The sequence below is a fragment of the Gouania willdenowi genome, chromosome 7 (genome assembly GCF_900634775.1).
Source record: "Gouania willdenowi chromosome 7, fGouWil2.1, whole genome shotgun sequence".
Lineage (NCBI taxonomy): Eukaryota > Metazoa > Chordata > Actinopteri > Blenniiformes > Gobiesocidae > Gouania > Gouania willdenowi.
In genome coordinates, this window is record NC_041050.1 from 29,181,839 (window position 1) to 29,326,017 (window position 144,179).

Sequence of the window (144,179 nt, forward strand, 5' to 3'; positions counted from 1 at the left end):
AGATTTTCATAAATGTAAGCATCAAACTTGTACAATAAATATTCATAGAGATCTTTGGTTTTTGACACTTGTCGCGATCTTGACCTTGACATTTAAGGTCCAAAAATGATCGACAAATCATCCTTCCCATTGCCCCTATGAGATGACATACGTGTCAAAACTTTCTGTTCAATCTTCACATCTTTGTGTCACTTGTGCACATCAAAAAAGCAGTTTCTCATTTTTTTGAACAAGTTGCAAATGCTTTGGTACATCCATGCAAATGATTATGTACAATTACAATTTCATACACAAGGCAATTCAATGCGCTTTACGTGAAGAAAAAGTGCAACAGATAGCATTCAGCAGCTTAAAAATCAATAAGAACATTAAAATCAGCAGTAAAAACATTAAAACACCAAGTACATGAAAAAGAGTGCCTTTAACTTGGATTTAAAAATGTTGACATTGGATGCTGACTTTAGATCTGTTGACAGTTTGTTTCACTTCTTTGCAGCACAACAACTAAAAGCAGCGTCACCTTGTTTGCTCTGAACTCTGGGCTCCACTATCTGACCTGTGTCCATAGATCTGAGAGACCTGCTGGGTTCATACCTGACTAACATCTCGCGATCTCACTGACGTATTCTGGACCAAACCCATTCACAGATTTATACACCAGCAGCAGAACTTTAAAGTGTATTCTGAGGCTGACTGGGAGCCAGTGTAAAGACTTTAAAACGTGTGAACATAAAATGAACTAAGTCAATAATAAGTCCCATATCAGATATCTTTATTGATATTTAAATAAAATAATAAGGCCACAATGTTTTCAGAAAATAGTTGATAACAATAACTTCTTACTTGAACTTTTAAAATACCCTCATGGTCCACCCGTTTGAGCTTCATTAGAAAAATGAGAAGATTTTCATCCATTGGCCTTACTAGGTCATTTACAGGAAATGTGCAGCAAGATGGGTAACACGTGGGAGTGATTCATAAGAGATTTACACAATAGGTTGGACTAACAGTCATTTTGGGTATTATTTGCAGCCCAAGGCTATTAGGTTCCTTAAGTGGTTGTTTTTTTCTCTCTATAAAACATTTATTAGCTGTTTTTTAAGTCTTGTGCAGCTCTTAAAGATACAGCAATCATATAGTAAAAGAGAATAATGAGCATCCCATGGAGTCCCAGGTTTGTGCAGACTTGCTTAAAAAAGTCATTCAAAGTGTGGCAAGATTAAATAAAAGTCTGGCTTTTTATTGGGTTTATATGGTAAGGTATATACAACCCATTTTTGTTGTTTTTCAAACACGAAAACATCACACACTATATACCCCCAACACACGCGCACACACACGCACACACACACACACACACACACACACACACACACACACACACACACACACACACACACACACACACACACACAAACTAATAATAGTATACACATATATAAACACTTACATATACATAAAATAATAATAGCAAAATAACAAAATCATACCAGACAAACAGGCAAACAAAGAATACACAGAAATAATATGTAAATTTAGATGTACAAAGGAATTGTGGTGCGTTACAAGTTGGTCGATACAACCCTTTAATATCCTGTTATACAAAACTGTCAAATACACATTAGTCTTCCAAAGATGACATATTACAATATTGACTAAGGAGAGAAAAAGGCCTCAAGCCTTATTAAAAACGTCTGAACAACCTCTTATACTGAACTTACAGTAATTTTCTCTCAGTGAATGAAGGGCATTTGATCTTTCAACCAAAACTGAGAAGGTGGAGGTTTCATGACCTTCCAGTTCCACTGAAGTAAGATTCACCTACGGGCCACAAGTGAGCAAAAGTTGGCTTTTAATCATAATGGTTGGATGTGGATGAACTGTTTTGAGATATCATTCAGTCAGGCTATCTGTGTTTTCACTGTAAAAAAGCAAAACATTGAAAAGCAGCCTCCAGTTAAATACATTACAGTAGTTTGTCAGTCCCACTATCACTCTAACAGACAGCATTGCAAGTGCAAAAAATAGCATTTTTTTTAAATGGCTGAATATAATTATTTTTTGTTAATATTTGTTTTATGCTACAATATGTGAAGTATTTTGAATATTATCACAGTCAAGGGAAATTGAACTTGTCTAATCTGCTCAGAACTTGTGTACACTAGTCGAAACCTTTTCCAACACCCATATAAAGTAGGTTATAGTCTAAATTTCACCTGTTTCTACTTAGTTTTATGTGGTTCTCTTCAGGGAATCTGTGCCTCTTACAGACACAGTGATCAAGCTCTAGGTGAGGACACAGGTTGGGAGGTCAGGCTTTAGCCACGTGGCTTTATCTGTGTCCTCTGGCTGACCTTCGAGTTCTTACTGATCCAGTGATCCATTCCCAGGAACCATTAGTCCCATATGCATGCAGAGGTGAAAGTAATGGATTACAAGTACTCACGTTACTGCCAACTGAGTATGTTGCTTTTATGGATACTTGTAATTTTTTGAGTATATTTCTAAATCAGTAATTTTGCTGGTATTCTTAGGTAAGTTTTAAAAGAAGTAAAGTAATTAATTACATTTCTACACTCAACAGATACTGAGTCAATTATTTAATGAGTTGGTTACTTAAACCACAGTACTTTACTGATTTCAGGTCAGCAGTTTATGAAGGCACATTAAACATAATCCATATGTTCTAAGTCATGCCACTTCTGATCAAAGTCCAGCCACTTTCTATGGTTCAGGTTGGGGTTTCTACCTATTATGTTGTTATCCACATGGTACATTTGGCATGACACTGTTCTAGAGTTCATAAATGTAGCTAAACTTAGCGACTGAGACTTTTTATTATTTGTATTGTATTGTACATTCTTTTTTTCAAAGAATTAATTTTATTTTTAATTGAATTCATTGGTGTTTTTTTTTTTTCATCTAAAAAAAGAATTGTACATTTTGACAAAGTTTTTGTTTTATACAGATGCCTTTGCAAAATGTGGTCTCTTACAAACCAGCAAAATAACAAAAAGCTTGAACAGCTTCAACCACTGAGGGATGAGTCAACTACAATGCTAGAGTTTATTACAGAGAACCCAAAAACAATAGAGGACACTGTTCAGCAGCTGAATCCATCAACGTGTTGCCTTGACACAATACCCTCAAACTTGTTTAAAACTGTTGTAAAGTCAATTGTCACTAATTTGTGTCAGATAATTAACTGCTCATTCCAATCAGGCACCATACCAAAATCCCTGAAAGTAGCTGCTGTGAAACCTCTGTTAAAAAAGATAACACTGGATGCCTCTATACTGGCTAACTATAGACCAATCAGCAACCTTCCATTCATGGCCAAGATCATTGAGAAGGTGGTCTTCAACCAACTGAGTCAATTCTTAACATTCAAGAAAATATTTGATAAATGTCAGTCAGGTTTTTGTTCTCATCACAGCACAGAAACTGCTCTTATCAAAGTGATCAATGACATAAGGTTGAACACTGATTCCGGAGAAGTATCTGTTCTCATTCTATTGGATCTAAGTGCTGCATTTGACACTGTAGATCATACAATTTTGTTGCACAGATTGCAAACATGGGATGGACTAAATGGAAAAGTACTGCAATGGTTTAAGTCCTACTTGGAGGAGCGAAGTTATTTTGTCAGCATTGGAAACTTTCAATCTGACAGATGTCCAGTGGGGTTCCTCAGGGCTCTGTTCTTGGACCCCTTAGCCTACATATGCTTCCTTTAGGACAATTTTTACAGAACTGTAAGGTTGATTATCAGAGCTACGCAGATGACACACAACTATATCTATCACTGAACCCAGATGACTATGGTCCCATTGAGGTGTTGTGTGACTGCTTAGAAAAAGTAAACTGCTGGATGAGTGAAGACTTCCTTCAAATAAACCATGACAAGATGGAGGTGACAAGGAAAAGAGGACTGCTGTCAGCAATTATCTTGAGTCTCGATCTTTAAAAGCTAAAGACCAAGTCAAAAACCTTGGTGTTCTGATTGACTCAGATCTTACATTCAGCAGTCAGATCAAATCTATCACAAAAACAGCCTTCTACCACCTAAAGAACATCTCCAGAGTGAAAGGTTTAATGACTCAAAAAGATCAGGAGAAACTGGTCCATGCTTTTATATCCAGAAGACTGGACTATTGTAATGGTCTTCTGACAGGAATCCCCCAAATCCATCAAACAGCTACAGCTGGTTCAGAACGCTGCAGCTCGGGTCTTAACCAGAACAAAGAGGTCAGAGCACATTACTCCAGTTTTAAAGTCTTTACACTGGCTCCCAGTCAGCCTCAGAATAGACTTTAAAGTTCTGCTGCTGGTGTATAAATCTGTGAATGGGTTTGGTCCAGAATACATCAGTGACATGATAGTCAGGTATGAACCCAGCAGGTCTCTCAGATCTATGGACACAGGTCAGATAGTGGAGCCCAGAGCTCACAGTAAACATGGTGATGCTGCATTTAGTTGTTATGCTGCAAAGAAGTGGAACAAACTGCCAGCAGAGCTGAAGTCAGCATCCAATGTGAACATTTTTAAATCAAAGTTAAAGGCACTTTTTTTCTCTACTGCGTATGATTGAGAGAGAGATTTTGGTCATGTTGTTGATGTAATGTGTTTGTTGATGATTTTAATTGATTTTACTGATGATTTTAAATGTTCTTATTGATTTTAAACAATTGGACGTTTTATCATGTAAAGCACATTGAGTTGCCTTGTGTATGAAATGTGCCTTGCCTTGCCATGAGATGTTTACTGTATGCTAGGGAACGGTGACAAGATTTATTACCAAAAATAAATATGGGGGGTGAAAGTAACTAGTAACTTTTACTTTGAGTACTATTTAATTGAGCTACATTTTACTTGTACTTGAGTATTTTATGTATGACTTACTTGTACTTATACTCAGAGGTTAAAGTAATGGATTACAAGTACTCACGTTACTGTAATTAAGTTGGTTTTATGGTTACTTGTACTTTTTTGAGTGTATTTCTAAATCACTCATTTTACTTTTACTTAAGTGTGTTATAAAAGAAGTTAAGTAATTTGTTACATTTCCACACCCAATCGTTACTGAGTTAATAATATGTGTTGGTTTTAAAATGATTAACGGACATTGTGAAATTACAAAAATAGAATAACTAGACAACAATTAAATGCATCACGTCATAGCCAACCAATCAGATTAAGCGCAATGTACCGCACCAAAACAGCATCGAATGGAGGTAATTTTATCACTTTTAGAGTTAGTAAATGTAGCTATACTTAAACCCTGAGAATTTTATTATTTTGAATTTAATTTATTGGTGTTATTTTAAAAAAAGAATTGTACATTTTTACAAACCTTTTGATTTATAAGATTATTTTATACAAATTAAGTTCCAATTGTGCAAGATTTGGTCTCTTCCTTTTTAAGTTTTTACATGAGATGTTTACTGTATGCAAGGGAACCGTGGCAAGATTTATTATCAATAATAAACATGGGGGGTGAAAGAAACTAGTAACTTTGACTTTGACTGTTTAATTGAGCTACTTTTTGCTTGTACTTGAGTATTTTATGTATGACTTATTTGTACTTGTACTTGAGTACAATTGTTTTTTATCAAGTAACAGTACTTTTACATGAGTAGGATTTATACTCTCTATACACCTCTGCCTATGTGGCTTGATATTGGTCCATTATAGACCCTGTCATATTTATCGCCACATTTCTTCGATGCTTGTCGACCGCTGAACAAATCCTTCTGTCTTTGCAGATCCTTTGTGGGAAAATCCCACTGTTAAGAAAATACTGTGCGTGTATGTAGTAGTGAAACAGGCAGGAGTGAGATAGACATGTGCAGTTAGAGTCTGGGAGTTTGGCATCTCAGATTCTTGTAAACCCCCTTTGCAGTGATAAAAATAACTAACCTGTCATCTGACTGACCAGGCAGAGTGGAGAGTGGGAAGCATTATCCCCCTGGAGTTTGTTTAACAAGCAAGCAGATGGACTACAGAATCACTCATGTTAACAGATAAAGCAGGAACAAGCATGGCTGATAAAGAAAGAAAACATTGATGATAGTACATGTCAGGGGAATGAGAGAAAGCCTCACTATAACCATTGACTGATGGATATATACATATTTTCACTTTGAATAGTCTCTCATGAGATAACACAAATAGCAGAAATTATTTTATAAGGTCAAATAAAAAAAGTAAAACATAGGAAAAAGCAAACAAAGAAACAAAAAAAAACTCTTCTGCAGATAAGAAAACTAAATATTTATACAAAGATACTTGACTTCAGTGAAATGCAAACTCCTAGTAAGAAAATTAAATTGAACTACAAAAGAAATACTACCTTGAATTTATATAGCGCTTTTTTCAAGGAGACTCAAAGTGCGTTACAGAAACCATTATTCATTCAAAGCAGTCACTCACACAGTCATAACGGTGGTGGTAAGATACAATGTAGCCACAGCTGCCCTGGGGCAGACCGACAAACGTGCCTGGCATTTCGCGCCTACTGCCCCTCTGACCACCACCAACATTTATGCACAATTCATACCCTTTCATACAAGGCAATGTGGGTAATGTGCCTTGCCCAAGGACACAACGACAATGACTTGGATAGAGAAGGATTCGAACCCCCAACCCTTCAGGTTACTGGATGACCCACTCTACCACTGATCCACAGTACGTAACTATTAACTACGAGTGGAAAGCAATCCATAAACACATAAAAACAAACTACTTTTTTTTGCACCTTTACTTATACTGTCTAGGCTGATTTGTTGTTGTTTGTATTTGTTGTTTGTAAAAAAAGAATTCCATTGTACCTGTTCTTTTTTGGCATGTGCATATGGCAATAAACTTTATTCTATTCTATTCAAACTGGGCATTTTTTGGACATTCTATAGCAAAATATAACAATACTGAATTTGAAGAACAAAAGAAAAGAAAAAAAAAAAAACCACCACACAGAATAACAGAGAGAGTTTCTAAATTTAAAAAGTCATTCAAATTCTGGCCTAAAATAAGTCAGCAGTACATTCCTGCTTGTTTCCTATATTTAGCATCTAGCATGAACATTAGCATCGTAGTAACTACCTTTTATTTCCCATACCTGGTTTGTAGTCTATTAAAATCTCGCCATTAAAGCACATGTAGTTTTTTGGGCCTTTACTGAAGTGCAGTACAAAGTTCACTGTGAAATAATCTTAGAAATAAAGCTGCACTGGCTTCTCTTTAGTTTGTCATCTGACGCCCCCTGTCGGTCAAACATAGAACTGCATATATAGCAGAGAAAACACCAGCAGTTCACGAAAAATAGGCTTTTATTTAAGAAGTACAACAATACATGTGCGTGAATGTGTTTACTTTCTGTGGAGACTGAGATTATACATTAAAACATACAAAACATTACTCGTTTAGTATGTACAAAATGTATTGCCAAAGTGGTTTGATAAAAAAAACAAAAAAACTTATATACTTATTTATATTATTCACATGTGGATACAAGACAAAAGCTTGAGCAGAACTACAAATATATTTATGTATACATCTATAAAACTGGTGATTGTGTGACAATTTTTTTTTTTATTGTAATTAAATGTGCTTACAGCAATGTGTGTATAAGTGTGTATTATCACATTTATCGTCATGATAAATAGGAGCAGGTGCTTTTTTGTGATTTTACAGTGACTTTTATTTTTGGGGAAGAAATAAATTATATGTCTTTTTCTTATATTTATAATTTATGGTGTGATAACATTTAATGTTATTAGTGTGTGGAATAAGATTCTGGAACAGTTTGCCAATGCAAATTAAAGAAATTTAAAAGAGAATATAATGAAAATATCTTTACATTGTATGACAATTTTGAAAGTGTAATGTGTTTGTTTGTGTATTTAATCAATATCATATAAAGATATGATACGATCATTTACAAACAGCAGCAATGGCTGGAAATTGATTATTTGTAACTGTAATGTAGGAAAAGGAGTGGGACTAATAGGTTTATACTTCCACCCAGTCCCTTTCGAAACACAAAAAGTTGTTTTGGGTTTTTTTTTGTTTTTTTTCTGGAGGTAATCATTGCATTTGTTGGAAATAAAACAGTATATCAAAATGAATGAAGACCAACGAGGCAAAAGTTAATCTACTTTGTATGGCATTGGGGTCTGATACAATTATAGTGCACTGGTGTTTCTTAGAATTGCTGTGATGACTAGTTGATTTAATGACCAATTTGATGCAAAATAAACATGGTCTCTATATAAAAATATCAAAATTTGGCTTTAAAACCACTTTATAAAGTCATGGCTTTCTTTTAATGTGGTTGCTCTTTCAGATGATAAATGCTTATGATAAGCATTCCCACTCTGTTGTAGCATGGTGCTTTAGTTTGAGAACTTTAGACTTAGTCTAAACATCGCGCTTGAGTTTCTCGATGCTAAAGTCTGTGTCTTGGTCCAGTTTGGAAAGAGTTTTCCTCACTCGCAGGGCTGTGAGGCGAGCAGGTGGGTTCTGGTACCAACACTCCTTCATGATCTTCACAATGGTAGACAGGATCTGAACACATGTGTAGGGTGATTATTACTGCCTGATTGGGAAAGAATTGATCTGTGCACATGTGCGCGTGTGTGTGCTACGCCCTACCGGGTGGGAGTGGAGTCTGTTATGGAGACATGGCCTTTGCTGATCCACACACACCACCTTCTTCATTTCCTCGAAGCTGGGATCTGTGGGCACCAGGTCAAAGAAGGGGAGTCGGTACTCCTCCACAATCCCTACAATAAAGATGAAACATCTCCAATTACTCCACCTACATACGACACATCATAAACAGGCACAGAAAATAGTATTTAATCAAAACCAGGGTTGGTGTTAATTACATTTTTCAGTTACAATTACATTTTCAATTACGCTTACAGTGACCAGCATTTTTAGAAAGTCATTTACAATTACGCTCTCAATTACTAAGGTTCAATTACAATTAATCACAATGAAAAAATAACCTATTAAAAGTCAACCTTCCTCTTGTGTTAGCTTTCTGTTAGCATCTCCTATGATTAAAACTCCTAAATCAGCTGTAAAATACACTAAAAACAATTATTAATCATCTAATTTCTTTCCTATCTATTGGTTTCCTTGTTAGGCTTCCTAATCAATGAAAATATAAGTTATATTATTTTTTGTGTGGGCATCTGAGCTTTTTTTCTGTCAGTGTACCCCTATTTCATTTTTTTTTAAATGGTAAAATGTGGGAAAGCTTGATATGAAACATATTTTAATAACTGTTAACAACATATGTATAGAAATGTAACATGCTTCCCCAGTTTTGCGTTTAATTATAATTGACAATTTTTAAAGAATTATACATGGCAATTACAATTACAAAGTCAATTACTATTGTTATACTCAATTACAATTTCATTATGGTTACAACAGCAACAGATTTGCAATTACATTTGTATAAATAAATTATACAAATCTTTTTCTTCACACCATGACAAACAAACGAGTCAATAAATTGCTTCACTCAACTCTTCAACATGATCTTCTTAAATAAAGCACTCGTCCACTTATAAATATGAAGGAGGGAATTTTACTGTATACAGTAGAGAACTCAACAAAAACACAGGGAGCGCTATCAAACCCCTGGTGAATAGAGCAGGATGTAAATGCTGCACGATCCTGTCTGCAATTTGGGTTCACGGGCATCTGTAGTTTGTACAAGTGAGTGCTGACACCAGATAACACGGTTTATGATTAGTGCAGCGCTAATCATGAGAGGACGGTGGAGACAGACACGATGTGGAAAAACATTGGGTTTCTGGGAGACATGAAACGGGAGGGAACTTATCTTATCTTCATTTAAATACATAAGCAATTACATATATAAAATAAAATTTAAATAAAATAAAAAAACAAAACCCAAAACAAAACAAAGATTTTCATTAAAGGGGCAGTATTATGAAAAATCACTACAGTGATATACATCCCTTTCACCTCATTCAGAGGGCCAAAGATGAAAAAGTTCTGTTTCCTCCCTCCCTTGTTATTCCACATTTTGTAAAAAGTCAGCTCCAAATGGGCGAGTTGGATTTTTCTCGCTTTATGACATCATAACGCAGAAACTCCTCCTACTGACAATCCTGGCTCCTCCTACCCTATAAGAATGTGAGCTCCTCCCTCTCAAACTACTTCACAGGTAAAACAAACACGACGGTTTAATATAGAAGCTACATATACAAAATTTCTTCTCTGCATTTAACCCCTCCCTGAGGAGCAGTGAGCAGCCACGGTGTAGTTAGTAGTTAGCGTTAATAAGGGACTGATCAACACCCCACAGTGATGGACCAGCGAGATTCCAAGAGGAGGCATTGAGTCAGCATCTACAAACACACCCACTCATGCATATGCATGAAGCCCCCAAAACAGTCTGGTTTTAGAAGCGGCATGGAAGTCACATTTCAGAGGCTAAAACTCTAGAAAACAGCCCAGTTTGGGAAAATAAACCTCAAATACTATGTTGTTGGGGTTCTTAGAACAAATGGAGATGTGTGAAAAATAGCATAATCCTGGACCTTTAACTGTCGCCTTACCGTTGACAATAGTTCTGCGAGTAATTTCCCAGAAGACCAGGCCCAGGGCCCAGATGTCTGTTTGCTTGTAGGATTCGAAGATGTCGACACGAATACTCTCATCCAGGACCTCAGGGGCCATGTAGCGCTTGGTCCCCACACGGGGATTATTACCCACATCCAGATAGTCATGGGACTGAGAGTGTATCACAGCCAAACCTAAAGGAAAAGCAGATTTCTACAACATTTTGTAACTTTATATATTAAAATCTGTATAAAAATAATGGCTTTGTTTGTGGGAGATAATTATTCCTGGTAGCAGAAGTTGAAAAGAGTCATGAATAACTGTTGGGCTGATTCATTGTGACTAAGTGTCTTTGCTTTACTCCTTACCGAGGTCAGCAATGCAACACTGTCCGTTCCGCTTCACAAGGATGTTGCGGCTTTTCAGATCTCGGTGAGCAATAGCTGGCTTTTCCTGAGAGCTGACGATCTCAGTGTGGAGGTGGACAAGGCCACAGGCCACTGACAAGCACATTCTCAAGCAGCTCTCGGGTTCTAAACTGCTATACTGCAGGAAATCGTAGAGTGAGCCCAGCTCATGAAAGTGGGTGACAAGCCATAACTGGGTGCTGGAATTCTTTGACGTCATGTCCGAGGCAATGAAACCTAAAAATCACAATAAATAAGAAGATGAAATCTTACTTATTTATTCAAATCTAGTGTTATGTGCTCTGCTGTCTGTCTGCCACTTTCTTGATCCGCAGGCTACGCCCTTTTCCCCTGCCCAGCAACAGTAGGTGCAGCTGATCAGCCACTGATCAGCTGCACTTTTTTAGTGTTTACGACAGTGACGTAACCAAAAGGAACTTTTAGGAGGAGAGCAAAGCACAAGTTACTTAATGAGTTCTGCTTTAATATTTGATTTGATGGAGTCTTTATTTTGTTATAAATTAACACAACCTTATTTCTGCTTTATATTCGTTTCCTTGTTTTTTTTTATCCTGGTTCTGTTATTGTTCCTTTCCTTTACTCCTCAACACCACCACAAGAAAATTAACATCTAGGCTTTTGGCTGATGTTTTATTAGATTACTTCTTATTAAGACCTGGAAATGAATTAGTGAAACAATAACTTTGACAGTTTTAATATAATATAAGAAGAAATCTATTAGGTGATGTATCGCGTTATTTCGCCGTGTTCTAATCGTATCGAAGCCAAGCCACGGCGACAAATCGTATCAATCTAAAAACTGTCCAAATTGATTTTTAAAAATATTTTTTTAACAAAAAAAACATTCATTTGCACAAACATATGCATAGCACGTAAACATCGGTCACTAGTGTCAGTGAACCACTTCAGACCTTGTTAAACTACCTCACTCCTCAATGCATTTTAGCTTGGAAGTTTATTGCACTTTATTTTCATAAAACAAACTAGGCACTTTTATAGATGTATGTAATTACTGGTACTTGTTTTTTTTATTTTTTAAAAAAGTTAAGTTAACAGAATCAGAATCTGTTGTAAAAGCAAAAGTTTTTTACTTAATTTAATTTGACAATTTGATAAACATACCACTTGTTCTCACAAGTTTAGAAAACATTTAATAAATTGTATTTCATACCATTTTGTTCTTGCAAAGGTGAAATTTGTAAATATTGATATTGCGATGTATATCGTATTGTTTAGTATCGGGATATATCATATTGGGAGTTGCGTATCGTATCGTCAGATTCATGGCAATGCACACCCCTATCTCTCATTGTATCAGAATTAGTCTTATAGACAACGGTCAACCATGACACGCTCTCTCTACATTACTCTACTTTAAATGTAGTGCTACAAACAAATAATGATGCTAACGTTGGATTTCATCCTTTCATAAGGTTTGATCATTGCCCAATAAACCATTATAAATCATTGATAGTCCATATTATATATATATATATATGACAGATGCTAGACAGACACATTACTATATATTCCCTGTTTATCATATATCAAAACCAGGATTGGGGTCAAATATAATTGTATTTGCAAAGTTGCTAATTAATTACAATTATGGTATAATTAGAATTGTAATTATATTTTACAAAATATGTTGCTGTCGTACTTGTGATTAAATTGTAATTGAGTTCAGATAATTGACTTTGTAATTGTAATTGCCATAAAAAATCTATAAAAATTGTCAATTATAATTAAACATAAAACTGGGGAACCATGTTACAGTTCCATGTACAGTTCTACATATATGTAGTTAAGAATTATTAAAATACTGTATGTTTCACATCACATTTTACCATTTAAAAAAAAAAAAAAAAAACATGAAATCAAAGGTTATACTGACACAAAAAGGCACAGATGCCCACACCAAAAATATCAAAACCTATATTTTTATTGATTAGGAAGCCTAACAAAGTAACCAATAGATAGGAAAGAAATTAGATATTGGTTTTTAGTGTATTTTACAGCTGATTTAGGACCTGTTATCATAAGAGATGCTAACACAAGTGGAAGGTTAAGTTTTATTAGGTAATTTATTTCAGGCTCAGTGATTCTGTAATTATACTTTAGTAATTGAGTACGTAATTGTAGTTGACTTTCTGACGATAAAAAAATAAATAATTGTAATTTAATTTTACGTAGAAAAAATGCTGCTCACTGTAATCATAATTGAATTGTAATTGAACATGGATAATTGAAAACGTAGTTGTAACTGAAAAATGTAATTGACCCCAATCCTGATCAAAACCACCCAAGTGCCCCGCTAGCTCCGCCCCTGCTCACATACCCAGTATGTTGTCGTGTCGCAGCTGTACAGTGTTGTAGATCTCTGTCTCTCTAAACCAGGACTGCTCATCTCGAGAGGAGAATATTTTGACAGCAACATTCTCCCCCATCCACATCCCCCTCCACACCTCCCCATACCTTCCTTTACCTGCAAACAGAAAGACAATGACACATTGCAATTTATAGTATCACACAAAATACAAAAAAATCAAAATAAAGCAAAAGTATTGAGGATGACGTAAACATACCAACACATTCAACAAGAGAAATTTGTCTGGCCATTGTCCTTTGAACTAGATATGGAAGCCCAGTTCCACTCCCCGATGTACAAAACTCATCAAATATCTCCTGAAGAAAGAGGCAGACGCTGTTTAGAAAACTTCAACATGAAGATATATTTTGAAAGCAATGAGCTTTTTTCATCTCTCACTCCATATGTAGGGTCGTCTCCAGCTGGGACTTTGAGCATAGTCGTGTCATGATCCTCTGCCTCCTTGAGTTTGCTGTGTGCACGTCTGAAGTGCAGGAAAACAACAAGGCCGCACACACAGGCGGCCATGAATAAAAGCAGCAGAGACAATGCAATCCAAAGCTCTGGGCGTGGGAGTGCTGGAGGTGCTGTTGTTGGCTTTCCATCTGAACACACAACAAGTACAGGGACATGTGCTTAAGTTTTGGACTCAGTGATCAGTAGAACCAGGAAAAAAAAGTCTGAACATGGAGGCACATGTGTTAGAAATCACTAGCAGAAGCAATGTATTGGAACAGACCACAAGGGGGAACCATTGCTGAGCTATTATTTGTGTGTAAATGGCCATATGCGATATAAATCTCAACTTTAATTCAAATTAAGTCTGACCAGAAAGACAAATAAGGGCAAAATTTGCTGATGCAAAATGCCACACAGACACATTTATTAACAAAGAGTTGCACAAAATGTGCCACTTTTGGCTTTTTCTCCTGTAAAGGACAGCATGTGTGAGTGAGTTCTTATAGTATAGCTTGTTTAGGGGAAGGTCTGGGTTAGGACGCACTTAGAAATCCATCTAACTGTGTTCTTTAAGCTGTTCTGAGAAGTAAGGAAAGCAGCGACTCCTAAAACAAAACAAACCAATAAAAATGTATATTTCAATATACGTGAACGTGAACATTTTTAAATCAAAGTTAAAGGCCCTTTTTTTCTCTACTGCATATGATTGAGAAGGAGATTTTTGGTCATGTCGTTGATGTAATGTGTTTGTTGATGATTTTAATTGATTTTACTGATGATTTTAAATGTTCTCATTGATTTTAAGCTGCTGCACTTTTTGATCATGTAAAGCCCATTGCGTTGCCTTGTGTATGAAATGCGCTATACAAATACATTTGCCTTGCCTTGCCTAGGCAATGCTGTAATTTTCTATTTTGCCAAAATAGAAAACTCGATATATCTTGAATCTCAATAGATCGACCAGCCCTAGCGTTGGGTTGGTGTAACTGTATTCCAGATCTGATGAATTCTGACTTTTTTATTTGTTCACTGATTAGAATTTATAGTCATAATGTTCATAAAACTATAATACAAATATAAAAAGAAAGGGACAATTATTCTTATTTTTAAAATATTACATTTTTTTACATGGTGTCTATACAAGCATTTGGCCTTGGTTTCTGCAATTTTAAATTTTTAAATTTTTGGTCTTCTCTAGCAATAGTCCTCACATTATTTTTACAAATAAATTGAAGCATGTTTAATTCAGCATGTGACACACATTCACGAATTTAAAGGTATCAGAAGTTGTTTGGTTTAAAAATGATTGAACAAACGTAAACACTTTTCTTTGCACCAACGCATAGAGGAAGTCAAGTTATTGCTGAATATTCTTTTTTAACAATTAGGCTAATGTGTCCTTTATAATGCATTAAAAATGTGATATTAGTTTCCTTTGGATACAAACCGATGTCTGGAGGTGGCGTGGAGAAAGCGTTGCACATGTGCTCTTTGCAGCATTGGACAAAGAAGAGCTCGAAGGAGCTGAAACACTGCTCTTTGTAGTGATCTCTGGTGAAACAGCCTCGCTCCTCAACACCGTGCACCCAGGAGTAGAAACAGTAATCTCCTCTGCAAGTCCCATTCACACATGTGCCTTTGGCGTTTTCACAAGTACACAGCAGCTTCTGCTCACCTGTGGTGTCTGAAGCACATAAAGACAAGATCACAAAGAAGTCAGTAGATATACATTGATGTCATCAGACCATTGGGTAATAAATAAGTGTTTAAAACAAGAAAGTATTTCCATCAAAAGAGGAAAGCAATCTTAACCCAGAGAGAAAAGCTACATATTTAGAACTTATTATGTAATAAACATGATCTCACACATAAAAATCATGTTCTTGTGTATGATGATGTACACAGTGCTGAAAAAGAATAACCAGTTAATTGTTACTAGTTACTTAATTAAAAAGGTAACAGTTACTTGACAGATTTCTTTAAAAATAGTAATGCTTACAGTGGTCACTTTAGAAAAATCCAGCCCTTGTTTCATGGATGGTGTGAATTACTTTGGATGTGTCCATTGAGTTTCCTTTAGCTTCTAGCTTTGTCAAACTTGTACAGATTAGAAATACTCTTTCTGGAAGTAGATAGGACCTTTGTCCTTGTCCTCCACAAAAGAGAAACACTTAGAGAACCTGCATGTGTCTTACAAAAGGCACTACCATGACTGCCTGTTTTGTCGGTATGTGAATAGAAACAGGAAATAGGACAGGGAACTTTGTCGTATCCATCCAAAAACGTATTATTATTATTATTTATCTACATAAAAATAATGCTGTAGTGTAGTGGTTCCCAAACTTTTCACAGTCATATTCCCCTTCAGACATTTAACCTGAACCCATGTACCCACTACTCTTGCACACTTAAAAACATAATAATGTCATGTCATATACAATGTAGCCCTACAGTAAATTTGAACTATCCTGTTAAGGAATAACATATAAACAGGATCTAGAATATTTGCATTTCCTAAAGAAAATACAACAAGTGAGGATGCAGGTGCTGGCCTGTATCGCACTGCATTAGCTTATCATTGGCATTAGCAGTATCTAGCATTAGCCTAGCAATAGCAATAGCCTAGCATCAACATTAACGCAGCACAGCAATTGCATTAGCCTAGCATTAACATTAGCCTAGCATTAATATTGACAAAGTATTAGCTTTAACATAGCATTATCATTAGCCTAGCAATAGCATTAGCCTAGCATTAACCGAGCAATAGAATTAGCCTAGCATTAGCATTAGCCTACAATTAACATTGATCTAGCATTAGCTTTAACCTAGCATTATCCTAGCAATAAGAATAACTTAGCATTAGCATTAGCCTAGCATTAACATTCACTTAGCATTAATATTAGCCTAGCAATAGCATTAACCTAGCATTAGCATTAACTGCCCTATTTATATTTTTGTTACCAATGTTGTCATTATTTTTAATTTTCATTCAAGTACCTGAACCTTTGACAAATCGCGTACGCCGTACTCCTGGGGGTACCCGTACCCCACTTTGGGAACCTAGGCTATAGTGCTTTGTTCAGTAATCGTAACTGAGTTACAGTATTAGGTAGTGCTTAAAGTAATGGGGTTACTGTATTAGGCTCAACACTACACGATCATGTTACAAAGTATTCATCAGTCATCAAAAATGTCTTAATATGTAACAGAAGAATAAAAGTACGATGATGCCCATTGTGGTATTGCTTCTTGATAACTTATATTTACTTATGTCAGACTTTTTAAACATATCCATCTTTAAATAACATACTTTCCTTTCTTTCTAATTTCAGACATTATTTTTTGTTTGATGTAAATGTTTTAACAGAGCCTCAAATTCATGTGACTTTTGTAAACATATGAAATCACCAAGCAGGAATTTTAAAACAGCTAGCAATCTGGAAAAAACAACAAACACAAATGGAGACAATGACTAAAATACGACACTTCTTATCATGCAGGATCTTACAACGTTGGAAACTTTAGCCAAAGACAGAGAACTTTAACTTAAAGATGCCTATACATTGTACAGGCCTGCTAAGCCCTATGGGGCACATTCCCTTAGTGCTTCACAGAGAGTTTCTCCCAGTGCTTGTCTTTGCTATACACCCAGTATTTTCTACAACTGACCATTAACCATACCTGCAATGGCAGACGAACTCCAGAGCAAAGCTCCAGCCAGCGATGCGACGAGCAGAGCAGAGGCTCCCATCTCTGTGAAACAGGAGCGAAATGCATTAGTGTCTGATCATTTTAGTGCTGCCACTTCATTAGGGATGGTCATAATAGATAACACATTTCATTTGAGGTGTTGCAGATATATGACACCATTTCCTGTCATATTAACTGCTATTTGAATGCACTGTACAAATGGTAATGCAATAGCTGTGTCTGCACGGAGTCAAACAGCAAGTAAAGCTGGAATTGTGAAAAGGCGAAGGAAGCAATGAGGTCAAAAACAACAGTCGGAGGGCCCAGCCTGTCTGCCTGTGTAGTAATTGGATTGGGTGGGAAAAAGGGGCTTAGAGGAAGCAGGCTGTAACAGCACTCCTGAGTGTTTGTGTATGTGCTCTGAGACTGTGCATGGTGCAGTGCTGCCCAGCCTCCCGGCTCCAGGCCTGCTGACTACAGCCCTGCTCGCAGAGTAAATATTGATGGCTGTGCTTCCTGTCATTGAGTGGCCCCACCCGGCGGGCCGGCGAGACTGGGGTCTGCTGCTCATTGTGAGGGACAGCAACTCAGTTACGCAAACAGCCAAGCTTTTAAACAAGAGGCGGTCTTACTCTATTACCCCTTTTCAGAGGTGAAAGTAATGGATTACAAGTACTCACAGTACTATGAGTAGCTTTTATGGCTGCTTGTACTTTTTTAAATATATTTCTAAATCAGAATTTATTTTTAAAAGAAGTAAAGTAACTTGCTACATTTACACACCCAACCGTTACTGAGTAAACTATATATTTTTTGTTTTAAAATGATCAATGAACATTGTGAAACTACAAAACAATAAAATTATCATTTTGACAATCATTTAATGTTTGAATGGTTTTCTGATGTATAAAGGAAAATATTAGACAATTTTCCATAGCACACCTGATGACCTCTGATGGCACAACCTTGGTAAAAATCCCCAGTCTATAAAAAACTATTAGGTAAGATAAAAGAACACAAACTCTTCATACAAACAAATAAAACAATAAAACAAATCATTTCAAACAAAACGTAATAAGCAAAGATGAGCCGACTTATCTCAGAAGATAAGCAGCAGTTTTGAGAGTATATAAACACACACACACACACATATATATATATATATATATATATATATATATATATTTACATTTTACAAACAAACAGGTGATATTCAGAGTGTGATAATGTCAGTTCATTTGGCAAAAATGTAGTCGGCATTTCTTTAAAGTCTGTTACATTAAAGCTGATATCCGGAGGATGAAAAGAGAGAGAGAGAAAAGTCAAAAGCAAACATCTCGATGTCCCTCCCTAAATAGCTCCACTTCCTCCCCCTGCCTCTGCCAATCTACCAGAAGCCACGCCTCTACTTTTGTGGACGCGCATCGCCGAACATAACAAGGTCGCACCGGGTCGCATTGATATAAGTCTATGGGTCGTCGTTGTTCCTTTGGCGATGGACCTTTCTGAGGTAAGCGCCAAAATCAGATCTGAGCAGCTAAGCTATTGTGACGAGCGGCCTTGTTTCCATGCACAATTTACGATAATCGTAATATAAGATAATCGTTGATGACATCAACAATACTTGTGAATAAAATAATTAATTTGTGTTCATGCAGACAACTTGTTCTTTTTACAGCTGCATAGTGCTGTACATCGTTTTCCGACATTTGCATTGCAAGGTTCAGCACAGTTGTTGGCATGAGCATGAAATCATCTCTAAGCTAACCATGTCCATAAGCAGTTTTAAAAGTTGAACATGAAGGACTTAAGATTCAGCTTGGGAACACAGATATTCAGAATCAGCACATTAAAACGATCGAAAACCAACATTGCTTTTACCCCAATTTGCTGCTAACCACTAGTTCCAGCAATCTTTTTTACCATAGGGCCTAGTCTAGGACAGAGATTTTTCTTTTTCCCCAATTCATGCCATTCCTAAAAAACCTCAGAAAATTAAATAATTCCAAAAACTACTGTTAAGAATTTGCAAAGCTTGGATAATTTAAATTATACAGGTTACGACACAGAAGGACTTTGATGCACAATAAAAGATGTGGATAAATAACTAAACAGATAGAAGCCCCTCACACAATCTTATATCTAGCTATGTCTGAACTTTGCAGATGAAACCTACGGTATTTCTAAAACTGGAGAAGTAATCTCACCACACATCTTTCATACAACACAATGCTGTTGTACTGACTGTGAAACTTGCATGTCAGCATAAAACTACGGATATCCCCCCCTGAGTTTTGATGCATTGAGCTAAATATACATTCATCTGCACTCTATGGGAAACACACGCATCTCACCCTTTGTGTAGATTATATTGAATATCATGGAATTTCCATGACATTTAACACAATAACTTGAGAACAGGAGAAGGAGAATGTTTTTCGATGTGTGGGAGTTTATGTAACTTGCATAATTTTCAGTACAAACACATGTAGCTCCCAGTCTTGGAAGCAATGAGTGGAGTTTCCCTTCCTTATCAGGAGGTCGAATCAAATGCTTTGCTGGGTTTGAAGTTTGTTCAAATTCTCCAGAGTAATGTGATAAACAATCCAACAAATGACAATCCTTTATAATTCAGTTTTAGATTCAAGACCAGACTTTTTCTCTAAAAATGTGTGCAGTTCCTGAATGATGCTGGTTCGTCGTGTATGAAACAAACAAACAACAACAAAAAAAAAAATATATATATATATATATACACCCATAATACAAACACTTTCTCATTTCCCTTGGTGTCATTTCACAACTCACAGACATATGGAATGTGTAGGCATTCAGTGTGTCCCGGTTGATTTCCATTATTCAGTTTGTTTCCATTCTGTCCGGTGGAACACCTGCATGTTTCAACAATAGGAGTTCTACTGCCATCTCTTCCTCTCATACTGTGCTGGGACATGACCGGCTGATCTATTCCATCTGGATAACTGTGTCAGAAAGATGGATTTTGGGGGCATTGCACAGCCCAGCAGACTCCCCCACCATACACGAGGCCTCTACCAGTGTCTAAAGGTGGGTATACACTGTGTGATTTTTTTCAATCTCTTGTACTCAGCTCCAGCTTAAATTGTGCGACTTAATTGCAGAGTCCGATTGCTCGCAGCTCACAATTCATATTCTTGCACTATACGGACTGACACTCTGACGCGACCTGACTTCTCACACTGTAGGTCCATAGACGACACGTCGGGGTCTTGTTTCCGTAAATGCAATTTACAAATTAGAATAAGAAGAACTCTGAAGTGTCACCAATAAAACAGAAGAAGAGATTCGACCCAATCCTAAAAATAGATGCATGTGTGAAAAATCGGCTCAAAATGGGCCAAAAATCGCACAGTGTATGCCCGCCTTAAGAGTGTTATCATGAGACCTTCTATTCCGTGGTTTGAAAGCCTGCACCATGTGTTCTAAAACCCCAAGTTGTAAAAACTTTAAAACTGTAATCCTGACAGTGGGGACGCTCAGCCTGTGTCTATATTTCCAAAGTAGAAGTTACAGGGCAGTAACTGTCAGCAAGCTCTCACACGCATATCTGCAACGGAAACTTATGTTGGAGAAGAAAGGACCAACAGTTAGTATATACGGATCCTCAGACGTGCCATACTAAACAAGCTGTTCTTTGTTTGAGAGGCGGGGGGACAAACAAAACAAAGAATTTTACATCTGCGCCTTCCTGACTATGAGTGTGACTGATGCTCCTCAGATGGACCGACTCCCTCTGAAGGTGGTTATTAGATCTCAAACACTGACATTCAGTCACACAGGCATTAATCTGCTTTTGAGGCTTTAAATTTGCTGAATGAGTAAGATCATACATTAACATATACTACATACAGTAGCTGGGGCAAGGAAAGAGCACGTAGAATACATTTATAAGAAGCTTTTAAAAGTATTTGTCTATCTGATGATACTTTGGGCAGAGTTTAAATGTTTAACCAAGCATGTATGGATCTCCTTCTGTACTTTGACAAAAGATCCAAAAACGTATTTGTGTCTCAATTGATGACAAGACCATGGGAAATATGTATCTGTGGCTCCATGGAAGGGCAACCTGTCATGGGTGGCCTGTGTTCTCAATAAGCTGAAGATCAGTCCTTGTTATTAATTTTCAATATTAGATTTTTGCGGATATCAATATTGTCCAACCCTACATTTTCTATTTCCTGTATTTACTGATACCGATATATACACAGAGCCACAGATCTGTGACAAATAAGAATACGCATTCAACTTTAGATAAGGAAAAAGTGCTATATTTGTTTTTATTGTGTTGTCTCAAACCAAATCACATCCTTTTTTCAATATCGATGGAAAAACCGATACCGATGATACATTTTCTGGCGAATGTCAGCTGATAATATCTGTGGGACAATAACATCGCCCATTGCTAGTCCTTGTCAGCATGGGCGAAGAAGTTTTAAACTGTACTTGGTGAATAAAAACCTTTCAGATTCTGATTCTCACTGCTAAAATTTCATTAACCAGTTGAGTTTTGTAAATTAAAATAAAAACTTTCATTTCAAAAGTCTTCTCCTATGGATTACTATATACCACTATGCTATGTGTTATAAAAAATGACCAACATTCAAAATTAGAGTTATTGAAAATTTAATAGGCCTAGTTCCCATTATTTCCATGTAAATATTACACTATACCGTCATGTGCAATATTAGGGTGCTCTGTACAAAAAGAAATATATTTTTAAATAGACAGATAAACTTCAGAAAATGGCATGATTACATCTCAGTACAAATATACTGTGACCTGACACCTGTTCACATCTGGATAAAACATGGACCGATGGAGATTGGTCTCATCAGAGTTGACTGAGCTCAGTTTTGCGTTCAGTAGTGAACTTTTCATCTGAGAATGTGCAGGAAGATATTCAATTCAACTTTATTTATATAGCGCAAATTAGAACAATAGTCCTCTCAAAGTGCTATCAAAATATAAATAAAAAAAAAATATATATATATATAAAAAAAAAAAAACAACAAATCCACATGAACATATGATATCATACGGCAAACATAATAATAATAATAATAATAATAATAATAATAATAATAATAATAATAATAATAATAATAATAATAATAATAATAATAATAATTTAATTGTTACCTGTTTCCTGTGAGTCTTTGAACGTCACATACGCTTCAACTGTCCCATAAGACAGCAGTGTGAGAGTTAGAGATGTGTTTAAAATAGAGATGCTGTCATTTCAGTGAGAGAGAGCTGAATCTTTTCCTTCTGCTGCAGATGTTTGACACATAGACTGAACTCACATCCTTTCCCCCGCTGTCAGCCTCTGCTTCTGGGGCGAGAAAAGGGAAAATCCCGCAGTGTTCTTTGCTTCTATTTGAATTATTAAGTAAGAAAGTTATTACAGGAAAGAAATGACCGAGCCTCAGACCAGCGTCCTATCTGATCTACGTCCAAACCTGCGCTGATGAACTAGGAAGGAGTGACTTCTCTCTCTCTCTTTTCTCTTCTCACACACACACACACACACACACACACACACACACACACACACACACACACACACACACACACACACACACACACACACACACACACACACACACACACACACACACACACACACACACACACACACCTAAACTCTGTTTGCTCTCTCTGCTGATGGTTAGAGGCGAGATTGCAATTTTTTTTTTTTTTTTCTAGTTTTTTTTTTAAAAATAGTATAGAGTTTAGTCCCACCCCTTATTGTCCCGGCGCTGCTCAGCCTGGAATGTGTTCTTCTCATAGCGGTTTTCCTGTTGCTCACTAAACCTCTCATTTTCCTTTTCCCCTGTGCACTCCCCTGTGTTCTGCACGGACAGGAATCTGCTTTAAAAAACATGAACACTGCTAAACCTCCCCAAATACATAATGGCAGAGGTGTAAAGTGTACTGATATACTCAAGTAGAAGTACTGGTACTTGATTGAAATTGTACTCAAGTACAAATACAAGTAAGTCATACACAAAATACTGAAGTACAAGTAAAAAAGAAGCTCGATTAAATATTACTCAAAGTAAAAGTTAAATCAATGTATTTTATTGCAATAACAAAATATGCATTGCTGTCTCATAATGATTGCACTTCCTGTGGTGTTGACCTTTGACAGCATGTGCAGACAAGTAAAAAAAAAAAAGTAAAAGTTACTAATTACTTTTAAAAAGTGTTTTTTCATAGGGTCGCCGTACGAAAAAAGCGCTTTATAAATAAACTACTTACTTACTTACTTACTTACTTACTTACTTACTTACTTACTTACTTACGGACAACCCCCGGTGCTATTGGTACTTTTACGTACTTAACGTCTTATGCCGCGTTCACACCGGATGCGTCACGAAATGTTTGTGCATCCAGGTTACGTACAAAGTCAATGGACAGACTCGACCCAGAGGCCAAATCTTTCCTGTGCGGCGGTGCAAGTCCGATCCGCGTGTCCAGAGCGTTGGCTAGTGCGAGCACGCTCCCGATGTTTTTTTGTCATATTCGCACATTCGCAAGACTTAAAAAAATATTGAACTCCTGCAACTGTTTTGCATGACAAAAGCAAATCAGAGTCTTTGTTGACGATGACGTCAGGCTGTCAACACGTTCATTTTTTGATCCTGCGAAACCTGCGGAAGGTTTCGTGCGGCAGATGCGTCCAGAGCTGCAGAAGACGCATTAGGTGTGAATGCAACTTTAGGCTTAGGGTTAGGATTAGGTTATATCGCAACATTTTTTAGGGTTAGGTTATAGGGGTAGGTTTATGGTTAGGTTTAGTCTTAGTAATGTGACCTAAAATGGCCAATGAGGGGAGCTGCGTACGAATGGAATGTCGGTATATTGATACGGCAACCGTACGGATAGCCACTGTCTTACTTTTACCCTCCACGTTTACTTTTTGGTCATAAATCTTGCCACGGTTCCCTTGCATACAGTTAACATCTCATGTATAAGCTTAAAATGCACAATTATTTTTTAAATAAAATAACCAATTTATTTAATTCAAAATAATAATAATAAAATTATCAGACTGAGTATAGCTAAATTTGCATTTGATTTTTGTCTGGTAATTTAATTTATTTTTTTTGTTTCACAATTTTTGTGATCATTTTAAAACAAAAAATAAAAACTAAAAACTCAGTACCGGCTGGGTGTAGAAATGTAGACAAATTAATTTGCTTCTTTTAAAATGTACGAAAGTACAAGTAAAATTACTGATTTAGAAATATACTCTATAGTTCAAAATATGTCTTTATAAGGACAAAAAGATGAAAGGAGAGTTTGTTATTGTTAGATACATTGCTCATAACATCCCAACAGTGTTTTTCCCCCTATAAAAATGTTCAATTGTAAACTACAAAGGAAACACTGAATATTATCCATTGCTTTCAAATGGAATTTATTTTCATTTTAACCGCTAGGGGGCGACCGAAACATGTGATCGACCCAAACATTATGTTTCATTATCTTTGGAGAGATAGATCTGCTCTTATTCAAATATAAATGACTTATGTGGATACAAATAGGATTTAATCAGCAAAGCAACATGTTTCACTATCTTTGATAAAGTGATTCCAACAACCAGGGCTACCGAGACATCTTGGGGTCCTCAGATATCATATTCTATTATAAACCAAATTAATTATAGTTTTCCCTCTATGATGATGATGGCCATAGGAGGTTTCATGTGTGAAACGTCGTTTTGTTTGGTTTTTTTCAGGGCATCAAAAAAAAAAGTAAATCAGAAATACCTATTGCATTTTTATACAAACAGAAATATTCCAAAGGCTTATGGTGAAAACTGAGGAATACTGATTCAGTGCCACATCAATGCTGGAATGATGCTTAGAAATGGCAAAAACATGCAAAAACAAGACACATATCATTTTTTTACATGCTTCACAGCCTCCGAGTTTGAAAATAACATATTAGCGTTGAAATGTTTAGTTTGCTCGCTGCGTGTTAATGCATGAGCCTTATGAGAGAGTCTAGTTCAACACAGCCTGAGAGAGAGATGTTCCTCCTGTCTGTAGTATAACCCCCCTCCCTGTTCTAAGAGGATGTAATCTCTCCATGTTGGGAAATGACTGCAGAAACAGCTTGAAGCTCTCACATCAACTGTCACACAGAAAAAAAGGACCAAAATGTTCATTTTAAAACTCTCAATCTTTAAAGAGCAATGCAACCGTTCCCTTAAGGATCCTCCTATTTCTTAGATAACCTATCAGAGTATGAGTAATATCATCTGTTTTCATGCAGCATTTTTTTTTCTATCCAGAGAAAGAGACTTGCCTGAAAATCACTTAAAAACTTTGACTCTAAGGAAACTGTGGATGAAATGATCCACAGCAAATGAAGCCAAAACGTTGGGAGTGTTTGGGGCCTCTTTGGTTTGGCTTGTGGGCCACCCCCCCTGGCTGTTTGACCTGCATATTGTGGATGCATAGGCTGCCTTGGGTTTTGGGATAGCTCTAGTTCATTCGTTCCCAAACTTTTCACAGTCCCGTACCCCTTCAGACATTTAACCTGAAGCCATGTACACCCTACTCCTGCACACCTAAAAAACACAATAATGTAGTCATATACAATGTATCCTTGCAGTGAAATTTGTCCCTGGATTTTACCTATACTGTTGAGGAATAATATATAATTAAAAAAAACAATAATAATCTGTAAGCGCACAATAAAACAGGTAATTTAGAATTATCACTTGATCATCACCCTGAAACTGTGATTTTTAATATTTCTGCTGTATTATGATTGACTCATGCCAACAAGATTTTGTTGTATTGTTTTCAGTGCAATGACAATAAAGCTTCTATCTGTCTATATAACTTGCTCCAACTTTAGTGAGAAGGGTGAGGGATGCTCATAACTTTGGCTGAATTTGAGAGAGTTTGAGTTAAACCATTCTTCACGCAAAGTCTTGTTCTGTATTTTGTTTTCATGTTTGTCAAAGCTGAAAATCCACTTTCACACAAGCATGTGGCGGCAAAGGACATCAAAGTCTTGATCGCGCGTTTGGCTAGCCGCTAATTCAAATCAATGTAGCTCTCGTTATAATTGCACTTTTTTGATGAGATTGTTTCTGTTTCACCACTAGAGGTCAGTCTTACAGAGTCCAGTGGCAATGCATGGAGGCTCTTGACTGCTGGTCTATTTATACTGTAATTTCCAATTTTTTTATTTTTTATTAATGTACCCCCTATGACAATCTGTGTACACCTTGGGGTACCCATACCAAACCTTTGTGAACCTAGGCTTTAGTTGGTGTACAACTTAAGATACATTGGATTCCAACGGGTGGCTCTGTAACACATGTGGGCACTCACTCACTCTCTGTTCACGGTCACCCTCACTGTACTTGAGGAGTGCAACGTTTCACCCTCTTTAATATCTCCATACGTCACTACATTGGCACAGCAGATTAAACGCCACTGCACAATATCAACATCATATTATACTTTCATCACAACCAAAATAGTTTCACTCTAATCCTTCATTTTAAAGATCCTATATCATGTTTTTTCAAGACTTTCCAAATTAAACTACTGCCAAATATGGTCAGTATTTTACATTTTGCAAAATAAAATACTATTTTATTCAGAAATATGACTTACTTTCATTCAACCCGGAAGTTGAAACGTACGGTTTCTCTGGAGCGCCGCCTCTCCCCATGTGAGTGCCTCCCATTTCATGACGTAGCCCTAGCGTCCCGGCAGCATGGGCAAAAAGCACGCCCACAAAACTTTGTAAATATATTTCTACAGATGGAGGATCGTAGTTATTTGGAGCCTTACATTACATAGTCCATTAAAAAAGATCTTCTTCTTCTTCTTCTGTGTATTTTTACGGCGCATGTCTTTAGATCCAAGAAAGTGGGCGTGTATGTTCACTGTGGAGGCGCAGCTTTGGCAGCAGGTACTTCCTGGAGGGGTCAGTTCAGACGTTGTGACGTCAGTTCGGAACAGACCGCTCGTTTTTCAGAAGAACGAGGAGAAGCAGCTCAGAGATCAGGATTATTGAGGTTTTCTCAGAGATGCAGGAAGCCCAATAATACTTTGGAGGTGTTTTTGATAAGGAATTAACATTGTCACAAGGTTAAAACCTCAAAAAAGTTGATTTGCATGATATAAGAACTTTAATGCCCCCCCTAATTCGCTCTCCCCTGTTTCTCCCCTCTCACTAGGGTGTAACACTGCCCTCTCTTTCATTCTGATAAAGTTTAGCTTATCCTTCCTTAACGATGGCTGGTGATGGTCACAACTAAGTGACATAGTAAATATATTATATATTTTTTTCAAGAATAAAAAATTATAGCACAAAATTAATGCGCTATAAGTGTTAACTTTTGACAATATATCAAGACAAAGGGGAAAAAATGATCAAAACCTGTGTGAACAAGGCCAGTTGTTGTGTGTGTGTGTGTTTCAAGTTTCCTGGAACTTGATTGAAGTCAAAGTTTTCTTTAAAAATTGAGCTTCTATATTTCTGATTCCTGGGGCTGCTACTTTCTGATTACCATGTTTTTTCAGATCTGTACATGAGATGTAGATAAAAGAATACCCTGGCATTGTGAAGTGAATCAACCAACTCTCTTTAATGTCAACAGGGCGAAGCATAATCACTATTTCACATTTCTCCAACGTGGCACTAACTAATGCTAATTTGCCTAAAATGATATATCTTGTAGCATCCACAGTAACAAGTTGATTATGTGGTATCTTAGGATGCATTGTGCCCTCCACAAATTAATTATTCTTGATTGTTGTGTAGTCCTGCACAGTGGATTAAAAGCTTATCGTCCACAGTTCAAAGGTCATCCCATGCCACAGCAGGGAGCGCATTATAGGCTTCCTTAAGTAGATCAAAGTAACTATAAACTGAAGGCGTAATCAAGGTTGGTTGCCAGATTTGAGGTTCGTCAGTCACGTGTAAACCAAGTAAGGTTGTTTATAGACACACATCTCTAGCACTGAAAAGCTGAACTTAAACATAAACAAACCTCGATATTTCTGCTTAAAAAATGAAAATAATCAATAATCCAGTGCATTTATTCCCACCTAACATCTAAAAAAAAATACCCAAGATGTCCAAAAAAACATTCCTTTTTCCCAAACATCTAAACATATAGTGTAAGTTATTCATCAACCCATCTAAATATACATTTTATGAGTATTTCGAACGTATATAGTGAATCAAAAAACCCAAAATTCAGATTCACATTTAAATATTTACAATGAAAGATGCAAACGAATGACATGGTTGTGAGTCGACAATCCTCTGTCTCCCTGAGTAACCTCAATGCTGCGTTCACACCGAATGCGTCTTCTGCGGCACCGTATGTGTCTGCCGCACAAAACGTTCCCCAGGTTTTGCAATATCAAAACATTTCCCTATTCGCTTCATATGCGCATTTGAAGCGAAGCACCGCCCACTAGTGACACATCAATCAGTTTCACTGCCTGCAGAAGCGAGGAGCTGCGCTCCTTTTTCTCCTCTCATGAACATAAACCACCAGTGAAAAAAGCCAGTGTGATTAGCGGCTAATGCTATCTTAGCTTTCAAAGATGAAAAGTACAGAGAACTTTTACCTGCTACTACCACCTCCTCGCTGATTCTCCTCCACGACAAATCCTTCCCGGTCTGGTCCCGGTTATAAAGGCCGTGTCATACAGCTCCAGGTGGTCACACAGCTTCTACTCCATGGTTGAATGGGTGAACAGACCGGTGTCCGTGTTGACGGCCTGACGTCATCGTCAATAAAGAATCTGATTGGCCTTCATCATGCGAAAAAGTCGCAGGAGTTCAATATTTTCAACTCTTGCAAATGTGCGAATATGAGAAAAAAATTGGGAGCGCGCTTGCACTGCCAACGCTCTTGACGCACGGATCGCACAGGCTTCTGAGCTGCGCCTATCCATTGACTTTCTATGTAATCTGGTCGCACAAATATTTTGTGACGCATCCGGTGTGAACACAGCATTATAGTCATTCACTACATTTTGTCTTTGATTACCATGAAAATCTGACGTCTTACACAGGTCTCTGTGTGAACAACAATGCATTTAACAGATTTGGACTGACTTCATAAAGCAGAGGCTGATTGAATGTTCTGTTTTTTAAACCAAATGCTGCAAAGTAATCAGTCACCCTTTTCGGCATTTTCCATTGTTTAGAGTTTTCTTAAGATGCATTTACTGTTTCTTTGTGTGGCCAAAAAAAAAAACATCACCTGATTATTAGCTGAAGACATTTGATCAAAGGAATGTGCATGTATTGGGTGTCATACTGTTACAGGCCATGATGACGTGCTATATACAGTATTAGCATATTACAGGCAGATTAAATCTACATAAAGAACATTGAATTTGGTTATTGCTTGCATTTGTGGTAGTCCACCCTGTCAGCATAGAAAGCAGCGGCGTCTTTCTAAAACTTTGACCTGTGGATCACAAATTCTTCTTTACAAAAATGCAGAAAAATCCACAAATGGCAGCAGGTAGAGACACCCTGTTTTCATGTTTATCCCAAGCCAAAGTTCAAATCAATCCAGTTTGCCTCCAAAAAGGTTATCCAGTACCTTTATCTGCTGATAAAATTCACATTACAGTCACTAAAATGTAATTGTTTGTCTTCATCCATGAATTAACGTCACAGTGAAAACAACAGTGGATCATTTTTGGCTTGAGTGTTTGGACCTATTATTTTCTTTCTCATCTTTTTCCTTTTCCTGCTGTTGTTTATTTTCTCTCTTTTTCATCTCTTTGGCCTCCTTGTATTTCCAAACAGGAGGCTCGAGGCGACCCTTTTGCCATCTCTTCCTCTTTCGTTCTTTCTTCGGAGTGGGCTCTCTAGATTTTGTCACCTCAATTTTTGGAACACAACCTGAGGGGAAGATGCTGTTTCGGCGAGCCATGCTGTGAGGTATGAAGCCTCTCATGCTGCCTGATGGCATGCTGTCTCTGTGCTGGGAGTTCTGGCAGCAGGAGGTCAGAGATACAGATGTGGATGAAACAGCTGTAGGGGAGGAGGGGGTGATGGAGCCATTTTTACTGTGGGACACAGTGCTTGTCTCCAAATCTTTGCTGTGCTTTGCCATCAGTTCAGGAACTGCAAGACGTCGCTTGCCGATTTCCGGAGGGCTGCTCGGGCAGAACGGACGGCAACCAGTAGTGACCAAAGGGCTGTGGAGACTAGTAGTTATACGCACCATGTGGTCGAAAACCCCATTGTCCTCAGGGTCGTGTGGGAAGCTAAAAGAAAGGTTGTCTTTGAAGCGCTGCCTCAGCTTCTGACTAGTTGTTTTGGCAGCAGTGGCCTTTGCTACCAGTGCCTTCAAGTCAGGCCACTCAGGGATGTAGTTTTCAGAGAACTGCAGAGCAACGGGTCGCGTCTGTAGGCGGCGGAGTCTGTTCAAAGTCTCAAACCTTCCTGTCTTCAGAACCCAGTCCTTTAGACCTTTCCCTTGGACGAAGTCCATTGCATTTATATCTGCACCTGCACATACAAAAGATGGATTACAAAGAAATAATTCATGTTTAATTGATACTGCTATTCTGCAACATTAAATGCATTTCCAAAATCTCTAACAACTAGACATGACGTTAAGATGGCAGGTACAGGAAAGGGAATCAAACCCTCATAACACAGTAACACAAATGATCAGTTTGGTTTGGGGAGTTAAAAAGAAGCTTCTGTCAGGTGGAGTTTCTTTTTTAATGTGTGAATGTTTGGACATAAGTTGTCTCAGGGTTAAAAGGAGTCAGTGTTTACAGGATTTAAGGTCAGCTTGAGCTTTCTCCTCACACATTTGTTTCGTCACTTTCGTGGTTGTATGGCTTGAGCCAACCGAATTTTCAAAATATAAGCCAAAGGAGGAAAATAAACTTTTTTTTATGACCTAGAACCAATTAAAGGGGAGATATTATGAAAAAAAAAAACTTTTGCAGTGTTTTTAAACACATATGAGGAAACTTGAGTGTCCACTGGCACACAACATGTGAAATAACCCCATCCAGTCCTTTGTTTGTGGTCTGTGTAAGTCTTACAACAGAGAGAAAAGTGGTCCATTTCAAATTTTCTCAGTTTGTGACGTCAAAAGTTGAATCGGGAAAGAAAATACCCTCCCCTCCGCTAGTCTTTGACGCAGAAAATGTCTCTCTGAAGTCTTGGTTGACATACTACATGGGGAGAGCCTTCTCGCTCAGGGTCAGACTCAGGTTCATATTAATACGGCTGCACCGCTGTGTTGTGTCCCGCTCTGAAAGAGCTGGTTCATACAGGATCATAAACCTCTCCTGTTGCTTGATTCATGTTATGTTTTGACCAAGCCCCAGCACAGATATGTCATTTAGAGCACAGGGAACAATGGGTATATGTCCCCTTTAAGTTAAGGTTATGATTATTGCAAAGGTTGAAGATTATTGTCTGTCTAAGCCCTTTATGTTGGACGCACTGGTTAAGGGATGAACCCTCCTGGAATTTTTAACAAGACACTAAGGTTAAGTTAAATAAAGATGCTTAGGTTTATTAAATGTGAGTGTTAATGTCAGGTTAATGACTTGAAAGAATAGTAGTTGAATTAGGGTAACACTTTACTTGAAGTTTTATACATAAGGCTGACATTACGCTAATTATGCTAATGACATGACACCTGTCAATAGCATGAATATGGAGTCATGAAGGCTGTCATTAAGTGTTGTTCGTTGCCCTAACCCTTAACCCTAACCTTAACCTTAACCCAACCTAACCCAACTAGATCCCTCCACCTAACCCGAAAAAATGCCAACATAGCTCCAAAGGTGTCATAATTTAGCGAACAACATTTAATTACAGCCTTCATGACACCTTATTCATGCTAATGACCAATAATGACAGTGTAATGTCAGCCTTATGTATGAAACTTCAAGTAAAATGTTACCTTTAGTTGTAGTAGTCTTGGGGTAAGGGGGTTTGTTGCACCAAATTATGTCACAAATAATCTGGTAAAATAAGACAAATCCATGTTATAACCATCTATTCTTTACAATGGAATTAAAATAAAAATACAAATTAGTCTGACATAATCTGTTTATAAGTAGAACTTTTATAGAGGCTATCCTATTTGTGTTCATGCATGTTAAACAGGATTTATCCCAGCAGCCCCGTGATGACCAGATTAGCTCACAGATCAGAGGTTGTGCTTCAATATGGACCTCAAATGGACGTACTAAACTTCAGTTATTGTACACAATTGTATCTGTTTTTCTCTCACACCATTTCAATCATCTTTACAAGGACTGTTATTGACTTTATCTGATAAGACTTTGAGTTGTCTCGACTTACCATGCATGAGCAGAGCGCACACACACTCTTCCCGGCCCTGAAGACCCGCCTTGATGAGCGCTGTGAATCCTCGGTGGTCCCTGGTCTCAATGTCCACTCCAGAATAGTAGTTAAGAATATAATTTAGGATGGTGTTAAAACCTTGGTTGAAAGAGAAATCATCTTGTTAATGTCCATGTCCATCATTTGCTTAGAATAACTGTCCTAACATAGTACAAAGTGAAAGTTCAGTTTGACACACCTGACTGAGCAGCTATCATTAAGGCAGTGTTTCCATCATTGTCCTGGTGGTTGATGTCTATGAATGGACACAGATGGAGGAGGGAAACAATGTCTACGAAACCTTTGCTCACAGCCAGCATCAGTCCATTCTGATGGGGAACAAGAAATGAACAAATCAAAGCTTGTTACCCCCCAAAACAATCGTATTATTTAAGAAGTTTCTCATAGAAAACTGGATCTCAACTCACCTTTCCATTAATATCCAGCTCCATGGCCTCCTCTTTAGTAACACCCCTTTCCAGGATGATGCGCAGTCCCTCGCTGTCATTCCTATCGCAGGCTTCATACAGCGTCTTCGGTGGTTCTGTGAATGTTTTCTCACTGTCATAGTCAGGAAAAACTGAGTCCTCAGAAAACAGGCTTCCTTCTTCCGAGCTGTCCAGGTGAATATCGTAGTCCTCCGATGGGCCACTGCACAGGTCGGTGTCTTCATCATTTAAAGAAGCCATTGGAAGCCCCCCTACTTGGGATCACACCTGGGTGTCAGAGCCTCTGCACAGCATTCACATCCTGAATCAATACAAACCACATGTTGATATAATGTTTGTATGGAACCATGTGTAAGAAAAGGTCACATGAGATGTTCATACATGTGTGCATGTATGTGTGTATGTAGGAAGGAGCACATAATAACAGCCATATTCATAAAGCAATAATTTGGGATGCTGTTGTGGTTACAGATGTTGGCATGACTGATATACAGTTTCTGTAGAGCTTTGGTTTCAGAGCAAATGCAGTGAAAGTTCAACCTTTGATTATTACAGTAGCAGGGGTGGAAAGTAACCAAATACATTTACTCTCGTTACTGTAATTGAGCAACATTTTTTTGTACTTCTATTTTTTGAGTACTTTTTTAAAATCTGTATTTTTACTTTTACTTAAAGGTCCCATGTCATGCTATTTTCCACCCATCGCCATTTGTTCTAAGAACCCCAAAAACACAGTATTTGAGGTTTATTTTCCCAAACTCGCCTGTTTTCCAGAGTTTTGGCCTCTGAAAAGACACTTTCTGAGCAACTCTACACAGACGGGGTGATTTGCGTCCCACTTCTGCATATTCATGAGTGGGCGTGTCCATAGACGGGGCACTGACTTCCTCCTCCCCGTACAGTGACGTAGGGCCAGAGGACGGCCCACCCTCCTCCCACCCACTCCGTAGCTGAGCTGAAATGCTCACATTCGTGGGCGTGTCTGTTTACATGTCAATCACTGCAGAGAGCTTCCAGCTCAGTGCCGCGTCAAATTCGTCATGAAAGTGGGAACGCGTCATCAAATTGGAGGTGTTTGGGCTCACCCTGCAGTAAGAAAGGAGCAAATCACCCTCTAACTAACGATTGAGGGAATCAATAAAAATAACACTTTGGGCATGAAGCCCAAATAATACTTTTATGATGTTTAAAGCACAAAAAAGTTGATTTATAAGTCAATTTTGTTTCAAGTAACAGTACTTCACGACATTGGAAATAGATTCTGTTGCAGAGTAAAATAAATGGAGGTGCGCACATTATCTCGCCTTTTTAAAAAAAAATATATATAAGTCCCAAACGTTGTTAATAAATGAGGCCCCTGAAGAATGGTTCAGTAACTTGAAAATGTCTTCACTGACACAATCACTATTACTTCTCATAATTTTATTAAGTATTTATTTTTTGAACGTTTTCTTTGATGTTTATGCACAATTTATGCATAATCAATGTAATCTGTTCATTAGACTGTTTATTTTAAATGCATAGATGCATACAGTTTTTGTCATTCCACCTAGAATATGGACGTATAAACTTTATAGACTTTATATAACATACCGTACTGTATTCATTTCTTGCTTTCAGAGATTGCTAAAGATAGGAATTGTTCTCTTACTGGAAAATGTTTTATTGGATGCTCTGACACATTGGAAGTATTGACACAAGCACTTACCTCATCGAATTGACATCCTTGACATTTATTTTATTTTATTTATCCAGGTTAGCCACACTATGTTTTGTTCTCATGCACATTATTTTGAAATGGTGTTCTTTAATAATAATAAAAATCAACCAAGTTTGATCTCTATACACATTTATGTACTTTTTTATTGCATGGGAGAGATCCCCCCCCCCCCCCCCCCAAAAAAAAAAAAAGATAACTAAGTAACTTTTCCTCTGAGTACATTTTAGGTGACTTTTATGTTTACTCGAGTAGATTTTAACACCAGTAACTTTACTTCTACTTAAGTTGATTTTTTTATGTACTCTTTCCACCCCTAGCATTGCAGGAATAATTAGCTTCTAGCTCGTCATTCTCTATGGTTGTCAGGGGAACACAAAATGATATCTAATGGTGCTAAAACTGGGACTTGAAAGGGATACCAACAGCATGTCTGATGTTTTTTTTCTTTGTGCACCTTCCCTTTTTTCTTTCTACGAACACGACACCGGCAGCTGGAAAAGTTACTGTTGTGACACGTTCTGCTCTTGAATTTGTGCGGTGGAAAAAGGGTGAGGGGCGTCACCTCCTCTAACCCTAACCCTAACCCTAACAGTGAAATAATGAGGATAAAGAGAGGAGGGGAAGAAGTAAATTTAAGGGTAAGAAAATAATTGAAAGCAAAGGAGGATAGAATAGGAGAGGAATTTGGAGAGGAAGGAGGAAAGAAGATAAGCAAAAGAAAAAAGGGGGAAAGAAGAAAGATAGGGGAGGAGTTTAAGGAAAGTCCAGAACTAGTAAAGACAGGGGAGTATAAATTGGACAGCACAAACAGTTAGATGCAAGCGAGGGAGAGGGAAGGTAAAGTAAAGGATGGGAAGAGAGAAGGGTGAAAAACAGAGAGGGGAAAGCCAGGGCGACAGAGTGTGGAAAGAAGGCCAAGGAGGCAGACCACACATCGTGGTCGACTGCGCTCGCCGGAGGCCATAAAGGGCCAAAAAACTGAGCAATATTCAACCATTAAAGCCTAGAATGGTCTAATTTTTTTTTTTATTACTTTGTGTTTGGGGGGACCGGATCTACCTCCTTAGGACGTGCAGGGCTTGACCCAAGGGGAGGCTTATTCTTTAAAACCTAACCCACCCTGTAACTGATTCCTCAGTTTTCTGACCAGATAGGTACCCTCCTGATGCTGTTCACTGCGTCACATTAGTTGCTTGATGATAAAACCCATTACATATCAGAGCATGTGCAGATATCTGAAAGTACAAAATATGTTCAATACATTGAGGAAAATCCAGCTAATGTATGCGAACGTCAGTATCGACTGACAGCAACCTGAAAAAAACATGAGAAATGTGAAGGGAGGTATCTTAGAAAACTGTATCTTTACACCATTTCTATAACTATATCTATAACTTGTTGTAAATTACATTTAAATGCCTAAACATTTAAAGTTTGTTATTGCTTTTGCTCATAGGAGGAAGATGGATCATATAGGTTGCCACTGGCAGATGTTTCTAGTTGTTGATTAAGGGTTTTCACCGACTGTGTGGGCCCCACATTATGAAGATATGGATATTTTTTTACCATTTGTAACTAGTTACTGTAGAAAGTGTGTCATGGAGAACAAAGGAAAACGAGGTGTTCTCTGTTCCTCATATGCACAAATAAACAAGTGTCTTCCTGTAACCTGCGGCTGGGGGTCCTCATATCCTGCTGTCGCTGAGTTGCATCTTCCAACCAGGACACACTTTTGCCTCTAAATTCTAAACATGCACATTATTGTTTGTCTTTTCATTGAGAAGTAAATTAGTATTAGCTATCAATGCAACACGTGGTGCTTAAAAAAAGACGTCACAATAGCCAAGAGCTTACCCTTGTCCCAGTCCTCTTCTGTTGAGGTTTGATTGATGTCAATCCATCCGGTTTGATCAAATATTCTTCCAGTTAGTGCTCAGTGGTAAGGGATGAAGTTTCCCTTCAATGTCACTCTAGACCTGACCCTCCCCCTCCCTCCATTTCTCCTACTATAGCCAGTATGTTTGCCTCATCAGCCTAAGTTAGGCAACATGCTCCCTCCCTCTCATCCTGATTACAGAAGATTTAGGGATTAAGGAAAGAAACAGACAGCAGTGAACCTTTTTGCTATACCTATTTTATTTGGTTTGCTGAATTATTTTCCTCTCTTGTTTTCCGCTGCAGTTCAATCAGAAACAACAGTTCCACAGGTTCTCCGTTTTTTTGTGACCGGAGACAGAGACCTGGGCCTCATTTCCTATGGAAATCCATTTGCTGGGACAACAAACTCACACTGTTGTTACTCTAGGCCCGGGGGCCAGTTATAATTCCTACGACACATGCACACAGAGGTGCTTCATAACAGAACTGTACACACAACAACTCAGAGATCAGACACAGATGATGTGACATTTAAACATGAATTATACAATTTCAATTAGTCATGAAAATGTCAAAACCTTTCCATTAATAGAGTTTTGTTTATATAGGACATGGTTTATTTTTCTGCACCAAGTTTGTTCCAGTTGTCCGTTCCAAACATAGCCACCGTGTTTTAAACATGTTTATTTATAGTACCAGTGACCCAATCTGTGCTACTCACTGAGAAGGTAAATAGATTAACCCTCATAAAGCAAGGCTATGACATTTTGTGCATTTAATTGTGACCTGTGTTATACAACTGGTGGTGTTTGTTATGGAGGATGCAGGCTGCCTCCTGTTGATCAAAATGGAAAGTGCACCACTTACTTAGGATTTTCATATAGCAGAATAACATTCTATTAAACGGATGAAAAATATTTGACAATTATCCTTGCATTTGGTTCCATCTAATGTCATAATTAGCTACATATAATATATATATTGTTATATATGTATAAATTAAATAAAACATGGGTTTTTGTGAAGTTTTTAGTAAATGTACAGTCCAAAGATCAGCCATAAGCAGCATTGCAATGTAAAGACATATCTTACCAAATAAAGCCACTTTTATAAAATTGATTATTGTCAGTAACGGTAGTTTGTCTTCATTAACATGTCAACAAACTCAAACATGTTTTAGATAGCATCTAGTTCAAGTTGACACACCTCGGAGGACCTAATCCTCCCTAAATCCTGTCAAATACGCAGTGCAGGCGATGTTTTATCAGGAGCCGACTCTTCAGCTGGAAATCATCAGATCAGACTCAAAGTATCCCAGTATTAGTCTCAGCCCATTGCTCAGCAAGGTTTAGAGCAAGTTTACTCCTCACAAGAATGGTGGTAAGTTATGAGACCTAAACAGAAATGAATCAAAACAGGTAATAATTCAAAGAAAAAGGAAGTGCGTTTGCCACAATAGGGCGGTGTGATCAGTGTGCAACTTGCAATGTTTTTCTATATTCCTTCAGATATGGCAGAATGGAGCCTTTACCAGTTGAGGGCACCAATGGACACACAGCAAATGTTGTGTTTACCCCTCCAAACAGAAAAAAAAAAATCCTGACAACTTTCCAGATCGATTTGTTTTGCTCTACTTCCTGTTGCTCAGTCTTCAAACTTTCCTTTTAAGGACTAAGGTTTTTTTTCCTCTTATTTTGCAAATTCTTCACAAAGCTACTCACTCATCACTGCCAAAGTCAGTCCAAACTCTCCCCAGACACCACAGTGCCCAGCAGAAGGCACGGGGACTTGGGAAGAGGCTCGGGAGGCCATGAACTAAATTTAGCCAGCTTAGTGATTGATTCTAAAGACAGACATGTGCTCAGCTATTGTTAGACTGTTGGCAGTGTCTCTAGGACTGGCCTTATGAGTGCTTTTCAAGCATCTGCGGTAATATTATCATTCATGAGACTAAATCCCTTCAATCTATCCTAAGCCCGTAACAATCAGTGAATGTGAGGAAACAGGAAGGGAGTGGAGCTGAACTCATGCAAAGCATCAAATGACCAAAAGAGTCTTTAATCCCTTTTCTACCACAAAACTATAATAAACCAATGTTTAAAAACCATCACTGTTGCATAATGCTGACCTATATGTGTGGAAGTATTGTCTAAGAGTTTTAAAGGGACCATTTCGGCATTTAAAGATATATGGTATGTAATATGACTTGATAAATGAAAAAAGTAAAAATGCTTTTAGTTTAGTTTAAACTAAAGAGGTGAACAGTGAATATTGGATACAAACCTAGTTGGATATTTCAATTTTTTTTGTTTGCATGTGTGAAAGCTGCCATAAAGTTATGAGAGTATTGTGTTAGAGTTTACAAAAGAACAAGTTGAACATCATTCAGAGAGTGTATTCACACTCATTCATTAGGCAGTAATTTGGAAAAAAAACATAAGAAAAGCTATAAAGTACTGATAAAGTCCTCGGCTCCATCAAGTTTTTATGGATCCTTGATGCATCTCTCGTGACAAGCATTTAAAATAAATGAATTAGAAAACAATCCTTTACAGTAAATAGACAGACAGAAGGACAGACACACACTCAAAGGGCATCTCGGGACCCCCGATGTTGACTCAGTGATGTCTCCCCCAACAGTGAGTTTTCAGCAATGTAGGGGGGCTTTTCTGTTGTTTTTTTTTTTTTTTTTTTAATCGCTACCGTCGTAATAATTGTTGCACACTTGGACACAAACGGGACTTCTAAGTGTTCGTGGGCTGTTTTAACTCTCTTTTTAATCTGCTTAAGCGATAAACACATACATCAGCTGCACCATCTATTTAATACAGACGATTTGCTCGGATGCTCCCGTCTTTACCTGAGGACCCCTGAAGTCACTTAGCTGCCCCCAATGCTGCCAGTGTCTATCCTTCACTTTGCAACCTGAATTACCGTCCAATATAAATAGTGTAACCTCACCTAGACTTAGTGTGTAACGGCACGTGGACCTGCTCCTCATGTTCATTCTACGCACGGATGTGAATACTGTTGGGCTGAAACGGGCCTGATATATGATAAAGAGACATCGGGTTCATTCAGGTCGGACAGGTTCGGGCCACGTTCTCTCGGGCGCGTGCATCCGTGTCTCCATGTGTGTGTCCGTCTTCTCGTTCGTGTGCATGTCCATAACAGTTTCAATATTACTCTGGGTCCCACGTAATACCTCATTTAAATTTGGAAAGCAGGTCTTTGAATCAAATGTTATTTGTTGTATCTACAGTGTGTGAGTGTTTATTAGTGGAGGACCTATTACCAAGCATGAGTAGCTACATGCATTATTACCTTCACCAATTCAACAAATAACTTTTGGCTCCAAAGTAATGCAATAATAATAAAAATACACAACTTTAGCTTTACTTCACTAAATTTGGCCCTCAAAGAGTTATACATTTAAAACTTTCTCAGACCCCCGACAACACTTGCGCCAGCGGCGCACGCACGCCATGCGATCCCCCTCGGCTGTGAAAAATCCTGGCATGTCCCATCATGGGGTCATTAACCATTAGGCTACCACGTTGCTTCTAACCTCGTAAAATATTTTGTTTGAATGAAAATGACCTTTGGTAGTAACCTTAAAATTAACTAAAATACAAAAATATAAATCCAAACATAAAATCTGATTTTTTTTGACAGATCATTCAAAAAAAATTCTAGTAACTGCTGAAATACAATCATTAGAGTGTAGGACATCATATGACCGAGAGCTGTAACTTTTAGAGTAAATGAACGGTGAGGTGATGCGTTTCGATTAGCACGAGAAAGACGTACAAATGGATCCTGAGGAGGTGAATGGATGACTGTCCTCTGGCACATGAATAAATGATGTTAAAAAAATGTATGAGTGACTCGTTCTAGAGCTGTGTGCTGTCACATATGTAGAGAACAGAGTTGTGTGTGTTACAACAGTGTTACGACATGCTGCGTGGCAGAAGTAAACCAGTACGCAGCGTGTAGTGTCAAACGAAGCTGCTTGTCATGTTTGTAGTTTATGCAGAGCGAGTGAGTAGTAAACAAAGTTATGACCTATTATGACCCGTCCACCAACCGAACCTTGGTCTCCCATATCTTGCTAATGTTTATTGTAGTTAAAACACCAAAAAAAGAAAACAAATGAATGAATGAATGGGTTGATGCATGAATAAATGGATAAGAATAGGAGCCACAGTTAAATTGACTTATGCAGCAACCCTTAACTTAGAGGTCCTAATGAAGAAAGCTCAACTCAGCTTTGACAGTTTATGACCAAAACAGGACCGTGTGAGGGCCTGAAGCTCGTCTCAGCCACTGGGATGTTTTCCAAAAAGTGTCTGAATTGACTAGACTAAAAAAAAAGACCTTCCAAAGTAACAGTCATGTCATTATCATGACAGCAACACAAGTATCGAGGCAGGAGAAACATTATTGAGTCATTTATAACCTTATTTATAAGCTAAAACTCTCCTTAAAGACTAAAAAATGTATGATGTTAAATTAAAATATGTGCCTGGGTACAGCATGGGAACTCAGCCATACACTGGCAACCTGTCCATTATGTATCTTGCCTTACTTCTGCAAAATAAATAAATAAATAAAAAATAAAATAAAACAGACCTCACACAATCTTGATCGTAACCAATGAATATAGATGGAAGTCCATCCATCCATTTTTGGACTCATTTGCTAAGTTTTACAAAGTGAAAATAAAAAACTGAGCAAAGAGCACATTTTAAAATTTGGGATAATCTTTCAGCTAAAGTTCTATAAATGTGATTAATCACACATGCTCATGTTGGAAATATGTTCATTATCATTGAGAATCAGGACTTTTTATCTATGAAAAACGCTATTATACAATAAATTCTAGAAGGAATTATCAGGGCACACATTGACATTTCATTCTTTTGATCCATATATAAAATGATATAGAAGAATGTTTCTCAAATGGGGGTACGTGTACCCCTAGGGGTATGCGATGGCACTACAAGGGGTACCTGCAGAGAGAGAGAGAGAGAGAGAGAGAGAGAGAGAGATATTGGAAAATTAACAAATGAAAGCATTAAAATATATGGGTTTTTTATGTTTATTTTTTAGTTTAAAATGATAATCATAATAATGATGATGAAATGATCTCGATTAGAACATGAACTGAAAATACAAGACTCAGTCTTGGTCACACACTAGACGGGAGTGACTGGAAATGATAAAAACTTTAGAAATAAAGTTTCATCCCACTTATTTACAAAATTTGATTTTTCTTTATAATAAGTGTTATCACTCAATAATTCCATCATTGTGTTCTACAGTTGTTTTTTCATAGTATTCTGAGCAAATGTTCTGGTCGGACAAAGGGGGTACTTGGATTAATGAATTAGAGAAAGGGGGTACTAGAGCCAAACAAGTTTGAGAATCACTGATATAGAATCCAGTGATACACACATATTAAACAAAGTGTCTAAAAAAATAGTGGTTTATGTCACGTATTGCTCACATTTTGATAATTGTCTTATTGGAATTGTAGCAACTTGTGTACAACTTGTGACAGCCTCCTAAATAGTTAAGCTTCACGGGCCATGTGTTCATACCTTATTTGGGACTACCCCTCTAGCTGAGAGTTCACATGATCCATGTGTCACTCTCTCAGACTTGGCTAAGGAAGTAGAGAAAGTGTGGGGTGCTACATTAGGAGGAGAGCAGAAAGATCCAGCAAAAGTTCAAAACACGTTGGAGCTGGAGGCAAATCCAGTAAAGACAGAGTAAGAACAAAAAAAAAAAAAAAAAAAAATGGGGGAGAAAGATGGCTGGAGGTGAGGTTTTTGGGGAGTGGGTGGTGATCCTCTGGAGCCAATGAAGAACAAGAAAGGAGGATTCCAAGGAGGGTGATCTGCTCAGTCACCGCTCTCTGTTTCAGAAAAGACAGAGAAGAGCTTCCTGGCTGATGAGAAGAAGAAGTAAGAGGTGCAGAGCTGCCAAAAACTTTGAAGGAGGCCAAAGAGAATCTCCCACTTCTGCAAACAGATAAAGCTTCTTCTGGGAGTGTGGGCTCGTGTTTGAGTAGAGAAAGACAGAGACACACTTGCAGTTCACCTGCTGTTTGTGGAGCACGCTCCGTGGCTCCAGTCTGACTCCAGTCTGACTTCAGTCTGACAGCACATTTCCAGGTCCTGACTGTCACAAACCCTCCTCTTCCTGGATCAATTAGTCTCGTGCATGAGGTTTCCTGTGGTTGAAAGCAGATCGAGGTGGACTCGGCTCCCAACTGCAACGCAGCATGCTGTGAAGGAGCAGTGCACTGGAGCACACAAAAGACAGGGAGAAAAGTAAATTCTGACATACTTTGACAACCCATGTTTAAATCAACAGAAGAAAGGCTGAGTTCAAAGTTGGGTTTAGTGGAGGAGAGAATGAAGGCGCTACCAAAGAGTCAAGGACGAACTGACCAGATGTTGGGAGCCATGGCTGACATGCTTACCTCTGTGGCTATGCCTAGTCAGCAGTGGGTGAGTTGTAACTCTTATTCCGCCTACAGTTTTGAGTCTGTTTGTGTATTTTAATTTACGTTGAATGATGACATTTAGAAATACAAGACAGAAAAGCAATTTACACAATCCATGTACTGCCTGTTTTTCGGTTATTCTGTATAAACCAAATTAAAATAGCAAATAAACAGTGTAATTACTTTGTTTTACTGACTTAAGACCAAAACAGAAATACAGAAAAATAAAAAAACCAGACATGCAGCATTTTTCTGTTTCAAAATTAAATCTGTTTGTGTGATATTTGGATATTTACGGGAAAAACTGTGGACGACAGCTTTATGTTTTAAGCATGTTCATGGCTTGTAGATGGCGAGATTTAAGTTTCCTTTGTAAGTGTTGCTTAAATTCATTTAAATTGCCCATGAACTTGAAAATGGTCAACGCAGAGCAGTAACTTTAGGTCTCTGGTTGGTGCTTCGGAGGAAGCTTGAATTATTCAAAGGTGCGGGTTAACGAGAGGTGGCGATTCAAATATTAGAACAGTGTCATGCAAATGTGACCTCTCCTTAAAGGCATGCACTTTTTGTTATGTTTTCCTACCTTTCCCACACTTCAGGTTTAACTTGTTCAACTTATTTTCACACAAATATCCTCCAAATCCAAAACTATTTTTTTTTTGAAAAAACTGACATGTTTCTATTCATGGCTAATTCCCATGGTTTTGAAATTCGCAAAAAGGTTTCCGGTTAAAGTCATTTAATGCTGTTCAACCCAGTGAAAGTCACACAATATCATCGAGGTGTCTGAATGATTCAAATACATAAAAAAGAGGCCAGAATCGGCAAAAAAACAACAACAAAAAAAAAAAACACATAGATACTGACACCAAAAAAAAAAAACATCAAAGAAAAAGAAAAGCAATAAAAGAATATAATAATTAACGACATATTCAACAACGGAATTCAAATTCAATAAATTGTTCTCCTTAAAGAACATCAGCCATCTGGAAACATTCATTTTGCCGTTTTATGTTCATCATGATGTTATTTGAAGTGGTGAGAAATATGTGGAACAAATCAATCACTCAGAGTTGTGTGGAGGATTTGTTTTGATTAACTAAGAAAAAAAAAGGGCAATTTCAAATAAGTAGAGCTGTGATAAGGATCCAATGTTTACATTCAAACGATTCCACATCCATGCAAGCTTTGAACTGATGCCTTTTTGTGTAAAGGCTGAGTAAAGGCTGAAAGATTAATAAAAAATAAAATAAAAAACTGTTTCAACTCATGTCGAATGTCATAGTTGATATATTAATGACCTTTTTAGCATGAACTGTTGTACTAGAGATGAAAGGTAATTGAAGTGGAAAACTGTATTTATTTTTCAATACATTAAATCACAACAGCTAATAACCACAATAATGGAATAAGTGTTAGTATTAGAAGATTGTCCATGCCATGAGAAAGTACAGCAATTATTTTTTTCCCTTATTTTTTCCCCAACAATGTTGTAAATGCAATACTTAGATCAGACCAGAGTCTGAACAAATCCTAAAATCTACCGGTAAGCAATACCGTAATTAAGACGTTCAAACAGAGAAAAGTACAGTTTTTAATGACCTACTCAGTGACTGCACTAATATTCCACAACAAATACACAGAACAATCAAATACAAAGGGCCAGATCCACAAAGAGTGCATCCCAACATCAATACGACTCTTTAATAGCACTTTGTGACGTCCATCATGTCTGCTCTTTATTAATGACAATCACTGTATAATGTATATAGATACAGTATATAAACTCTTACTAGACCACCAGCTAATGCAGTCCCTTTAAGTGTCCCTAAAAATCAGGCATGGTGTTGAGCTTTTGCAGGACAGCACACTGCGCACCATGAGCTGTTCGCGATCTGAGATGTAAGACACAATCCTAGTGTTCACCTGCATAAACAGGTTTATACCAAGTCAGAAAGATGCGCGCAGAGAAAAAACAGCGTTACGCACTGAGTGTGCCCAACTCAAGTGCACAGTGCACACAGCTGATGTTAAGATCACAGAGGGGGTTGTAGATGAAGCCTATAGTATTTTTGTGGAGAGGTTTGGTTCACTGTACATCATACATTGCCTCATGCGACAAACAACAAAAGGAAGAACTTTGCGAAATGTCCCTGGTTAAATAAAAGCTTACTAAATGTATGCAAAAAGAAAAATTAATATACTGCGGCGTAGATGGTAATGACAATGGTGGAGTAGCAAGATCACAGAATACCAATTAATGTGCATATTTGTGACTAGTGACTATCGGTAAGGAGTGGCATTGGTAACTGTCTTAATGCTTCTTATAATGCATTTCAGAAGCAAGACCACAGGTATTAAAAAACAAGATAATTGATATAGTTGTGCAGTTTTTTTTCTGTTCAGTTTATGATCAAATATGATATATGATCTGTAAATTTCACCAGTCCGGACTTTGTAGCTACAGGTTCTTTCCTCATCAATGCTGTTAAGTGTAAGTGCTAATCGTATGGTTGAGAATGTATTTGCAATATGGTAAAAGATAATTCATAAACAGGTACAGGCACCTAGCGTTGTGTGTGTCCTCCTATTACTGCGTAAACAGGCACATGATGCAGAGACTGTGCATGCTCCTGGTTATGGATATTTTTATGTTGCTTGATCATAGAAGGTGATCACAAGTGTACAGTTTTTTTTCTTTCATCAATATTTTGTAAATGGGAAACTGAGGATGAAATTCTGTCTGATGTCTATTTAATGTCAAACTGAAAGAGGATTAGTAATAGTAATCCATATGTAAATGTTGTTGTTCTTGATGCTGTTTTGAAGCTTTTCGTCAGAATCGAACAGAGGTGGTAGAGGAGCCAATATATTTATTCAGATAGGAGTAACGTTGCTTTGAAGTCATTTTACTCGAGTGGAAGTGGAAGTTGGTGACCTGGACAGCTACTCGAGTAGAAGTGAAAAAAGGAGTACTTGAAGAAAACGTTACTTGAGTAACTGTTAGAGCGGAAAAGTCTGATTATATTCAATGACGCCATAAATTGTGTGAAACAAAACATAAAATTCAATTACTTCAATAACTGGATAATGTGAAGTTAAAAATGTAAACTCCTAAAAAAAATAAAACTAAACTAAACTAAACTAAACTGAACTTCTCATGTGATCAGAAGGTTGTTGTCTCATCATGGGCAGTTCATCAATCTATACATCTGAAAATACTATCTAAACTTGTACAAGAGAGAGAGAAACTTGTATTTAATGAGCGGACCCTCCAGATAGCCATGTTTCCAAAACCCTGAATAGAATAGACGGATGAATGGAGAAGATAGATGGATGGATCATGGATAGGTAGATAATAACCCTAACTCAGTGTCTCCAGAGAAGATTTTCTGCAGTCTGAGAATGAGTGGAGACAAACTCCAGATTTATTTTCCATCACATTCTTGTTTGGTGTGTAATGGAGAGAAGAATGAATAAGATGCAGGGAAGTGTGGAAAAAAAAGTCAGCCACTGGTATAATGTTTGTGGTTACCATAAGTGCTCAGTGAAATCCTACCATCTCTTCCTTCTTGAGTGTGGGGCTTCACTGCTGACAATGGCATCTCTGTGTGTAGCCTGCAGAAGGGGGTGAGGCGGACCTCCCATCATGCGAGGAGGAAAAGAGGCCGGTCCAGGGCCAGTGGGAGCCAGAGGGGCTGGACTGGGAGCAGTCGTCCATGACAACAGAAAACCCAGAGACAAGAGAAAGAACAGGTAACACCTGAAGGAGTGTGACAGGACGCTTTGTGATCCCTGACGTGCAGGGTTATCTAAATACTGGTCACCTCGCCCAACCGGTCAGGGCCTCACAGAAAAACAAACGCCCAGTTCAGCTTTGATTCTTTGTATGAAATGTTTCAGGTTTCTGTTTGGAAAAGTTGTAAATGTCTAAACCAGCCACCTCAACCGCTCTGTGACAACCCGCGTTGGAGTGCAGCGTGTATTCTGTTGTTTGAACCTGTTTGACAGTAAACAACACTTTAAGTCCTAATGCGTGACATGAGCTAGTTTGTTTTTAGCTCTCGCACGTTAGCCATATGTGTACAAGCCAAGGCACCATCTGTCAAAACTGGAGAAGGTCATTAGGCAGTAATAACTTAAGGGGAGATATCACACTGCAGTCACCTGTGTGTTAGTGGTTTGCTACCATTAGACTCTACCCTCTGTATGCTTTATTCAAAGGGAAAACAATAAATTGCTTTTCAGTAATGTACCGTACACAAATATGTGAGAGGGAGAGGTGTTATGTGCATGCAATACTTTCCAGATGGGGTATGAAAACTCTGTCTTTGGTTCCCTTCTGCCCCATCACTGTTGGTTGAACTGTTAATGTGCATGTGCTGCCATTTTCCTTCAATTCAATGGAACAAAAGAAGCTTTGTAGCCAGGTCTGGGTTTGCGATTGAGTGTGTGTGTGTGTGTGTGTGTGTGTGTGTGTGTGTGTGTGTGTGTGTGTGTGTATTGGAAGTTTGGTTGTATCTACCATGTGGCTGTGTCACTGGTATAGCATACGGAGTGGGTGCGAATAAGGCCACAGGAAGTTGTCAGCTATGCTACCCAGACTGCGCATTTGAAATGAATGCAGATGACGAGTGTATTTAAGTTCAAAGCATAGTGCTCTAATGAACAAGATGAATGCTATGTATTATTCAGTGCTTTGAAGAATGATGATGATGACCAAAGTGGAGAATGCTTATCACTGTCCTGGACAAGTCTTTTTGCTCGATTGTTTTTGTATAGTCGAGGTTCCTCTGGATGGGAAATTAGATAGAAAATCAATGAAACACAAGGCATAAAGGCTTTTCATCCACAACAACAAAGTACAAGGTACTCAGTAATAGGCTGACCTAGAGACATATCTGAAGCTGATTTATTGTGCGATTATTGAATAAATACAAAAAATTTCTTGAAAATAGATTCATAATAATCTGGCCTTTGGCAGTGAAAGAACTATTTTTGGTTTTTGAAGATGCTATAACAGTCATTGTATGCCAGCATAAACGATTTCATGATCAGGTAAAAGCATATTATCCAGGGAAAAACCCCCAAGGAAGCTGGTGGAACAGGCAAATCCCAAACATAAAGGGTCTCTTGTGCAGCTTGTGTTGCTTAATGTGTGCTATTTAGGTCTGGTATTCACTAATTAAGTGCTCGATTAAAGGTTTTAAGTGACGGTGGCACAATCTCACCATCATGCTCTTATCACAGATTACTACACCTACTACAATAAGACATTTTCCACATTTGCCAAATCATTGTGTGTTACAAGGGAGTTTGGAATTTGGCCGGCATAGTTAAAGGTCCAGTATAATGCTATTTTTCACCGAAGAACCACAGCAACATAGTATTTTAGGTATATTTTCCCAAACGCGCCTGTTTTTCCTGAGTTTTAGCCCTCTGAAAAGTCACTTTCAGAGCGCTCCTAAAAACAGGCTGTTTTTTGGGCCTTCATGCATATGCACGAGTAGCTGCTTCAGCGTGTGTTTATCTCAGCAACAGCAGCAGTAAATCAATAAAAGTCTTCCTTCTCCTTCTCACCTCTTCTGACCACAGAAATAGTCTATTTAAGACGATAGTCCATTGTTTTGTCCGACCGCTGCAACACATTGGGTCACAAACACGTCAGATCATCCCATAAAGGTGATGCGAGGCAGTATAACGGCTACTAAAAGTGGAAGTGATTGTGACCGTTCGCTCTGCGACGCAGGGAATTAAACTCTCAACTATCAGCTGAGTCAGCAGTTATAAACACTCACATGAGCTGCCACGTCACTTTCGTGTCATCCTCACCACTTCTGACCACAGGAATAGTCTATTTCAGACGATAGTCCATTGTTTTGTCCAATCGCTGTATCGCATTGCGTCACAAACACATCAGATCATCTCATAAAGGCGATACAAGGTGGTATAACGGCTACTAAAAGTGAAACTGATTGTGAGCGCTCTTTGGTTTATCTATGTAGTGGATTATCTATAAACTGAGCGTAAAGATATTAACTGTTTTATAAACTGTAATATCAACCTGCCTTTGCTATGTTTGTTTTACTCCTGAGGTAGTTTGAAAGGGGGGGGGCGCTCACCTTTTTATAGGGTAGGAAGAGCGAGGATTGTCAGGAGTTTCCCCATTATGACGTATTATTGGGGGAAAATCCAACTCGCCCGTTTGGAGCTGATTTTTTACGAAATGTGGAATAACAAGGGAAACTGAATTCTTTTCCAACTTTGGCCCTCTGAATGAAGCTAAAGAAAAGTATATCACTGTATCAAAACCATTATAAAGTGATTTTTTTCACAACACTGCCCCTTTAAAGCACTTGCTTTTAGATCGGAATAAGGTGGATCTAATCCTGGCAGCAACATTTCTACCAGCTTTATGTTAGATACAAGGCTATCAACTTTCTCCAAGATGTTCTCTGCAGCCAATAAGAGGTTCACTGAGAAGCAGGAATTGTTGTTGGCATATGAAACATGATTTTGTTTTAACATTAAAGGTTCCTGTAGTGATTTTTAGATGCAAGCACTGTCAAAAGTTTGTTTATTGCACTGGATTTTCAGTCAGATAAACTCCTAATAAAGCTGCCAACGGGGATTAATTGCTCCTTCCGCAAGGCGCAATCAGTGCCATGTTGTCGTTGTTTCGTCTGATTAACAATGTTTGATTCAGAATTTTCACGATTGAATGCACATATCACCAAAAGATGGGATGCTTCTTAATTCTGCCTAATGAAATACATTTCCCACATAAAGTACTTTAAGGTGTGGTTTGTTTTTTTAATAAATGGGCACGTCTTTTGCTTAATACATAAAACACAATTGATCGTGACAATATGACTAGACAGGTACAGTATACTCTTTCAGTCTACTGAACTTTCAGGCCAACACCTTTTTTAAACATAAAACTTGTGTAAATACTTCGATATCTAGGTACTAAAAACAAGATGAAAAGTGGAAAGGCTTCTGTTTTCCTCTCGCACACATGTTTTGTGAGACCATATACCATCTGTTATGAGTTAGAAACAAGATGTTTGTTAGAGACTTGTCAGGAATCGCAGCACATGAGCTTTTTCCCTTTTTAGAAATTTGGTTTTTGAACTTCTTCATATATAGAAACACACCTTTATGTATCAGTGACGTGCAGTCAGGGTAGGCAAGGTAGGCAGTGCCTACCCAAGGATGAATTAATATTTTGATGATTTGTTTTAATTACAATGTATTGATAAATTATTTATTTTTCCATTTCCAATAGCCTACAATACCTATAAGTTTGAAAGTGTCAGCATTTTGTGCTTTTCATAGCCCAAATGACCAAACATTGCTATTTCCTGGTACGGCAGTGACGCTGCACGGTCTCACTCCGCTGTGATGCAGGAGGAGGCCACACCCCTTCTCATAAGCACATTGCTGCTCTGCCTCTGGCCTCCTAGTGTGTTTTTATGTTTGCGCATGCGCAGTCAGTTCCCCAAGATGAAAACCATTTACGTAAAAAGGCAGCTCTCTACGCTGCCTTTGGATGTAACCGCGCTGTGCTAAATGCTATACGTAGGTTCACAGCGCATTAGTGAATTGATATTACGTGGCCGCAGCTGCTACGTTCTCTAGCTAGTGGGCGGGATAACACTAGAGTCAGGATGACAGCGCTAGAGACGATAAAGAAACTTTCTTTTGAGAAAAAACGACAGCTTTTAAAAGATAGAAGACAACACCTGAGTTACCAGACCTTCAGCAAAGGTAAGGACAGAGCATTTTTCGTATTTTCCACAATGAAAGGAAGGATTGACTTTGTGGATGCTCCTCACTGAGGCTGTTCTGAGTTGTTGTTGTCATTTTTTCCATGTTTCTTTGTTTCTAACACAAACAACGGATGCGCTGCCGTGTCATGAGATATATCTTGTATGGAGTATGGAGGCTATATTAAATAATTGTTTATGTTTCTTTAATGGTGTTTTACAATGGTGATTTTGTTAGATGGCTAAATGCTTGTTCATGTGGATCTTGTTGGCTTTTTTCTTTCTTATTATGAATTTTATATATTGATAAGTGCATTGAGAAGACTTTGTTGTAAATTGTGCTATACAAACAAAGTTGAATTGAATTGAATTGAATTAACACTTGCCAGCAGAAACATATGGAATTGTCATTGGCGTTGACATTGGTGGTCTCGATTTGCAGCGCTCTGCCTACCCTACCCTAGTGCGTCACTGATGTATCCAGTTTAAGGCTAAGTTTATAAAACAAACAAAACAAAAACAGGTACAATTGCATTTTAAACCTCTGAGAACACTAATCATTTACACTTTTACATATCATCATTGATAATTATCTTGTACTCTTATTTAAAGGTTTCTCATTTAGTAAAGATGTATGAAGCCACATTCACTAACTAATGAAAACGTGAACACTTTCAGTTGTCCAAATTTAAAGCAAACTAGACCTCAAAGGCCAAACCTTCATCATATCTGATTTTACAAGGAGCGGTCAGACTGTGCTGTCTGTGGAGAAGTGCTGATCTCTAAGGACTTTGGAAATGTGTGTGTTTGTGAGACCTTAAATGGACAAAGATCAACCCAAGGCTGCCTCATATTCTTTTTAGGCTTTCATACATGAGTCATCTTAATAATTCATCACGTTTGATTCTCCTGAAATTTAGTTTTTATTGTTGCTACGTGTGTGTGTCTGATTGTAATACTTGAATTGCAAGTCTTGCTTGACAAAATAGCACATGGATATGGGGTGCCACTTGTGAAGTTGCACATGTTAAAATAAACTTTTTGCAACATTTAGCGACAAACTACATTTAAAAAACGTATGTGAATTTTTTTTTTTATAACCAGATTTACAGCAATACTTGTGAAATTTGTGATATTTTTTTCTCTCGTGAAAATATAATGTCAATGTTAGATGTAAATCTAAACGTTAAATCTAAATGTAAATCTAAATGTCACGGGTGAAACAAAATATTTAGGTGATATGCAAATCCACCGAAATTAGCTTTTATGTTGGTACTTTCGGTGAATTTGCACATTTACTAAATATTTAGTTTCACTCATGACATTTAGATTAAACGTTTACATTTAACATTTAGATTAATATTTACCATTTTGATTTAACACTCATATTTGGATTGCATTTTTAATATTTAGATATTTACAAGAAAAGAAACATCACAAATATTGCTCAAAGTCTGGTCAAAAGTTGTTGCTAAATGTTGCAAAAAGAGATTTATTTTAGCATGCGCAACTTTACAATGGACGTTTAATTCATTCATTTATGTGTTCACATGTGCAAATGAGACAACCACAGTTTCCAGTCACAATTGTCAAAAATATTGGCTCTAACTCAAACATTGAAACTGAAACTTTTATTCTTATTTATTTAGTGCGAAGATAGTGCCACTAGGGATTCTGCTGCTGAACACATGACATATTCAGCACCTGTTATTAGCTTAGCTCTGATAGCCTCTAAGCCTCTGTTGCTTCATCTCTGCCTTATCACTTTCTATCATCAATTCCTTTGGATATAGTTTCTTTCCATTCTTGTTCTTCACCTGCAGCAGGCCTTTGTGTGGTGCGACATTTTTCTGCTTCACTCGAGGTTTCTCTTCCCTCCGTTTGATGTTTTCCTTCTGCTTTAGGCCTTGGGGCAGGTGCTTAGGTTCATCCTGTGCTGGATTCTCATTTCTCATTAGTTCATTTATTAGCATATTTAAAAAAATCCTACAGGCTAAAAGTTGTGTATTGTTTACTTAAGTGGTTTCACAGTCCTGTATCCCTTCAGACATTTAACCCCACTTGTACCCCCTACTCCTGCACACTTAAAAAAACACAATAATGTAAAATATGTACAGTATCTGATATTTACCTATCCTGTTGAGGAATAATATACAATAAAAAAGAATAATGTTCTGATCTGAAAGCACACAATAAAACAATTATCACTCGATTAATTTAATGAATTAGCCTACTGGCAATTTCCAAAAATACATTTATATACCAGTATATATATAACATTTTCCAATAATACAACATGCGCATCACCCTGAAACTGTGAAATACAACTCTGTAATGTTTGGCTGAATATGAGAGAGTCTGAGTTTCAAATCATATTGCACGCAACTTTTTGCTCTATATTTGTTTTTCATATTTGTCAAAGCTGAAAATCCACTTTCACACAAGTACGTAGTGGCAAACACCATCAGGCACGTTTGGCTAACGCGAAGTAATGTAGCTCCTGTCATATTTGCACTTTTTTTGATGAGATTGTTTTTCTGTCCCCACTAGAGGGCAGTCTTTTTTCGGCCACTGTGTACTTTGTGGCTCCTGACCGTGAAACTATGGTGTACTGTACGAGCAACATTGTTAATAGACATCTCACAAAAGAGATAAATGTGCCACAACCTCTTCATTTTGACACAATTCAGAGTTTTCTGCTCAGTTCAACAAAGTTTACAGCCCAGAAATGAGAGATGAACAAATGATTATTTCTTTGTTGGTTCTCCTGCATTTCACATTGAGAAGGGTTCAGGATCATGTTAGATTGCAATCAAAGCCTCTTTTTGTGAATAAAAACATTTAACCACAATGTTACATAGCAGGGTCCAGAGTTGATGCTGCATGCAGCCCTGAACTTCACTTGTTCCTTGAGTACTTATTCCACGAGAGTCTGGCTGCAGACCCGCATTGTCATGATAGATCCACATGTCATGATAGACCTGCACTGTCATGATAGACCTGCATTGTCATGATAGACCTGCACTGTCATGATAGACCTGCATTGTCATGATAGACCTGCATTGTCATGATAGATCCACATGTCATGATAGACCTGCACTGTCATGATAGACCTGCATTGTCATGATAGACCTGCACTGAGATGTCCTCTCCACTGTCGTGACCCGCTCCGCTGTGAGGAAGGAAAGGGATGGAGGCGGTATGCATCTAAAAGCTGTTTGCAACCCTCCATAAAACGAAAGAAAAAGAAGATGATTTGTCGTGCGCAGGATCAAAAAATGTACCCATTCGTTTCATATGCACGTTTGAAGCGAAGCCCCACCCACCAGCGACACAAACTCGGTGAGTTTCACTGCCTGCTGAAGCGAGGAGCTGCGCCCCTTTTTCTCCTCTCATAAAAATAAACCACCAGTGAAAAAAGCCGGTGTGATTAGCGGCTAATGCTATCCTAGCTCAGTGCTACAGAGAGAATTTTTACCTGCTACTACCACCTCTTCACTGATTCTCCTCCACTCCAAATTCTTCCTAGTTCGGTCCTGGTTATAAATCCCATGTCATGCAGCTCCAGGTGGTCACACACAACTTCTACTCCATGGTTGAATGGGTGAACAGACCAGTGTCCGTGATGACGGCCTGACGTCATCATCGACAAATGACTCGCGCATTGGACCGCACCACCGCACAGGAAAGATTTTGCATCTGGGCCGCGTCTTTTTACTGATTTTGTATGTAATCTGGACGTATGAACATTTTGTGACGGATCCGGTGTGAACGCAGCAGCCAATCAGGACGCAGAACACAATGCGCGTTCATACACTGTAAAAAAATGCATGCAAAATTGCACTGTAAAAAAAAATGAGTGAAACACAGAGGCCGCGATAGGTGAACCGCGTTATAGCGAGTGACTACTGAATACACATACAATAAATCCCCAAGAAATTAAGTATATTCACACAGGAAATGAAAACGACGTCATTTCTGGTGCAGTTGCTTATATTTTGAAAGGAAACGAAAACTCTCAGTGCAGGTCTGCAAGGTAGGATCATGATAGTGCAGGTGTCAATAAGTGTCACAACAAACATAAAGGACGTAGAACACATTTGTATTCAGTTTGTGTTTTCTGTACACGTGCTGCTAACTTTATGCAACCATGCTGCATAATCTCTGTTTCAACACAGGGCAGCAAGTAGTGAACTGAGATGCAGCTTACCTATTTGCAAACTTTCATTTATTTCTTTGGAAAGTGTGTGCATGATTTTGTGAGTGCAAAAGTACTGATTACTTTTATAGAGTGCTACACTAAAACAACTCATTAGCAACAACAATGCTGATGAAGCCCTTAATTAAAATTCACACGTATGGTCTAATTGGACAGAAAATTGCAGCTCTCGACAGGAAAGACAAGAAAAGGAGTCCATAATTCTGCAGATTTAAAAATCCTGAAAACCTCCCCCTCTCACATGAACTTGTCCAGAATGCCAACTTGCCTTAATTGGTGCTCGGCTCACAATGAAGGGAGGAAAAAAAAAGATAGCAGGGGAAACCAAGGAAATTAAAGGCGAGGTAGGAAAATAAAATGTAAGTAAGCATATTTTGGCAGAATTTCAACTTGCTGATGGGGTGAGGAGAGGCTAATGTCAAAACGAGGCTGGGGAACAAACTCTGGAAGAACAACTGCCTATACTGTATGAGACATTGAGACCCACTGTGTAGACACTGTTCCCTCTTTTTGGTGTGTGCTGCATGTCTTAAAACAGTGAAGTTGTCAATTATTCAATGACCTGTATTGAAGCTTTTGGTGCTCACTCACAGTTTGTTTGTCTGGGGTGTCTTTTGAATTCAAGTCACTTAAAAATATGTATGTTATTAGTTTCAAAGAATTTTTGAAGTACTTGAACATACTGGTTTGAGTTTAAATAACTACATTTCTTTAATTATGGAAAAGTATAACTTAATTCATCTAAGAAGAGTTAAGTTAACGTCACATGAAAAATTTGCTTACAGACAACATTGAATTATTGTGTAAAGCTAAATAGCAAACTTGAGTTTAGAGTAATTAGTTTTTATTAGCAATGTCTATTTAGATAAATAATTTAATAGTACAAAACACATATCACTTTTACTTTAAAAAAAACATAGTGTCATTTAAAATAGATATGTAACTATAACTTAACTTAAGTATTCAATTAATGACATTTTTTTATGTAATCAGTTTCAACTTTTTTTTTAAAGTTTAATTAACTTATCGAGTTTCACAGTGGGCCTTTAAAGAAATTGTGTAGTGTTTTGTTGTCGGCTTGAGTTGTTCCTCATTCCTAAGATTCCATCTTTTAAAGAGATTGGCATTTCCTTTAGGTTTGAAAACACAAGGTTTTTCCACTGGTTTGGTGTTTACTCTGAAAGGGTGCGAGTCGTCATTCCTGCAGGGCTCACAAACAATACATTTTTCACATTTCACATTTTCATTCATACATTATGTTTGGAGACTTCATTTACTCTCGTATTCATTTTTCAACTCTAGGAGGAACCAAATAATCCTGAGCAATTGCTTCAACGAAAAGATGACGCTGTGCTGAGGGCAGCTTTGGATCTTATTCCACAAAGTACATGGCTTTAAAGTACAATTTAACAAATACATTATATCTTGTGACAATCTTAGCATTTCTTTTTAAATTTGCTGTTAAAGACACTGCAAAATTTTTGACCTTAAAGAGTTGATGCATTTGACAGTATCAATGCTCAGAGTGAGATTTCCCTCTTGAAATACCGTCCAAGTTTGGGGAGACGAACCGTCTTTGGCCAGGTCATGTGACCTGGAGAATACCTGGAGAACATTTCACTTTACGGCAGTCACGTGACCACAGGCTCGGATATACTCAATGGGCTAAGGCTTTTGCTGGTATTTTTCCGACTGTTCGACTCCTGGTCATGGCCAGGTCGCCCTCTCCCCGTCCGTGCTGACTCCAGGCGAAGGGGGCCGACGAGGCCAGGGAATAGGTGGGGAGCGCCACCGCCGGGGTCCTTCAGCCACGGTGCCAGCCCAGCTCTACTTCACACCCCAGCCCTTAGAGCCAATCCTTATCCTGAAGTTACAGGTCAACTACTGTCTGCATACACATTAAAAAGACAAGGGAGGCTGGCCCGACTGACTGTTGATTTTTGCGACGGTGCTATGGCGCTTGTGGCCACTAGGAGCGCTTGACGTGAAAGTTACAGGTCCAGCGCCCCGAGTGGTCAAAGGTTGGGCGGCGGTAGCTCAGTCCGTAGAGACATGGGCTGGAAACTGGAGGGTGTTGTTTTGGTAGCTGGAGAGGCGCCAGGGCACTTCTCGAGCACTGTCGAGGTGCCCTTGAGCAAGAAACCAAACCCCAACACTGCTCTGGTGCGCTCCCTTTATTGTAAAAGCAGCCCCACTCTGACATCTCTGCATTAATGCATGTTCACAGGTGCTGTTTGTGCATGTGTGTGATTCTGGCCTTTGTGTGTGAGAAGCATGTCCCTAAAAATAACAGAGTGCAATGTAATTTCCCTTCAGGGATTAATAAAGTAATTCAAATTCACAGTGTACCTTTAATGTCGATTTGCAGCATTTTCTGTCACTTCACAAACAACATAAAGCATAAAGATGAAAGGGTGTTCATAAATGTATAATAGTCAATTCTGCATCTCATATCTACTGCTGCTTCTTATTGGAAAACCATGTTACTTTCAAGAAGGAACATAGTATTCATATACTTCAGACTCTCTAAATGTCTGCTGGGCCAAATTTAGAATTTACCTTTCAATTTCAATCAAAGAAGTGAAAAAAACTGTTCAGTATGTGCTGCACGTCAGCGTTGATGCTGAAGAGAAACCTTTAAATTCTCCACTGAGAATAATCCATATTTTGTTATTCATTTAGTACTGTAGTTGTCAATGATGTTGTTGAATAATAACCACTCCTAAATTTTTACATAGATGTCTGAAAACCAACATAATACCATAAAACCAAACATTATCCACTCTATTAGTGACATTTGTTATGGTTTGCCATAATTATTCTTGTCTCGTGTCTCTATATAAAATACATTACACATCAACGTAGGAAATTTTAAATGAAATGTTTTTGAATTTATGTTTGGACAAAAATATTGGGGAGGTTAAATTAGTTAGGTTTGAATATTGGGGGGTTGTAAACCCCATCCCCATGTATTTTACGCCTATGGCAGGGGTCTGCAACCTGTGGCTCTGGAGCCTCATGTGGCTCTTTGACTCTTTCGCAAAGCTCCCTATAGCTTTAAAAAATATTATTTTAATGAATTGTTATTTCTTACAGATGGTATTGATGATTAACGACATTAACTTCAAATAAAATATAGCAAAACAATTTGTTAACCTAAAAATAAATCAATTTGTGCAATAAGTCTGCCACCTTCCTACTTCACCTCCTGCAACATCTACAGACCATCAATGTTTTTTGCACCTGTGGCTAATCTTGAGTTTAAAATCCCTGCTAAAATACGTAACTAAACTAACAAAAAGACTATTCTGGAAGAAAATAGAGTTTTATATGTGTGGGGAAAGATTTATTTAATATGTATGTTTAATATGTTGCAAGAAATTAGCATGTGTTGACCGACATGATCACGTGTTATTAAATTCAAGCTATATTTTGTAGCCCTTCAAATCCATTAAATTGTAAAATTATTAAATATTTTTTTAACTATATATTATTTTATACACTGAATTATCTTTTTTAAGAAGGTTCTTTTTTTCGGCTCCGTAAGGACTTTAATTTAGTTGAGATTAGGCAAAATGGCTCCTTTGAGAGTAAAGGTTGCTGTGTGCGTGTATGTTATGACTGGCGGCTGCCACCACCCTGTCACTCTGCAAGGATGAATGCTGGAGAGGGGAGGCAGTCCTGCCCTTGACATGGCACAACCACAGGGATGTGCTATGGCTGCCTGTGTGTGAGTGCGTGTGTGTGTGTGTGTGTGTGTGTGTGGTGGTTCAGTGCCAGTCATCTCTTTTTCCCACTCATGCCCCAAGTGGATAGTGTGGGTCTGTCTGTCTTTGAAGCAGAAATCAGGTGGAGCTGTTGAAAGGACCATGGCATGATATGCCTGTGAAAAGCATGATGAGATCACACACTGAGTCATAAGCAGAGCAGCTTCAGGCCTCAGTGATGCTACTGAGGGTCAGATATAATTTCCTTTCTATAGTTAAAGAACAGACAGTGATTCATAAAGACCTTTTGCTTTGTGTTTTCTCAGTGAATGTTATCAGAAGACGTTTGTTTGAATGAGCTCTCCCGAGTTGCAAACAGTTCAGGGGCACGGATGAATAATATTGCAGATGTTTCTAAAATGCAATATGCTTTGTAAGTATCTAAAAAACAGAGCTACAGTTCAGTGTCTCGGTTTTCCAGTTTAGACTACCAAGGCTATTCATCTAGTCATAGACATTTATAAGTCATGAACACTTTGCCACCTGCAAGAACATATATATGACAGGAAGTGAAATACAAGCAGTATTTTCTGGAGTTAGCCATGCAGGAAATATTCCCTATTTGTGCCATATGTCTAGTGTGGATTGTGGTTCCCTGTTGCACGACTTACTGTGTTTTCATGAAGTGTTTGAGTTGTGTCTTTTGAATTTGGTGTGTTCGTATAGAGGTGTAACGTGTATGTGTTCCCTCTAGTTCTTTAAACAGGGGCATAGAGACAGGACAGGACATACATACAAAGTAACTTATATACAGTATACACAATTAGGTTTTACACTGATCTGATCAGCTATATCGGATCAGCCAATATGACACACTGTGTGTGTGTGTGTGTGTGTTTGCAGGGTGCTAGTCAGTGTGCTATAGGTCAGTGATTGCCAAAGTTTTCACAGTCCCGTAATCATTCAGACATTGAACCTAAAGCCATGAAGCCACACTTAAAAAACACAGTAATGTAATGTCATATACAATGTAGTCCTGCGTTGAAATTTCTCCCTGAATTTTACCTATCCTGTTGAATAATAATATATAATAATAAAAAATTAAAAAAAGTAATCTGTAAGCACACAAGAAAAACATCTTAATTAGAATTATCACTTGTTTGCTTTGTTTATCTATTTAACCTACTGGCATTTTCAGTGAGAAACTAATTTCTGTTCTGAAAAATAAATCTTCCAAACATTTGTTGATTGAAGATATACCAGTTATACAACATATTAATCACTCTGGAACAGAAATAAGGTGAGGTTGAGAGGATGCACATAAAGGCTCTAACATACTCCTGGTGGACTTTTCCACTCTCCTCAGAGCTTACATACAGGGTACTCGAGTGAACTAAAAAAGTAGTAGTTTATAGTAAAATCCTACATTTCCCACAATGCTTAGCACTTCTCTGTAGTCCTTGTACTCCTTTCTTGTTTTAAAGGTGTCAGTAATTCCGTAGCTCGTCTTCATCTCTTCTGCGCTGTTTTACCAGGCAGGTGAAAAGGTTGTCGGTGTTACTATTAATGCGGGTCGATAGGTGCCGAGCAGTGTTTTGTGTGACACCAAGTATGCTGACAATTCTGTGCAGTCGTAAAATTTGAGCTTTGCACTTAATTACACTTGTGCCGAATCCGCTCCGTGGATGTACGCCAAATATGTTTGAGCCTTAACTCCGCAATGTTTGGCTGAATTTCATATTTGGGTTTTTTTTTTTTTAGATGAGATTGTTTCTCTGTCTGAGGCTGCATAAGGGGGCTCTGATCTGACGCTTTGCCGCTATCCATGGCCATGCTAGTAGCTCGGCTAACCACAAGTGTACCGATGCTAGCATCTTGGTCTACCGTACACCTTGAATATTGCGTGTTGCTGTCGCTGGCAGGTGACGCTTCAACTGTGGGCTGAATAGTGGTAGCAGTCGAAGTGGAAGGACATTTATCTTATTCATTTTCATTGCTTAGCTGCGCACAATGGAATGAGCGACAGTCAGTCACAGGTGTAAATCAATCACCACTAGAGGGCAGTCTTACAGAGGCCAATATGTTAATTTGTGGCAATGCATGGAGTGCTCCTGACTGCTGGTCTATTTCTGTTCTAATTTCCAATGTTTTCACACTGTTTTTAATTGCTATTCATGTACCCCCATGACAATTTGCGTACCCCTGGGGGTACCCGTACCTCACTTTGGGAACTTATAGTATAGGTTAATGTACCTGTACTAGTCATATATCTAACATAGAATTTCTTTAATGTATTACCAATAAACTAAATATGTGCACATTAATTGAAAAAACACATTTGAAGTACTTTTCACCCCAATTCCATACTTTGAAACACGGATTTATGGATTTTCAAATTACTTCTCGCCTTTTTAAATAATGCATAAATCATTTTTTTTTCATGCCTGCCAACATAAAAGTAACACCCAATTTTGTTAAACCTCAAACTCAAAATTTGCATTTATGGTATATTGTGAGATGCATCTGTGAATCCATGACATGCGCATTCAAAAACTTTAACGTGATATCAATCCATGGAAACCTGTGACACTCAAGTCAATAAAACCACCATTGGAAAACAAATGAAAAAAAGCGCTCACCCATTGTGAAACATGAGACGTTCAATTTGTGCTCTGGAAACACACACAACAACACTTTAGCAATAGCCATTAGCAGATCTGTCCCAGGTAAGCCTCCTGTAATCTATGAGCCTATGAGAAGACACAGTTTAAACTCTCAGTGAGTCACAAAGTAACGTACTGTTACACGCTGTGACTCATTTACTGGATGCAACGCTTTAAACATGGACCATGTCTCTAAATAGCACCATGTCACTACAGACCTGTGTGTTACTATTTTCAGGGTCAGCACTGAACAGACACGAGTGAATGCACCAACTTATCAGGTCTGCAAAAGCTGTATATGTTACCTATGCTATGATGGGAATCAATCATGCAGAAAAAGAAAACACTGGATGGGGAATGGGGGTGGGGGGGTGGGTGGGGGGGACAGACAAGAGAGGAAACAGGTGGAAGAAGAGACGAAAACAGTGGAATAGAGAGGAGGGAAGAGAGAAACAGAGGACAGGAAGGGAGAAAACAAGGGGAGTGGGAACCTTATCCTGGAATAGCCAGCAACTGGAGCTGCAGACTCCACCTTTTCTCACCCTCCCCTTACTCTCTCCCTGGTATCCCCCTCGTCTCTCTCTCTCTCTCTCTCTCTGAAGCAGTCTCCCAGCTTGTCATTTGGCCAGGCAGCTTATAGAGACGAGCGCTCAGCACCAAAAAGAAAGCAGGCAAGGATAGCACGCTCATTGTAACAATAAGCCTCCAGGAATGTTTATTTTGACTCTTTATTGACAGAAGAGAAAGAAAAAACCCTGCAAGAGTGGGTTTCCTCTTGGCTGCTGCTTTTACAAACTCTTACTTTTGACTTGTTTTTGAGATCTAACCAAGCACTCAAGTGAAGAGGAGGATCCACTGAGACCCTTTTTGGTGGATTTACAAGGAGGAGCCAAACTCTCCTGGGGGGTGAGAAGGTGGTAGAGACAACTAGAGAGACAACAGAGGAGGGAGAAAGAAAGGGTGGAAAGAGAGAGGGGTGGTAGACAGGGTGCCGGGCCATGCCCACCCCTGCTCATGGTTCAACAGCATGAAAGGGGGCCACCAACATCATCGCTACCATCGAGGCTGTGGTTGCCAACACTTGTTCCGTAAAGTCCTGGTCAAGTGTGGCTGCTGCTATGTAAGAGTCAGAGGTCAGTGTCACACACCAACACATGTCAACGTAGCTCCTGATGGAGTCCATGTCATATTCTCTCCCCTGAGGTTGACCTTGTTCCTCTTAACGTTGCTGTTGTGTATTCGCCAAACAATAAGTCATGAAACCTTGCTTTGCCTCCACGTCTGTCTCATTGCTTCTTTTATCTACCAGCATATGCTAATCATTTAAATGTAAGTCCTGATGTGAGTCTGGAGCTAAAGCAACAGATGTGTGTCACATACACAGTAGGAGGAAAGAAGACGTCCTTCCTACAGATGATTACTCTGTAAGGAACCGGAAACGGGACATGCATTACACTATCTTCTATGGAAAAAGGAAGAGTATGTACATGGAGTGCACTTTCAATGTGATACGTTCCGTGTCATCCAGTTATGTGCAGAATGTGGAAGAGATCAAACACTCATTTCTTATTGCCAAACTGTATAAGGTAAACGGAAAAAAACCAAAAAAAAAACTGTCATTATCTCTCCATCCTTCTTTTCTCACCTCACCCCAGACTCTGAGCTACCTCTAATCTCCATTATGTTTTGTTGTAATGGAGAGCAGCACTAATAGATGCAGTCTATTACTTAGTGCGAAATGGGTAAAAGCAGCAGATGCCATTAGAGGCAATACCAACGAGGAAGGTGAGACTGTACAGTACAGGCTCTCTCTGTTGTTGTTTTTATTTCCAGCTTTCTATGCACACAGTTATGGTTTAAAGGGCAACAAGATTGTGTTTATTCACAGAAAGGAGGTGTTACAGAAGCCATGAACAAGCTCTATGACAGATGTAATCCATAACAAGTGATGATATCTATTCTAAAACTGCTGAGAATTCACTAAAATACATTATTAGCAAGTTTAGAGATCAAACCCCAAAAAATATGTTCACCTACTCTATTTAGCGTGTTAGATATTGTTTTCAAATCCACCCAAAGTGTGAGAAAGTGCCAAAAATTGCATTCCAATGGAAAGCAGCTGATTTGAAACCCTAACATGAAAAATGTATATTTTACTATTAACAATCGATCTTAATTTTCTACACATTAACACATTTCTTTCTAATTGTGATTTCTAAAGTCACTACAAATTCAAACCAATGGTAAAAAACATGTCAAAAGGCATACAGTTTTAGCTTTCCTCCAAGTTAGCTTATTAGCTCAGTGTAGCGTGCACTTCCTGATCTCATAAATCCCTGTCAAAAAAAGGACGGGCAAATAAATGCTCACATCCTACTACAAACAGGTTTTGACCGACTGTTTGCTTACTACCCACACGTTGAGATCTTCTAAACTACAAGCTATTTTTGTTCGGGCTTTGGGCTGCACTACTAAAACACCTGAGGAAACCATGTAAGAAATACGTGGTCAGGACCTTTTCCTGTTACTTTTCCTTTTGTGTCCACACATGTGACCTCTGTACTTGTGGCCTAGAGGCAAAGTTAAACCAACAGCAGGGCCTAATAGCAAGATATGAGTTTGTGCTGCAGTGCCACGCTGTGTGTTTGTTCCCCTTTACATCAAAGGGATAAATGTTTGGAGCAGCCCATTGAAGCTCTGTAGTTGAGGGGGGGTACTTATGAAGTCGACTTTCATATTATTGGTCGGCGTTGTCAGATGCATACCTCAGATTCCTTCGGTTTAATCTCTTATGTAATGGATATTCTCCTGTTCCATCGCCTGCCGGACTCCACTGCACTTCTATATTATCATAGCAAATAGACTCACTTACAAGCACACACCCAACACACACACACACACACACACACACACACACACACACACACACACACACACACACACACACAAACACACGTAGACGCTCATGTACAAAACATTAGATTCTTCGGAATGATATATTAAGGCGATTGAAACATTCTTAGTAAACTTATGGCCGAAGAATTACTCCATTAGATCCAGATGTCTTCAGACAACCTTCATCATGTGAAGGTGCTGCTTTAAAACCCAACCTGACAGGATGATTTATATCTGCTACCCCTGAAAATGTTTTGTTTTTTTACAAAATAAAATCACAATTGATGATTTTATACTATAGTGCATTGGTTCTCAAACTTTTTTGGCTCGAGTCCCCCTTTCTCTAATTTCTGAATCCAAGTTCTCTCTTTGTCTTTTGCTCAGATTTCAATGAAAAAAAACCTATAGAACATAATGATGAGTGAATGAATGAATCTCATTTTGTGAATAAGTGAAATGAAACAGTATTTAGTGCTTCCTGAATAGAATTATTTCTATAGTTTTTATCATTTCCGGTCATCTCCCACTTTGGGACCAAAACTGACCCTTGCATTTTTAGTTCATGTTCTAATTAAGATAATTTCCATCATCATGATTATGATTATGACTTTTAACTAAAAACTAAACTTTATAAAACCACATATTTTATTGCTTTCATTTGTTAATTTTCTACTTTCTCTCTCTCTCAAGTACTCCCTGTGATGCCATCGTGTACCCTTAGGGTCACACGTACCCCCATTTGAGAATTACTGCGATAGTGTATGCCTCATAGATCAATGAACAGAGCATTATTTTCTCCATAGAAAAAGGAAAAAAGGTCAAAATTGTTGCTTGGAAGTTGTTTTTATCTCCACCCTAATCACTTATTGACTTTTTTGCGTTTTGCATTGTGGGATGTGTTTACGGAGGAAATAAAAACAAACTTTCAGCTTTGAATTTTTAAGTCTAAGACGTACAAGGGTTAATTCTTAACACATTTTCAGAAATCACTTTACCAGGCTGCTGTGAACGATCAGATTTGAAATCCCTGAGCTTCAAAATGTCCTCAATTAAACATGTTGAATACATTTCTATGTTTCCACTGTCTGCTCTATCCCTCTAGCATACTGAGTAGCTCTCTCTGTTCATCTACTGCAGAGCAATTTCTATAATTAACCCCATGTCAGCACGGTAAACAGTCAGCTGATCGCTTTTAAAAACTGCATTTCCCTTTTTACTAAAGCCCTCAATCAAATCTCCTTCAGCTATTCCTTTCCTTAGCGACATTTGACTTTTCCAAGACCAGAGCAGTCCTTGGTGGCAACTCGAGCTACACCGACAGTAGACATGCTGTTTGTCTCTATCCCAGTGTTTACAGGAAAAATAATGAACAATGAAGGTCGGACTACGCTCTGCAACCTTCTCACAATAGTATCCAACATGTTGTTATTTTAAGTCAAGCATGAAATTCCAAGAAACATCCTGAATGTCATGAAAATATGCATCTGACTGCTGAGAATTGTTATTGGAAAAAAAATAGAAGTGACCATCTTTTCTAGTTGCTAAGCTATGGAACACGTATTTCAATTACAGATTTCTCTTCATAGTGCTCATTGACTCCTGACCTCGCTCTCTTGTATTCTAGTGTTTACGGCGACTTTATGTCACTCTTTGATTCCAGACACCTTCTCAGCTGAAGCAAGAGGAAATGATGGTGTGCTGCATGATTCATTTCCTACTGACACTTAATAACACCGACTTGTACGGCGGATGGTGACACATGTTACTAATGCGTGGCTTTTCAAATCATCGCTCACACATGCTACTTTCAGTGGATAAATGGCTGACTTCTGAAACTCCAGCTGCCGTCACTCAGACTGAATGACTTGTGCTGCGAGGGCTTCAATGCTGTCTTGCTTGGCTTTCACAAAGGAAAAAAAGGCACTGCAGGCCAATCAATGGAGCACTGTGTTCTGTTCTGCTCTCCTTTATCAATGCGATGAAACAGAAGCACAAGAAACCATGCTTCTTTAGTGCGGGTGTCTGGTGCAGATGCTATTTTTTTTTTTTTACACATCTGACAGTTGATAGAAGATTTGCAGAGCGAGAGAAAATCTTTGGCACCGTGCGAGCAAGGGACTGAAGTGATTCCTGATTTTGTCAATATTCAATGCGTTAGATAGAGAAAGCTGATTATTAAAAATGTCATTAAAACTCAGCACATTCCATATTTAATCTAAAAAGACACTGTTAAGATGGCTGTGTGTGTAAAAATGCTATCTGTAAACACACTATTACACTCTATGGCAATGCAGTCATTTCCACATGCCGTTTCTCCTACGGAACAGCATCCCACACACAAAATGGTATTTAGGATGTAACTCAGGCAAACCTAACATATGCTCAGGTTGTCAAGGAAACAGAGTAAACAGAGCTGAGATAAGAATAGAGTGGAGGTAATGTAGCACATCCATAGAGGTTATACTATTCTATGTAACATACTGTTTTGAGTCAGAATGACAGAAAAGCTTCTGAATGTAGTCAAACATACTGAATATAATAAAAATTTAAAGCCAAATTGTTCAACAGAATTGGATTACTATGCATTTGTTAAAGCCTTCACGATGACATGCAAATGAAAGCTATCATTTTCTAATTGCCCCACCTGTAATTTTATTTTAATGTTAGATGGTACCAAGCACCCTTAGCCAGCTGTGAAGGGCTGTTGCGGCATGCAGTCATGAACAGGGTATGTAGAATAGTACAGTGAACATATTTTGCCTTAATAGATATGGCATTGACTTTGTGCACAATCACCACATTACATGAAATGAAGCAACACATACCGCTCTGTTTTTGTCTGATTTGAGTTCATTGTTGCTCCATATTTACAGGTTATGCATTTGGCATAAAATTGCAAGCACTGCATGCTTTGTTTATGTCTGTGAGTTCCTTTTGCAGCTGCACACGTTTTCACGTGTTGAGAGATGTTGATTAGTTATAATTTGTCGGGGGGTGAGATAGAATTTACATCATGGAATCAACAATACACTAATTCTGCATCAGTTTGAAAAAACCTTGTCTCTCACCATTGGCAAAAACTCATATCTTGGTTTATCATTGACCGATTGTTCTGAAATTGGACTCAAGTTATGTTGGGTTGGTTCCTCAATTACTCCACCAAGTTTCAGCCAGATCAGATCCGGATTGCGTTTTTCATTTGAATTTTTACAAAAAATGAGGTGTGCCCATATATTTGGACCCACTGTATCGTTATTGAAGATGGATATTTCTTCCAAGCCTTTAAAGTGTGAATTATCCTGGTACCATGATCAGGATCACTGACTCAGATAACTGCTAATATCTGACTAACAGGATATTTGGCTCTTGTCGGAGGTTTGCGCTCTTGTATTTTTGCGTCAGCACTATTACAGTGCTTTTTGTGGATTATTTTTAATTCAGTTAATTTGACACCCAACTTCCATCCCTACATCTGCCTTCAACACAAACCCCAAATCAAACACTTGTTTGCTGCCTGAGTAGGTCTCTTATTCTTCTTAACCTCAGGTGTGCAGCTGAGGAGAGTTCCTGAGAAGACAGGCCCCTACCCAGACTGGTAATGGTCAAACAAACAAAAACAAAACTAATAGATGAGCTCACAACTGCAACCCACCAAGTACCAGTAGTTTATTTTTAGTACATAATGTCATAATAAAAATGCTATTCTCTATGGGCTCTATTCTCCCATGCGTGCATGTCAAAAAAGCCATGCAGCGGTGCTGTTTTTGGCTGTGCGCTATTCTCCCCCTGTACCTGAGTTAGTCACTGCGCGCCTCCATCCCATGCCATCTGGGTGGAGCGGCCCTGAAATGTGGGCGTTCCCATTCAAATCTGGCCTTGCACGTATTCTCCTGTCTGCTTAAGTTCTTTTCCTCTTAAGCGCTTCTGAACCTGAAATAAGTGCAGCGCCACGATAAGGTGAAACATTATATTGCACTAGAAGTTTGGACTTAGTTACATTTGAAGCCACACGCACTCATATTAATGCAGAAGACACTCCCGGAAAGAATCTATCAAAACTGACACTGTCACGCTGTCAGAGGGGTGGGAGGAGTCACACAAGCACGCCAAAGGATTGACCATCATCATTTCTGAAATGTTCACATTTATCAGTCCTAAAGGGGACAAAATGTGTTACATTTAATCTCATTTTATCCATGCCGTCCACTCCTTGTTCTGGAAGGGGGTGCGTTGCGGAGCTGATCAGCTGTGCATCAGCTGTTGCAGCACAGTAAATGAAACTCTGACAGACGTCAGACTGATTAAACTATTTTAACACCGTGTACAACATAAAGCCACAGTTTGATCGACTACAAGAGTAAATAACAAGTTAAACTTAGATGACAGATGATGATGATGATGATGATGACGAATGCATGGTGATCATTTCTGAATGCAGGAATATAAGAAGTTAATAAAATAAAAAAATTCAGCCCTGGCATTTTCTGTCCAGACCAGCCCACTACATTATCAGCAGTCACCATGTAGAAGCTGCTATTAAGTCAGTGATGCTCAACATGTGGCTCTTCTTTTTTTCAATTATTATTCCACCAGAAAACCTTAAAAGGGGGGGAACTTTTTAACCCCTTTTAACCTATTTCCCGACAATTTTTCAGACTCTAGCTACTCTTGCCAATAAATACACCTTTTTTCCTGTTTTTGTCCATTTTAGCAAGTTGTGTTTGACACTTTTATCAAACTCTTATCCTTTCTTTAACTTTTTGGGCCACTTTTCATCCAAATAAGCTAACTTTTGCCCAACAAATACCACTTGTTTCCCTTTTACCCTCCATTTGGCCTCTTTTTGTTCCACATTTCTTCCCTTTTTCACTATTGTTTGACACATTTAGCCCTTTTTCTACTATTAATCATTAATTAAAGCTACCCTTTGCCATTACATACCACCTGGTTGCTCTTTATTTCCCCATTTTTTGGCACTCTTGATTGCTTTTGCCCATTTTTAGTCACTTAACACTCTATTCTTGCCACGTTGTTGCAACTTTTGGACCATTTTTGGCCACTTGTTAACATGTCTGCCTCCACTCGCTCGTAAAAACAAAACAAAACCGTAGTGGAGCGGACCGGCCCACTTCAGGTTGACGGCCCACCTGGACGATGCCCAGTATGCCAGATGGTCAGTCCACCCCTGACTACAGTTGAACCTTATTTCAGTGATATCTGTGTTCACATCTGTTAGTGTGGGATTAGTTGATAGCCTGTCGACTTGTCCAAAATTTGGCCAAAGCAAGTAAAGTGGTTTAATGAATGAAGGAGTAATCTGTACAAAGTTCAAAACTGAATCACTGTAACATCCAAAATAAGCTGCCTTCAGTGCATCTCATTAGAATTGAAATGTTTGGCTGATGCTCAGCATCAACCCATGGCTCACTGGCTGCTGATTCCAGTTAAATTAAAATTGGTGGAAAATTGCTTGTTTTTTTTAAACCCATGTGCTCTTGGCATATGAATCGGAGTGCATGACATTCACAGACCCTGCTGGAGGTAGAGCTCAGCATCTTGTTCGAAGACATTTTCTGTTTTAAGACTTTGGGACTGTACCCACGGTTTACTCGGCTAACCTGTGACTCTTATATGTGTGAATAAGGTTTGATACCCAGTAATGTGTGTTTTTGATAGTGAACAGCATTGTTGGCAAACACTGAAGGAAAATGTTGGTGCCAGTACACGTTTGTATTTTTATGTTTCAGCAGGAGAACCTTTTTTTTATCATCAGCTTATAAGGCAGACTTCAGACATTATGGAAAAAGCAACTAAAATAACTCAAATAAAAGGTATGCTGGATTGCTATGACCCAGCCAGAGATATTTTTAAACTTTTCTCCCCAGCCCACCCTCCGCCTCCTCGTCTCCTCTTAGCCTCCCACCCAACCCCTGCTTTCCAGTGCGACAGATCTCCTCCATATTGTTCCTCCCTTGTGGTTGTAAAACAGTACAGACCAGAAAAAGTCAGCAGTAAGGGGTAGGAGAGACAGGAAGAGTAGACCTACAGCACCTCGGCGAGAGGAAACAGTTGCTGGTTGGTCAAAAACGTAGGTGATCTGCTGACTTGGAATGCAGTGAACATCCAGTTTATTCTCTTCTTCTCTCATTCCTTTCGGCCTTCTTTAACACAGTATATCATCATCATCATCATCTATGAGAACATTCTCGCCTTAATGTCTTTTTCACTTCAGTTTCCCTTTTTCCCTCCCCTGTCATACCTTTTTTTTTTTTCTCTCTCATCATCCTCAGAACTCTGTTTGTAAATGTGCAGTGGAAAAGAATGAGGGAACAAACTTTGAAACACAGGAGTGCATTCCATACCTTGTTTAGAAGGAATTCTTCAACAGCGCAGAGGGGGAGAGGAGCCACTTCCCCCTGCGGTCCTACCCCCACATTTTGGCCCATATGGCTTGTTTTATGTCCACAATCTTTCCAAAGGCTATGACATATATTATTCCTACACCAATACTCTCCTAGAGGAGGTTTCCCCCTCCAAGCTGAAGCTTAGAGCAAATCAACAAATTGTATAATTTACTTTTATAACAGTAGAAAAATCTAAACTTTTTTTTCCACCAGTAGCCCAAACATAAAAACGTACTTTTTGTAAATCAAATCAACAGGTTTGACTTTCAGAAGGTGAGAAGTCATTTTTTTTTTACAATGCGGTTCTTTACAGCAAATATCTGATAAAGGCCTCAGGTATTAACTTCTGAAACCTTGCGTGAAACAAACACAAACAAGTAGAATAAGACAAGGTGTGGGAAAAAAATGCTTGTTGTGTTTGTTATTTCATTCCTGACAAACTAGAGTACATTATTGTGTGCTTCAGTTCAAACAGAGTCTTTGGTCGTCTCTTCTGTCCCATTTTTTCCCTCCTATATATAGCTATTTCTTAATTAGAGCTGGGTTGTGTTTGTATCAAGACTATCTGGGGTTAAAAACAATACTGTTCTTGATGATCACGCTGACTGCATATTTTAAGTCTTTTTCCTAAAGCGGCAATTTTTTTATGTTGCGTGAAAGAACTTTTGCGAGCAAATGAAGAGACTTTACCTCTGCAAAGGAGTATAAATTTTGACTGGACTTATTTATTTGTTTGTCTTTTAGCAGGATTACATAAATGCTTAATGAATTTTGACAAATTTTTAACCAAAGATAGACTTTACACCATGGAAGATTCCATGGGGGATTTGGACTAATATACTGATTTTGGTACTGATCAGTTTGAAATTAAAAAAAAAAAAAATCCCTATATCTCATATCAAAAATTCCTATTGACATGTTCACTCCATGACTAGAGCAGATTGTGATTGTGATTGCCTGTCTACAGGTGTTTGATTGCTGCCATAGAGAGTTTAGACCATGCAGTGTGGTAAAGCTGCCTGTGTGGTGAACCTCTATAATAACTAGGCTTCTGATTGGCTATATCGGATCGGCCAATATTGCGCATTTTATGCAATTAATGTGATCGACTGTAACGCCTTCATTTGCCAATCCGATCAATGACGTCATTGTTGTGGTGAAATGTTCTGTAGATGTTTCCATTGCATTATTTTATCGTCTCGTTTACACCGAAGAGTTATTTGCTTTACGTGACACGGTTTTATTTCACTCGTATTTGTGCACAAAGGTGAAAACCTATGCGCAAACGGCAAAAGTGTCGAGCGGAGCGGCTCAGCACCGGACTTCTTATCCAGTCTACTGGCTCTGAAAGCGGGGACAGCGTCTGCTGCTAGTGTCTGTGCGCGTTTGTTTTGTTTATTCAGCCCGAGCATGTTAAAAGTCAGTCCCAAAGCCCGCGTGTGTGTGCGCCCCACCTCCGCTGTGTACCTGTGAACATGGACTATAAGCAACAGTAGGTATTGCAATGCCACAGTCAGTAAATATGTATTTGCTCCTAATGCTAATGCTAATGCTAAGGCTAATGCTAATTCTAGTGGAGGCTTCACGTAGATCCAGTGCGTTCTGCCTCCACAGCTTCATCTCCAACTTTCTTGTAGTTGCATCACAGCAGTCATTGAGTACGACATGGGACTCCCATTTAATTCAACAGCTGCAACATCTAGTTTGCCAATCACTAAAAATGGCATACAGCTTATAATCGATCTGCTCCGTTCACAAACGCTCTCTCACTCCACACAGTGGTCGAGCGACTGGGGCATTCATTCGCGGTTAAAGGGCCACGCACACACGCGTTAATAAATGTTATGGGAATTCTTCAACGCTTCCACTCCCTCACAGTCACAAGGCCGCGTTTAGGTCCCAAAAAATAGTACCATTTGATTTTCCGTGAATCTGTATCAGGTAGTACCGAAGGAATTTGGTTGTTACCTCAAAAGACAACCTGAATTTATATGATTGGATTGGTGATCACTGATCAGTGACCGGCCCAAAAATCCTGATCACGTAAAGCCTACTAATAACCCATTTGTTTGAACAAAAGTTGTCACGATACCAAAATGAGTAACCACGATACTATACCAGACAAAGTTTCACGGTTCCGGATAATATCGCAACACTGAAGCACTTTTTTTATAATAATTATTATTATGATCTGCAATGTATTTGTACAAGTTAGAAATACTTATTGATTATTTATAGTGTTGTTTAGTGCATGATAGGAGTACATGAACAAAAGCATATAAGCAATAAAAAAACTTATGTTCTTGAAATTAAAAAAATAATCATTCAGTTTCCTTTGCACATCAGTGTATGTTTAACTAATATAAATAATCAACTTAGGATAACAAATTAACTGTCTTTTTAAAAAAATCAATTTGACAATAATGCTTCTTCTCCAACATAATAAACCATAGAGGATAAAATACAATAAACAGGAACTGATTCCCTGAGAAAACTATATTTGTATGCATTTTCTGGGTGACATCTGATGTTTTACGAGATTGGATGTGATCCCTCCTTTGTATGTATATAATTTGTAAATATTGTTTGTACATTGTAAATATAAAAAAAAGATTGCTCTGACTCACAAAGAGTTCCCTCCTGTGGCTCCTATAGCTGGTGACAGCGCCTGCACAGTGGATGTCCTATTGCTTTACCGTCTCTACCTCGTTTAAAGCCAAAATACTTCCAAATGGGACTTTTGGAGTTTGGTTTTTGAGCAAAATTAGTGATGCCACTGACGCCGCCACTGCTGCGGCAGACTCGTCGCTCAGACCCGGTGTTTCTGCCATGTGAGTGTGTTGTCTTGTGTTTGTGACTGTAAAGCGTGCACATTTCCAGGCGAGACAGAACTTTAGTTTGTTGTTTGTTTTGAAGCGAGTTTCTATCAAAGCGGAGCTGTCTTCTTGGAGTTCGTTCTTGCCGGCAGAAACACACAAACAGCCACTAAGCTAACAGAAGGGGCGGACTCACCGTGTGCGGGAACAGCCTATCATATCTCTGAATGTCACCAGTAACAGGCAAACAGCCAATCATTCAGCAGCTGTGTAGTTTGATTGCAGTAGTTGCCAAGTTGGTTTGTTTTCAAGGGAGGAAAGTGGTAGCAGGAACTGGCACCAGTCGTATCGTAATCCACGGTAGTACCGTCGTGTAGGATTTCTAGTAGTAGGAACCGTTACAATGTGGGTGGGTATCATACAACTATAGTTTGAACACATTTCATTAGGGATGTAACGATTAATCGTAAGGCAGTTAAAAATTGATTCATAGGTATCACGATTCACATCGATACTGTGAAAATTGAATTGCAGTACTTTTGTTAACCAGCAGAGGGCACTATCCAGAAGTGTTGGCGGCGGGCGGAATCTGCTAATACTTTCTTTTTGGCTGCCTTCTACTTTTAAACATGTTCATAAATGATTCCTTACCCCTTTAGCACCAAAAGAATATATGTAATATTACGTCAATATCTGTAAAAGTCACGTTTTTCTATTAGCTCTGTCTGCTAGCATAGCATCTCATCTTCACTGCAAGAATATCTGCATGCCAACCGACCACTGGGTTACCAGCGCCCTCTGCTGGTCCAAACAAATATCTGACCTAAATACAGTGAAATGAATTTTTTTTTTTTAAGTCCAATTGTTAGAACACAAAATACATTTTCAGTTGCACTTTTAAAAATGAACTATTATGCAGTTTTGCATTGTTTACTATAGAACCAGAGGTTAAATGAATCGGCTTCTTCTTCATTTCGTGTATTTATTTCATTTTTAGTTAAATTGCATTGTTTTGAATAGAATATCAAGGGATTCTTTTGACAATGAAAAATAAAAGGAAAACAGTATAGTTTTTTATAGTTATTTTTCAGTCATCATTTTTCTACAGTCCCATTTTGTAAAATAAATCGTGAGAGAATCGTATCGTGAACCCAGTATCGTGAATCGAATCGTATCGGGAGTTGAGTGAATCGTTACATCCCTACTTTTCATTCTGGTCAGTGTGCAGATCTGAATGTTTTAAATGTTGCCATGCACCAATACATTTGCAATGCATCTAACAAATGCAGCTCCACAGAATGTTTGAAACAAACAAGCTAGTCATCATATCACTAGCTATGTTGTCATTACAAAGTTTTTCAAAATAAAAGCCATATTTCTAAATGTCAACAAACTACATGCTCAGAACCTCCTTATAACACTCTGCATTCCTTTGTTGTTTCACATCTAATGTAGCAGTAATACTTTTACTTCTGTCAACACAAACCGCAACATGTTTTCTTGGAGAGTGGTCATGTGACCAGATACGTCATGTTCTGGGACGTGTATTTGCAGAAAAAGCGCTTTTGCTACACATGTCAATATGGAAACGTCTGAAATACCACCTCATGAAAGCCTAAAAATTGTTTGAGCGATATTTGAGTGCTTTTTCAAAATTCAGGTGTTTCCAATACCAGTTTTTATTGCGCAATTTAGATTTTGCCCATTTACAAAGGTAATGGAAATGTGTTAAAATGAGGATATATATCTAATTTGCATGCAAATCCACAACAGAAATTGCCCAGTTCCACCCTAGGAATCAAACTCTCTCTGCAGGGAGAGCAAAGTGCTAACCAGTAAACCACCATGCTGCCTACAAACCCTTGGTGCTGCCTATTTATTTAACCTCATCAACCTCTCCACTATCAACTACTCAGCTGATCAATCCAGTCTGTAGATTACAGGTGGAACAGAGAGCCAGGCTGTTTTGTTCCACATGGATGGATTTTGCAAGATTATAAGACAACTCCTAATGAGCATATGGAGAGCTCCTGCTCCATACTCAGGCTCTGAGCAGAAGACAACAGCTGACAGGTGCAGATGGTCTTCTTTCAAAGGCATCTATTGTGTGATCACAGACCTGCGTTACAAATAGCTGTGTATTATAAAAACTGATGATTATTCAGAGCTCCTCTACTGCTGTTTATACAATTCAATAGCAATTTGAGCACTTAGTGTTTTGTGCGGCACAGACGGGGTTGTTTGCGTTGCTATTCACAACAGCCCTCAGCGTGCATGCCCACATGTGTAGGTTGATTTCACGTCTTGTAGTTAATCTTTTGTACGGCTGTCCCTCACTTTCTCTCCTTCTGGGTTTGGTTGCTATGGCGATAAGAGAAGAGCGAAGGGCAGAGGAATGGAAAGAGATGAAAATATTGTGTCTGGAAAGCCCATCAAGTCACACTGGGAATTGCTATAGCACCAAATATTTACGTCTGCGAGTGGAGCGTAAGTGCTGGTTCACAGTGAGAGATGTGCTTTACTTCGACGTCTATATCATTCTCACATTTTCTTTAATGCTTACTCAATGAAATTGAATGCCAAAAGCTGTAATTCTCTTGCTGACACAATGGGGAAATATACGAGAATTTGGCCAGTCAGATAAAAAACATCTAACCCACTAATAGGTACTGTATATACTGTTGTCATGTCTACTTGTGGTTCACACTGGCAAAGTTGTCGACAGTCAGGGTGAAAAATAACAAGAGTGCAGAGTACCAGAACTGTCAGACAGACGAGAGCACAGGATAGGACCCTTAGCCCACCACACACTACAGCATCTCCTCATATACCTCCTGACTGGTGCTGAAACAACTGAATAACTGTCATTCATACTGCGTTCTCAACCAACTACCCACAAATACAATATTTGTTTGATATTAATGCATAAGACAGTGTCTGCCTCCTTCAAATGGTGTTGAAGCACCAGAGGATCATTTCCTTTATGCTGGGGTCAGTGTATGTTTTGGTCATTGAATTTTCCATTCAGAGAAGGAAATCCAAAAACAAAAAAAAAATTGATTGATTATTTGACTAAAATTGAAATTAAAGGCATATTTCTTTATCAGGGACAAGAAGGGATAAACAGACATTTAAAAATCAGTTGATTGTCAAAAAAACAGAAATACCAGAGGACAGAAATGCCAGTTTTTCATAGTTGTTCTTTTCAAAATAAGAGCACATTGGCTCAAGCGGTACGATGCCTTATAAGGCTTCATCTCACCATTTCACATTGGTTCATGATGCCACAGCTGAAGAACACGTCACCCAGACAATAGCCAGTGCCCTCCACACATGTAGCTCCTGATGCTCCTCCAGTTACACCTCCACCTCCACCTCAGAAGAGGAGTGATGAAGATGGACCAGAGGTGCAGCTGTGTGCTGTGCTACATGTGCTCTGTAACAACACAACACTTCCTGTTTTCACACTGGGCGGTACCATGTACATGCAAACACGCCCACTTCTGTCCAAATCCCAGGGATGCCTATTCACATTGGATTAGTATTATCACAGGACCTCGGAGTTCAGCAAAATATAGTAGGTCATTTGCGGGGGAATTTTTCCTTTCCTTTACTGACATGGCCGATTCGCACGGGATTAACATCACAGATATTCTCCGCAATTATTACAAATTACATGTGGTCCCAAGGTAAAACTAATCCCATGCAAATAGGGCTTCAATCAGTCACCAATATAGTCAACTAAATTATACAGCATAAGAGCTTATGCATCTTTTAAAGATTCAATTACCATTGATCAAAGTTTGTAAAATGTACACAGACAAATTTGATGAGATCAATGTGTAAGACCACATGTTCACAAGTGTTCTGATTGGATTTCGTCCAAGGTGACAAAAAATGTCATTACAGTTTTTTATTAGTCATAGTCAAGTTATTGTAACTTCATAAAAAATAAAACTATGATGAAAATGTTTATTAACACTGGTCCTAATAATGTGAGATGTATTGTATGAATTATATTTTTCATATTGATAGCCACCAGCAGACCTCCAAAACTCACATCTTTGAGTGAGGGTACGTGGGTATAAAGGATTTATAGAATTATCATATTCAAAAGTGTCGAAGTCACTTGGCTGAATAAAAAACCTCCTATAGTAAATTTTCTATGATGTGAGCGTGATGGACAGGTCTAAGGAATGGGAGCTTATCTATGTTTTAGAGTGATATTTTATGTTAGTGTGAAATACAGACCAATGGTTGTTGAGAAGTTTCTCTCCAAGTGGCTTATATGAAATGTCTGGGCTTAGTTAATCACAGACATCGCTCCATTTTCTCACTATGAAAAGTCCGAAGGGGAAATTAAAAAACTTGCTGTCTGGGACGTGACAGTCTTTTCTCGGGTTTAATTTCTATAGACGCAAAGACTGTGCTGGAGAACTCATTAAAACTTCAATAAAGCCATCAGGTTGATTGTCTCAAAGTGAAGCAGAAAATGGCCAACCGTCTCCTCTTGAGAGCCTTTGTTGTACTCATAACACTCTAGTTTGAATAAATAATTAACAAAAGTACTACCTCCTTTGTAGTTTTCTTTAAACGTACCTTGTTTTGAAACTTTAAAAGCTTAAAACTAATAAAAACTGCTACGGATTAAGGCAGTGGGACGTGGTGGCTGGAAGCCAACTGTTCTGACTTGTTTGTGTGCTACTTGATGTATCAACTACGGATTTCCTCCCGCACTCCACAGCACTGTTCTCATGTTTGTGTCTGCAAACTGGGTCACTAGGAGGACAGGAAACTGCTGTTCACTTGCAGCGTGTCACTCTAAAGGTTGACACAAACGCACACAGAAGACTCACGAAGGGGGACAGTAGATGAGCTCCCTTTTTTTTCTTCTTTTCTCAGTGTATATGATGAGAAATGTGTACACTTCCTGCTTTAATGCAATCAAATATGTCTCTGATGTAGCTCATAGCCTGTTGGGCTTCCTGTCGTTTTTCGACCAAAGTCTCTTTCGGTCTCACGTTATTATTGTAGCTTCAGGCACATTGGCCTCCTTTTCACTTCACAGCCTGTTTAGCACGATTAGCAAAACGCTTTTCTTTCTTGCAATAATTTTATTGCTTTCCCGTTTCCCCTTCCTCTTGAAAGTAAGTTTAATAGTTTGAATATATTTTCCACATTCATAAATCCTGTTGCATCTTTTTCAAACTGGAAGAGAAGAATAAGGATAAGCTTGTCTCACTGTTAGTGATGCTTTCCTTCCTCATTGAGGGGTCTATTGTCCCATCTGGACTTGAGCGTTTTTTTGCGAGCCTGCAGGTATACGCACTTCTCTCCTGCTCGTATTCTCAGGTCCAGGCTCCTGACACGCCCACCGCGTGTAAATAGAGCAAAACCACGCAGTCTGTGAATGAAGGCGGGCTGAAGGAAAGGAGGCGGTGAAGCGTGAAGAGTGATTGAGTTAGATGCGCTGGAGATATGAGGTAATAACCCGGCCGAAACAGAACTATTGGCTTCCATAATACGCAGCTTTAAATTTAAATTGTTTAAAGCAGCCTGAGCTGAGCATCATTAAAACATGTGTGGGAACAGTTTGTGGTCCATCCTCATCCACATATGACAGCTTGTTTCACTCTGTAGTGGATCAAACTGTGACTTTACGTTGGACATAGTATCAAAGTAGTTGAATCACTGTGACCAACGTGGACAGAAGTCGACAGCAGCAGCTGAGTGATCACAGCTGCTGCTCCACGACGCACAAGTCCGTGTGGCTTCAAATGTAACTAAGTCCATATTTCTAGTAGGGATGTCCCGATACAACTTTTTCACTTCCGATATGATACCGATATTGCAGCCTTGGGTATCGGCCGATACCGATATTGATCCGATACAGTATCAGCATGAATCATACATACTTTTATTACTCATTTTGTTGTGTGGATTGTTAGAAAAGGCTTGATCAAGTGATATTACTCAAACAGAGGACAGTAGTCAGCAACAGTAGGTCATTTTGTTGGAGTGTGAACCACAGTCACCTATGGATAGAAGTGCTGGAGCGGAAATTTTTACCGGAGAGCTCATATCGGTGATTTTAGATGCAGTCCGATAAAATCCGATATTTGTTTTCTGGCTGATATCGAACCGATATACGATATCAATATCGGATCGGGACACCACCTAATTTCACCTTATCGGGGTGCTGCACTTATTACAGGGTTAAAAGCGCGTAAGAGGAAAAGGACTTGCAAACACCGGAGAATGCGCGTGAAGCCAGATTTGAATGGGAACACCCACATTCGAAAAATAGCACACAGCTTTTTGACTTGATAGAGCCCTTCGTTTTTCTCTATGTGTTCTTGAGCTGGCGTCAGCAAGCTTCAGGGTAAAGCAGAGGTGGAAATGGGTGTTCTCATCCCATTATGCCTGAAGAGCACTGCAGAACACAGATGTGCAAACTCTACAATGTGTTTAAACAGCACCAGAGTGGCTAACGAAGGGATGTGATGTAGAGAACATTGAGTTAGGATGGAAAGAAAGGACCTATGGCAAGTATTATGATTCATAAATACCGTATTTTCCGCACCGCTGTATTGGCAGCATTCCAATAATGAGGGTGTCCTTCAAACGACTCAGCCAATCAGAATGGGCAGGTAGGCGGGCTGCTATACTCCCGTTGGGTTTAGCTGGAATTTCAGACGTTTCCATATTGAAATGTACCGCAAAAGCGCTATGGAAACACTTTTTCGGCAAATACACGTCACAGAATGTGAGGTACATGGTCAGTGCATGCCACACATTTAACCAGCGTTGTACTCTTGTGTGCAATTTGTTTGGTAAAATAATTTTAAAAATGTTTTTGAGGTGGAAAATTTAAAGCTTCTACAACCTTCACGCAAATACATTGTACTTTTTCCAAGTGAGACACCTTATAATGGACCGTGGTTAAAAAGTTTCCGGACATTTGCTTCGTGCACTAAGTGCCTCATGGTCTCTTAAGTCATTGAGTTTGCACATCAGAGTACCTGAGTGCACGCCAGGTCCGGCTGCCTGATGGGAAAAGTGTCCATTTCCTCTGAGTGAGTGAAATGTAATACAGCAGCAAAGTAAATGCTGAAGAGCAAAAGGTAGAGTTTGCAATGAATGATGGAGACAGAACAGGGAAGATCAGGCAAGGGTTGTGTGTTGATTGACCCTTGGTCTATGTGACGTAGGCTGGGCATCTGGCGCTGGAGTGTGTACAATCACACTCTCTGGCTCTGAGCAGTGACGTGTTGAAGGTTGTTTGTTTGCCTCCAACTGATAAATGCATTTGACATGTTTATTTCCGCATGAGCAGGAGGGCGTTTATTGGTGGTGTTGTGCAAAAAATATGGTTAATTAACTTTTTTCCGTACGACAAAGAGGAGTCCATGGCGGGCGTGAACCAGTTGGCTCCATTACAGCCAGTGCATCGCCGCTTTTAGTCTGACTTGTTGGCTCAGCTGAACTTCATTAACTGATCAATAAAGAGATTTCTGTGCAGACTCTTTCTGTTGGACCAACTTTTAAAACATCCATTCATGCCAGTCCATCACATAACACGAGAACCATACAATGCTTTTCTTAAGACTGTTCAACCTCTCGGTCGAGTTTGAGTACGGCTGGTTAATGACTTTCTTGGAGTCTTTGTTGCAGGCAGTGTTAAATTTGTCAGCAAATTTTGATTCAGTTTCAGTCATAGTCTTTTGACTAAAATGTAACTTAGTTTTAATCAAAATCTAGCAGGGCTATTTCAGTTATAAGGGGTTCAGTCAACTAATAGACATTAGAATAAAAAGCATAAATGTTTAAGCATTTTTTTTTTAAATTAATTTACCACTTATCAACCTGATATGGGATAATATTATTGTTGTAAATACACAGACTGTTTTGCAATGATCAATTTATAAAACCACAAAATCCTATTCTTAGCACTGCTAACACTCATTAGTCAGCACAAAACATTCCTATAGAGCAGTGACTTCCAAACTTTGTGCTTTGGCGCACTAGCGCTGTAAAATGTAATCAGGTGTACCATTTAAAACTGTACAGTATTACATTATTAATGAAGAATAATAGTTATCAATCAATGCTGTTTTTTTTTTGCTGTCAATAGGTGTCCGTCTTTAGTTTATCAGGTGACTAGTAATGTAAATTAAATGTGTCTTAGTTCTAATTATGTGACACAGAACATAAATCAAACATTGATCAAGAAGTATCAAAATGAAAATATCTGCAGGGGCTGAACCCTTGATGATTGTGCATAACTATAATAAACCACAGAGAACATAGAAACTTTGAAACTATTTGTCAAACAATATCTTCTTCTCACCCAAAAGTTTCTAAACTTGACTATTCATGAGACAATTTTTGGCAATTTTTTAGCGCTAACTGTTACTTTAGTAAATAAAGTCAAACACTAGACACTACATCGGGCCTATTCTCAGGCACCAGTAGAGTCTAAAGAACTGATTTTTCCCAACAGACAGAATGAGGGCCAGACATAACATAAAGTTAGCAGCCTTATGTACCTAAATCATATTTGTTAATGATGTGATATAGTTTGCTTTTTGGTTTTGTTTTGTTTTAGTTTTAATTTTCCTTGTGTGTAGAACTCCTGCGATAACACATTAATTCATTCATTACTACCTGTTGTGTTAATAAATGTAATTTTTGTTTTTGAATCCAGCATATAACAAATTCTTCCATCCCTGTAGGAAACAGAAATGTAGAGAAAATAGAGATATCCATCATGTCTCTAATGTTGCAAAGTATTCATTGTAGCACAGAGATGGGCAACTTTTATCACAGCGAGGGCCACAAAAATAGAACTGTCTGATCCGAGAGCCACAATAGCAACATTCACATCAGCATTTAGAATAATGACCAATCTGAGCATTAATACAGGAAAGGGCTTGTGTGTTTTTGTAATGGTTCTGTAAATTGCCTAAACTACATTTCTTGAAGTAACAATAACTAGACTATGATGAATTAAAAAATAATACTAGTGAACAAAAACGACATCAAAATATATTGATATTTTTGTTAACTCATAAAAAAAAAGTGATGATTTGTCTAGGGTGTAATCTAGTTTGTGCTCTGAGTCAGTAAGTCTCTTCCTCTGGCTCAGAGGAAGAGCAACGAATGAATAAAAATGTATTTTGTCAAAATCTGACCGAGCTGGTGAAGAAAATCAAACTGTAGGATCTTCAAAGGAAATGCACACATTTTTTTGACAAAATCAGTAATGGATCAGTTGAGGATATATATTTTCTTTTAAATTATTATTCCAGAGTCCATAAAAACATTTGGTGTGCATGTTGTTCCTGCCAACTGTGTTGATGTTCTTCTCACACTTCTTACATACATGGGACGCCGATTAAAAAGTTGCGCATGCTAAAATAAACAGCAGCTTTTTGCAACATTTAGCAACAAACCACATTTAAAAACAAGAATTTTGTTACTTTTGACCACATTTACAGCAATATTTGTGAATTTTGGCACATTTTTTTCTTGTAAAAAAAAATGTCAATATTAAATCTAAACTCTAAGGCTAAATGTTAAATGTAAATCATAAATGGTAAATCAAATTATAAATGTTAAATCTAAATGTCATGGGTACCAAAATAAAAGCTAATTTCAGTGAATTTTCACGTTAGCTAAATATTTAGCTAACATGCAAATTCACTGTAATGAGCTTTTATTTTGGAACCTCTGGTGAATTCGCATATTAGCAAAATATTTAGTTTTACCTGATTTAACATTTAACATTCAGATTTAATATTTAGATTTAACATTTAGATTTAGATTTTACATTTTACATTTAGATTTAGCATTTAGATTTAGATTTAACATTTAGATTTAGATTTTACATTTTGCATTTTACATTTTGCATTTAGATATAGCATTTAGATTTTATATTTATATTTCACATTTTTTATTTAGATTTAATATTTAACATTTAGATTTAATATTGACATTGTATTTTTTTTACAAGAAATGAAACATCACAAATTTCACAATTATTGCTGTGAATCACACATGATCACACATGTTTCTAAAATGTGGTTGTTAAATCTTGCAAAAGTTGCTGTTCATTTTAGCATGGACAACTTTACAATCAGTGCCCCATAGATATGTATCCAAGTAAAGCCGTGTTGATGCTAACTAAATATCTGATCTGTTTTTATTATGTTTTAGACCAAAATAATAGCTATTCAATAAAAAAAATATTCACTTGCTAAAGCATGCATGAATCTACTGGGAACACTCTCACGTTGTACGGATGCAGGCAATGTTTGAAGCTTAGTCTCTCCACTCACCACAGTGCCTCCAAATTTAGACAATATAAGGATCTACGTGGCAGTTTTTGCCAATTAAGCATTAAAGTTACTAAGGGCAGCAGTTCTGAATAAGTCTCCCAAGCTCGACGTGGCAAGCTTTTCATGCAGCGAGTTTGTGAGAAGTGAAAGCCTAACATTAACTATTCACCACAGATTAGGGCAGATTTAATAGAGTCCTATTACTCTGTGACTCCAACTGTTAATTAAGGTAAGCACATAAACAATAGTCATGCTGCATTAATCAAATCATGCAGGGTAATCTTTTTTCCACTGTGCATTATGGAGATGAAATTCACTGGCAACCGTCAGCATTTAGGAAAAATAAATGTGATCGTGGGAGGGACTGCATTCCTCCTGGGTCCTCTCCGTAGGTGTTTTAGCTTTAAGTCTTTTTTAGTTGAAAACATGTGGGAAGCACGAAGGCACAGGATTCTTAAGTGAAGATCATTTTTGTTCTTTACGTTTCCTAAGGTGGATGAAACATTCCAGGGTCATAAACACAATAATCATTCAAACCATGGGTACAGGAGCTGGGGTTGGTGGCAAACCAACAAACATTTATATTTACATTGGACGGAGCCAAAACTTTCCATTACAGTGTTTGAATCCTAAAGCCGCTCAATTTATAATTACTTAAACGCTTTGATAGAACCAATATCTGAGGATTGGGCTGGGCGGTATGACCAAAAATGTATATCAAGGTATTTTTAAAAATTGGTTCATGGTATATGGTATTTTTTATTTATTTATTTTTCATGCATAATCAGGTGTTAACAGCATTTTCTACTGGCTGAGAGATGAATGACTGCAGTAGATTGACTTATGATGCTCTATTTTACTGTCAGGATGAGTGAATATTGTAGAATAATTCCACACTAGTAGTAATACAAGTTTGCAACAGCAGCCCAATGGCTCTTTGCCGCGCTAGCTTAGCTTTAGCATTAGCTTGATTTCTAGCTTTAAATGCTGCATACTCAGTGGTGTGGTGGTTTCTTATGGTGAATAAATTAGCGTTTTGTTTGCAGCTCCACTAGGACTTATTTCCGCATGATAGGAATTACTAAACTTTTTTTTGTGTATTACTGCCGACATGCTAAACTAACCGTGCCTCCGTGTCCTTGAGTGTTGTTCTCCTGTAGCAGAGGCATGCGCACGCAGTCACACGCACACAGATTTCAATTGTGTTTTTCTTATCCATATACAGGTATGATTTACACTAACTATACAATAACTAACACCAGAGCGCTACTGGTTACCTTCCTATTTAGAAGTGCAATGTTGAAAAGGTTCTGACCTGAAACGCAGCGCAGCGTAGCGTAGCGTAGCGTAGCGTAGCATAGCGTTCCGAAAGTTGTGTAATGAAATACACCAAAAATATGTAGCAGTATTCGGTATGAACCGGTATACCGGCCAGCCCAGCTATTTGAGGGATGTCCTATTTGCTCCACTTCTTTTAGGTGCAGCCATAAAAACACTTGTATTTTGTCATGCACTTTCATTCATAAAACACTACTTTTGTCTTTTCCACGATGACTTTAGGCACCTTTCATCTTTGCATTCCCATTCCGTGCTCTCCACCCTGCCATGCCTCAGGTCCCTTTGTATGAAATAGGTTTGTGAAATGTCTGTCATGAAAGGGACACAAAATGATCTGTACCGCGATGATACATTTGACACAAATAAAACAAGTATAGTGAGAATTAAAAACATAACAAAAAGAATAAAGTGCAACACATTTTGATCACTCGCATCCTGATTTTTATTTGCTTTTCATATCGGCAGGAGGCTGGCTTCCTTACTGCATTGTTATGAATCCTTTATATTTACAGGTTTTTTTCGTGGATTTATTTTTTGGTTTTTTTAACTGGGTTTTTTAATTTGTCTCTTTGTAAAAAGTGAGCGTTGCATATCAGTGTGGGAAATATATTTTTACAGCACATTATGTATCAATGCTTATAATATCTGAGATGGTACTTTTGTATTTTTCAAAAAGTAATGTATGACATTTTTTCAAAGGTTTGTTTGAATGCTATGACTGAGTTTTAAGCTGTTGACCTTCCAGGACTGTTATTTCTGCTGTATTCCAAATATTATATAAAACGAATAAATAAATAAATAAAATCATGAATTGCCCAGATGCAGTAAGAGAGAAGAGAAACAACATTTTTGTTTTGTTTTGCCTTTGAAGTTGTGACAGTAACATAATAAGCCTCTGTATGTCTGTAACCCGTGCTGCGTGGGTTTCCTCCGGGTACTCCGGCTTCCTCCCACAATCCAAAAACATGACTGTAAGGTTGATTGGAGTCTCTAAATTGCCCATTGGAGTGAATGAGAGAGTGAATGGTTGTCTGTGTCTGTGTTGCCCTGTGATGGACTGGCGCCCTGTCCAGGGTGTACCCCCGCCCAGCGCCCTATGAGAGCCGGAGATTGGCACCGGCAGACCCCCGCGACCCTGTTAAACGGGAATAAGCGGGTATGAAAATGGATGGATGGATGGATGTCTGTAACTTCAGGCTGAGAGCTTTGATAACATCTTCTGTTGCTGAAAAAGACAACACTGGATTGGGGCCAGTGCTTCTTTTCTACAAACAAGTGCAAAACAAATAAACAAAACTCAGTAGAAACTTTGTGGAACACTTGGAAATCGGTTCTGCGTCACAGAGAATGTAAACAAACAGCAGGTGAACTCTGACAACAGGATGCTGAGTTCTAATAGGAGTGTATTTCTCCTTCTGTAGGAGCGAGCGGAGGACAACTCAGCGGTGTATGGCGTGACGATGTATGGGAGGGATGACTAAACTGAATCTGAAGTGATAAACTGTGTGGGCTCACAGCTCAGAGGAACAGCTAAGGACTGGGGGAGGCTGAAGGAAAGGCTGAGTGGATGTGACAGCGTCAGAATAAAACACAATGTAGAAAAGAAACAATCAGTCCCAGGCAGGATGCTGGTTTGCGTGTCCGGGTCATGTTCAACTTCTCGCTTACTGCACTTCCTTTTTCCTTCTACTGTATAACGTGATTGTCCTGCAGCTGACCTGAAGCGGTTCTGGACTATTTTCTATCTAATCACGTGTCAGCCGTGGTCATGTGACCCTGAGTGGGGTCATGTGGCCATGGCATGCAGAGGTGCACTGCTCAGTAGAGTAAGAATAATGTTGTGAGCTGGACATAAGCAAAGCAGAATAATTTTACTGCACAGAGAAGCTATTTATAAATGGCCTCTTTGTTTTATTTTGCTTTCCTCTTGTGTTCCCACATCTGCTGCCTCAGCCTTTCAGCAACTTTCACAGAGTTTCACTTCCACTCTCTTAAAGCTGCAGTATGTAGAATCGTGAGAACATTCATGCCCCCCCCTCCCCTTCCTGTTATGAAACCAATCATCCCCTACCGGTAAACCCGTACAATCGTAGAGCCCTTAGTGACTTTTTTCACAACAGTGATAAATGTAGGGACTTTAACTTGTGATGTTGGAGAGTTTTCCGATGTTTTTGACTGAGACTCTGACGTCAATGATTGTATCACTCTGTAGATAATGCTCTGAGCAGCGGCTCTTGCTGAGAGCACCTTCCTCACCACACGGCCCGTTGCAGTGATCTGCAAAATGAATTGCATCTGTTCTCTCCACATTGGACATGTTTCTCTTAGGTTTCCATGGAATTTTACATGCGTCTGTTCTCACTCTCACGCAGTCTCAAAGCGGACCTCCGTTCCACCAGAGTATGTTTGGTCCTTTAGACCAGTGTTTCTCAAATGAGGGTATGTGTACCCCTAGGGGTACGCAATGGCACTGCAGGGGGTACTTGAGGGAGAGAGAGTAGAAAATTAACAAATACAGATTCAGTCTTGGTCCCAGCCCAGGCGTGAAATGATAAAAACTATAGAAATAAATCTATTCAGTAGCCACTAAATCAGTGTTTTTCAACCTCGGGGATGGGACCCCATGTGGGGTCATCTGGAGTTTAAATAGGGTCACCTGAAGTTTCTGAAAAGTTCAAAAAGATGTTTGAAATGTTTTAATTATTATTCTATTTTTTTTTTTTTTTTATTAATTACTTCTTCTGCTGAAATGCCATTGTACTTTACCACGGAGGATGGGAACATGCATCGAATTTAGTCGGGCAGCCAATAATAACACCCCAAAACAGCTCATGGTGCACTCTGTTTGTAAAAAGACCTCTGATTGGCTAAAAGGTTGCGTCATGCTCCCAGATTTCTAAACCCAGAGAAGATGTAAAAGTGTACTCAGAACAATTATAATATGCTCAAAGGTGATTATGGATTTTTGACCAAATGAAGCAAAAAAAAAAAAAACTTACATACTGCAGCTTTAATTTGCTCTTGGATTAAGCAAGTTTTGAACATGAACTTCATACTCATCTGTCCTTATTTCTTCTTCCTCCAGACTCGTACTCAGCAGCAGGCAGTGAAGGCAGCATTTCCACCTCAGTGGTGTCTCTGCCACCCCAGGCTTCAGGCAGCTCGGCCCCCAGCTCACCGGGCTCCAGGCGCTCAGTGAGCACCCTGAAAAAGTGGCTCACAAACCCTGTCCGCAAACTCAGCGTCGGATCTGCTACCAAAGCAGAGCGTCAAGTCCGCAAGATTGATGGAAAGCCTCCAACTTCATCCCAGAACCAAGACCTGGCCAGTCCTCCACGACCTGACGAGACTTTTACTGTCTTGCCTCTCACCCATAAAGAACTGGTGAGTTGAAAAATGTTGGTAACACTACTTGACATTATGCTGTCATTAGCATGAATAAGGTGTCATATGTCATAATATGACACATTTTGCTAAATTATGACACTTTTGGAGCTATGTTGGCAGTTTTTGACACAAAAAAGGCTCAGATGCCCACAACAAAAATATTAAAATCTATATTTTCATTGATTAGGAAGCCTAACTAGGTAACCAATTGATAGGAAATAAATTAGATGATAGATATTTGTTTTTAGTGTATTTTACAGCTGATTTAAGATGCATTATCATAAGAGATGGTTAACTTTTATTAGGTTATTTATTAAAGGCTCAGTAATTGTAATTAATTGTAATGAATAATTCATAATTCTAACAGACTTTTCGAGGATAAAAAAATATTGTAATTGAATTGTAATTGGAAAAAAATGCTGGAAAACCTGTTATCGTAAATGAACATGAGTAACTGAAAATGTAATTGTCACTAAAAAATGTAATTGACTCCATCCCTGGTTAGGGTTAGGGTTAGGGTTTAGGGTTAAGTAGAGTTAAGGTATAGGTTGGGGTAACAAACGACACTTAATGACAGCCTTCATGACACCTTATTCATGCTAATGACAGGTGTCATGTCATAATAATGACAGGCTAATGGCATCCTTTATGTATAAAAGGTCAAGTGTTACCAAAATGTCTTGATTGTTTCTGTTCACACAAAGTATTGACATTGTTCTGAATGCAAACGTATTTGTTCCTACATTATTTAGGAGTGGAAGGATGGCCTGGCGAGTCCTGAGGACCTTTCACCAGCTACACTACAGTCCCCCAGCTGCTTCACTGATTCTTTGATTGGCTGCACGTCTCTGCCTAATGCCCAGGTCTGTGAGCATTATATTAGACTACCAAAATCAGGCTGTGGATCATCTTTCCTATTTGTCTCTGACATTAAATGCCCCAGGCACTTTTAGGCTGTAATTTCTGATTATTTTGACATTTAAAGAACAAATCAAAACAGCTTTAAAACAGGCTACACCAGTATTCCCAGTGAGGACCAGGCCAGCAATACATGTTACATTAGCAGGGTCAATTACAGTTTTCAGTTACAATTAAATTTTCAAATATCCATGTTCAATTACAATTCAATTACGATTATAGCGACCAGGATGTTTTCAGATTTGCATTAAATTACAATTATTTTGCATCATCTGAAAGTCAATTTCATTTAAATTGCAATTACTTTTTATCCTCTGAAAGTCAATTACAATCACGTTCTATTACAATTGATCACAATTACTGAGCCTAGAAATACATAACCTAATAAAAGTGAACCTTTCTGTTAGCATGTCTTATGATAGCGGGTCCTAAATCAGCTGTAAAAATACACTAAAAATAAATATCTGGACTTATTTCTGTTTACACTTTTTTTTTTTTCTAGTCAGTTCCTGAGCCCCTAGTGCGTTACATTTGGCGAGCCAGCCAGGAGCCTTGCTGTGTGAATAATTTTTTTTGGTCCAAAAATTTTGAAAAAAAAAGTTAATCATGGATCTTGTTGCACAATCTGGTATTAATATTTCACACTCAGTCCTTATCGCCGGTGTTTCCAATACTAGTGCTGATGAAGAAATTCTAGATTGTTTGCGAGTTTGTCACGGTCTGCTGTGGGTGTGGACCTAAATGCACGAAGAGATGGAGGCAGGACAGAGGCATTTCGTTCGCGGAACCAATCCATGTTTTAATTCAAAAGCAAAAATCCCAAAATCTAAACTCAAAATCCAAAAAACAGGGGAGCAAGAACAGGAATGACAGCACACGTGGAGGGAGACAACAGCGAACCTGACATTACACACAACGAACCAGCCACCACACTGTGACCAAGCACACATTTAAATAGTGGAGGAGGCCTGATTAGGAATGGGCCACACCTGGGTGCAAACATGAGGGAGCTACTCAATCACCAAGCACTCACACAGACATCACTGAGGGGTGGAGCCACAAGCAGGAATCCCTGAAACACAGACAAGAGTTAACACCAGACGAGACTCAAAATAAACAAAGACACAGAATAACTGAACTTAACCAACAGAACATGACAGAGTTTAAGGTACCCCCAAAAACGTTTTTCCCGTTGATGATCCAACAAGTACTTTTCATAAAAACCTGATTGCTGACATAAAACCGTTTCTACACTTCCCATTCAGCTGCTGACTGCATGCACTGCTCTTACTACTGAGTAATTTATTTCCTATCTATTGGTTACCTAGTTAGGCTTCCTAATCAATGAAAATAAAGGTTTTGATATTTTTGGTGTAGACGTCTCAGCATTTTTTGTTAGTATAACCCTCGATTAAATTTTTTTTTTTTTGAAATGGTAAAATATGGTAAGGCTTGATATGAAACATATCTTAATATTTGTTAACTACATATGTGTAGAACTGTACATAGAACTGTGACATGGTTCCCCAGTTTAGCCTTAAATCATAATTTACAATTTTTATAGAATTTTCATGGCAAAAGTCAATTATCTGAACTCAATTACAATTACAACAGCAACATACATTTTCAATTACAATTTCAACTATAATTACGCCATAATTGTAATGAATTATCAATTACGTGATTACAATTATAATTGACCCTAACCCTGTACATTAGTGTTTTATTTTTTATGGATTTCAACGAAAAACAAGTGTGATGGAAGTTTGACATGAATGTAAAGTCCTCCGGCTTTCCTTATATCTAAAGCGTGTTTCCCCAGCAGCAGGTGCTTTTAACAAAGAAGCACTTTAAATCGTTCATTTATTCATCAGAGCAGAGACGGTCGACAGTTGACCAAAATTGTACGTGGTTTCTCAGGTCTTTAACCTGTGTGGTCCGTCTGCTGATCGCAAATCAACATTTTATGGAGCCACATAAATCCTTATTTTAGTCACAAACCAAAAGGCATAAATGCAATTAGAGGAGGAAGATCGGATCAGTGCTTTGCTGTTTTTACTGCCACTCTTGGTTTGGAGAACGAGAGCCCAGCTTGGTAAAAACAATCAGATGTCGGAAGATTCAATTATTTAGGTCACTCATCTCTAAGCCGAGGTGTCATTCATCTACCACCTTTGTTGGCAAATCATTGAGCTTTTATATGAAGGCTGTTTATTCTCTAGATATCTCTAGATCTCTGTGCAGCCTTTGTTTTTATCACTTGATGGTGTCAACTTATAGTGAATAACAGTTGAGTCTTTCAGAGGAATGTCCATTTCACTGTTTCAGTAAGGAAGTTGTGTTTTCCAATCTATCTATCTATCTATCTATCTATCTATCTATCTATCTATCTATCTATCTATCTATCTATCTATCTATCTATCTATCTATCTGGTTGTTTTTAACCATAAAAAAGCTTTGTAAATAAAGTTACAGAAATGTCCAGTTGATATGTAAATATGAATTTTATCCACACATTTCCCCACTTCTGGATCCCCATGTGTCATTCCTCTCTCTGAAGTATTGAAGTATTTTTTTCATGTATAAAAGAAACCAGCTCAGCTCATACCAAAACTGTTGACAGTGTTTTCGTACGGTGGAGGGAAGCAGGAGAAGGAGATTTTTTTTTTTTTCCTGCGGGTTTTGCCATGCACAGCACATCTGGAAATGATCAGAGAGCAGGGAGAGCTGTCAGCCAGGCTGGAGCACTACTAGCAGGGCAGGATGAGGATGAGCTGGGGGAGAAAAAGGCTCTTTTTCTCCTCCTCAACTGTCCCTTTATGTGACACTTTAATGTCTGTGTGATGGACAGTTCAACGCTCGTATAGATGTCAACTGGTTGATCATGGAGTCATTAGCTGAACAAGTTAACCTGAACAACGGAAACACTTTCACATGTGCAGAGGTGTAAAGAGTACTGATATATTCTACTTTAGTAGAAGTACTGTAACTTGGTTGAAATTGTACTCAAGTGCAAGTAAAAAGTAGTTAAATTAAATAGTACTCAAAGTAAAGGTAACTAGTTACTTTCACCCCCCACATTTTATTGTTGCTAATAAATCTTGCCACGGTTTATGAACTGAGAAAATAACCTCCATTCAATGTTATTTGAGCGCAGTGCATTACGTTTAATCTGGTTGGTCGGCTATGATGTGATACATTTGATTGTTGTCTGGTCATTTATTTTTTTGTTGTTTCACAATGTCCGTTAATCATTTTAAAACAAAAAAATCATAATTTACTCAGTAAAGTTTGGGTGTAGAAATAAAATGAATTACTTTACTTCTTTTAAAATGTACTTCAAAAGTAACTAAACCCCTGCTTTCTTCTGACCTGCCATTAGGAGGGGAATTCAAAAAAATGCCTTGATTATGGGTGGGGCTCCTGGAGCAGTTAAGACACGCCCAGTCTATAATATAAAATCTCCAATGAACAATCTATGCGATGTTAACCAGCTACCCATTACTCAATAAACCTCTATTCACTCTTCTCTCATTACAACCCACTCACCACAGATCGTAGAGTCCACAGGTGCTAGTTTTTATGAAAGGGGCGGGGCTAAAAGTGCTTGTTTGTGATGCAAGATGCAGTGCCATTTAGAGAGAGAGTTACGACAGAAGTTCGAAATGCTTGACCGCATCCATTGATTCCGAGTGACATAACTGGGATTTTCGATTATTTGTCGTCAATAACTGCATTGATTTACAATATTTATACAGTACACCGTCATATGTATGTGTAGATACAATATACAGTATGTTTATGTAGTCCCATAAATAGTTTTTTTTAATTTTATCTTCAATGTTAAAGGTATAGAGGAGGATTTTCCCAACGTTTAAAAAAGTAACGCCCTCTCCACTTTTTGAAAAAAATGCACATGTGCATTATTTAAACGAATGTCTGTTCAAAAGCGCATCACAAACTCTCTCGCTCTTTTGCGCTGCAATAGTTAACTGCTCACTTCTGGGAACTATTGTGAGGCGACATAAACCACCTATTGGTGTGTGAACAGAGATATGGTAACTCTCTCTCTAAACGACACTGGCAAGATGGTTCCAAAACGTCACATGATCTTGTTCTCAGCCAATAGCAAAAATCATTTGTAATATCATGGTTTTAACCCATAGAGGGCAGACATTTAGACATTTTACAACAAAATATGCCAAATTGTAATACTTAGACTAAAATTTTGAGAGTTGGACCAGGATCAATCAACTTAATACCCAAACACATTTATATTCAGCAGAAAAAAAGTGGTTTTGGGCTTTAGTTAAGTAAAAGTAAAATGACTGATTTAGAAATGCACTCAAAAAAAGTACAAGTACCCATAAAAACAACTCAATTACAGTAACGTGAGTACTTGTAATCAGTTACTTTCACCTCTGGTAATGTGTTTATTTATGTCCGTTATACGTCCATGTATTTATTTCTCCTTCCAACTACAGCCTGCCATGAGAGTCTGAGTGATTTGGTGTATGTCTTGGGGCAACGCACACTTGTGTATATGTTTAAGATGAGGTGGTTCTGCTTGGCCGGGACAAGCGAACAGAAAGTAAAGAAATATGTCTAACCTGAGAAACACGACTGTAAAGAGAAGTAAGGGGCAAAACAAACACACTGTGCACTGACTCACTGCAGTCAACAGGTGTTTTTTTGTATCGTGTGAGAGAAAAATACAAATGTAAGAGTCATGACCAGACATGGAACATGAATCCAATGAGTTAGTCATAATTTTAAAGCTTGGGAGCACTGAAAAGTGTGCACAATGACTCTATTTCTGCAGCCAAACTCACACAGGAAATGATATCAATTCCAGGAAAAAGCATGAAAAGGAGGTCATGTTTGTAACACATGGACACAGTCGATTAGATCAGATTAACCTTGGGTTTATCCTGTATCCTCTAAGGCGGGGTGAGGAGGACGTGCTGTAAGTGATATTGTTATAGTAGCGGTACAAATCCCATAAAAAGTGTTGACATTTGAATAATGTTCACTTTACTATGTCAGAAGAAAATATAAAAGGTGCTGCACTGATGGCCAGTTGGACGCAGTCACGTTGATCTTCGGTTAAAGCAGTAGCGTGAAGAACCTTCGGAGCAGTTTTGTGACAACTTTGTTTCCAACCATGCAGCCCGTCGGCCCTCTGGCTCTTTGTATTTATCCTCCACGAGTGTGTGACACATGGATCATTAACAGCACCTATCTGACAGCCATCTTTCTATCCCTTCATCTCTTTTCCTCGTGTGTCTCTCTCTCTGTGGTTACTGGTCACCTTGGCAACCTGAATGATTACCATTTCTTCTCTGATCTTTGTTTACCTTCTCCACAGCACATTTTCAAATTACTGGCATTAGAACTTTGATAAACAGTTTCCTTGTGTGTGTGTGTGTGTGTGTGTGTGTGTGTGTGTGTGTGTGTGTGTGTGTGTGTGTGTGTGTGTGTGTGTGTGTGTGTGTGTGTGTGTGTGTGTGTGTGTGTGTGCGTGTGTGTGTGTGTGTACGGTCCTCCAGGACACTCTGTCCACTAATGTTTTGGCTGATGATATCGGGTCCGTCTTGATGGACGACACCTCCAGCCAATGGTCAGCTGTTGCCGACACAGAGGAGGAGAGGAAGATTGCCTTAGAGAAAAGCATGTATGTATTTCACCCTGTTTAAAACATTTGAAACACCAGTGCCATTAAAGCAAACACCCCTTAATATTTAAAAATGTACATAAAAAACAATAACTAATATTACATTAAATCATATCAATTATGTCAACTACTGTATATCATTGGTGTTTATCTGAATACTATTACTTAAATGGTAATATTATTAAATTATTAACACTTTAACATCATAACATTCTGAACGTTGGCATTAAAAATCTGAAAAAGACATGCTTTAAACATACTATAAAGCCTATGTGGCTTTGCAAAGTTCATGTATTTTCAAGTTGCAAATACCTGTCACTAAATGATCAATAGTTTGCTTTGATGCAAAAGTTAATGGAGGCACTATAATGTTGAAACTGCACAAGTCTTCGGTCAATTAGAGGCGAGGACTTCCTGATGAAAAAGAAACGTGCAAAGTGTACTAAAATGTAGCAGACGTTTGTGTACTTAAAGCCACACTAATCATCACTATGATTATTTTAGTTTAAAATATATCAAAACTATGTGTCCATCCAATTTCAAATAAATTACACATAACTTTCACTTCGTCATGCACAAACACAAATAAAACATCTGGTTTATTTTCAAAATAAAATACTCAGTGTTCGTATTTGTCCATCCATTTTTGGACCAGCTTTCTCCTTTTTAGGTTTTGCGGGGGTCTGCTAGTGCCTATCTGCAAGCTCTCTTCAAATGCTAGGCGGGGCTACACCCTGGACAGGGTGGCAGTGGATCATAATTCACATCATTATTGCAGTTGGAATATATTTCACATATAAATATTGCAGTTATAAATGGTTGAATTACAATATTCTCCTCAAAAGCGAAAGATCTACAGGACAGAACTGAGTCGATTTCTTTCTGCTCCTCTCGAAGGACAAAACAAACTGTTCCTAATGTATTTTTTATTTCTTTGGTTCTCTTCATAGAAACTACAACTCACTATATCACGTGATTACACGTGATTACATTTTGCGTGATTTTGTGAATTTGCGCATCCAGTTGAACTCCGATATTACTAGTAGTACTAGTGACACTTTTTCTTCACCAGTAAAGTGTGCTCGCACTTGTAAACCAAAATTGAGTATGTATCCTCGATTTGAGAAGAAGTAGAGCTTTAGTATTGGTTGATATTAGTAGATGGGTTGCCATTACCCTTGTAAATGCACAATATCTAAATTGCGCAATAAAAACTGGTAATGGAAGCACCTGAATTTTGAACACACTCAATGCAAAAACGTTTTTATGCTTTCATGAGGAGGTTTTTCAGGCGTTTTGATTTTGAAATGTGTTGCACAAGCGCTATGGAAACACTTTTTCTGCAAATACACAGAACGTGACGTACCTGGTCACATGACGTGAGGTACCTAGTCACATGACCACTTCTCTCCGAGAAAACATGACGCGGTACGTGTAGATAGAAGAGATCGGGACATTTCTTAGCATTATACTTTAAAATAATTACTGCCACATTAGACAGCAAACAACAAAGGAATACAGAGTATTATAAGGAGGTTTGGAGCATCCATCTTCCTGAGGCAAAAATTTCGCAGGATCAGATTTTACGAGAGTTACGAGTCACTTTTATTTTGCGAAAATCTGTAATGGAAACCCAGCTACTGATATCAAACTTATGCATAATTTGCTCAATCGTAACTGAATTCTTTCAACATAGTATGTTTTTATATTTCAAACCTGACAGGAAATTGTGGTACTGATCATTTATTCAAAGTGAATCATCACTCATTTTAATTCAGGGACATTAATTCCCGTCAGCTCTACCACTTTTCTTGTGTGCATTTGTTTCAGAGTGACACCATCATGTCTCCTCAGGACACTGAAAAATAAATGAGACTTAGTTAACGTGATTACCGGTGCTTTGTTTACCGTGACAAAATGACAAATGAGTTTTATTCAACAGGCCTCGAAGGCAGGTCACTGCAATAAAACAGTAAAAAAAAAAAAAACAAGTGCTGCTGTTTGTTTAGTGTTTCTCAGAAAATACCTGATTGGAACTTAAGATGGAATGTAGTTTGAATACAGTTGTTTTTTTTTAAGATTAAGATTAAGATTAATCAGATTAAAGATTAAATCGGGCTTTCGCCTTTAATTGGCCATGTAATGTTAGTACATTATTGGAATTTGTCTTCTGCACTTAACCCATCCCTGAGGAGCAGTCGGCAGCCATTTTGCGGCGCCTGGGGAGCAGTTCGGGGTTAAGGGACTTGCTCAACATCCCACAGTGACGGCCCCGGTGAGGCTTGAACCGGCAACCCTCCGATTACAAGCCCAGCGTCCTTAACCACTAGGCCACCACTCCCAAAACTACAGTGGCCCGTACGGGAGGTTATAAATGGCAGTGTGTTTTGCTAGAGGTTTGTGGCTTCTTGGCCTGTTTTAAATGTTCTTCCTAAGAACTCTGATGGATTTATTCCAGATACTCTGGTTTCCTGCTCCAGTTTAAACACATTAATTAGCTTCACTGGACTTGTCTGTAATATAGCATGCCTTCAGGAATAAGCAAGTATATAAAAAGTTAGATTAAAACCACTCTGTTATAATAAAAAGCAAGGGATAATATGAAACTACATTAGCAACGACTTTATAGTGTTTCTAATGTTTCCTTTTGATTGGATTATGTCAGCAGCATGTTTGGAATCTCTATTCTCTGTTCAGCTCATATTTCCATCAACATTTTTAGGCTTTGCTGAGCTTCCAATGCTGTTTAACAGCCACTATCGCTTGGTACCGTACATGCTCGGATCATGAGATCATTTCTAAAGTCTTTGTCGTGTCAATGGGGGCAAATCACATTACATTAATACTCCAGAGCAGCTAAAAACCAATGGAAAACACTTTGCATGCTCAGCTGACCTGCTGTGGGCTTACTGAAAGGAACTCTGCAGGCTAGCAGAAATAATTATTTTTATTGACCATGCAAAGAACCTGTTCCGCTCTTTCCTATAAAGACTCTTTCACACTCTATGCCTATTTTTCTCCAACTTTTACACTTGTGTCCCCCTTTACATCTTTACAGGTATGTTCTGAAGGAGCTTATTGAGACTGAGAATCACTACGTGTCAGACCTTGGGCTCATCGTGGAGGTAAACCTCACATTTTGGCTGAGCTACAGACACGCTTAAGAGCAGAGAGGAAACTTAGTCATCCAGACAGTCAGGAATGAGCTTTAAATCCCAATCATTGCAGCTCCTTTACTTTATTCCATCCACACTTTGCTCTACTTTCATCTTTCCTTCTCAAACCTCTAAGCAGATTTTATGAGTTATCTTGTTTTCTTCTTAAAAGTAGGCTATTACGGTATGTTAGACAGCTGTTTGTCTCCTGGTGCTTTAAATAACTGGAGATATTTGCTCAGGAATTCTTAGTATCAAAGGGTCTGTACTATGAAGCTAGATTTCCTCTTATCGTGCTAACGTCTGGGATTTAATCGGTGTGTGCTATACTATGAAGCCGGATAATGTCTTATGGGGCTAAATCACCATGGTAACTTAGGCTGAACGACTAACCTGGTTTTGCTCTGGCTCGGATTTGAGCGAGTACTAAAGTCCCGCCTCCTGACCAATCATCCTAGAAAACAACCTGCCCAAAACAAAGAGGATCATTCTGTAAACACGTCATTGTGTGGATCTGATGTGACGCTGTCAGAAGAGAGAATATTTAGACATTGATGCAATCCTTTCATTTACCCATGGCATCCTATCGGAAACATATAGATTTTTATTTGATGGACTGACCTACATTAGTCAGCTGATAAAACCTGCGTGTGTCAGACACTTTCGGGCCGATAAATTGAATAATTAATTCATTCATTCATTCATTCATGTACTCTGTGGTAAAGCAGAGCCTCAGTCCTGTAAGTTAATATAAACTATGAACATTGCCCACTTTATGATGTAGGCTGAGATGTATGAACGCAGCATTAGAGCTGCAGACAAGGTAAAAGTGAAAGTGAAACTGAGCCAGGCTGAAATCAACTCGCTTAACTGAGCAAGTTGTAATCGAGATTTGTAGGACAGCTTCTGTCTGATGAAGAATGTTTGGTTAGGTGAAGCCTGCTAACGGAGATAAATCTAGGATATAATTATCTAGCTTCGTAGTATAGGCCCCAAAACTTAATAAGCCAAAACAAAAACAGGTGGTATGCAATGTTTTTGTGTGTGTGTGTGTGTTTTTTTTTTCCTGTTAAGAGCTTTTTTTTGTTCATGTCATCAGATCTGTAATTCTCTTGCAGGGCTACATGGCTACAATGCTCTCCAAAGGCGTGCCGGAGGACATGAAGGGAAAGGACAAGATTGTTTTTGGGAATATACACCAAATATTTGACTGGCATAAAGAGTGAGTCACTCACCAGAAATGGAGAATTACCATCAAGAGAGTCGGCTTCCAGTCATTCAGAGTAAAACACTGACTGTGCTGACTTGTCCGTGGCTTTTCTGTCTGTAGCTACTTCCTGGGAGAGCTGGAGAAGTGTTTGGCAGAGCCCGAGAGACTGGCTCAGCTCTTCATCAAACATGTGAGTAGTAGTGAGCAGAGGTGTAAAGAGTGCCGATATATCATACTCAAGTAGAAGTACTGTTACTTGATCGAAATTGTACTCAAGTACAAGTAAGTCATACATAAAATACTCAAGTACTGTACAGGCATAAAGTAGCTAATTTAAATAGTACACAAAGTAAAAATGACTTGTTACTTTAAATCTTGCCAAGGTTCCCTTGCATACAGTAAACATCTCATGTATAAACTTAAAAAGGAAGAGACCAAACTTACAGGTGCTGATCATATAGTTAAAATATCATAAAAAACTTGATTTATTTCAGTTATTCCATTCAAAAAGTGAAACTTGTATAATGTATACATTCATTTCACATAGACTGACATATTTCAAGTGTTTATTTCTTTTAATGTTGATGATTATAACTGACAACTAATGAAACCCCCGAATTGAGTATCTCAGAAAATTAGAATACTGTGGAGCGGTTCAATATTGAAGACACCTGGTGCACCTGCAAAGGCCTTTAAATAGTCTCTCAGTCTAGTTCTGTAGGACACACAATCATGGGGAAGACTGCTGACCTGACAGTTGTCCAAAAGACGACTATTAACACCTTGTACAAGGAAGGCAAGACTCAAAAGGTAATCGCTAAAGAGGCTGACTGTTCACAGAGCTCTGTGTCCAAGCACATTAATAGAGGCGAAGGGAAGGAAAAGATGTGGTACAAAAAAGTGTACAAGCAATAGGGATAACCACGCCCTGGAGAGGATTGTAGAACAAAACCCATTAAAAAATGTGGGGGAGATTCACAAAGAGTGGACTGCAGCTGGAGTCAGTGCTTCAAGAACCACCACGCACAGACGTATGCATGACATGGGTTTCAGCTGTTGCATTCCTTGTGTCAAGCCACTCTTAAACAAGAGACAGCGTCAGAAGCGTCTCACCTGGGCTGAAGACAAAAAGGGCTGGACTGCTGCTGAGTGGTCCAAAGTTATGTTCTCTGATTAAAGCAAATGTTGCATGTCCTTTGGAAATCAAGGTCCCAGAGTCTGGAGGAAGAGAAGAGAGGCACAGAATCCACGTTGCTTCAGGTCGAGTGTAAAGTTTCCGCAGTCAGTGATGGTTTGGGGTGCCATGTCATGTGCTGGTATTGGTCCACTGTGTTTCCTTAGGTCCAAGGTCAACGCAGCCATCTACCAGGAAGTTTTAGAGCACTTCATGCTTCCTGCTGCTGACCAACTTTATGGAGATGCAGATTTCATTTTCCACCAAGACTTGGCACCTGCACACAGTGCCAAAGCTACCAGACCCTGGTTTAAGGACCATGATATTCCTGTTCTTGATTGGCCAGCAAACTCGCCTGACCTTAACCCTATAGAAACTCTAAGAGGTATTGTGAAGAGGAAGATGCGAGACGCCAGACCCAACAATGCAGAAGAGCTGAGGGCCACTATCAGAGCAACCTGGGCTCTCATAACACCTGAGCGGTACCACAGACTGATCAACTCCATGCCACGCCGCATTGCTGCAGTAATTCAGGCAATAGGAGCCCCAACTAAGTATTGAGTGCTGTACATGTTCACACTTTTTATGTTCATACTTTTCAGTTGACCAACAATTCTAGAAATCTTTTTTTTGTATTACTCATTTTGGGATTTTCATTAGTTGTTATAATGATCAAAATTAAAATAAATAAACATTTGAAATATATCAGCCTGTGTGTAATGAATGAATATTATATACAAGTTTCACTTTTTGAAAGGAATTACTGAAATAAATCAACTTTTTCATGATATTCTAATTATATGACCAGCACTTGTAATTTATTATCCACAAAGGCATCTGTATAAAATAACAGGTTTGTCAAAATGTACAGTTGTTAATTTTTTTTTTTTTTATAAATAAAATAACAGCAATGAATTCAATTCAAAATAAAACAAATTCTCAGGCTCGAATATAGAAATGTACAGATATATACAGCTTTGTGTTTTGTATGTATCTGTATTTTATTTGTACATTTGTATTGCTATTTATCTTATGTTATTTTGTTCTACTGCAATGTGTGCACTTATTTAATTAATTTTTCTTAATTAATTTTTCTTAATTACATTTTTCTTTCCTTCTTTTTTTCATTAGTGTTTATTCTTTTTATTTGTAATATTTCTTGAGCCTCTGTAACACAAGTAATTTCCCCCTGGGATAAATAAAGTATATTTGATTCTAATTCTGAAGTACAGCTAAATTTATGAACTCTAAAACTAAGAAAATTACCAGCATTCAATGCCGTTTTGGAAACGTTTAATTTGATTGGTCGGCTATGATGTGATGCATTTTATTGGTGTCTGGTCATTTTTTGTAGTTTTACAATGTCCGTTGATCATTTTTAAACAAAATAGTAATAATTTACTCAATTACAGTAACGGGTTAGTACTTGTAATCCGTTACTTTTACCTCTGACGGTGAGGAATGGGCTCCATAAATAGGTCAAATCTTAGGTGTACATGCATGCAGGCATGCACACACACACACGAGGAGGCCAGTGATTCTGCTTCCTTCCAATATTTAAAAAGAAACTTAAAAAAAAAAAAAAGAGTGCTAAGAAAACACATGGAGCTCCTGTTTATCCTTCGCTGAACTTCTTTAATCTCGCTCAGCTGCCAGCGTCTCTGCTGCCTCTTCTTTGTGACTGATACATCTCTATACAGACCATGTTTTTACAACAGTACACACACACACACACACACACACACACACACACACACACACACACACACACACACACACACACACACACACACACACACACACACACACACACACACACACACACACACACACACACACACACACACACACACACACACCACCAAGTTTGATAACAATGCAACACATGCACCCAACAGCTTTACTTTATGGGGCACCGATGGTAAAGTTGCATATGCTAAAATAAACAACTTCTTGCAACATTTAGCAACAAATTACATTTTTTTATGTTACTTTTCACCAGATTTACAGCAACATTTGTGATGTCAATGTTAAATCTGAATATTAAATCTAAATGTTAAATTTAAATGTTAAATGTAAATGTAAATGTATATGTAAATGTAAATGTTAAATGTAAATGTTATATCCAAAAGTCATGGGTGAAACTAAATAGTTAGCTAATGTGCAAATTCACCAAAAGCACCAACATAAAAGCTCGTTAAGTATTTAGTTTCACCTGTGACATTTATATCTAACATTTTGATTAACATTTAACATTTTGCATTAATATTTACATTTAGCATTGGCATATTTTCACAAGAAAAAAAACATCACAAATTTCACAAGTATTGCTGTAAATCTGGTCAAAAGTTAACGTAAAAAAAAAAATATATACATATATATATATCACATATGTTTTTTAAATGTGGTTTGTTGTTAAATGTTGCAAAAGTTGCTGTTGATTCTAGCATGCACAATTTTACAATTGGGGCCCCATATTACTTAAGCAGTGGCTATCCGTACGGTTGTCGTATCAATATATCGACATTCTATCCATACGCAGCTACCCTATTTGGCCAGTTTAGGTCACGTGACTAAGACTAAACCTTACCCTAAACCTAACTCTAACCCTAAAAATTGTTGCAATATTGGGTTATAACCTAACCCTAAACCCAACACTAACCCCAAGACGCTACGTACGTGTACTTCGGTAACCGTACCAATAGCACCGGGGGTTGTTTGTACGGCAACCGTATGAATAGACATTTTCTATCACTTAACACTGAGAAAAAAAAAAATGAAGCATTTATTGTTCCTTTAATAGAACAGCTTGAGGGAATGGGTCACAGGGCTTACACTGGGAGCCATATATTGGCTTTGCCTTTTGTTTAAAGAAAAAGGAGTAAAACATCTCACTTTTGTGCTGTTCATTTATCTTTAATTCTTGCTCTTTTAATGGTTTATTAAGGCTTTGCCCACTGGGAGTATAAAGAACTTGTAAATAAACCTCAGCACAGTTATTAGACTGTGAAAACAAGCATACTGGTAACACAAAGGTAATGAAAAGCAGAAAGCTGGATGTGCATTTAACACTATTTGTGTCACATACAGTATATGCATCATGCAGGCTTTCTTATATACAAGCATCATGTAAACAGTAAATGTATGTCAACGTGTTACCACAGTGATATACAGAATGCTGATTTGTGGTTTCCAGCTGTAAACATCACCTCCTTTTTTTGCAGTCACAGCCTTGATATCCACATTTAGGCGGAGCAGCTTGTTGTTTTCCAGGTTACAGAGCCACGCAGCCCGTTGCTAGGTACAGTCTTATATCCACGGGCTTTAAAAGTCTCTGGTTACACTGAAGGTAACCTAGGTAAATTATACATGGCCTCGTGCTCGTCATCACAGAGCTCTGCATGGACGCCGTGGTCCGTCACATCTGCACTCCTGTGCCAGTTACTCACAGAAGCATAAAGGCAACCAGACAGAGTGAGCTTCAAAGGCACATCATTATTGCTCTGCGTTCTTTCATCACAAACCAAAACACTACACATGGTTTTACTCACATGGCTTCGCAAATGCTTTACTTTTGGTGGTGCATTTTTAACAACGCAAGGCACATGTTTAAGGTCTTATTCTGTGTGACTCATTTGTTTGTTTTGGCTTGTTTACAGGAGCGGCGTCTGCACATGTATGTTGTGTACTGTCAAAATAAGCCCAAGTCTGAACACATTGTTTCAGAGTACATTGAGACTTACTTTGAGGTGAGTAACACATTACAGGTGTTTGAACACGTGGTGCTGCTAGAATCTTAGTTTTTGCAAAAAAAATTTGGTTTGATCGCAGAGAAAGGTTTTTTTTATTTAATACGGTTAGAGCTCAGGACACTTCATAAAATTAAAATCAAACAATCAGGCCTATTATAGACTATAATTGCTGTTTAGTTGGGCTAAAACGTGACTTAATAGTATTATGTTTAGGGGAGTTTTTGGGATTCTAACTGTCTAACCAACATGATAACTGTTTAGGATGTTAGCATCTCAATAGGAAATGCCTTCCTGATAAAGCCAGTAGATGCAACAAGCAATAGGTTAGCAAACACTTCATCTTTTCATCCAATTTTCTCACTCTTGAATTAGTAATGTCCTCACATTTAAAAATTATCTTTTTCTTTTGACCCGTTTAATTAATTTCTTTATTCTAAACTGAACGCTGACATTTGTTATCCAATGTTTTTTTTTTTTTGCCTTAGTGTCAATCAGAAAGTATAAATCTCAAAAATAAGGTTATCTTTGACAAACACTGACACTGGTAATACAGTGATTCCAACTTACCTTCAAATAATCAGCCTCAATACCACTAAATTAAATTGTGGAACAGTTTTTAGCTGAGAAATTACAGAATATCACAGCAGGGCAGCAGAGAAAATGTCACAATTATAACAATCAACACTTTTCCTGAAGTTATGACAAAAAAAACAACTCCAAAAGTGCAGTAGGCTGTGACCCAGACTTGAGAACTTCTGCTGTAATAGAAATATACAGTAGACCTATAGTAGGTATTTAATCTATTATCTGTACAGTTTGAAAACTCAGTTTATTTATTCTCCATTTTTTATCAAAATCTGCTGTTATTTGCTCTTCTTCACTCGGCTGTGTATTTTCCTCTGCTTTGTCTCTGAAGCTGTCCAAACAAAGCGGCTTCCATCACATGTGTGGGTTATATTACAGTCATGACATCATATACGTCTAAGCTTTCAGAAATTCCATTAGGGCAAATATTGATGGAGATACCATCATTTAAAGAGCAAACCAAAGGCCTTTCTTTTCCCTACTTGGCTCTGTCATTTTTAAGCCTTTTTTGTAGTTATTCAGTTGGTCTAAAAGAAGTGCATCGACCAATGAGATGAGGTGGATAGTGCAGTGATACACTCATGTGTGGTCACCTCTTTGGTGACACAGCAGTAAAGGGGTGCAATTAGATGTCCATAAATAATATTTTCATTCCCTTTAAAACACAGATTTTTTTCCTGTGTCTATTTTTGATTTTCACAGAAATATAAGACAAAGTGATTCCTATATCAGTTTAATATAGGACGAATACTTTTTTGTTCAAATATACAACGATACAAGATTTTATAGGATGGTTGGCAACCCTATCGTACTCAGGCCTGTTCTAACAGGAACTCTAGTTACCAATCAACGCCATGTAAAATGTGATTTATTTGCCAGGCTTCAAACTCACAAAGATAAATACAGATGACAGATATAGTCAGAGCCTTAGCATAGGTAAATACAGCTGGACTTGATACGTCTTTGTATTTAGTTCACCTTCATAAAATCCATAAACAATTATTTTCACTGAAACAATGTTAATAAATGTTTTCAAGTGTCACAGATTTTGTTAAAGATTCTGCCAATTCAGGAGATGCCGCTAATTCACGTGTAATCTCGCGATACATGTGTGATTCAACCATGGATAAATACAATATTTATATGTGAAATATGATTTTAAAAGTGCTCGAATCCGGCCAACCATGGTATCAACGGAAAGGTATGGTCCCTGCGAGTCCAAATATGTGCTTGGTTTTTGAGTAAAGTCCGAATTGTGTCACTAGAACCGAAACGCACAATTTTATTGCAGAAAAAAAAAGTGTTAATTTTTTCAAAAATGTGGTATCAGCGGACAGGTTTTCATTCCCCTGAGTTTGAATATATGGTCCCATTGGACGCCCTGGAAGGTTGGTGTTTTCCCCCTTGAACCTGTAGTATTTTATTTTGAAAATAATCCAGATATGTTATTCTGTGTCTATGTACTACTTCCTGTCCTGCACTGGCTTTTTTTGTTAACTTGCTGCAGCACAGCTCCAGCGTCCAGTAAAAATAGAAGTGCTGTGTATTTGCTGCAGAGGGCAGCAGCATGACTCAGCAGTGACGGTGCTGTGCTGGAGCAGATTTGCATGTGGTGGAAATTGACACATTGATTTTAATGGAAACCTATCAGCTCCGTTGCTGTTTCGCAGCAATTGTGATGCAGTTACGCATTCAGTGAAAATCCAGGGTTGGACAAACCCAACCAATGAGCACGTTCAGTTCAAAGACAATGTCACTGGCGAAATACTCAGAGTTTCCCTTATTTGAGCTCAAACATACTCAGAGTTTGAACATAACCCGCTCTCTGAAATACCCCCAGGATGAAGAACATCACCCCTGTGGTTTATCATTACAGAGGGTTGGTGTTGGTGTTTCATGCTGGGTAAGTGGTGTTGACTGCTGTTCCATCTGTTTCTTTGGTCAGGAGCTTCGGCAGCAGCTGGGACACAGGCTGCAGCTTAACGACCTGCTAATCAAACCTGTGCAGAGGATCATGAAGTACCAGCTACTGCTCAAGGTGAAAGGCAGAGCAAAGCTTTACCGTTGGACCCCAACATCTGTGCACTACACAAACTATGCCGACAGGAAGGGCCTGCCATGTAGTAATAAACTATTCTCACACACGCTCATTATAATGACGTGTACTTTGCAGGTTACCTTTAGTCAAAAAGGATGAAGTCAATTACATATTAAGCCTCCATTCCCATTATAGGATTTAGGCAATTTCAGGTAAAAGTCTTTAAAGAATCCAGTAAATTACATTTTGGAAGAAGACTGTCATAGTTTCTACCCTTTAGGGCTGAAATAAAAGATGGTCTAAGCCCCTTTAAATACTCCACCAGATGTCCTCTCTGTAGTGAAGGCTCTAAACCTGGAATGCTCTGGTGACCAAGCTGTGTTTATTTCAGGACTTCCTAAAGTATTACACCAAAGCTGGAATGGACACGGAGGAGCTGGAGGTGTGTGTGTACAGTTGGGTGTCATGTTGAAACTGTGATTCTCTGTTCTGTACACAAACTGACTGCCTCACCTTTGACCACCAAACAGAAAGCAGTAGAAGTGATGTGCTTCGTGCCAAAAAGATGCAATGACATGATGAATGTGGGCCGACTACAAGGCTTTGAGGTACATGCTATACTTTTCTGTTTGATATTCTGACTTTTATATGCACCCAACCATGCATCCTGCAACAACCATCTTTGTATTCACTGTGAAACCAGGGAAAGATCACAGCCCAGGGTAAACTGCTTCAACAGGACACCTTCACTATTACTGAGCAGGACAGTAGCTTCCTGTCTCGAGCCAAGGAGAGACGTGTCTTTCTGTTTGAGCAGCTGGTCATTTTCAGTGAGCCAATTGACAGAAAGAAAGGCTTCTCACTTCCTGGTTACACCTTCAAAAACAGTATTAAGGTGAGCTCTGATGGCCCGCACAGGATGTGTCAGTGTCACCCAGTTATAAATGTTGGATACACCGGTATGGGCTGAGATTTGAGCCACTACAAACTGAATTTGAATAGTTGGTATTGAATTTGAAAATAACAACTTGACATTTAATTTAGTGTTTTAAAACTGAATTAGTAACTTAAAATTGTATTTTTTGCGGTTGAAAAAAACATTCCAAAAATTCTATATATTTCTGCTTCTCAAATTCAGATTCACTGCAAGCAATTCAATTGCACTACACTGATAGACACTTCCGTTCCGCGGGGTTGAGCAATCTGATTCATGGAACTTCTATTTATGCCAACAAAAACTATCATAAATGATTGTGCCGTGCCATAATAGCTACCAATAGCTACTATTATACTAAACTTATAAATAACTTTATTAAGACCAGAAGTGTCTATCTGTGTGGTCGTGAAATTGATTTGCGTGCAGTGAATTTGAATATGAATAGCAGAAATATAGAGAATTTTTGGAATGTTCTAAGATTGCAATTTCAAGTTACTAATTCAGTTTCAAAACACTAAATTAAATTTCAAGTTGTTACTTTCAAATTCAGTTTCTAGTGGCACAAATCTCAGCCCATATACCAAACTCTGATAATGAACTATGATGTGTATCTAGGTGAGCTGTCTGGGGGTGGAGCCTAGTGTTGATGGCGACGATTCACGCTTTGTACTGACGTCACGTAACCCCGATGGGAGCGTGGTGCGCTTCCAGCTGCAGGCGTCGTCCCCAGAGATCGGCCAGGCTTGGGTCAACGATGTTGTACAGATTTTGGAAAGCCAACGCAATTTCCTTAACGGTAAAAGTCTCAGCTGAGCTCTGATTATATCTCAAAACTATAGACCATACAAATGTGTAGCCTATTGTGAGTCAAAATGAAAGGTTGTGAGAACTGATAAGGAAGTTAGCGCTGTCAAGAGATTAAAAAAAGGAACAATTAATTAATTATGCTCTGTAATTTATTGTTCTAATTAATCTCTTTTAATCTCACCTAAAAATTGCTGAAAAAAGCCCTCAACTTGAGGTGTTTTGTTTTAAATTAATTACATTATTGTGGCAGATCAAAAGATTGATTTATAACAAAGTGGCTTTAAAAAGCCATTTATTGTTTTTAACAGACTTGAACAGATGCTCGGACTAGGACCGCTGTCTGTGCTAGCTGCTATATGTTTAGCATTAAGGTGGTAGTGGAGGATACAGGAGCTCTGGTGATCGGCATACTCTTTTCTTGCACAATTTGCACACAACTTGGCTTTTGTCTTCCATCCGGTTTTATTATAAACTAAAATGAACGCCCACGAAGCACAGCAACGACTTCTCCTTGGAGTCTCCTGTCTTATATTGTAGTCTGTGCATCAGCATTATGGGTATAGCAGGAATTTGTGAAATGAGAAAGGTTCAGCGCTGTTTGGAGTGCAAAAAAAAAGAAAGTGTCTAGCAGCGCGTTCTTTTTTTAGTGTTATTTTTCCTATAAATTAACTTGTTGAAGTCCCAGCTCTAAGTGAAGTCTTTATATTTTACACACTATTAAAAGCATAGTTAATGTTAAAGAGACTTTTCCCATATTGAGCCTTTATCAGCAGCCATGCTAGGTGGTAATCCTTCATTGGGAGCACATTTTCCAATTTTTCTTTTACAGAAACGAGCACTGAGAATTATTGGTGGTAGTGGATACAGAGAACATACAAACCCAATATTCATACAGCAAAATGTCATATTTTGGTAGAATACAATATCTTAAAAACCATGACCAAAGCTCATTTAAAAATCTTCAACAAAGAAAATATATATATATATATATAACATATATATATATATATATATATATATATATATATAACTCTTAATTGAGAACAGTGACAAAACTGTGAGACAATCTAAAATCTAAATAACGACATGAAATCATCAAAATAACTTAATATGTTCAAAAAGAATGTACGAGAGAGTATGAAGAAATATGCAACAGAAGTGTAGCTGTAATTTTTTAAGGAGGGGGCAGATGTTCTAAGTTCATACTTCTTTCTGCTCTTTTTCATTCATGTTTTTCTGTTTTTTTTAATCACTGTGGAGGAGAAAGAAATATTTGTTTAAAAATGTCTGGAACGAAATAAATAAACAAACAAACAAATACTTGTATACAGTCCGAGCGCACATTGATTCACCAATCCGCTGTAGTGCTTAGCAGTTCTGCCTCAATGGGGAATATGAAAATATACTAAGATGCAATGAAGTGAACTTAAAATACAAATAACAAGACAATACATTTACCAATAAAAACACACACAAAACAATCAAGAGGGAAAAACTCAACCCTTGAGACATTATGGAACAAAGAGACATTGCAGAGGACACTGGATTGGAATCCATATAAAGGAAAGGAGTCAGAAAAACACAGCTTATCCAAAGACATGACTGCATGAGGATATTTTCTTTTTGAAATGTTCTATTTTCCTCTTCACTTTTCAGCCTTACAGTCACCCATCGAGTACCAGCGAAGAGAGAGCAAGTCTAATAGCTTAGGTCGCAGTATGAGGCCCCCCCTGTCTGCTGCCAGTGCCCTGCGGCCTCACTCGTCTGCATCCATTGATCGTCATAAACTGCCCTCCCTTCACTCCTATAACACCTCGCTGCCTGCACTCTACCTGCCAAGCCAAGGCCACAGTCAAGGATCCAACGAGACCTACTCACTGAGAGATGTAGGTTTCTTTAGTGTTCGGATCCCTAGTGAAACTCTGCATATCTATAATAACGTATTTAAAACATGTAAACATTCAGCATTATTGAGTTATCACATGTTCTTTACTTGCAGCCAACTGTGGTCCAGCTGTGCCCTGCTGACTCCCACACTGTTTCTCCATTGCACGTCCAACTAGGCTTCAGTGAACAGTCCAACTGTCCAGCTGTGTCCAATGGGCTGTACAACCCAACCACATACAGCGGACAGGTACTATACATGGATGCTGGTTTAACACAGAGCAGTCGTCAGTCGGCCTCAAATAATAAAGTTAGAACATTGGCACGGCAAGGCAAATGTATTTGTATAGCGCATTTCATACACAAGGCAACTCAATGTGCTTTACATGCTCAAAAAATGCAACAGAAAACATTCAACATCTTAAAAATCAATAAGAACATTAAAATCAGCAGCAAAAACATTTCAAATCAACAGTAAAACTTTTAAAATCATCAGTTAAAACATTTAATATCATCAACAAACATATTACATCAACAACAACCTGACCAAAAATATCCCTCTCAATCATACGCAATAAAGAAAAAGAGTTCCTTTAACTTTGATTTTAAAATGTTCACATTGGATGCTGACGTCAGCTCTGCTGGCAGTTTGTTCCACTTCTTTGAAGCATAACAACTAAATGCAGCGTCACCATGTTTGCTGTGAACTCTGGGCCTGTTACATTACTCTGTGAGAAATTTCAAGCTGGTCCAACTTGCAAATGAAAGTTCATCTGCTGCCTTGAAAACGCAAGGTAACTCAAATTATATGCCAGCGCTCACAGTCGCAGCGGCTTGCAGCTCTCCACTCTCGGTGTGTACGTGTGTTTGAATGTGTGTGTTTCTGGTCGGAAACACTACCGTATGTTGGGCGAAGAGGACGTACAGTTGTCAGGATCTTTTAAACTTGGGACCACGCTGTGAAAGGACAATTTCGTCAGATTTCCACCGCATTCATAACATTCCGCAGGACATATCCAGGTCTTCGGGATCTCCGTGGATTACAATTCTCGGCTGCAAGCTCAGGAGGAAGCGAAAACAAAGGAACAAGGCTGCAGGGCTAGGGATTTTAATCATGCTGATTTAAAAACTGTACTTCCCAAATGTGATGAGCATATTAAATGTCCCACTAGGGGGGCAAATACACTGGACAAAGCCTATAGCAACAGACCAATCCCGTTACCACATCAAGGTCTGTCAGATCACATTTCCTGTTCCTGCATACATCCCCATCAGAGAGACAGTCCCCCCAGCCAAAAAGACTGTAAAATATTGGCCAGAGGGTGCACTACATCAGCTGCAGGACTGCTTTCAGTGCACCATTTGGATTGTGCTTGAACACCAGGACCTGGCGGAGCACACTACATCTGAGCTCCCCTACATTAACTTCTGCATGGACAGTGTCACTGTAGACAAGCAGATCAAGGTGTACTCCAATAGAAAACCTTGGATGACTAAAGAGATCCAAGTCCTACTGCAGCGTCGTGACAATGCCTTCACGGCGAACAGTACAAAACAGCCATAGCCAACCTGAGAAGAGGCATCAGAGCAGCTAAGGCAGCTTATACAAAGAAGATAGAAGACCACTTCAAAGACAATAACACACGGCAAGTGTGGCAGGAAGTCCAGCATCTCACCCATTACAAGTCCTGCAACACTACAAAGGATGAGGGTGGACTTGCAGAGGAGCTGAATAAATTATTTAAGTGCTTTGAGATGGAGGGACCCAGAGCAGCAACACCACAAACAGCAAACAGCAGCAGCTCCAACCTCACCGTGCAGGAGTATGAGGTGAGGGGCATACTGAGGGGAGTGAACCATAGGATGGCTGCCGGACCAGATGGACTGACCGGGTGGGTTTTCAAAGAAAGTGCAGTCCAGCTGGCTGGAGTTTTTACCAACATCTTTGATGCATCACTTCCATTATGTCTGAAGTCAGCCACAATCATCCCGCTGCCCCAAAAGCCCGCCATCAGCAGCCTAAATGACTATCGGCCAGTAGACCTAACACCAATCATAACTGGTCCGACGTCATATCATGTCTTACCTCCCACCCACACTTGATCCACTTCAGTTTTCACACAGCTAAAAGATCAACAGAGGACGCCATCGCCACATTACTCCACATCACCATCTCTCACTTAGAACATCCAGGGAATTACAGTATGTGAGGCTACTCTTCATTGACTTTAGCTCTGCCTTTAAAAACAAACTTCTGGACAGACTTACAGAAAAATACTGGACATTGGACTCCCGCAAATATCACCTGCTACTGGATCAGAAACTTCTTAACAGACCGCAGACAGCCTCAACACATGCTCTCCACAAGGCTGTGTGCTGAGCCCTCTTCTGTACACATATGACTGTATCAGCAGCATCCACCCAAACAGCATCATCATTAAATTTGCAGATGACACTGCAGTTGTTGAGCTCATCTCTGCAGGAAATGAGACGCCATACAGGACTGAGAGCCAGAGGTTGGTTGAGTGGAGTGCTTAAAACAGCCTAATCATCAACACGTCAAAAACCAAAGAACTGATTGTGGACTTAAGGAGGAAGAAGGCTATTCTCCAATCTGTCTGCATCAGGTGGGAGGCTGTGTAGAAAGTGCACAGCTACAAGTACCTTGGTGTACGCATGGATGCAGACCTCAAATGAAGCACCAACACCTCAGGGATTGTAAAAAAAAAAAAAAGGCCCACCAGCGTCCCCATTTTTTGAGGATTCTCAGGAAAAACAACTTGAGCAGGGAGTTACTGACAGTCTTCTATCGTTGCTCCATTGAAAGCGTACTCACCAACTGCATCTCTCTGTGGTTTAACAGCTGCGCCATGGCACAGTTGAAGGCATTCAAAAGGGTCATTAAAACGGCCCAGAAAATCATCGGCCGCCCTCACCCCTCCTTGGGGCACATGTACAGTGCTCACTGTCTCAAAAGGGCACGCAGCATTTTAAGAGACGGCACACACCCAGGACATCACGTGTTTGAGCAGACAGACACTAAAATCACGCACGACAGTTTTTAAACAGTGCAATATCCCTTCTGAATGAAAACTGCTTACTCCTGACAGACCCGCACTAAACTGTTTTTATTATTGAATTATTCATATTGTTTTTGTTCTGAAAAATGATCGATTGCTTCTTTGCACTTTTTATCCTATTTATTTATTATATATTGTGTTTGAATGAAATGTGATTTGCATCGAGGGGGACTGTGGTCCAATTTTGTTGTATGTCGTACTTTGCAATGACAATAAAGACTTATCTAATCTAAAATGAAGGATAATCTTTGCTTCAACTCAAAAGTTGAAGTTCATCAAATTGATATGACTGCAATGTTCTACTGTTATTATTGGGTTTTTTTTTTAGGTTTTCAAAGTTGATTTAACATTTAACCACTAGTAGTTTAAACATTTTGCAGTAAATTACAACAAAAAAGGCATTTTAAATCATCAGTGCATGAAAACTTGTTACCTTGTCCAATCAAACTCACATTTCAGCATTATTATAATTTATTGACATTTAAACAACTTGTCATTTCGAAACAAGATAATTCAACTTAGATATACTGTATGATTTATTTTGACTGATAGTCTCAAATGTCCTTATTTAAGTCCACAGTCTTTTTGCTTAGATATAAAATGTATTTGTAAAACAATATTAAACAGCTTAAACATTTGGTTTTATTCTCAAGTCTACCTTTACACCTAAACAGAGGGTTTTACAGTGAACAATCATGTAAATAAAATCCTGACATGAACAAGAACAATACTGCATTATGGTGAATTTTAACCATTCTATTTCAAAACTGCAGACTTAACATATTATCCTTCATTATAACTGCCAGTGCTGTGGTTGAGAGAGTGTTGTAAAATAAAATGTATAAAGAAGTTCAGCACAGTCGCACATGAGATCTTGAAATCACGACTTAAATGAAAGAAACTATTGTTCCGTGCGTTTCTGCACATTTTTTTGTGCTGCATGGAGCATTTTTTTTTTTTTTTTATGTACTGCTGGGTAGGAATTTCTAACTCATGTATTTAAATTGGAAGTTTACCTAACCCTAACTAACCCTGAACCTTTACCACCACTATTTTCCCCAGCCCTAATCCTACTCAGCCTCTTATTATTAGCTGCACAACATGATTTACTATAACTGGAGCTAGTGCAGTGGTCAAGGCCTGTCTTTTGACAGGGTTTAAATCCCGGCGTGATTTTTTTTTTTCTCTATCTGAAGCTAATTTTTGCTCCAAGCAGTAAGAGAAAATAGGAAATTGTTATAATACTAAGGCTTCCATCTGTAGAGGAAATCCTAAAGAATTAAACAATAGATTCATTAACATGATCGAGATTCAAGGTATTCAATGATTTTTATTTGTCATTATGTAAATAACGTACCAATTTTTTTTAATGCATGAGCAAATGCCTTTGTATGTTTATTACTACCTATGTATCTACTTATTTGCTTGTTTTTTTAGTTTATTGATAGTACCCTTCCTTTTGATATGTGGGGGATAAGGGGGATTATGACATTTTCAGAACATATTTTTTCTGTAAATACCTCTATAATTAATTAAAAAAAAAATATGACTGGGAATATAAATATACAGTAAATAGAATATACACAAAATAACAAAAATAATATCAATACAACAATATACAAAACAAAAGAACCCCAACAGAAACAGCATCCATCCATCCATCCATCCATCCATCCATCCATCCATCCATCCATCACTTGTGTGTGTAGAAATAAAAGCTTTTGAGACGCAATAAGATGCTTCATGGATTCACGTGAGGAGTTATTTCTCCCCCTGTTGGATCAAATGGGAAACAGTAAAAAGAGATGAATGGCAGTGGCTCTCCAGGGTTGGTTGGAGTCTAGGTTGTGGCTTTGAGGCCGAGTGGTAGCACCCCAACAGTTGAGTGTTTCTTTCATCTTATATGTTACAGTAAAGTGACTGGTGAATCCACATTTTCTATGTTGGCGCAAGACTGGACGTAAATGTGATTGTCGATGAACTGGCAACCAGTCCTGAGTGTTCTGTGCAGTCATTGTGTAACTCTGGTGGGTACAGGTACAAGTTTCAGTTAGAATGGAGTGCTTTGGTGCTATTTATTAAAGTGGACTGTTTACACTAGAATTGGGGAGGCCTCTGTTCTCAGTGGACTCAGATGGTTCTGATGACGGACCAGCAGTTGTTGTTGTTCTCCTTTCTTTGTTTACATAGGCCGGATAAGCTGGCACATAACAAACAGGACGTAGGCTGACCCAGACAAGGAAGCCAGAGAGCGATGCCTATCACTGCACATATTTGTCTGGCTGCAGGGATAGAAAAAAGTCATTTTAGATGAAGGCAGTAAACTTTAACAAAGAATCCAGGATTCCTCCACAAAAGTGCAGGGTAACACTTTACTTTAAGTTTTATACATAAGGCTGACATTACGCTGTTATTATATGTCATTAGTACGAATAAGGTATCATGAAGGCTGCCATTAAGCTGTCATTAAGTGTTGTTTGCTAAAATATAACACCTTTGGACAGGGTCGGACTGGGACAAAAATTCAGCGCTGGCATTTTGTGTCCAGACCAGCCCACCACATTATCAGAGGATGTCAAGTAAAAACTGTTAATAAGTCAATAATGCTCAACATGTGGCTTTTTATGTCTTAATTTGAATTATTATTCCCCCAGAAAACATTAAAAGGAGAAACTTTTTAACCACTTTTTACCTATTTCCTTTGGCCATTTTGCAACTTCCTTTGTCCCATTTTTGTCCCTTTTCAAAAAGTCCTGACACTTATTTTTAGACTTTAGCTTTCTTTTGCCAATAAATACCCCCCCCCCCCCCCCCCCTATTTTTTGTCCATTGTTGCAAGTTCATTTTGAAGCTTTTATCCAATTTTGTTTCACCACTCTTCATCCAAATAAGCTAACTTTTGTCCAATAAATACCACTTGTTTCTTTTCTTCCATACATTTTGTCTCTTTTTGTTCCACATTTTTGCCCTTTTTCACTACTGTTTGCCACATTTTGCCCTTTTTCTAGTATTGTTTGCCACATTTTGCTCAATAAAGCGACCCTTTGCCATTACAGTAAATAGCACCTGGCTTCTCTTTATTTTCTGGCCACTCTTAACTGCTTTTGGCCCATTTTACTCACTTTACACTCTTTTCTTGCCACGTTTTTGCCGCTTTTGGACTTTGTTGGCCACCTGTTACCATGTCTTCCTCCACTCGCTCTACAAAATAAACAAAAAACGTAGCGGACCGGACCGACTCACTTCGGGTTGAAGGCCCGGTACGCCAGAAGGCCAGTCCACCCATGCCATTGGAGCTATGTTGGCATCTTTTTGGGTTAGGTGGAGGGATCTAGTGCGGTTAGGAAGGGTTAGGTTTAGAGTTAGGGGTAAGGGTAATGAAGGGTTAGGGTAACAACACTTAATGACAGCATTCATGACACTTTATTCATGCTAGTGACAAGTGTTATGTCATAATAATGACAGTGTAAATTCAGCCTTATGTAAAAAACTTAAAGTAAAGTTTTACCAATTGCAGATATCTACTTGTGGGATTGGTTGAAGGGTGTTAATGGCTCTTGATAATGCAAGTCGTGATGTTAAGAGGATAACTTATGCTGAATGCTCTTTCTCTTCCAGCAGAGAGCAGGAGAGGGCTGCCGCAGAGGTCCGGCTGCAGACGCAGGGACCTCAGCTCCACTCACAGGTCCTTCAGCTGGACGACGACCCAGCAACCTGGCTCAGCTAGCTGAGGATGACCTTTGAACCCTAACGCATGCCATCAGTTGGGAGGACAGCAGCTCATGCACAGCTTTAGACTGGTCCACTGTTGGCTGTTTCTTTGCTGGACATTTTTTTTAGAATGAAGACCGATGACGAATGAAGAACCCAGATGGAGTACATGAAAGACTTTGGGATGTGAATAAGAATTAAGTGCTCTTTTTGCTCATACATAAGAGAGCCATTGAAAGGGAGGCAACGTGGCCTTGATCACCTTCAGTGTACAACATGAACAGCAGCCAATGAGATGATCCTGGGCTCCGAGTTCTCAAACACAACGGACACAGTTACTACATTGTTTGCTTTTTACCTTTTTTGAGAGTATGGATTTCATCTATTTCAGATGCAGGGGGAATCGGTTTGATAATTCCATTCCTAATTGGGACAGTCACTGGAGTTATGCGCGTGTGTGTATGTGTGCATGTGTGCGTACGTGTGTGTGTGTGTGTGATAGGGAATCTTCTTGCGTCTTTGATGACTTTGTTGATTTCCTTTGTTTGTTGTCCCTTTGTAAAGACAGGTCCAGGTTGGTTGATGTGTTAAACATTTCCCTGCTGAGCCAACTTTGCTGTTTATGTTGACAAAAAGTGAAAAGACAGCCAACAGATACCTAACGTGAACATGCCACACACAGACCTTTCTGTCCAACTTTTTAATAGACAAGAACATAAAGATTCCCCCACCCCCGCCCCCCATTGTGGCTCTCTGTGCTTGTGGCATCTCTTCATTCTTTTCTTGGTGCAACTTCAGTGGAGCTGCAGGGAACACGTGCATTCACAGGGGCTGTTGTGCTGACCCTCTGTGTTTACTGCATTTACTCAGTGGTTGGCTGGCAAAACACAATTTTACATTCACCTTTATTTTCTCACTCATTTTGGGTTGCTTGACATTTTTTTTTAAAGCTTTTATTTGTTTTATTTGTCAACTGTTATCAGGTCAATGCTCAAAGTCAACACTGCATCCATTCTACAGTATATTCTCTACAAAGCTTTTGCTATGACGGACTCGATCGACTACAGTTCACACAATGTAGTCTTCATCGTAATGTAATCATACACTTCCTATGGTTTGGCCAAAGACTGGCACTGGTATAACACCAAGCTTCAGATTTGTGATCATGTTGCATCAGATACAGAGAAATGCTGATGCCATATCTGCATGCTCCTTTTCTCCTCCATGTGCCAAAAGCAGCTACAGCTCACAACTCAACTATTATACTCCACAGTAATCTTTGTCATTACTCGCAATCGCATAATTTCTATGTTTTCATCCGGGCTGTGATGCCAAAGAGACAACTCTGGTTATGTGGGGTCTTTGAAGGGGGGCTTGCCTTTAAAAGTCAGGTTTGTTCCTCTTTGTGGCCAGTAGAGGTCCCCACTAGAACTTTACATTTACTTTGCTCAGTCAAGAGCTGCACCAAAGACCAATGAGACAGCATCAGTTTACTACTTAATAATAAGTCCCAAGAAATAAAAATCCTGTCTTCACCAAGAAGTTGGGTCTTTAGGTGATGTGAACCATCTCACAGAAAAGATCTACAACTAATGTTAACTGGTGAGTGCTTTGGGAATTCATGTTCAGGCAGTTTTGCATGTACCATAAAAGAATGCACCACAGAGACATAAAAGCAAAGTGGGTGGTTGAAGCAATGTTTGTAGACAGTTGTATCACATGAAATAAAAAAAAAAAAAAAAGTTGTCATTTTTGGAAACAAGGGCTTTGTCTTTTTTTTTTTTTTTTATATATATATATAAGAATTCCTTTCCATTTTGTAAATTTGCAGAAATGTTTTTTACTGCATCAAGTTTTTCCATTGTGTACATAAGTCAGGGTTCACCAATCTTTCTGAAACAGTGAACTTCTTCAAAGTTACTGAATAATCCAAAGGGCTACCAGTTCGATAAACAGAAATACAACTGCAATTTCCCAGTTTCATCTTAATTAGATGGAAAGATAATAAAATCAGACCTTGCCTCTACTTAAAAAGGTAGGAAATACTACATTTCTCTAAATTTATGTCATTGTTTCATTTTCAAATGACCACTTTTGAAACATTTCATCGTTAATTATCATGTTGCTATTTCACGAGTCACCAACTACTTTTTTACTAACCCAAACATGTTGTTACAATTCAACAATTATGTAAGTTTTTATAAAAAACATCACAATCTAAAAAAAACAAATCTGTATCTTTAATGAAATCCTATCTCCGATACTTGAACACCTTTGTCTCAATGTTTCAGTGAAAATAAACTTTTAAGGATAGTTAATTTAATATAAAAACGTATATCACGTGCAGTAGTATTTAACTCTACTAAGGACTCTACTTAAGACTACATCTTTTATCTGAATTTATATTTATGAGATTGAAGCCTGATAATCAGATTTTAGACGGAGCTAACTGGTGACTAGTGCTGCTGTTACAACAGGCCTGAGGGCACCTCACATGGTCCATGCGGACTACCTGGGGCCCGCGGGCACCATGTTAATGACCCCTGACATACAGTAAGTTTTAATCACAACCTTTTCTTAGGGGAAACTACCATTTTAAACATGATATAAATGTTTGATAGCTTCAAAAGCTGAATTATCAGTGAAATCAAATGCATTCATGGTGCAGAGGAGGTCATCAGACTTCACAGTGGGACACATGACAAAAGCAGGGCCTTTTGCTCGCTTTTGCATCCCATTTGAAGAAACTTCAAACGGGACTTTTAAAACAATGAGAAAGAAACCCCTGGATGAGCAGACATCTGCTTGACTGGTCTCTGAATAAAGCCCCATTCTGGGCAGTAAAGCAAGAGCCATCGTAACACGACTGTGATATATGGAGGCTTGTGACGGGTGTGTGTGTGTGTGTGTGTGTGTGTGTAGGGGTGGGGGGAGGGATATTAACTTTCACAAGGGTGCAAAATCAAAGGGAGTTCCTGTCACCACTGAGGGGGTCTCAGCAACAGGGGTCCCATTCAGAGGGAATTCCTCTCCACGGCACTGTGTTGCATCTGTTGACTCAATCTTCTCCATTGAAAGAGAGAAAGCACTCATTAAAAGTCTCATGACTCTGAACTTGATTGGAGCAGGCGAGACAAACATTCCCAAATGGGGGTGTGCATTTACACTGAAGTGTGAGAATCTTTGAAGAGCCCACCGTGATGAGTCTTCTTTCACACACACATACACACGCACACGCACACACCAGCATTTGTGTCAAAAAGCAAATAATTGATCAACCTTGTGCAGCATCGGATCATTCAGTGATCATTCACTCAATAAATTCAATAACCCTAATTGTCAAACTTTATATGCTATTTAACAAAAAAGAAAAGAAAAAAAAACACAGTTAAAACAGACTCAAGAACAACATTTATTACGTTGCACATGCTTCCACCATCTCACTCAAATTGTTCATGATATTTATACATAATTTACAATGGATTGAAAATTTGGGAGTGATTGAATCTCCAGCAGCCTTCCAAACATTAATACTGGATACATTTAAGATCAACGATTTTTGACTTTCGTCATCTTGAGGCATCACTTCGCTCGAATAAATTGTTGACGGCAAGAGAGCAAAATGTATTTTTCGACATCAACCCGAAGTTAAGGCATACAGTATTTTAAAAAGTGATGTCAAATAACCTGCTTTGTTTGGCACATCCTTCAGAACTTAATATCAACATGGAATGTTTTACAAGAAAAATAGATTTTGACATTAATTGGAAATACAAAATAAACTTCAGAATGTGAACGTCATAAAATTAGCTTCTGTTTCTGATAAAATCACTTCTTGCGTTGAGCTAACAAGCACACCCAAGCAACAAACGCTCACAATATCACAAAAGAATGGTTTAAATTGTTCTTCAAAAGTGCACACAGTTATTTTACTCAATGTGGTCACTAAATAAAGTTTTATGCTACAACTGGAAGTCAAAGGTAGGGCTCGGACAAGAGAAGATTAGAGCTAGATAAGCTAGACGCTCAACTTCTAGTGCAAACCAATAAGTTAGTATGAAAAACTTACTCCTATGATTGTTCAGGACTTTTTGGAATGATGATTTTAGAGTTTTTACTCTCTTTTGATGTTGTTAATCAGCGGCTCTGTGCTTTGTGAGGGCTGCCCAGACCGGCTCTTCCTCGTCTGGTGGGTCTTCACGTGTTTGGAAAGGTGATCGCTCCTCATGAACCTCTTGCCGCACTGCTGGCAGCCGAACCGCTTCTCTCCAGTGTGTGTGCGGAGGTGACGCTGCAGCTCGTCAGAACGGGTGAAGCTTTTGCCACAGAAGAGCCAGTTGCAGATGAAGGGCCTCTCCCCGGCATGCCAGCGCAGATGCGCCTTCAGGTGAGAGGTCTTCTTGTACACTTTGCCACACTCTGGGATGTGACAGATGTGCAGTCTCTTCTTGCCGAACTCTAACCCTCCACCGTTGGCCTGGCAGTTGGGGCATTTGCAGCGCCTGCAGCGGCGCGTGGAGCTCAGCAGACCTTTGGACGTGCCTTGTAGGAGAGCTGCAATCTGTGGCTGGTGGCCCAGAACCAGCTGTCTGCTCAAGGAGAACGGGTGATTGGAAGGGGTGGCGTTGGTTTGTGGTAAACTCCACCACTGCTGTCCTTCCTCCATATGTCCCCCAGATAGAGAATGTCGGGTTGAGGAATTCTGAAGAAAGCTTGGAAAGTTTTGTCCCACACCGTTGTGTTGTGGGTAATACGGACCGTTGGACTGTGGCTGCGAGGAGATCACCTTAACCGGGGACAGCTCAAAGGAATAGGACGGTGGCTGCTCAGCTGGAGGAGTGAGAGGCAGCTCATGGTGGTGGTGATGAGGGTGATGATGGTGATGATGATGATGGTGTCCCAGGTTTGGCTGCATGTGCCCGGTGAACTGTACCTTGGGCACTGTGAACGTCATCTGATGCGAGCTGAGGCCTGTGCTGGGTGGCATGTCGTTGCTCCACAGCTGGAACATCCCAGATGTGGAGCTGACGGTGCCCTCGTAGGGAAACTGGGATCCATCTGAGCCCATTGTGCCTCCCAGCTGCCAGGCCTGGCTACAGGTGGTGGCCAGGAAGGAAAGGGCGTTGGGTGCTCCTTCTGGAGAGGAGCTGGGTGTGCGGTCCTATTTGAATAAACAGTAACACACAAGTTTGTTGTGTCAGTAATGTGACAGGTTGACTCCAAAAAAACAACAACTAATAGTTCATTTTAAAATTAAAAAAATTAAAAAAAATATGTAATGAAAATTATTCACATAATTTGGTCAGATTAAGTATTAAACCAGAGGTTCCCAACCTTTTTTGGGTCATGACTTTTTTTCTTTTTTTTTTTAGAGCTTTTTATCATGGTATATGAAATGTGTCATGTGTATGTATATGTATGTGGTATTTATAGCAATTTATGCTCTGTCACGAAGGAAGTTCATAACAAAAAAAAATAGTTATTTGACATCATTTTGATATCACAAATGTTCGGCCACCCAAGAGACATTTCCTTCTTCTAGAATTAGTTTAAACACAGAGTAGCCAGGATTAGCGCACAAAACGATAAGTGCACCACCTCATATTTTTATACTGAATTTAATTTGAACTAGATTTACATTTGAGGAAGTTTAAGTATAGGATACAGCTATTTGGTGTTTATTGTGTGCGACTGTGTGTGTAATTGGAATATTAATGTCTTTTATTTATTTATTTATTTATTAAATTACTAGACATTTCAGGCGACCCCATTTTAATTCCAGGCGACCCCACATGGGTTCCCGACCCCAAGATTGAAAAACGCTGCATTAAATCTAAGTTTTTGAGCTTTTATGTTCAAACAGAGAATTCAGTTTTTACAGTTAACAAATCATTTTCTAATAAAAAAGAAAAAAAAATGTTGACTGATTATTATGAAAATTAATAAATGTCTTTAAAAAAAAAAAAAAACAACTAATAATATAAAGTTTAACATTTAAATATTAGTCCAGGTTTAATTTCTTTTGTCGGATTTATTTCTAATTCCTGACTTTTGTGTGTTCCACTAATCCAACATATTTAAAGCGCGTGAGTGCGTCTCAAAGTTGTGAAAGTGCGCGCTCTCGCTTTAAAAAAATCAAAAAATAAAATAAGAAAGTCGTGCCCTTATCCACAAGACTATTTACTGACCTGTAAAAATGTGTGTAAAAAGTTGTCTGTCCTTTGTATCGTCAGTGCTGCCATCTGTCCGCGCGCACCTTCTCCGTCTGTAACTGCGCGTAAAACAAAAAGAATTAAGAGCGGAAAAAAGTCCGATGCGCAGCTGGAGGCGCAGATGCAGGATGGTGCTCACTGTCAGATCTTATAGATGGCCTCCAACTCTTCTTTTCTGCTCTATTCGTGCATCTCTCCGTCCACGGGGTTTGGTGTTTTCAATATTGGTTCATGGGCCAGCTGACAGTGCGGCTGTGTGTGGAGATGATGGCGCAGTAAATCCCTGTGATCATCTCAGAGGCGCCAGAGCTGCATCTTCTCTTTATAGAGAGAAAAGATCCTCTCCACGGGGTCTCTGGTGTGATGCAGGCGAGCTTCTCAATGGAGAGGGTGAGGGGAGGTGGGTGAAGGGCTGGGCTACCCGTAATTTAACACAAATTTAACCAAACGCTGACCTTAAAGAACAGACTCCACCTTCAAGTTGTACTGGAGACAAAACACTTGAGGCAGGACTTTTTTTTTTTTTTTTTTAAAAAAAGGTGTCTTCTCATATCTTTGCAGACTGTGAAATTTATAAATACCCCCAAACCTCTTGAGATACACGCCTCAAGAAAACAATTCATTGTCTCTGCAGAAAAAAGACTTTCCAAGATGTAACAACACGTGTTTCAGCAACTTTCCATCGTCTAGGACCAGTTTGAGCACAAGAAGAACAAAATGCTTAGTCTGTCAAAAAGATCTAAAAGTTTACCAGAGTCAGCTCAATGGAAAAAATATGAATACACCACCATGGGAGCTTTTTCCACTAATATCAACCCCAGTGAGGTGCTCAAGCAAAAATAATGTTGTGTGATGTTTTCATGGCTATTTTTCCCCCCACTGATCAGTAATGCCGTGTTGAATATGGATGTGGGAAAACTCCAGATATCTGCTTAACAATGAGATGAGTTCACGGGAAGCATCACGTCTTTAGCATAAAATGGGAAAAATATTCTTTGTGTGTTTTTGTTGTCATTTTGCATGTTTTTGGAGTGATTTTGTGATTTTTGTTGTCATTTTGTATGTTGTTGCAGTGATTTTTGTTGTCATTTTCTATGTTATTGGAATGATTTTGTGATTTTTGTTATCATTTTGCATGTGTTTGGAGTGATTTTTGTTGTCATTTTGCATGTTCTTGGAGTGATTTTGTGATTTTTGTTATTTTGTATGTTCGTGGAGTGATTTTTGTTGTCATTTTGCATGTTCTTGGAGTGATTTTGTGATTTTTGTTGTCATTTTGCATGTTCTTGGAGTGATTTTTGTTGTCATTTTGCATGTTCTTGGAGTGATTTTTGTTGTCATTTTGCATGTTCTTGGAGTGAATTTGTGATTTTTGTTATTTTGTATGTTCGTGGAGTGATTTTTGTTCTCATTTTGCATGTTCTTGGAGTGATTTTGTGATTTTTGTTGTCATTTTGCATGTTCTTGGAGTGATTTTGTGATTTTTGTTGTCATTTTGCATGTTCTTGGAGTGATTTTGTGATTTTTGTTGTTATTTTCTATGTTCTTGGAGTGATTTTTGTTATCATTTTGCATGTTTTTGGAGTGATTTTTGTTGTCATTTTGCATGTTCTTGGAGTGATTTTGTGATTTTTGTTGTCATTTTGCATGTTTTTTGAGTAATTTTGTGTATTTTTGTTGTCATTTTGCATGTTTTTGTTTTTAATTTAGAGAATTCTGAGAGTTATTTTGCATGTTTTTGTTATTAGCAAATTTTTTGATTGATTTTGTAGATTTTTCTTGTCCTTTTGTTCATTTTTGGAGTCATTTTTTGTATTAAATTTGGGGGCTACACAAAGTTAGACCGAGGGCCACATGTGGCCTCCGGGCCGCCAGTTCCCCATGTCTAAAACTATCTGTGTTTCACTTGTCAGGTGTGATGCTGTCCTTCACACTACGAAGAAAGTCCCATAGCATTGTCCCTCACAAACCTAATTGATAAAACTCAATCAAAGGCTCGGAGCTCTCACCGGTAGGTGACATGTCAAATAGACCTCACTGTGTGACGTTCTCACATTTCAGAGTTCAAGTAGAGGCCACCTTTAGATCTTCCCCATTAAATGCAGATTGAAGCCTAATCTCATTCTGTAACTCTGCTCACCATTACAATGTTAAGAGTTTAAATCTAGGCTGGGAACCTGCTTCACATGTAAATTCCTGGTTTCTTGCTTATCTGCTCCTCACTGTTTGACACACTGTGATCCTTATACAAACACAACCTAAAGAAGAACTTGATAACACAATCTACAACTGACACCACCTGAAAAAAATTAACAAAAGGAAAGAAAGGTACATCAAACTTTTATTTGAACTGAGATTTTGTATTTAGATTTTTTAACCAATGAAAAAAATATTTATTTACTTCATTTAACATTTTGACATTTGCACATTGTTTTGTTTTCATTCTTACCGTTTACTTTTACTATTCTATGGTGTTGCTGAAACATGTGAATTTCCCTTTTGGGGATCAATAAAGTTTAATGATATTCTATTCTTCTAAAGCCACTGAATATCTTACTATTTCATGTGTGATGTATTGGATGTTGAAAATGAGTAAACTGAGGTTAACCCAAAAAAAAAAAAAAATAGTTTTTTTTGGTTAACCTCAGTTTACTCAAAAAAAAATGTTTTTTTTTTTGGATGACAGAATAATTATGAATTATTATGATAACAAACTGAATTCAAGAAACCTTTTTGAATCCCTTTAGGTCTTCTCCTTTAGTCTATACACTACATACAGCTTCAACTAAAAAACAGAGAATGCATTGAATTTGTTTGTGTCATTTGTATCAAAAATACTTTAATAATCCCAGTAGGAAATTACATTTGTTACAGTGAGTCAAAGTAGAAATTATAACAAAGGTGAAAAGAAACTGTAACAAATGATACAAAAAGTAAAAGCAAAAATGTGAAAAGTAAACAGAGACCAAGACAATGATTACATAATACAAAAATAATAATGATTAAAGACAAATATCAGGATTAAATACCTGTGCATATTTACATTATACTGGGATTCATCTTCATATTGAAGTGGGAATAAAGTAAGTGAGTGATGGCCAGCAGCCTTTAAAAAGCTTGAACAAATATAGGAAAAGGCAACAATCTATCTTGCTAGTGAATTTAATACACACATACAGTATATTAGACAAATAACTTTACTGTAAATATAATCAAGTGTATCAACAGTTTTTTTTAATTAAAGGGAAGCTTTGGGATGAAAGAAAACAGTAGCAAAGAGTGTGAAAATCATGAGTGCTCCCTGACTGAGCAGGAGTGTGTGTGTGTGTGTGTGTGTGTGTGTGTGTGTGTGTGTGTGTGTGTGTGTGTGTGTGTGTATTAGAAGCAGAGGTACACCATGTCTCTGCTTTATTACTGAGCAGAAGTTGTTAATTACTCCGATTCTTATTTCCTGTCCCCCCCCAGCAGCCCCCCTCCCCCCACCCCCACTGTACTGCCTCCCAGATGATTGTCTTTGAAGTGCAAAGTACTCTCTCCTCACTTTGAACTGTGAAAACAATGCTCATGTGGTGGTGCTTACCTTCCCCATGTTACCTCATTTAAATAGACCTGGATACGGCTTCCATGGTATTCAAGGGAAAACCAATTTCCAGAGAAAGAGGTCCCTGTGTTCATTAAACAGCTGGTGAGATTGCTAGTAATCAGGCCCCCACCGCAGCTTGCGCTGGATGGCTACGAGAAGCTTCCACTTCAAAACTGTCTGACTGAAATCCCAACAAGATGATGCAGATGTTCGTTCTGGTGCACCATTTTTTCCCTACACAGGACAAAAACCAAAAGACAGCCGAGAAAAACAAAATGGGTTTATTTAAAATCATCTTGAGGAGATTTCAGTTCTTCTTCCCACTGAGCAGCAGCACAGTTGGTGCGCTTTTTGTTTGCCAATATAATCTTGTCCTCAAAGTCAGAAAGAATATGCAAGGGGGCTCTCAAGCTGTTTTTTTTTTTTTTTTTTATCATGCCTGGGGGGCAGTTTAAAAGCCTCAGATCACTAAATTGTCCCAGCTGTCTTCACCATCTGCACTCTAAAAGGGGAGCCGCTGGAGGACAGCAGCCTTTGTGCTGGTGGTCATGTCAAAAAGCCAGTTTTACAGCACTGTGCTGACTCAATGGCCCTTAAGTGTCAAATACACCATAATGGACGAGAAAGACAGCATGTGAAAGCCTGCTGCTAACTGTTTCACTTCAGTCTTTAACCATTAAGCAGTGCAAACCTGAACAAGATGGGGCATAATTACCATGACACTCAGTTTGTGTGGGGTGAGGTGCGACGCCAGCAGCTGGACTTTATGGTGCAACAATGTGGGACTTCATTCAGGAGTCTGTTTCTTATTAAGAAGACAAGTGTCTGACACTGCTTAAGGTTGAGAGTTACCGTTACTTCTTTTTAAAACATTATCATCACATGGCATACGCAGAGTTTGCAGGCGGGGCATTGCCCCCCCTAGTGATCAACAGTTTTCCCAAATTCATTCAAAAAAATACAATTCTTAATATAATGCACATAATACACAAATATTTCAAGTGGCAAAAATACAGTGACAAGGAAATTATAAAAATAATGATATAAAATTCAAAGGTTCACAAAATCAAATCAAGTAAAAAAGTTTTAAAGAACCGCAGCAGCCAATGACTTTTGACCCTCCTGCTTCCCGTAGCAGCTGAGTGCTTTGTTTACAACATGACGGACACCGCGGGTGCTCCGTAGACTCAAGTCTCGTGTTTGTAATGAGGGTTATTTAGGGACATAATCTATGCATTACACTTAGCATCACATAAAGTCATGTTACTCCGTGTTGCACACCCGTTACACACACATTGGCTACTGACAACAGGTTATGTCAGAGGGGTGGGGGGGCCCAGCGGATGAGGAGGAGCGGAGAACACGAAAGCAGAAAGAAACCAGGATTCTTCCTCTTTTGGCTTCCGGAACTTACGGGTGAAGGAATTGACAGGACCAGCACTGTGTAGTCTCTTTCTCACCTGTACACCGTGTTTGTAATAAATAGCGCCAACTCTATTCCTTGACTTCAGCTTCATTATAAGTGTAAGAGTATAAGTGTAAGTCCTCCTCATGCATTAAAGAACCGTGCGGGTTTTCAGCCAAGTGGTTGCTGGACTTTCTAAGTAATAAGATTTTTATGCAAGTTTCAGTTTGTTTTTGCAGAACAAAACCACAAATTTTCCAACATGCCTTTTTTATTTGGCTCGCTAAGTTATAGCATGAAGCAATTTTCTCGTCTTGTGCAACCTTTAAATATTAATTTATTAGCATAAAATTCTGCAAGATATGGAACCAAATACAGGGTTCTTACCTAGAGAATCTAAAAAAAAAAAAGGGCAAATATTGATTGTTTGATGATAATTTCCTTGAGATGACTGTTGTATTTGGCGTCTAAAAAATAAAATTGAATTGAATGACGTGTAAGGATAGATCACTGTTCTTCATCATCAACATTATCATCATTTCCATCATCATCAGCATCATCATTGGCTGATCTAAGTGATTTCCTCCATGGAACCAACATTTCCACTACATCATGAGAAACAGGAAACTATCATAATTCCCTCTTCTCGTATCCGTTAGCATGTACGCAAACTCCCAAATCTCCACTCTTGGGCTGACAGCACTCATCCCTTCTTGTCAAAGAAAACTTTTATCAATACGAAGAGCACTTGAAGTTTGTTTGCATTTTGTTTTCCAGCACTCTTAACAACTTCAGAAGTCAGATCACAGGAGTATCTGATCAAAGCGCTTCGTGGTTAGTTCTGGAAACACAGGAGTGCTACGCCACGCTTTGATACTCAACATCAATATTTCAATTCAACAATCACTTGACATGCACCCATACTCCCAGAGACGGAAGACGAAAGAGGGGGAGAGAGAGAGGGATCCAGTGAAGAAGTATACACCGTCAAAGAAATGGATGGAAGAAACGGTTCTTTCTTCACCTTTGAAGCAGGTTTTCATCAAATAAAAAGAGATGACCCTTAACTTCAGATCAAATTAAACTAATGTAACTAATTTCAGGGCATTTTATTATCATACCTGTTTGTAGGATGGACATTTAAACAAGACAAAATGCTAGTTCTCTTCATAATCACAGCCTAAATTGTACTTTTATATCCGTGCTGAAACTGATTCCGTTATCAAAGGTTGAGAATCTGATTATAGGATGTGTTTTATCTTTTATCAAAGGGATGGACTACAGAAAACTGTGCAGTGATAAAGACAAATACAGTCCACCTGCCAAATGTCCTTTGATGGTCTTGGCCCATAAAATATGACTTTAAGTGTTTGATCTTATAGAGATCAGTAGGAAAACCGCATGACCAAAATATAGTTAATTAAGAGATATCAGATGACATACCAATAAAGGATGGGCCCATTATTACTGATTACTATTACAAAGAAACATAAGGATCCATTTAATCTAGCTCATTTTCAGCAGATATGCAAGAAGACCAATGATCTCTCAGACTGTTGCAGTTAATGTAGAAGCTATAGCTCCCTTTGAGTGCTGGAGATAGGCACTAGCAGACCACAAGCAGGGACAAGCCAGTCTTATGATGAATGAATGAATGAATGAATGAATGAATGAATGAATGAATGAATGAATGCTGTGTCACATTAGTGTAAGGATTCCTGTCTGACTTTTCTTGGTTCCCTTTTTCACCCACTCAGTCCTGCTTATCTACTAGTTAGTAACTTGCGGTCAGGGGAGGGCCTTTCACCAATTACCCCCCCTCCCAAACAAAAAAAAAAAAATAACCTCAGTGTAAGTGAGAGTAAACTAGAGTCTTAGTCAATTGTTAGTGAAGTTCATCCATCCATCTATTCATCCATTTTCTGACCCGCTTGCTCCTTCTTTCAGGGTGGCGGGGTCTAGTGGTGCCTATCTTCAGCACTCATTGGGTGTTAGGCGGGGCTACACCCTGGACAGGGCGCCAGTCCATCACATGGCAACACAGACAGAGACAACCACTCACGCTCACATTCACTCCTACTGCCAATTTAAAGACACCAATCAACCTAGCCGTCATGTTTTTGGATTGTGGGAGGAAACCAGAGTACCCGGAGGAAACTCACACAGCACAGAGGAAGGACCCAAGTGTCCTTTCTCTGTGTGGAACCCATGTTGTGCTGAAGGTTCAGCGCATTAACTGTAATTGTAACATTTTTTAAGAATGTTACTTTAAATATGACAACAACAACAACCTTGCTGAACATGAAAAATGAAAAATATTTTTCAAATGTTTTTCTTTGAACTCAATTACTGTAAATGTATTATTACTGTTCTAAAATGTTTGATTACATTTAACAAAGTGTCTATAGTTCCAAACCCAGACCTCAAACAAATCTGACTAATGTTCCGTCACAAGTTTTTAAGAAGAATAAGCATTTGCTTTCTTTTTTTTTTTTTTTTTAAATAAATAAATGTGGATTTTTTTTTTTGAGTCTAAAAAAAAACTGTTCAGACGATGCTGGTACACTGACCACAGATGACAAATAAACCCTTTGCAGATTCAATTACTGATATAATAAGTGATACACTTATTAGGTCGAGTGTTGATCAGCCAACGTCTACTGAACCAGCACAGAGTCACTGCCTACTCAGGACACACTGGTACATCTTACAGGCCACTGGTCCAGTGCAGAGCAAAGGCTTTTGGACATTTGAAGATAAACCCATGCAGCGCATTGAGAACATCCGAACCCCACAAAGGGAGTCATTCATTTTCCTGTGTGGTTCCCGTTAATTTGCAGTCTTTTCATGCATTGTCAGTTGATCTATATTCAGTTCCCCAACACGACATTTAAAATTAATGACAACTAATTTACTGGGGAAAAAATGAATTGTTTATTCATAGGGTTTGCTTTGTAAACTCCCTGAAAAGGTTGAATTCCCCACTATTGCCTGTCTGTACAATGGCACATAAATGAATAATAAAAACACATACAGTGACAAAAGATAACAAAACAACAGGAATACCAATCAGAAAACACAAACAGACAAAGGCAAACACGAGAATATAATTAACTGTAACGGCTGACGTTATTATTTGCAGCCATCAAGTTAATGTGGGTATTGCAGCACACAGGAGCTTCTGCCAAATGATCTCATTGTTCACTGTTGTTTGGAGATGTGAGCACCTGTCAGAGCAATATTGGTGTCTGATCTAAACCTCTGTTTTCAGATGGGAGAGGCCCAGGAGGAGGAAGAATATGAGCAACAGATTTACTGAACTCCTGAGGGCAAGAACATATTTTGGAGGAAAAATGTTAAATAAAACATTGTCTGTTTACGGTTTCTAGCACTATTAGATAATAAAAAGTCATGAATTTTTTTTCTTTGATATTATCCAAGAGGCCCTACCACGGACTCACGTTGGTATAGGAAGTGCATCTTTTGGCAGGGCTCCAGCTGACAGCACAAATGCAAAGCAGGAGCCGAGATACAAGGGTTACATGAGCCGAGGACTGCTGCACAGCCTGAGCCGTAGATTTATTTGTAAATGTGCGCATGTGATGCCACTCTCTGTTAAGCCCCTCAGCCAGCTCAGGCTGCGTAACGTGAGGGGAAGTGTCACCCTGTCACCATCATGCCAGGGATCAGCCCGCTGTTTGTGTGTACCGCAAATCTAGCCAAGCTTTGAGGAGGGAGGGGGGATGACACTGAGGCTCTTTCATCTAATCCTTGTGGTGTAATTTGCACCTCAGTAAGGTTAATTGATGACTACTGATCAAATGCTTGCCTTTGAAAATAAAAATCTTTGGGATTGTTATTTTCCCTTCAACCTGCAAAAAGAATTCTTAATGCACCTGATGAGAGATCTCCAACTGATGGATCGGTCTCGCAAAAGTTTCATCCTCTGCAGTGCACTCTGAACTACACTACTGCATGGAACCTGTTCATTTGTCTTTATCTACTGTATTAACTTTGGTTTCAAACAGTAAAAACTGTATTATTTGAAGATGGAATGCTTTTCTTTCTCTCCAAACATATGGAACGCAACTCTGCTTGTGTATGACTTCTTTCACAGACCCCAACCTGAGCATCAGCGTCATTAAAACAAATGGATAGTGACAAGCCAAGCTTATCAATGTCAACGTCGGATTGCTCTCTGGGACTTTGATTCCGCACTTTTCCCACAGCTGAACAGAAGGTTGTGCTTTGCAAAACAAACCAACAAACAGGGATCCTGAGGAGAAGGATGAAAGAGTAAACAACACGGCCCGGTAACATGCCCCACAACCATGACACTTCCTAAGTAGGTTAACCATGGAGGCTAACCCAATTTAACACGTGCGTCTGACTGTGCTCAGAATGAGGACTGAAGGAAGTCCATGACGTCCAGTGAGGCAGATGAAGATTGATCTTCCTCAGGAGCGCGGCCATGATGAAATAAGATCTAAATCTAATGGTCGCACCATGGTGCACAAAGCAGTTCATTATCAAGAAAAATTATAGGCAGTCAATCTATTGATGTTGGTTAGCTAATTGTAAAGCAGGGGATTCAAAAGCAGATGTTGCATTTCAAAGCAGTCATGAGCAAGGAGACAGGTTTATGTTTTATGCTAAAACGTGTGGCTTCAAAGCGTCGAACGCGGCCTCTAAACAAATTGAACAAGTCAAGCGCTATTCACAGAGGACCAGGAGGGAGCCCAGCGCATGCAGATCAGAGGCGCACGGCTGCCGCTCGTAATATCACTCAGTGGAGGAGGGGGTCCCACCGGGGGGAGCCGCACACACCGGCTAACACCGAGCCATGCTTTTCCACGGAGAGGAATTATGTACGAATGCAGCTGCAGCACCTGTGCTGAAAACACCCCCACCCCCCCCCTGCAACCCCCGTCAGAGCATCATCCATGTGCGTGTGTGGGGGGCTGGAGAGGGGTGGGCAGCATCTTGAGACCTAACATCCTTTCTGGATGGCACTATTATTTGGGAGGAGTTGGGAGAAGATGCTGGGGCCTGTGTCAACATACTGATGCAATTTGAGCAAACACTGATGAAGCTGGGTTAAATAAAAGGGGGAGGGGAGTATTGTAAAGGTGTTTGGAAATAACACCAGTTTAGTGAAGAGACATTTGCACATTTTCAGCAAAGTAAATTCAAAGTACCACATTCATAAATTAAACTTGTTCAACAAATAATTTCATCAATTGATTGGAATCAGATATGTTTACTGCACACAAAAGGCAACATACAGTATAGCCTATTCCCGTGATATTGGACCAGCGTAAAACAGATATATAGTGCACTATCGTTAATTTTACATCACAGAAACATTCCTCCTTGTTGTTGCCATACATCTAAAAAGACGTGCTGCGTGGACTTCTCTCCTTAGTCATTTTCCCGTCTGTTTCCTTCTATTTGATGCAGCCTAAATTGGGACAGGAGAGACGAATTGCTAAATTTTTAATTACCTTCATAACATCTGCACTTGTGCTTTGAGAGAGCAGCGAGATTTTCTTTTAACCTATTCCAGCACATTTGCACACCAAGGTAAATGTTGATGCTGGCACTAGTACAGAAAAAAAAAAAAAAAAAAAAAAAAAATCAAAAATGGAAATGAACTCTCACTTGTGTGTGCATGATCAAAGAGGCAGAATCATTCAACTTTTTTGCTGTTGCTTGATCTTCAAGAAAGAAGAGAGGAAAAGTAGGGAAAATTAAGATAGATGAATGAGTTTTAGTTGGAATGTTCCTCAGTTGTTTTAGCAGTGTTCATTTTTGGTTTATTTGGTGTGTTTACTTGTACATGATCACTATAATGTCTCAGCTTGAGCTGCCTCTTCCTTGCAGGTGTAAACAGCCAAATGATAACAGTAATTTTTGTTCCAATTAAAAATTCTCTTCACCCTTTTTTAATCCTTTTTTTAAAATGGTGATGGAGAGCAAATTGCCAAGCAACGCTACCTTTAAGGCACAAGTAGGGGGTCAAATCCAGCCCCTTTATAATAGGAACAGAAAGTAAAAATGAGAGAGAAAACACTACAGTAAATGTTTTGAAAATTACCAAATAATTAAGTTGTAGAAATCTACCAGTCCCTTTAAATTCACAAATTCACTGCAAATACACAATATTTGCAGGGGCTCGCAATTTTTCCATGTCTGTATTTTTGTTAGCAATGTGTTGAAAGAACTTTCTAAAAATCTTGCACCTTTTTTTTTAAACAAAATTCCTCCAAATCACACAAAAATTGGTCACACAATCAATTGAAATTCCTTTTTCCCCCTACTTACACATTTGTGGCCCACTTGATGTCAAACTGCTCCGTATGTTGCCCCTGAACTAAAATGAGTTTGACAGCCCTGCTCTAAGGTAAATGGTTCTTCCTGTATCTGTATAGCTTTTGCATGGCTAGAAACTCATTTTCCTATCGTCCAAAAACATCATCAAAAGATAACATTTGGTTTATATATCATCTGTCACATTCAAAAGAAGCAAGGAAGTAAGATTACTACTGTAACGTACAGCGCAAGTTAGTGAAACAACATTGCACGTCAGTTTTTCTGTCTGAAAATGTATGGCTTGAGTTAGTTAGACAATAAAATAATATAAATTGGCCATAGTTTACGGAAGAGTAAGATTAGAGCCACAAATTTAAAAAAAAAAGGTCCAAAATGTATTATTATTATTATTATTAATAATGTTTTTGAAATAAAAAAAAAAAAACAGAATTCTGACTTTTTTTTCTCTGAACATTGGTAATGCAATCTTTTTCTTTTGATTTGATTCTACAGTGGCCTTATCCTCTTCCGTCATATTTCATGTGGAGCAAAGCAAGGATACATTGAAGTAAATATAATACCAATGTGCCGTGTGCTAATTCTGACTTAGACGCAAAAACAAATATTGAAAAATGAATAAAATACAACAATTAGCAATTTTACTATATGTTAATATCTCAAAAAATTTGGATACATATAGAAGCTTGACCTTTTAAAGGAAAATGCAGATGTAGCCAATAGTGTCTTCTGTCTCTTAACTAGAGCAATGTGCTGTTGTTGTGTGAGACACTATGATTGACTCGTGTCCTTTCCACCTCGTGCTCTGCCTCAGACCTCGAGTCAGCTTTAGAAGTTGCAAGCTGGATGGCAGACGGATGGATGGATGGATGAATGAATGGATGGATGGATGACACCATTAGACAAGGCCAAATCAATGTAAAAAAAAAAATATTATTATATAAAGGTAGTTTTTTCTACTCTTGACCCAAAGGGAACACATGAAGACTGAACCACACATCATTTACAGCCTATAGGTTCCTAAAGTGGGGTATGGGTACGCAAATTGCCATAGGGGAAACCTAGAATATAAATTGACCAGCAGTCAGGAGCATACTACAGTATGTAAGACTACCCATGGTGACTGAGAAACAATCTTATCAAAAAAGCTATTAAGACTTCGAGGCCCTTTGCCACCACGTACTTGTGTGAAAGTGGATTTTCAGCTTGATAAACATGAAAACAAAATAGAGAACAAGACTTTGCATGGAGAACTATTTAAGACTCAAGACTCTCTCAATTTCAACCAAACATTGCTGAGTTCTGTGCATCCTCTCAACCTCACACGTCTTATGAAAGTTGTAGCGAGTTGTATTTCACAAGTTCAGGGTGATGAAATAGATAGATTTTATCACACAGAAAATGCCAGTATAGTTAAATAAATCAAGTGATAATTCTAAATAAGATGTTTTAAAAGGTTCTTACAAATTATTATTACATTATTCTTCAACAGGACATGCAAAATTCAGAAACAAATTTCACTATAGAGCTACATTGTATCTGACCTTACATTATTATGTTTTTTTAAGTGTGCAGGAGAAGGGGGTACATGGGTTTAGGTCAGCCCTTCTCAAATAGTGGGGCGCGCCCCTTCAATGCCCGGTGGGGCGCGTGTGACCCTGGGAAACATGCTTTTTCTTTGGTGTATTAGAGTAAAGTGTAATTGTACATCCACTACTGTAGGGGGCAGTGGCACTCATGTCAGTGTGTGCTTGATTAGAGACCATAGAGCAGGGGTTCCCAAACTTTTCAGTTTGCGACAAACCAATAATGCCCTTGAGACGAGGGTAACAGGTGCGCTACGGAGACATTGATTCCTGCTGGGTACCTGGGGCGCGTCGGATGGGGTGACAACCAGACAACCAGAGCGAGACCACCGGCCGCAGAGTGGGGTTTAGTTTCTGAGCGACGAATGGCAAACCGGGACGCACCCTGGCCGGGGGCGGTGCCCACGCAGCCCCACGAATACTGGCTCATCCCCCACAAGCACGTGTCATACTGGTGGTCACACACAGCTTCTACTCCATGGTTGAATGGGTGAACAGACCGGTGTCCGTGTTGACGGCCTGACGTCATCATCAACAAAGACTCTGATTGGCTTTCATCATGCAAAACAGTCTCAGGAGTTCAATATTTTCAACTCTTGCGAAAGTGCAAATATGACAAAAAATCAGGAGCGAGCTTGCTTGGCTCTTGACGCTCGGATCGGACCGCCAAGGAAAGATTTCGCCTCTGGGATGCATCTATCCATTGACTTTGTATGGAAATTGGTCACACAAACATTTCGTGACGCATTTCGTATGAACGCAGCATTATAAATCCTGCCTGCTCAGCTGCGGGAAACAATGAAATATTGTGCTCTCATTTTGTTTTTTTTTAAGGTATAGAGTTTGTCTCTGTATTATGAAATGAGTGCATGTAGTAAATTAAAATATAATTATTTTTGTGTATTTGTATATTGCAGTAATAATGTATGTGTCAAGTGTCTTTATAACGTCATGGCCTCCCACACTTGAAAAAGGAAGGACTCGACCATACTCAGGATTTCACTCGTTCTTACTTTTATTCTTTCCAGTGACAAGAAAGGTGAAAAACCTTTGAACACAAAGCAAATAAGTTCATAATTTTTCAGTACAAATCAGTACAAGTTCAAATAAACACAATTAAGTACATTTAATTTAGTAAAAGTATGTTTTAAAATCAATGCAGGTAAGTAATCTGTAAAATTAGGCATTCACCAAACAAAAAACTAGGTCTACTTTTATAGCCTGAAACCATTTTCCTTATGTTTATATCAATTATAGATATTACAATTTAAATTTAATTTAACACATTCTCAACCTAAATACTTTTATATTATACTATTTTCATACATAAATTAAATATTTTCACTCTGAATCTTATTAAAGACAAACTTGCTATATTTTAAACACCAACGTATTTTAGCCTTTAAATACATAAGGTTTTAAGCAAATTAACCCAGCAAATGAATTATTCAATGATGAGATCACATTTTAACAGTCCAGTCCTTATGAGCTCACCAGTAGCCCTTCAGTTGGTTTCAGTCCTTTTCCCGTGCGTATTGAGCAGTGCAGGTTTCAGGTGTTCTCAGCTCCGTTGTGGACAGCTAAAGGCCTTAAGGTGACTTTCTCATCAGTGCGATTGCGCTCACCTGTTGAGGTGGGCACTGGCATGCGCTTGGAGCGGCACATGCACCCAGCATTACGTGCTCGGATCACTCAGGCAGATCGCCGCAACAGTATGGTTGTCCCAAAAGCCCAGGGAACACCTTTACTCACCTCACGGCACACCTGTGTGCTGCGGCACACCGTTTGGGAACCACTGAGATCAGTTTAAAAAAAAAAACCACACCATAGCAGAGGAGCTGATACTGACTGCAGCATTAGACATTATCTCTGTCATGATTAAAGAAGTAAGGTCTGCAAAAATACAATTCGATGAAGCAACTGACAGCAACACAGACGTTTATTTATTGCTCACGTACGTTTTGACATGACACACTATTTGTGTTAGGATCAATTTTTTTGTCAATCAGCACAAATTATTTTATTCATTTTTGTTTTGTAGGTTGAAGTGTTATATATTGTACTCCTAAGTTATTGTTGCTGGTTAACTTGAATTTATTATTATTTATTGAGTTTATTCAATTTTATTTTTCAGTATCAAATGATTCAAGTCAGTCAAAATCACCTGCAACACATGTATATATCCATCCTTAATTATTATTATTATTATTATTATTATAGTGTTTCTGGTTTGTTTTTTGTTCTTCTCACCATCCACCAAGATAAATTCCTTGCATTGTTTTTAAACTGTATTTGGCGAATAAAACTGATTCTGAAAATGTTTACAGTTTAAAGAAGGATTGAACAGAAAATGATTGAGAAGAACTGGTTTAGGTTATTGTCTGAAGGCATACGGGACTGTGAAAAGAATGGGAACCACTGATTTACAGTCAAGCAGTCCCACAGGAAATTAGTCTGATTAGGAGAAAATACAAATACTCAACCATGTTTGTTGCTGTGTGAGAAACAAATTATCAATCAACAAGAAACCACCATGTTTTGATTCACCCAGACACACTTAGTTTCTCATTCACTCACTCTTTCGGCCTGATTTCTGTCGACTCCGACATCTATGAAACCCGAGCAGGTTGTAGAGGCAAACCCAGCCATCGCCCCCCACCCCATATTAGTAGGCACCTGCACAGGTAGTCCTGATTGATGTGGGTGATATCACAGCACACCAAAGCTCCTTAAACAAGTCTCCCTTTGATACAGCACACAATAGTGTCTCTATGGGAAAGTCCCTCACCTCTCTGTGTGTGTGTGTGTGTGTGTGTGTGTGTGTGTGTGTGTGTGTGTGTGTGTGTGTGTGTGTGTGTGTGAATCTGCATTAACAAATATCTCCACAAGAGGACACTGTTCCCATTTAGAATCATCTCCATGAGTCCCACTAATAAATATCACTATTATGAGTACAATAGTCTAGTTCTGTATGCAGTGTTGCAATAGTAGCTGAAATCCTTTGTGTAGTTGCACTATTTTGCATGATTTTAGAATTTATTTATTTATCTATTGTTATCCTAAATCAACCGTGTATTCAGCCACAACATGAGGCTTTAAAAAAACATGTCAAAATGTTCTGTTAAACTGGCCCCGACTTGTTGAGGAGGTTTAGACTCTAGCACACCACTGAAGGTGTGCTGTGGTATCTGCTTCAGGTTAGTTACCCATTGCTTATGTTAGTGTTGGGAGTCAAAGAAAAAAAACTTTTTGTTCCTGGTGCCAGTTGTTACAAGTGGGCAGAGACATCAGTTGGTCAGCAGATACGCAGTAAATCACAACTTGATCTGCTGCAGAGAGGCCACAGTCTGGGTGTTGAAAAATGGATGGATGGATGGATGCTTAAAATATATCACTTTCTTCCTGGTTCCACAATAAAGAGATAATCGCAGATTTTCACTTGACACATAAGGGGTTATTTAACCAATGATCACATATACTGTTATGAGTCAACTACATTTTTCCACTTGTGTTTAAGTTTTAGTGTTTTATAATAAACAAAATATAAAGACAAGACGACTAAAGAAGAAAATATCTGCCATCTTGTATTCTTGATAAGCATCATGAGATGATGACTCATGTACAGCAGCTCCTATCATTGTGATAAAGCCCCACTGAGGTTGCTTAGTTTACGTTGGTAATCAGGAGTACAAATATCCAAAATGTTGCAGATTCTTCCACACCTGCCGATTGTCAGAGAAGGAAAGATGAGAAGCAGAGGAGAAAGAAAGCTATGCAATGCCTGCTGATCCAGTCACTCTGAATTACTATTTGGACAAAAAGTGACGCATCCGTGCATCTATAATTGGCTTTATCCACAATCCCATCATCAGTCACCAAAGCCTTTATTTCATTCAACGTCTGTATGTTTGTAATCTGCTTCTGGGCTAAGCAATGATTGAATTCAGCTCAAACAGGTGAATTCTAGAGCGATTGTTTCTGCCGGTCTTGGAGCGTTTCCAATCGAAGACTAGAGCTTAGGAACGCTCTGAACACAACCCCTCTCTGAGATGTCGTAGAGTGCACGGCGTTGTGGGTTATAAGTGGCGCCAGCGACGGCACAAAAATCACTGCAACGTGTTGCTGCTCCATTGTTGAATGTTGTGAGAGGACAAACGGAGAAGGCAGAAGTCTCTTTGCACTCTTAAAGCTCAAACATACTCTGGCAAACTCTGCCCGTACTGCCCGCTGCACTCAGAGCTTACATACTTGAGCGCACCATCGGGTAGTAGTTTCTATTAAAATCCTACGTGTCCCACGATCCTTAGCACTTCTCTGTAGCCCTTGTACTCCTGGGGCCCGTTTTAAAGGTGTTGCTACTGTCATAGCTCGTATGCCAGTCTCTCCTCTAAGCTCGTCTTCATATCCCCTGCTGTGTTTCACCAGGTGTGTGAAATACAGGTCGGTGTTACATTTAATGCGGGTCGATACAATACCATGCAGAGTGTTTTGTGTGACACCAACTATGCGGAGAAGTTCGCACTGGTGTCCACCCGAGTATGTTTGAGCCTTTAAACACTTACTTTTACCCATTGTTGAGAGCCTCGTCTTTAAGTTTCTTTTTGTCTACTTAGAGAAGTCTCTACTCCAAGCGAGGGCCGTTACTGGAGTAGCTCATGTAACTGCACCAGAAGCTGTTTGGAGCAGATCAGTTGTTGCACTCTGAATGCAAACCGAGCCAAACCAAGGTGATAAATTATCACCCGTCTTCCACCCATTCGGACCCGGTGTGAAAGCACCCCATGTGAACTGTATTACTCTCACTAAAAGGTTGCTGCATCTCCACAGGCCTGTACAGGGCCTACTTCATTTAGATCACTCATCAAACTGTAAAGATCAGGTTACTTCTGGTAAATAAAAGCTGTTCTCACTGGGTGTGTGTTGTCCAGTAGGTCCTCTCAACATTTTTCTCTCAGCCCAGTGAAATGTTTGGAGCTTTTATGCATCCCTCAGTGTTTGCAGTTCTCCATTCTTTAGCTGCTGATGTGATTGAGGAAAAAAAAAAAAAAGAACTTTGAAGAGCTTGAACACAGCCAGTGAGGTGGGGGTGGGGGGGCAGGCTCTTGGCTTTGTCTGTCTGTTGAGTGGAGCCATCAGATAACAGCCAGGACAATGGTGCTCCATTTTGAGGGCTCACTTAAATGAGCAGGAAGCCTTGTGGAGGCTTCTGGTGGACTCCCTGAGGTCCGCTCAGCCCTGCTGGCGCACACCACTGCTGAATGGCTGCAAAGCACCACAGGAAATGAGAAGCTAGTGGCCAGCCAGCCGAAGCCATTGGGGTAGCCTTTGATGCAGTGAAGTCAAGATGGTAGCGTGTGGAAGTTTAAAGAGGGAGGGGGAAGAGAACAGGGTGAGGGAAGCAGTGAAAGGACGGGAGAAACCGCTAATGATGTTATGTATCATCACAATAACTGGCCAAGTATGAACATGGATGATACACCTGCATGTGCAACTTTATTGGGGTTGTTAATGTAATAAATATTATTCATTGTTTCTTTTTGACATACAATATATATATATATACTTCATACTAAATGTCCTTTAATAAATAGCTTTAAACAATCATTATAATAAAACAAGCTTTTCTTAAGTTATGAGACAAGTCAGATATTAACAACCTCAGACAATTCATCACTAAAGACAGTTCGAGACAAAGTCGTGTTACGGCAAATTTGCGGTTGACCTCATTTGGAGACATGATTTATTCTCTGGTTGAATGATGGAGTCCAAGCGAGGCATTGATGATTTTATAAAAAAGATTTATTATAAAATTAAATAAAAAAGGAGTAAAAAAGAAGCTTCCATCCTGAAAGAATGAAAGGAAAAAGGCTCGTGGCAGAGCAAAAAGGCAAGACCCACTCTAACAGTTTCACAGCTTAAGCTACACTTAAGCTATACAGATAACAGAAAAAGTTCCACCCTGAGGTGAGGAGAAGGAGGGGGTCAGATGCCCAACAGTGGAAACATTTGAGGATGATGAAGACGTGTATATTATGAGGAAGATTGGGCGCCACTCTTATCTATCCTTGATAGTGTGTGTGTTCGTGTATATCTGCATCTGAGTTTGAGTTTTGGCCTTCAGCAGAGACTCTGTGTTGCACTGAGTACAATACAATCTGTACTGTTTAATCTAACATGACTCAGCTGTTCAAAAGTGCAAAGAGTAATGGAGTCATCATGTATTAAAACATGACAAATTGTACACATGAACATACATTTGACGATATGATGATGAATATAAAAATTGCCATAACAGTAGTAAAAAAAATAGAATAAAAATAAAAAAGTCTGCCCTCTCTTTTAAATACTATAACTTTATACACATGAAACAACTCATTTACATATACCAAATAAATAAAAAATATTAACACACATTAGACCTTTCAATGATAAATAATAAATCAATCAATCTTGTATGTGATTTGTATTGCTTTAAATCAGCAGTAAATGTCATCTTTAACTAACTGCAATAACTGATCGTTTAATTGGAAGGTTTTTACATTTAGAAATTAAAGACTAATATTAGATATAAACTTCTGAATCCCTGCCTGGCTCAAGTAAAATGTGTGGATGTCTTTATCTCTTGATGTGCGACAGCTAAGGTTTCCACTCTGACAACCAGAAATGTCTTACGTAACATAACAAAAGACGACACATGGCCGAGACCCTGCGCCATGTCAAAGGGAGGAGGGACCAGATAATAACGACTCGATAAAATGCTGAGAAAAATTACATTTTGGGGCTGTAGCCGATCCTGGGGAGGGGGTTGAATCGGACAAATGTCTTGTCACATTTAGAACAAGTTTCTACTCCAGACCACAGCTGTGTTAGATCAGTGCTTGTTTTTCTATTGACTTGATATTCTTGTTGATTCATTCAAAATCTGTTAATAAATGATTGATTTGAGCAAAGCAAAACCTATGACTGTCTCTCTAATCCACCTCAGGTTTGAACAACTACAGTAACTTCACTCTATTCTAACTTTTTGAAAGTGAGACAAAAACGTTGAAGGCTAAAT

At 38.7% G+C, this 144,179-nt stretch overlaps 4 protein-coding genes across 9 annotated transcripts; 1 reads left to right on the forward strand and 3 right to left on the reverse strand.

The window, feature by feature from the left end:
• Positions 1-8,266: 8,266 nt before the first annotated feature.
• Positions 8,267-23,239, reverse strand: acvrl1 (activin A receptor like type 1). 3 transcript variants are annotated; one of them, XM_028453496.1, is made up of 11 exons: positions 23,049-23,239; positions 22,729-22,921; positions 17,542-17,613; positions 15,308-15,544; positions 13,801-14,006; positions 13,619-13,718; positions 13,372-13,518; positions 10,974-11,249; positions 10,602-10,799; positions 8,653-8,783; positions 8,267-8,565 (listed from the first exon to the last, which is right to left on the reverse strand). In XM_028453496.1, the coding sequence occupies exons 3-11, from the start codon at positions 17,609-17,611 to the stop codon at positions 8,419-8,421; spliced, it is 1,512 nt and encodes a 503-aa protein (XP_028309297.1). In that variant the 5' UTR covers positions 17,612-17,613; positions 22,729-22,921; positions 23,049-23,239; the 3' UTR covers positions 8,267-8,418. The 3 variants fall into 3 exon arrangements, with proteins under 3 accessions (XP_028309297.1, XP_028309296.1, XP_028309295.1); XM_028453495.1 differs by having other exon boundaries at positions 22,995-23,239; XM_028453494.1 differs by having other exon boundaries at positions 22,729-23,239.
• Positions 23,240-30,289: 7,050 nt separating this feature from the next.
• ankrd33aa (ankyrin repeat domain 33Aa) lies at positions 30,290-37,110 on the reverse strand. The gene is made up of 5 exons (XM_028452802.1): positions 37,006-37,110; positions 33,411-33,732; positions 33,182-33,311; positions 32,941-33,081; positions 30,290-31,113 (listed from the first exon to the last, which is right to left on the reverse strand). Exons 2-5 carry the CDS (start codon positions 33,669-33,671, stop codon positions 30,290-30,292), a joined length of 1,356 nt encoding a protein of 451 aa, XP_028308603.1. The 5' UTR covers positions 33,672-33,732; positions 37,006-37,110.
• A 5,561-nt stretch (positions 37,111-42,671) lies between these two features.
• Positions 42,672-118,744, forward strand: arhgef25a (Rho guanine nucleotide exchange factor (GEF) 25a). Of its 3 annotated transcripts, none has more exons than XM_028452557.1 (17): positions 42,672-43,547; positions 47,161-47,299; positions 88,780-89,078; positions 89,834-89,944; positions 95,549-95,673; positions 98,732-98,798; positions 99,947-100,050; positions 100,159-100,228; positions 104,872-104,961; positions 107,495-107,587; positions 107,979-108,029; positions 108,118-108,195; positions 108,291-108,482; positions 109,140-109,320; positions 110,988-111,217; positions 111,331-111,465; positions 117,914-118,744. In XM_028452557.1, exons 1-17 carry the CDS (start codon positions 43,395-43,397, stop codon positions 118,037-118,039), a joined length of 2,244 nt encoding a protein of 747 aa, XP_028308358.1. In that variant the 5' UTR covers positions 42,672-43,394; the 3' UTR covers positions 118,040-118,744. The 3 variants fall into 3 exon arrangements, with proteins under 3 accessions (XP_028308358.1, XP_028308359.1, XP_028308360.1); XM_028452558.1 differs by having other exon boundaries at positions 117,917-118,744; XM_028452559.1 differs by lacking the exons at positions 42,672-43,547; positions 47,161-47,299 and adding an exon at positions 62,507-63,034.
• Positions 118,745-121,410: 2,666 nt separating this feature from the next.
• sp5l (Sp5 transcription factor-like) lies at positions 121,411-124,575 on the reverse strand. Of its 2 annotated transcripts, XM_028453427.1 has the most exons (3): positions 124,358-124,575; positions 124,195-124,277; positions 121,411-123,167 (listed from the first exon to the last, which is right to left on the reverse strand). In XM_028453427.1, exons 2-3 carry the CDS (start codon positions 124,246-124,248, stop codon positions 122,121-122,123), a joined length of 1,101 nt encoding a protein of 366 aa, XP_028309228.1. In that variant the 5' UTR covers positions 124,249-124,277; positions 124,358-124,575; the 3' UTR covers positions 121,411-122,120. The 2 variants fall into 2 exon arrangements, with proteins under 2 accessions (XP_028309228.1, XP_028309227.1); XM_028453426.1 differs by having other exon boundaries at positions 124,195-124,575.
• Between the last annotated feature and the right edge of the window lie 19,604 nt (positions 124,576-144,179).

Coding starts and splice junctions, on each gene's coding strand:
- acvrl1 (XM_028453496.1), bottom strand. CDS start 17,611: ATGGGAGCCTCTGCTCTGCTCGTCGCATCGCTGGCTGGAGCTTTGCTC. Junction 13,519..13,618: donor TTCTCTTGTTGAATGTGTTG/GTATGTTTACGT, acceptor TTCTGTTTGCAG/GTAAAGGAAGGTATGGGGAG. Junction 11,250..13,371: donor GCGACACGACAACATACTGG/GTATGTGAGCAG, acceptor TGTGATTTTTAG/GTTTCATTGCCTCGGACATG.
- arhgef25a (XM_028452557.1), top strand. CDS start 43,395: ATGTTTAAATCAACAGAAGAAAGGCTGAGTTCAAAGTTGGGTTTAGTG. Junction 47,300..88,779: donor AGAGACAAGAGAAAGAACAG/GTAACACCTGAA, acceptor TTCTTCCTCCAG/ACTCGTACTCAGCAGCAGGC. Junction 100,229..104,871: donor CTCAGCTCTTCATCAAACAT/GTGAGTAGTAGT, acceptor GCTTGTTTACAG/GAGCGGCGTCTGCACATGTA.
- ankrd33aa (XM_028452802.1), bottom strand. CDS start 33,671: ATGGCTTCTTTAAATGATGAAGACACCGACCTGTGCAGTGGCCCATCG. Junction 33,312..33,410: donor AGCTGGATATTAATGGAAAG/GTGAGTTGAGAT, acceptor GTTCCCCATCAG/AATGGACTGATGCTGGCTGT. Junction 33,082..33,181: donor AATGATAGCTGCTCAGTCAG/GTGTGTCAAACT, acceptor CTTTCAACCAAG/GTTTTAACACCATCCTAAAT.
- sp5l (XM_028453427.1), bottom strand. CDS start 124,248: ATGGCAGCACTGACGATACAAAGGACAGACAACTTTTTACACACATTT. Junction 123,168..124,194: donor TTTTACACACATTTTTACAG/GTCAGTAAATAG, acceptor TTATTCAAATAG/GACCGCACACCCAGCTCCTC.